At 38.9% G+C, this 144,179-nt stretch overlaps 2 protein-coding genes and 1 pseudogene across 7 annotated transcripts; 1 reads left to right on the top strand and 2 right to left on the bottom strand.

Annotated features, from left to right (window-relative positions):
- Positions 1–3,914: 3,914 nt before the first annotated feature.
- LOC308264057 (transforming growth factor beta regulator 1-like) lies at positions 3,915–8,179 on the bottom strand (annotated as a pseudogene). The gene is made up of 3 exons: positions 8,094–8,179; positions 5,488–5,545; positions 3,915–4,441 (listed from the first exon to the last, which is right to left on the bottom strand). The product of its transcript is annotated as a transforming growth factor beta regulator 1-like (transcript).
- A 25,460-nt stretch (positions 8,180–33,639) lies between these two features.
- Positions 33,640–139,736, top strand: HERC3 (HECT and RLD domain containing E3 ubiquitin protein ligase 3; the record flags this gene model as incomplete). Of its 5 annotated transcripts, none has more annotated exons than XM_080697352.1 (24): positions 33,640–33,976; positions 63,616–63,775; positions 67,354–67,430; positions 68,508–68,729; positions 69,592–69,683; positions 70,806–70,936; positions 71,505–71,665; positions 73,881–73,957; positions 76,604–76,728; positions 78,725–78,784; positions 80,163–80,274; positions 81,152–81,341; positions 83,291–83,454; positions 83,581–83,694; positions 93,095–93,115; positions 93,210–93,299; positions 95,029–95,199; positions 96,844–96,987; positions 98,381–98,547; positions 103,422–103,488; positions 103,983–104,065; positions 136,353–136,536; positions 136,767–136,869; positions 139,528–139,736. In XM_080697352.1, 24 exons carry the CDS (start codon positions 33,751–33,753, stop codon positions 139,734–139,736), a joined length of 3,150 nt encoding a protein of 1,049 aa, XP_080553478.1. The 5 variants fall into 5 exon arrangements, with proteins under 5 accessions (XP_080553478.1, XP_080553476.1, XP_080553477.1 ...); XM_080697350.1 differs by having other exon boundaries at positions 93,092–93,115; XM_080697351.1 differs by having other exon boundaries at positions 93,092–93,115; positions 103,983–104,069; positions 136,357–136,536.
- Positions 124,246–124,830, bottom strand: NAP1L5 (nucleosome assembly protein 1 like 5; the record flags this gene model as incomplete). Its single annotated transcript, XM_080697356.1, has 1 exon — positions 124,246–124,830. The coding sequence occupies one exon, from the start codon at positions 124,828–124,830 to the stop codon at positions 124,246–124,248; it is 585 nt and encodes a 194-aa protein (XP_080553482.1).
- Positions 139,737–144,179: the final 4,443 nt, after the last annotated feature.

Below are 144,179 nucleotides of genomic sequence, written 5' to 3'. Positions count from 1 at the left end.
GCCTGAATCCTATCGACTTGACTGAAAACTCCACCAATCTAGTTCTTGCCTTTGCCTGCTCCAGGTCATGTGTGAAGCTAGACTGAGGGCTTGCTTTCCTTGTATGACTGAGCCTTCATAGATAGGACTCTGACCCTTGTCAAGCCTGGAATTTTTATGTCTCTAGGCACATAGCGTTTGGGGTCAGTAACGCTCAGCTTTTAGGGGCAAGACCTCTAACTCGCCAGTCTCTTCCCTGGTCACTCCCAGCCAGGTATCTACCCACCCTCTCCAGCACTTTCTCTTAAAGTTCAGAAATGACTTCTTGTCAATTAAGATAGGGACATTGTTAGCCTTCTTGGTTTTATTGTTTGTTTTTGTTTTTTATATTAAAATGTTATTTTGATCCTCCAAAGAATTTATTTGCCAGGAAAGATACATATGATAATTCCTTGAGCAAAGAAGCTAGGTGAACGTACCTAACACCGCCGTGCTACTAAGTGGAAAAAACTTAAACCCAAGCAATGAAACCAAAGTTTGTTTTTTGCTTTTTTTTTTTTTTTTGACTTGAAAGACCTCTAAAAGTCATCTAATCCAACCAAGAAAACAAAGCTTGTTTCTGCTGCAAACATCTCTGCCAAGTAGTTAGCTAGCCTGTATTTGAATGCCTTCTCTCTCAGGACAGCTCATTTTCATCTTTGGCTAGTGCCAGCAGGCACTTGCTTAATCGTGCGGATACTCTTTAGTTCATTTAACAACTATTCCAGAGCCTTGTATGTGCACCAACAAGTGCCATTTGGATGTTGAGGTAATTCCTGGGAGTAACTTCAGTTAAAGATAAGAAATGGAAAGTTCTACAAGAAGCATACTGATAACGTGCTATGGAAACTGTTAGAAAGTTCTTCCTCCTACTGATCCAAAGCCTGCCTTATTGTGAAGCTTTTCCTTTTTTTTCTGCTATGAAGAAATAATTTACCCCCTTTCATTACAAGTATTTTTTTTGTCTTTTAGTTAGTTCTCATAAAGTACTTCTCAGTTCCTTTTTCCCTCCTAATTGTGCCTCTGGGACCCATAGCTGCTTAGCTATGTTTCTCTGAAAGTTTTCCATAGCTAAAGAGAATTTCAGGTGCACTGGTCAGAAGAGAAGAAGTAAACCATCTTTTTTTCATTTTAGGTAAAAAAAAAATAATTATGTTAGCTTTTTTGTGGCTGTGACCAAAAGGTCTGACAAGAACAACTTGAGTAGGAAAGGTTTATTTGGCTGAGAGTTGAAGGTTCAGCCCATGGCTGGCCAGCTCTAAGGGAAGAAACATCATGGTATCAAGGCACAGTGGAGGGAGGCGGCCCTGGCAGACAGGAAGCAGAGTGTAAAAGAGAAGAGAGGGCCAGGGACAGATACTGTCTCAAGGACATGTCTACAGTGACCTGCCTCCTTCAGCCAACTTTGCAGTGTTGGGGACATGAGATTTTTTTGGGAGGAGGCAACCCAGACCCAAACCATAACATTCTATCCCTGGCTCCCAAAAGTTCATGCTCTTTTCACAACATAAAATGCATTCAGTTCATTTCCAGGAGTCCCCATAGTCTTAACAGTTCCAGCATATCTCAAAGTTCAAGTTCAAAATCTCCTTGGAGACTCCAGGCAAACTCTTAGTTGTGAGCACCTGTAAGCATAAAAAAAGCAAGTGACATACATCCAATATATGATGGCACAGAGTAAATGTTTCCATTATGAAAGGGAGGAATAGGGACAGAGAAAGAAAGGATGGGACCAAAGCAAGATAGAAACCCAGCCAGGCAAATAGTATGTCCTGTGGCTCCGTGCCCGACCTCTGGGGCATGTGGTGGTGAGCTGTGGGTCCCAGAAGGCTCGGCAGCTTGGCGCTTATGGCATTGCTGGTTGCACCTTGCATGGCTGCTCATTTACCATGAATCTCTCCACAGCCTGCAACTTAGATCAGCAGCCATTCCATGTCCCTGGTATCTCTTGGTTACAAGGGTCACAATTAAAGCTTCAGCTTCATTCTTACAGAATCTTCATGTACCACCTCTTCAGGCACTGCCTGCAGTGATTCTGACGTATGCATGTGGCCTGGCCTCCCAGGCCTTTCTTTAAAATCTCAATGGAAACCTCCATGGCCCCTTTACTCCAGCATCTTGCATTCCTGTGGAACCAGCACAGCAAGGACTATGCTGAGCTCTTCCATCAGCAAGAGCAGAGGCCACACCCCTTGGACAATGGCTGCAGTGGTTTCTGAGTGCTGGGAAACGAAGTCTGGCAAAACAATTTCTTAGGTGGCCCTGTGCAAGCATAGCATCCCCAAGGGTTCTTCTCAAAGTTACCTCTTTTTTTTTTTTTTTTTTTTGGTGGTGGGACTGGGGGTGGAACCCAGAGGTTTTCTACTTCTGGGCTATATTCCCAGACCTATTTTATATTTTATTTGGAAACAGGGTCTCACTAAGTTGCTGAGAGCCTCACTAAGTAGCTGATGCTGGCTTTGAACCTGCGTGATCCTCCTGTCTCAGCCTCCCAAGCGCGGAGATTACAAGTATATGCCACCACGCCCTGCTAAAGTGACCTCTTTTAAATAAGTTTCCACTCTTACACCCTTGAGCCTGTGTTGGGTGGGACTTGATGATTTCTGATATGCCATTCAAGGCATATTTCCTATTGGCCAGGTACAAGGTATTTAGCTTTTTGTTAGTGGTGGTCATCTCTTGATCAATCATACCTTCCTTGGCCCCAACTTTACATGAGCCTTTCTAGCCAAACTGCAACTTTTTAAACACTTTCCCCTTTGTTTTCTGTTCCAAAATTTCACTGTAAACCTGGCTAACAACTGGCAGCAATACCCATACCACCATCTAAATGCTCTGCTACTTTGAAATTTCCTCCACTAGATTAATTAGTTCAACACAGATTAATTAGTCCTGCCTCACACAAAGTCTCAGGACATAGACAAAATATAAACTTCTTCATCAAAAATGTAGCATGAGTAGTCTTTAGTGCAATTCCCAGCAGAGTCCTCATATCTCTCTCAGACCTCTCTCTGTGTGTGTGTGTGTGTGTGTGTGTGTGTGTGTGTGTGTATGTGTGTGTGTGTACTAGGAATTGAATCCATTGGAGGCTTCCAAACTATATCCTAGTCTTTTTTGGTACTGGGGATTGAACCCAAGGGTGTTTTACCTTTGAGTTATACCCCAGCCCATTTATTTATTTATTTATTTATTTATTTATTTATTTATTTATTTTTGGTACTGGGAATTGAACCCAGGGGGATTCTACCTCCAAGCTATACCCCCAGCCCTATTTTTTTAAACTTTCATTTTGAAACAGAGTCTTGCTAGGTTGATGAGCATTTTACTATTTGCTGAGGCTGTCCTGGAACCTGCATTCCTCCTGTCTCAGCCTCCAAAGTACTGGGATTATAAACATGCACCACCACACCTGACTTTATATTTTATTTGGAAACAGGGTCTCACTAGGTTGCTGAGGACCTCACTAAGTTGCTGAAGTTGGTTTCAAACCTGCAATCCTCCTGTTTTATTATCACAAGTACTGGGATTACAGGCATGCACCACTATGCTCAGACTCTCTCTCTCTCTCTCTCTCTCTCTCTCTCTCTCTCTCTCTCTCTCTCTCTCTCTCTGTTTTTAATAGGTTCTCACTAAGTTGCTGAGGCTAGTCTCTTTTATTTTCTTGATAAGATAAATTTATTACTAATAATAAAGCAACAAAGCTTTTCCCAGGGTAAACTGCCACCACAGGAACCTCTGTGGCAAAATGTGTTCACATCTTTACTGCTGAATCATGCTTTTCCACATATTCCAAGTTTTAATCTAAGTTAAAATTTCATCATGATGAAAATGATGTGGGGTTGGGTCCCTTTTTGTTCAGCCTGAAGATTGAATGGGGCTGCACTATAATGGAGATTTCAGGTGCTGCAGGTGTGTGTCTGCCAAGGATCCCAGGTCAGGAACTTGGGCTGGTAAGAAGACACAAAGGTTGCAGGTAGGAGCTCAGGGAGGTTCAAGGCTTCTTGGCAGAGGATCATTATGATCTTCATCAAAGTGTCTCTCTGAATAACTTCAAAGTTCATCGCTGCATCATTCTCTGGCAGTCCCTTGGTAGCTGCCCTTCTCCAGGTTTGCACACATCAAATTTCACCCACTGGTAATTGACACATTTTCGAGCTCCTGGACAACTCTGGATCAGGTAGTGAATGGATGGGTGAGAAAACCAAAAAAGTCAGCTTCTGATGGAAACAGGTTAGGCATTAAATTTCACTGTAGGAGCATTGACGGTCTTGAGCAGTTCTGCACGACAAGCATCTGCGGAGGAACCAACAATAACATTTTGGAGGTCATCTTCAGGAACAATGTCAAACAGAGGCTGCACACCACCACCCTTGATCTGACAGGTATAGAAACACTCCTGAGATGTGTACTCATGCAAGTACTGCTGTGGCCCACCGGGTAGATGGTGTTCTTATCACGGAAGATGGTGGATCAGTGATGATCATTTCGTTTGCGGTTGTCTTTGCCTTTTTCTTTTTCTTTTTTTCCTTCTTGGATTTCTTCCCAAATCGTTCCTTAGTTCCATTACTGGGTCTGGAAATGGGTCCAACTCCCTGACCACACCCTAAATCAGGGGTAAACGGGAGCTGTGGAAGGACGTGCAGCCTGTACTTCCCCTTCAGTTAGAGCCTGAAGTTGAAGGAGCTTTTTAAGCAAGTAACTGCTTTCTTTTTTTGCTTTAAGCATTTTTTCCTTAAAATGAGCAATCTCATCACAAATAGCAGCATTTTCAAACACTGTGGCCTTGGCTGTTTTGGGGCAGCTGCAGGTACTTCAGCTATTACTTCTTGTTATGGCTCATCTTAGGGTTCAATCACACACACACACACACACACACACACACACACTCACTCACTCACTCACTTAGACAAGATATATAAAACTTTAACTCTGGATATATTTAACTGAGTCTGAGGTCTCCCTGATCAAATTTCCAATTTTCAGTGGCAGGCAGTGCCAATATTTGGAAAAGCCTTAATTGGAATCATAAAGACACTAGATGCCAATTTCCTCTTGAAAAGTATTGAACTCTGATACTGTTCAGCAAAACCCCAGTGAGTACACAATTCTGAATCTGTCTGTATAGGATTTTTCCTTTTCGTACAATAAATATTCATTCCATAATCTTGTAGAGTTGGAACATGCAAATAGGATGTTAATGTGATTATGCTATAAACTACTTTGCCCTCAGAGGTTGTTCCCATCAACATTCTCACAGCCATAATCTAAAGAATTGACCATGTAACTTAGAGGAAAGAAGACTTATTTTCTTATGGTTTTGGGGTTCAGCCCACGTGAGGCCAAGGACTGCAGGTCTTAGTGTGTGGTGGCAGGTGGCAAACAGAGGGAGAACACATGGGCTGTGCTCCTCACATCAGGAAGCTGGAGGCAAGAAAGAGAGATCTGGGGGAGGAGGAACCATATATATACTCTCCAAGGCCGCACCCCCAAGTATCCACTTCCTGCAGCCACAGCATACCGATCTAATCTACAGGGTACAACCCAGGTAAATCCATTAGAATGGATTAAGGGATTAATCCACTGCTGGGATTACAACCTCATGACTCCACCGCATCAACCCTGAATATTAATAAATGAGCTCTTTAGGAGACATTTTATGTCTAATTATAACAGAGGTTAAAAGCTGAACACTAATTTGGTTTCAATGTCACTCTGTTGCTCCTCCTTAGCCTGTCAAGTCTGACAAGTGTCAACAGCTGACATGAAGATGATGTCACATGCTCTCTTATTTGCTCTGCTGCCTAATAAAAGCCAGTGGCACAAGGCTGCAGTGTCTTTCAGAGTCAGCGCTCTAAAACAATAGAACTAAAGAGATTTAAGCAATAACAAAGAGCTCTCATCTATAGTGGGATTCTTTGGACTTTTTCTTTCCTTGAGTCCTTGTTTATGGTACCAGACATTCCTTGTATTGAACATTCCATAAAAATATGCTTTGCTTTCCATAAGGCTCTTTTATGTAGAAGATATTAAGTTGTCTCTGTTACTTCATGCATAAATTTGAAATATGCATCTTGTAACTCTACCCATGTCCATTTAGTATTTAATTTTAATGAATTCCCTTTCATAGGAGAATAATGATGGGGATATTACAGGATTGTCATCAAACCCAGTTCAATTTCTATCTATTAATTCCATAAATACTCTGCTATGTCGAGAGAGTATAAAGTGCTGGGGATAGACTGGTAGGCGAAGTTTAGACATAGATACTTCCTCAAGAACCTACCTTTATGGGTACTCTGGATTTATATTCTTTTTTATTTTCAACTAGAACATCCAGAATGTCTCCTTTTCCTTTATAAAGGCTGTGGATGTCATGTTAAGGCCTCCTTAGTTTATGTTTGAAAACTCTGATCCTGCTTCCCAGTGTTACAAGTCAAACTTTCAACTGAAATAGATCCAGGAATTCTGCTGGCCCCGTGCAGTGTTGATGGACAATCGATACTGGGCAGGAGTCACATGGAAGGGCTGTGACATCATCCCCATGGGGAGGAAAGCTCCAGATTGAGCCCTGAGTGGAAACTCCTGTTCTCAGCTCAGCCTTACTGGCCTTCCACTCCTACCCGCCAGTGTCTGTGCAGCCTGTCCAACTCAATAAAGTTCTCTTTGTTCCACAGGTGGCCTGGGCTTTGGTAACCGGACTCTTCTATAGCAGCTCTTGATTTATATTCTAAATTTGTTTCTTTCCCCAAATTTTTCACCTCAGTAAAGAATATCAGTATCTAACTAAATGTTCAAGCAGCTTAACAGTTTTTTCATTTTGTTTTACAATAAAATCTTGAAGCATTTTGAAATAGAAGTTATAGTGTCTAGATTTCCTTTTAATATGAAAGGCGATAGTCTAGGCGATAGTCTTCACTTGATCAGTTGCCTATGGATTGAAGGATTTGTCCAGGTCCTGTTCATAGACAAGAAGTATCACCTTAATGTTTAGTCTTGCTTTATGGAATATATATATATATATATATATATATATATATATAATTTCAATATGAAAGTAAAATAAATGTAAATATTTTTCAGCTTCTACTGTTAGGGTTAAGTCAGAAAGGGTACCTGTTCTGCTGTGATGTTAAGGAAAACATAATGACTTTCTTTGAAATGACAATAATTTCATTAATGTTGAGACTCATATAATGTTCAATCTTATAAATTTATATGCTTTCTGAGTGAAACTGATAAGAAACTATTGCTTGACATACTATAACAAAAATATCAGGTAGAGAGGAGCACTTTATAAAACATATTTTCTAACCTATATTTGCTTTCAAAGAGATGTCAGTGCTTGATAGAAAGCTCTAGTGACAGGGGTCTCATACACTCTGACTATAAATAGACTTTATCAGTTTGGAAACATAATTTTTTCTTTTTGTTATAATACTGAGGATTGAACCTAGAGGCTTCCAAGCTATACCCTCAGCCTTTAAAATTTTTTTTTCCTTTTTTTTTGTGGTACTGGGAATGGAAACCAGGGGCTTTCTACCTTTGGGCTATACTCCCAGACCTATTTTATACTTTATTTGGAAACAGGGTCTCACTAAGTTGCTGAGAGCCTCACTAAGTAGCTGAGGCTGGCTTCGAACCTGTGCCATCCTTTTGTCTCAGCCTCCCAAACTCGGGGATTACAAGCATGCACCACCATGCCCGGCCTTTCTTTTGTTTTGAAACAGAATCTCACAAGGTTGCTGAGAGTCTCACTATGTTGCTGAGGCTGTCTTCAAACCTGTCTCAGTCCCGCAAGTACTGGGATTACAGGTGTGCACCACCACACCAAGCTAAAACATAATTCTTTGTGACTGAGTTGACACTTAGGGAAGAACAACATGGTGTTCTCCAAGGAAGGAAACTTTGGAAAAGGAGGCCAGGACAATCAGTCAAGGCAGGCAATTAACCTGGTGACAGATGCTACAAAGGTGTTGTGCCGGCCTGCAAATAGGTACCTTTTGTACTATCATCCTTGCCTCTATACTACTTTTCTAGGACCACTATAGCAAAGGACCACCAACTAAGGGGCTTACACATTCAGAAATTTATTTTCCCACAATTCCAATGACTGGAAGTCCATAATCAGAGTGTCAGCAATTGTTGCTTTCCTCTGTTTCATGACTTTCCGGGATCGGTTTCCTGCCTCTCTCCTGGCTTCCTACGGTGGCTTGGTGTTCTTTGCTTGTAACTGCATCACTCATCTTAATGAATTACGTCTGCAAAGACTCTATTTCCAAATAATTTCACATTCAGAGATTTCAGGAGGTCATACATTTGAGAATGAAACAAATCAATCACACATTCTAAGCCATTTACTCTAGGAACATCAATGAAATTCATTAGAACACAAAACTCCACAGGCACAGGGTTTGTGTTCCATTCCAGGTATTGGGCAAGTCATTTCAACTGGTTCTAAACTGACAACTATGTACTTCTATGGTTCGAATGTGTGTCCCTTCCAAAATTCATGTTGAAATGTAATTGCCAATTTGACAGTGTTAAGAAGTGGAATGTTTGAGAGGTGATGAGGTCTCCACCGTCATGAATGAAATAAATACCACTGAAAAAAGGATGGGTTTGGGCCTTCTTTTGCCTTTTCACTCTTCTCTGTTGTAAAAAGAGTCCTCTCTTTTTGCCCTTCTGCCATGTGATGACACAGCCAAAAAAGCCCTTGCCAGATGCCAGTACTCTGACATTGTACTTCCTAGCCTCTAGAACTGTGGGCCAATAACTTCCGTTCATTACAAATTACCTAGACTGAGTTAAGTTCAGTGGCACAGGCCTGGAATCTCAGGACTTGGGAGATTGAGACAGGAAGATGGAAGGTTTCAGGCTAGCATGAAATAACATAATTAAGCTCTATTTTGAAAAAATAAAAAATAAAAAAGGGATGGGAGTATTAGATCAGTGGTAGAGCACCCCTGGGTTCAATCCTCAGTACCAAAACAAAACAACATAAAAATCACCTAGTCTGTGGTATTCTGTTATAGTAGCAAAAACCAGATACCTTACCTTAAAATTTTTTTCAGTCAGTACAAAATGGAACTGGCAAAAACTTTGATGGAAAAGTACAACTCTACCCCTAAAGGTTGTTTTAGTTTGTTCAGGCTCTTGTGACAAAATACCATAGACTAGGTAGCTATAAATATAAATTTATGTCTCATAGTTCTGGGGGCTGGGAATTACAGGATCAAGGTACCAGAAAACCTGGTGTCTGGTGAGAGAACCTATCTTCTAGCTCCTAGATGGCACCTTCTCACTGTGTCCCTCCTGGGGAAGAGGGCTAGTTTGCTCTTTGGGGTCTTTTTTTTTTTTTTTTATAAAGGCACTAATCTCAGTCATGAGGGTTCTGCTCTCATGACCAATCCATGTCCCAAAGGCCTCATCTTCTAATACCCTCCTCATCTTCTCTAGCATGAGATAACATAAAGAAGCTCTAATTCAAAATTTAAAAAAAATTAAAAGAGATGGGAGTGTGGATCAGTAGTAGAACACTCCTGGGTTCAATCCCCAGTACCAAAACAAAAACAAAACAAAACAAAATCACTCAGTCTGTGGAATTCTGTCATAGTAGCAAAAATTGTGCTGAAGACACCTTACCTTAAATTGGGGGGTAATTAATCTACCTTAATGAGGGTGGTTAGGATTTCAACATTGGAATTCAGAGGAGGGGAACACAAATCAGATCATAGCAGGCTAAAAAACTCAAAGTATAGTCCATCTTAAAAACTGGTTAGTAAGGTTGTTTTCCTTGTTATGGTGTACATAGCAAGATCATTGATGGCAAAGATGATTGGACCACAGTTGGTATTATAAATTATGATAATACTTTTGTCCTTTTAGAAGTGGACAATAAAATACCTTCTCTGGGGCTGGGGGTATAGTGCAGTGGTAGGACTCTTGCCTAGCATGCACAAGACCTGGTTCAATCCCCAGCAACACACACACACACACACACACACACACACACACACACACACACACATCAGCTCTGGTTATCGTTCTATTGATGACATAAGTTCTGACACTGTCTGGTTTTCATTTTGCTAGGGAACTTGGTGAACCATCAATTCATTGTTATTGGCTTGTGCTGTGTACTGAAGATCCAAATGATTAACAACAGTTTGAGTTTGTACAGAACTTCCTTTCTGGAACCTTTATTTTTGGCAGGTATGTAGGAGGACTGGGGGAAAACACATGACATAAAACAGAATTTCGGCAAAGGACCAACAATCCTAACCATAAATTTTTAGACATTTAGGTAATTTCTGAAATGAATATTTAGAAACATTACCTATGCTAATGTTCAGATGTGTACACATTGTTTCTCATTAGGTTTTTTATTTATTCCTCATATGTTTTATTTATTTTTTTATGTTTTTAGTACCGAGGATTGAACCTAGGGATACTCTAACGCTGAGCTACACCCTCAGCAACCTTTAATTTTTTTTTTTATTAAACTAGGTCTTGCCAAGTTACCACATATTGGGCTTGAGCCTGTGATCCTCTTGTCTTAGTTTTCCAGGTATTGAGATTACAGGCATACACCACCATGACTATACCCCATATATTTAGTAAATTCTTCAGGTGAGTGGCAAACTTGTGTGTGTGTGTGTGTGTGTGTGTGTGTGTGTTGTGTTACTGGTACTGAGGATGAAACCCAGAGGCATTTCACCTCTGAGCTACACCTTCAGCCTTATTTTATTATTAAAATAGGGTTTCACTAAGTTGCTGAGGGTCTACCAAGTTACTGAGGGTCTACTAGGTTGCTAAGGCTGACCCCAAACCTGTGATCCTTCTGTCTCAGCCGCCCAAGTACTGGAATTACAAAAATGTGCCACCGTACTCAGCTTAAAAAAACTCTCTTTTTTTTAAATGACCCATAAGGGAGCTAGACATAAGCTATTCAGATACTGTGTATGTTTGGTTGGTGCCATCTTTTGTTAGGGAAACTTGGTATACTACAAAGCCTTGTATCCACATCCTACCTGACCCAGTAATTCTATTTTTAGGAATTTATTTTAAGGAAATAGTCAAAAGCAAGGGCAAAAATTTAGCTATATCTACTATGTTTTGCTATATTGTATAATTATAATAGCAAGGAATTAAAAATAATTTAAGCCAGGCGTGGTGGTGCATGCTTGTAATTCCAGCATTTAGGAGGCTGACAGGAGGATTGCAGATTCGCGGCCAGCCTCAGCTACTTAGTGAGGCTCTCTGCAAATCAGTGAGACCCTGTTTCCAAATAAAGAATAAAAAATTAGGGCTAGAGGTGTCACTCAGAGGTAGAATGCCCCTGGGTTCTATCTCCAGTACTGCAAACAAAACAAAACAAAACAAAACAAAACAAAAAACAATTTAAACATGTGCCAGAAGCAATTGGTTAAATAAATGATAATATATCCATTTTGTCAGTATATACATTTGACAATATATCTCTGCAGATACCATGAAGTTGTTTAAAATGATGCTATAGAAGGCCGGCTTGATGGCACAGGACCCAAATCTCAGTTACTTGGGAGGAGCAGGCAGGAGGATCCAAGTTTGAGGCTAGCCTGGGCAACTTAGTGAAACCCCGAATTAAAATTTAAAAATGAAAATAAAAAGAGCTGGGAATGAAGCTTAGTAGTGGTAGAACACCCCTAGGTGCAGCCCTTCCAGGACTAGAAAAAATCCTGATGTTATAGAACAGTATTTAATTCTATTGAAGATGTTCAATAAATGTTGGAAGAAGAGTGAACAAGATTATGTATAGAACAAGCCACTTTAAAAGTTGTGTGTATCTGCATTGGGAAGTTCCAGAACTATTAAGAACTAAATGTGGATGCTGAATGGGCAGATTTTCTTTTTTCTTACATGGATTTAACATATTTTGTTTAGTGAATATATATTGCATCTGTGAAAAAAATAAAACAGAAAAACAAGCTTTCTTTCTTTCTTTTTGCTTTTTCTGGTACCGGGAATGGAATCCAGGGGCATTATACCTTCAGGCTCCACTGTAAGCCCTTTTTAAAAAATTTCAATAGGATCTTAATAACTTTCTGAGGATGTCACTAAGTGGCCAAGGCTGGCCTCAAACTTGCTATTATTTTGTTTCAGCCTTCTAAGTACTAGGATTTCAGTACTACAACCCCAGCGCCAATTGCTTTTTAATTTTTAAGTACATAAAAAAATCAGTATCTTGGGAAAATGACATAGGAAAGTTAAAAGGAAACTGGAGGTTACATCTTCAAATGCATGCATGCAAAAAGATTCTGTACAAATGTACTTTTTGCTCTGGGCTTTCAAGAGTCAATGGAAAAAGGGTAACAGAATCAAATACAAAATCTACAGTATCTGTAACACCAGAACAATCTGTTGATTGCCAACTTAAAAGTAAATGTAATGGCAGAATTCACTGGGCTTTTTACCTACATATAGGTAGAAAACAAAATGTTGAAGGCTAATAGAAAGTTAAATACCTATTTATCAGTCTCCTTTTATAAAAAGCATGTCACAAATTCTGGAAACACAGACATTATTATTATCTGGAAACACAGTATTATTTCACATCTTATAAATTTCTATTAAGTGAATTATACAATATCATATATATATAATCAGTTTTACAGTTTGAACCCCCTTTATTTTGGGGGTATGCTAAAGGTACATGTTTATTCAGTAAATCTGGGGTAGAAATCTATGAAGCCATCACCCTGTAACTGCTTTTGTTTAGACTGAGGAAAATGTTGTGACCATTCACCATGCTTCCTATAATATGAACTATGCATCGCTACAAGGGACAGCACATTTCACATAGCATGTCATGATAACAAACTATTTATTATGTGTGTCTGTTTCCAGGTCTTATAACCAACCAATAAAGCTGTCTAATGTTCGATATATGCCCTCTTGAAATTCCACATGCTCGCTTTAGCTTTCCTCAGATAAAATAAGATTTCTTAAGTTCCATTTGACCCAGATTTAGTAAGACTTCAAAGAAAAGGGTTTTTTTCCCCAGGTTTGTGATTTTACACAATTTGTGAAGACTATCTTTCTTTGTATCTAGAGGGATTAAACAACTGCTGGCATTTTGGCATTTAAAATATATGTGCAGTATGCAGCTACACGGTGACAAATATAATCTTTACTACATTTCCCTGTGGAAATAAAAATGAAGATGGCTGCAGTTTGGAGAGAGAGAGTGAGAGAGAGAGAGAGAAGAATTTCTGTGAATCTCAGAGATCACATTTGACAGGCTGCAGTTTGCCTTACAGACATAAAGTCCCTCAAATTGTAAGTTCCAGATGAAAAATTCTGTTTGGAAAGACGGTGCTTGCAGGACTACAGATTGCCAGTTTCTAATCATAGGACTTCTGTTGTCTTGCTGCTGAAAAAGACTTACTACTTACAGGTGATCCCCTCAAGATAGCGCCCTAGCAACCAATCGTGTATAGCTTAATGTGTGAATAGACTCCAGTACTAATCTAAATCATTCAAAACAACTTGTGTAACTAGCAGGGTCAACAGAAAATCATTCAAAACAAGTTACTTCATCTTACTCCATTGTTGCCCTTTTATCCCTTTAAAAACCTAGTCCCCTTCACCCTCAATAGAACATTTAATTTAGTTTCTAACTGAAACTGTGTCTTCCAGTTTGCAAATCTATTCTGTGCCTGAATAAAAACTGCCCTTGCTTTCACTTTAATTTCATGTATGATTTCGTGGTTTGCACCCCTTCACAGTCATTTTGTCAGCCCAGTCATAGCAGATTTCCAGGAATACGATTTTGGGGCTCTAAAGAAAAGAGAAAGTTTCACAAAAGATTTCACTTCCTAAAGGCATTATTGCATGAAATCTTCAGAAACAAGCTCAACCTGAAGGCTTCTGCAGACAATGTCCAGCCACCCACATCCTGTTAACATGAATAAATCTTAACTTATATGATAATGACGAGCTTTTTATTATTAAGGTAAGGTTCTTGTGCCTCATCCAAATGGCTTTAAAAAAAATAATGTGGAGGGGTGAGGAGACAGTTAAAGAGAAAGAAAAAAGTATACTTATGGGACAGCTTCAAAAATTAAAAGAACAGTCCTAAGGACTATAAGCTCTTTGTAGTCATAAATGATGCTCCTTATCTAGCATTACTACACATAGAACATATTCAATAATGCTTAATAATTATTTGGTTAATGGCAAGATTGATTTACCGTGATGTTTTTCTTATATTTGTCATATTAATTATTGCTGGGTGGTATAGGAGAGGTTTAAAAAATATTAGCCTGAGTATATATATTGGCCTTTTGGGTAGACTTTATTAACAACCAAAAACAGTGAGAAAAGCCAGGCATGATAGTACATGCCTGCAATCTCAGTACTTGGGAGATTGAGACAGGAGAATTGCAGGTTTGAGAAAAGCCTCAGCAAGTACTGAGACTCTCAGCAACCCAGAGAGACGCTCTTTCAAAAACAAGGAGTAAAAAGGGCTAAAGGTATAGTTTAGAGGTAGAAGGCCCCTGGGTTTAGTTCCCAGTAACACACACACACACACACACACACACACGCACGAAAATGGGTTTACAACTGATTTTCTTACAAGTATTGACTAGACTGAGAAAATAAGTACTTCTTTTGTTTTTTGGGGGGGTTGATTAAGAAACACCTTTGTCATTAGGAAGCCATGTAAGGTACATACATGCTTGGCCTGTCAGATAGTCAGTGCCTTTACCTCCTACACAAGAACCATATTCTTCAAAAGTTTATCTGTCATGGCTGACCTGTTTTTCCTCCACCAATTTCAGCCAAGATATCAGAAGTCCATCTGTCTGCTTCTAAGTTTACTAAGTGAATTTTTACAGGACAAGTAAGATAAACACAGAAAAACAATCATTATTAAGTGATATTTGTATTCTATTGAAAATTTCCTTGAATTCAAAGTAGGCATATGCATTTTATGAAGAGAGCTCTGAAGAATGAAGCAAATCAGCCTGTATTCAGGTGGAAATGCAGCCGCTTCTGGGCAGCATTCTGTCAGGAAGGAGGATTCCTCGTTTGCCTAGTGATGGGGCTACACCACATGATCCTTTCCCATCAAAAATCATGGCGAGGATTTATGAAGGCTTTTATTTATTTGCTATGGCGGATTGAGCCCAGTGTCATTCTACCTCTGAGTGGCACCCCCAGCTCTGTTTTTATTTAAATTGTGAGACAGGGCCTTACTAAGTTGATGAGACTAGCCTTGAACCTTGCAGTCCTCTTGTCTCAGCCTCCTAAGTATTGAGATTGCAGGTATGTTCCATCACTCCTGGCTAAGGGTTTTATTTTTTAACCTTGTTTTTCTTTTTCTTTTCTTTCTTTGGTTGTGGGGAGAAAACCTAGGGTTTCACAATGCATGCTAAGCAAGCACTCTACAACTGTGCTATATCCCTAGCCCTTTTTATTTTTTTAATCATTATTTTGTGACAGGGTCTTGCAAAATTGCTTAGGCTGGCCTTGAACTTGTGGTTCTCTTGCCTCTGTCTCTTGAATAGCTGGAATTACAGGGATGCTCCACTGCATCTAGTGAATCTCTTTTTTTTTCTGTAAAATTCATCATGGTTAGAAACTACATACTCCTTGATGCAATTATTTGGTTTGTGTCTGCCTTCCCTCTCCCCAGATGTGCTGTTTTGCTTACCAATGTATTCATGGGGACCGAAGTTATAGAATCTCGGTTATATAGTATTTTAATCAGAAAATATGGTAAGTCAAAAAGAAATGAATGGAAGATGGGAGCTATTAAAATGGAAATCTCATGGCCTCTTCAAATCAGTTTGAATATATGCTATTAGAACTATTACTGGTAGTGGGGCATTTAAAGCCATTTTTTTTTTGTTTTGTAAAGGGAGCAGGATTTGCTTGCGAAACAGTCATTTTTCATTGGTTCAATTAAGAAAATGAGAAATATATAGTGGTACATTCCTATAATCCCGGTTACTTAGGAGGCTGAGGAAGGAGGATCACAAGTTTCAGTCCAGCTGGGCAATTTACAAGGCCCTATCTAAAAAATGGGGGTGGCTGGGGGGGGGGCTGGGAACCTAGCTCAGTGGTAGATTGGCCTGGGTTCAACACCCACTAACTCCTCCCACCACCACCACAAGTACTGGCCTATTGTCACTGTTTGTTCTACATGAGTATGTTCCTAGGGTTCCAGCTTTAATTTGGTAAGGAAGCTTACAATGCCTTAGTTTATTTAGATAACACTCCTACATCTGGGGTTGAATCTTTGATAACTGACCTTTCCCTCAAAATAAAATTTTATGTGGAAAACACTTGAGCCATGGGCCAGACATACCAGCCTGAATACTGGTCGATTACATACTGCATATTTGATCCATGAAACTAGGATGCCAGTCACTTCTCATCTACCTTTCTTTCCACTATGATTCCTCTTTGGCCATTTCCCCAGTTCTTTTCTGCAATACCATCTCTGAATTGGGTTTATGTCTTTGTAATAGACCGAACTTTTGTAAAACTGTCACACATCTGGAGCATAAGTGAATTATATTTTTCTTGTTCCCAGTTTCTAAAGGTGACCAGTATGAATTCAGATTTCAAAGATTTGTCTTATTTTCTTTGGTTACCTTAGCTACCTGATAACTGAGATTTTGCTTCTTTATCTTTCTTGTCTCAGAGTTTGCTTTATTTCACTGAGGGTTCACATGCAGCCAATACTATCTCATTCCCAGGATACATCACTCCTCAAAACTTTTTTTTTTGGGGGGGGGGTCAGCACTGTGACACCTACAATTCAGGCTACTCAGGAGATAGGGTAAGAGGAGGATCATAAGTTGGAGACTTGTGAGCAGGCTGAGGTAAGAGGATCCCCGTTGCACAGCCTGTGAAACTTAGCGAGACCCTGTCTCAAAATATTAAAAAAGGGCTGAGGATGTAGCTCAGTGGTAGACTATTACGGGGTTCAATTCCCAGCACCACAAGATCAATCCAAACACCCCAACTTTCTTTCTGCTTGGTCAATTTGTTAGGTTCTCAGAGCAGGTCACTGCAGACCTAAGGCGATTTAAATGTCCTTGAAAAGAATTGTCCTGGTCCAAATGCTAGCCTGTAAAATTCTTCCACTTAGGAGAGTCATCCCTTTGGGTGAAAGCAGAAATTTCCCAGTGTTCTGCAGCTCCCATCTAAGGAGGGCAGACACAGGAAGTCACCTTCTCAGACTGTCTTCTCCAAAAGATTATCTGTGGATCAGATCAGGGCCAGGGCGAATCTAAAAGCACTAGTGACCTTGGGGAGGAGGAGGAAGCCCTGAGCTGCAGTGCTAGGAAAGTGAAGGAGAACAAACTTCTTTTTTTCGTCGTTTCTGGGGCTTAGTCTCAGGGTATCTTTCAGACGATCATTTGTGATCTTGTACTCAATAACTCTCTTTTTCGAGCTCCTTCAAGCTCTCCGTTCTCTTGCTGCACCGCTCTCCACTTCCTTTCCCAACTCTCCTGAAGGGCGCTGGCAGCGACCGCCGCTGCAGCGGACCTCCTTCCCGCCTCTCCTTTCACTCCGCGTTTCGGCTCCGCACTTCCCGCGGTCCTCCCGGGACGGTAAAGCGGGGCACTCCAGCACTCGCCTTCGTCTGTCATCCGCTAGCTTTTTTCACCCCACTCCCGAGGTTTTCGGTCACCTCTGCATAAATAATAGAAACCAGAGCCCGACTCTAAAACAAATAAATTAAAAAAAAAAAACCGGCGATCAGTCCCTTCGCTTCCATGCCGGGAAGGGCAGTTTTATTGCAGCCGGTGGCTCGGAGCCTCGCTGTCCGCTCCGGGCTCGCCCGCCCCGCGAGTCCTGTCACCTCCCGCCGCCCGCGCCGCCCTCTCTCCAGCCTGGGCCTTTCCCCGCCTCCCGCCCGCGGCCGGCGCCGCCCCGCCTCCGGCCCGCGCTGCCGCGGCCACTATTGGTGGGTGCTCACCCGAGAAGAACGCTTATTGGTCGGGAGCGAAGTCAATCACCCAGTGCATTCCGCCGCCCGCAGGCTTGCGGGGAAACTTCCTTATTATTGTGACGCCGAAAACGGAGAAACCCGGTTCCCGGCCGGAGGGGCTGTGACAGCCGGAATCCCGAGCTGCGGTTCGGCGGCTGCCGAGGTGCGCGGGGCGGGGGCCGGGGTCCGGGGGGCTCGGCGGAGCTGCAGCCGCCGAGGCTCGCCCGGGGCGGCTGTCGGCGCGCGGCTCCCCGGGGGGCAGCTGCGGGGCACCTCCCGCGACCTCCGCGCCGGGCCGCTGCGGGCGAGGGCGCTCCCGGGCTGGCCGGGGTTTGCCCTCTGGGGAATGGCTGAGGGAGCCTTCAAAATGGGAGCGTCCCCGCCCCGGTGCCCGCAGCCCGCGGGGAGGAGCGACGCAGAAAGTCAAACGGAGACCCTCCGCCGCCTCCCGCGCCCCTGCCCGGCTCGCCTCGGGGGCTCCGGCGGCCTCGGGGCGCGGGGCGCGGGCCGGCGAGGCCTGGGCGTCCCGGGCGTGCGGCGCCGCGGGCACTTTGCGCGGAGGACGCGGGGACCGCGCCCGCGATGACAGCGCCGCCGGCGGGGCCGGGCCGGCGCCACCCACCTGCGGGGCCCCGCGCCACCCACCTGCCCGCCCGGCCGCCGCTCCCGGCTGCAGCCCGCCCTCGGCGCGGGGCGGGGTCCGGCCCAGGTGTGAGTGCGAGTGTGCACGTGTGCGTGTGTGCACGTGTGAGCGAGCGCACGTAAGTGCCTGGGCAGGTGCGACCTGGAGTCGCGGGGAGACGTGCGGCGTGGGCCGACCGGGGCTGCTGGACGGAGGAGGCGTGTGTAACCTGGAAAGGCTGAACCTGCCTGCAGAGACCGGAGACCGGACCTCAGGCCACCGTGTCCGAGGCCGGGCGTGCGTGCCGGGGCTCCCGGGGATAACTATTTGAACTTTGCTGGTGCTCTGTCACCGTTTCTGGCTCCTCTTTCATGAAATTTTACTTTAGATGTCAAATCAGCGCAAATCCATTTACTTTAGATGTCAGATCCATTAGGAAGTCTCTTATTGGATAGCTGCGATTTCCAGGATTTTGCTTGGATTCTTCACCCACGGAATGCTTTGGGAAGGACGATTCAAGCGCTCTCTTCCATTTTTGTGTGCCTTCTGGCTCTTTCCGCAAATAGGAAGCTATTTCTAGAACCTTTCCTTTGATGACTTGATAGCATCAAATGAGCTGATTTTTAACTCTAGATTGGGAAAGAAGAAAAGTGAAATAAAATCAGAATTAACAGCCTTTTAAAATGCAACGACTGGAGACGGGGTGTTATGTTTTAGTAGGCAGATTACTGTGAAGCTTTCTCTTTTTGTGGTTTCCTGTGCCCTGGTGGAGGAGGGAGTGGCATTATAAATCAGAAAGGCAAAATAGGTAAATTGCAGATTCCATTTCACTGACCCCCATCCAGGCTAGGAACCTTCTGTAGAAGATATAAGGTAGAAATCAAGGTTAGAAACCTCGTTGGTAAAACTCCTTTGGTATGAAAAAAACCAGGCAAACACATCTAGTCCACATCCAGTCATACTTGTTCACTAGGTAGCTGGGGTCTCATTTTTTGAAAGAAGTAGGGATTCCAAAATGTTTCAAATAGTGTGGTTGAAGTCATTGATTATGGCATTTCATTCTGAGGAACAAATTTAAATTTTTTACGATTTTCATAACCAATTAAAAACATTTCTATACATAGTGAAAGTAGCACCCCTACTGGAGATAAAAGAGTTTTGCAACAGTTTCAGAAATAAAAGTAATATTCTCCAGATGGAATGAGATTTTCTACCTAAGAATGTAGAAATAAAGTGATGCTAATTTCTGGATATCAGGCAGGACTTTTGAGACACTTGAGGTGCCTCTCAGACTCTTGTTTTGCCCGTTAGAGGATGTGGTAATGAAGAAGAATGAAAGAGGCAAGTCTTCATAGCAGTTGTGACAATAAAGCTATAATATGTGTCATTATGTGGAAAAACCAGACTTATTGTCCAAAAACTTATCTTTCTAACCTACAAAGATGGGAGAATTCAAAATAATGCTATTTTTACTACATCCTATCAAATGGTAGGAATTTTAGAAGGTGGTGTCAGTGGCTTTAGTTCACCTTTAGAGATGACTAACATCTTCAAGGTTGTTTTGAGGTTATCTTAACCAAACTCCAGTCTTGAGGTACAGTATTGGGGGGATATTCAAGCTTGATAATAAATATATTTGTATTTTCAGAAGTTTACTCCTGTTTTTTTCTTTTTATCATGTGAAAGCACTTTGCAGGGTTGTGAATTATTGTTAATGATTATTTCTTTAACTTGTATCTCACCAAAGTGAGGCAGATCAGTTCTGGCTTCTAATTCAAATACCAAGCGTGTGATCTGTGGTGAACCACTTTATTTCTCTGAACCTTAGTTTTCTCATTTTGTAAATGGAGATGACACCTAACTCACAGAATTGAAAAGAGGATTGAGATTATGTAAAATCTGGATATAGCTGCCTAGAAGGACCCTAACAAATCTTGATGCTTTTCTTCTGCTCTGAGATAGTGAAGAGAACAAGGTGAGCCCAGGAGGTGAGAGACCTGGTTTCTGGTCTCTGCTTCAACCACTAGCTTCTTAGAGAACCAGTTACTTGGCCCTTCAAGGCCTCAGCTGCCATTAAAATTAGGTTCGGAATGTAAGTCTCTTGCCTAAAGGTTGGATCAAATGAACTGCTAAGGCCTCTTTAATAAGATGATCCCTTTGATGATATAACTCTGCTCCCTTTAGACATTTACTATATTTAGAAATAATAGTTGGTGGTGGCAGGGACATGTGTTTCTATGTAAGTGACCTGGTTTTATCATAAACCAGGGTCAACCTGGAGTAAAGTCTGGTTAATTCTGTTGAGATTGGGTCACGTACCCCTCCCCCTTCTGGCTAACTGAAGTTTTAGTTGCCTATAAACATCACCAGTGATTGAGCTAATATGAGATCACCTATTGTGTATAATTTCCTCTTTGAACTTTTATTTTTAAAATTAGAGAAAGGGTGTGACTTTGTGGCTTGCCTCTTTTTGAGAGGTAGTATAGTGTCATATTTAATAGCATGGAAGTCTAGGAAAGTCTGGGAAAGGGGATTTGAATCCTGCCTTTGACTTAGTAAATTTCCATTTCAGTTACTTATTTACATGTTTTTGGGTCAGTGACTTAATCCTGCTAATCGTGGGAGTTCCAAAGTGGTTATGCCAATTTATATTCTCATTACCTGTGTAAGAGTTCTGGCTGTTCTCTATCTTTGGCTTGATATTGGATAAATTAAGTGATTTTTTAAAGTTTTTAGCACAACTCTAGACACATATAGGGCATATAGTCATAGTACATATTACTTCTTCTTTGTTCAGAAACTTTGTGTGTGTGTGTGTGTGTGTGTGTGTGTGTGTGTGTGTTGTGTGTGCTACTGTGGATTGAACCTTCAGCCCTTTTTTGTTTTGAAACAGGGTCTTGCTAGGTTGCTGAGAGTCTTGCTAACTTGCTGAGGTTGGTCTTGAATATGTGATTCTTGTCTCAGCCTCCTGAGTATTGGGATTCTAGATGTGTGCCACCATGCCCATCTTGTTCAGAAACTTTTTATTGTGCCCATATTATGTGCCAGACACTAGTCTTTATGGAGAAGTGAACAAAAGAAGGTCAGTCCATGCTATCCATTTCATGAGAATTCCATGCTATCAGTTTTAGCATGCTGGTTTTTTTTTTTTTTTTTTCAAACCCAAGACCTTGCATAATAGGCTTGAGCTGCATCCTTGCCCATGTGGTGATATTGATTCACACCAACCAATGGCAGCTTCAGTTATAAAAGGCATTCTACTTTCAGATCTGCTAAAATGGGGTGAGAGGACAATGCATTTATTTTTTGTTATTGCATAGGGAATCTATCAAATGTGGAAAGCCTTCTGTGCTCCTGTACTCTGCTGAGACTAGAGACACAGAGGTTGGTAAAACCTGGTTCCTCTTCAGTGGCTTCCTGGGTGCACTGGGAGGGGGTGTTGGTGGAAGAAATGCAAAAAACAGTGATACTATTTCAGCAATACTCATTTTTTTTATTATGAGGTGTTTGTAAAGATAAAATAGTATATATATATATATATATATATATATATATATATATATATATGTTAAGAAATATAATAGGACAGAAATAGAACATTAGCCCTGCTATTGAAGCTCCTACCTTCATGCTTCTTCCAGAATGTTTCTTAAATCCTGCTGCCTCCATAATCATTATCTTGTATTTTGTGTTTGTGATTTTTTTCTTTTCTTAAAGCTTTACCACAATTAGTGTATTTATCTTCAAATAGTAGATTTGTTACATTTGTGTTTAAGCTTAAAGTACTCTGAATTCTTTGATACAACAGTTTTTTAAATTTTATTTATTTATTTATTTATTTATATGTGTGAATAGTACTGGGGACTGGACCCAGGGGTATTCAAACTATGACCTACATCCCCAACTCTTTTATTTTATTTTTTTGGTACTGGGGATGGAAACCTTCTACCTCCGGGCTACACTCTCAGACCTAAAATTTTATATATATATAATTTTTTTTTTGAAACAGGGTCTCTTATGCCAGCAAGGCTGGCTTCGAACCTGCGTGATCCTCCTGTCTTGCCTCCCAAGCGTAGGCACCACCCCGGCATTTTATTTTTTAAACAGGGTCTCATTAAATTGCTGAGTTTCTTGCTAAATTGCTGAGATTGGTCTTGAACCTGTGATCCTCCTATCTCACCTTCCCAAGTACTGGGATTACAGGTATGTACCACCATGCCTTGCTGATCCAGGATGTTTATAGATGGAGTTAATTTATTTGTCTTTGCTGTACAATATTCTATTTTATGCATGTGCCACAGTTTATCTGTTTTTTATTTATGTACTTATTTTTTCCTATCTCTGATATGTTGAAATCAACATGTCTTGGTGTATATAGTCATGAGTTTCTGACTGCATTGTATGATAAGATAGCTCCTAGCCACATGTGGCCACATTATCATTAAAAGTAAATACTATTAAAATTTCAGCCAGGTATTGTGGCATACACTTGTAATCCAAGTACTTGAGAGGCTGAAACACGAGGATTGCAGGGTCAAGGCCAGCCTCAGCAACTTAGTGAGACCCTGTTTTAAAATAAGGAATTTTAAAAGGGCTAGGAGTGTAGCTTGGAGGTAGAATACCCCTAGATTCAAAGTCCAGCATCAAACAAAGAAAAGAACACAAAAGACAAAACAAAAAGTAGCCAGTTTTTCAGTTGTATTAGCCACACTGTGCTCATTATCCTCATATGACTACTGGCTACCAGAGTGGTTAGTGGACAGTTCCAGTTGTAAGTCTCCATGTTATACTTATCTTTATCTCCAGCTCTCATCAAGTGCAGGAGCACCACATATTCTTAACAATTTGAATGTGCTGGTGGTATGCCCACGAGTAAAGCAACTGTGCCGTGTAGTCTTCACATATCCATCTTTACTAGGTAATGCCCACTTGTTTTCCAAAGTCGTTATGCCAGTTTGCGCTTACCTGCTGTGTCTAAGAGTTCTGGCTATTATACATCCTGTCAAAATTTAAATTCTTGCCAGGCTGGTCGAATGTCTTTTGAAGGTAGCCAGCCCCATAGCTTACGCAAACAGCAGAGAGATAATTCTTCAAAGCCAGCACCAGTTAGTGAAGGCACAGCCTGTAAAGGGATCATCACAGGAGAGGCAGGAGTGTTGGTTGAAAGGGTCAGAGGACCACTGTCCAGCCAAGGTGAGGAAGGAACCAGGTGGGAGCAGATTCACATTGCTGAAAACTTCTGTTTGCTTTTTATGTCACTTCTGCTGCTGGCGGGAGAATTTGACAATAAAGCAAGTCATTAGAATGAATTTTCTTTGTTACTGGAATTAATTCTGTAATTGAGTTTTGGCTCCAAATTTATTTAACACTTGGATTTAGGGAGTACCTGCCAAGCAGTAAAGCCTTGGACATTGCCTTTCCTGCTTTTGAAAAGACCCCTCCATACATATCACCATTGAGGTATTTGTTTCTAAGCTTATTTGGAAGGAAGCTTATCCCTATTTTAAATGAGATTAAAGTCCTGCTTGAATGTTATTTAGGTTTCAGTGACTTTCAAACAAAGGAAGAGAATCAGGCTACTGATTTTTTTTCTTTTAAGAGAAAACACATACAAAAAACTTCCTCCTAGCAACCTCAAATCCCCTTCATGAAAATTATGGCAGATGGTGGAAATGCTGCTTTGCTGTAGTGAAGATTTGGCAGAACATAGCTAATGCTAATCACAGTGAAGGGAGAAAGGAGTCACACTCTCAGCCTCTATAGGAAACTGTCCTGTCTGCTGAGATCTCAAAGTGGGGCAGTAGGAGTTGGAGTTAGAATGATTACAGCAAATGACCTTTGTTGGCCATGTACTACTACATGCCAGGCACCATGCAAAGCACTTTTTACATGCACTTACTCATTAATCCTTATAGCACCCTGTCATTCTTCTCTTCATTTTAGAAAAAGGAAACGGGCTTAGGAAAAAGGTTAAACATCTTTTTTAGGTTTCCCAGCTAGCATGTAGTTAACTCAGCTTGAATTTAAGTTCTTTTGCTCGTTAAGAGTATCCTAAATCTTTTATCAAGGATAGTAGAATGACTGAGGAAAATACCAGGTGACATCAAGAGAAAGTTATTCTTGAAAAGTCATCTTTTGTTCTGTGATGGGAAAATAAGAGGCAGGAAATGGAGGGGCTGTAACTCAGGTGGTGTGGAATAGCTGAGAGTAGTATTTGTATAAATATTTGTATTTATATAGTATTTTCGTAAATATGTGTTTGGAAGGGAAATAAAAGAACCTACTCTAGGACCAAGGGAAAGACAATGTGGGAAAATAGGTGGGAAAGGCAGGAAGTTAAAATGCCCAGTGAAACAGACTCTTGTTATTCCTGAGCACCAGCAGCTACCAGAGTAGGGTTTCAACTAGACAGTTCTTTCAAGTGAAAGCTGAATTAGTGGCTGGCTTCTTTTTAGTGTGCTGAACTCTCCCCTAAAAACCAGGTATCACTTTGGCAGAGATGACCTAGACCATATATTTGTTTAGTATTGATAATCCATTCATAGGGCTACATCCTGCTTGTGGTTGCTATTTCATTCTCTTTAGAAGCAGATTTTATTTGATTTCTTGAGGATTCCTTGATTATAACTCAGGTGGGAAGGATTTTTGAAGTTTTTTTTTTTAATTTAAAGCATTGGTCCTTTTTAGTATCTTTATTTATAAATTATTTCCAGTAGTCAACCAGAGACAAGGCCATCTTTTAGGCTGCTCACCTAGGATTGTACTTGGCCAGAGCATCCAGAGTTCAGCTGACTCTCAAGGCTGACTCATGCTGAATAAACTTACAAAAGGCCGATAGACCCAGAATGTCAAATTAATAAATAGAAGGAGCGATGCCAAGAAGGCTGGGATGCTTTGGCCAGCTGGTCGCCATGTTTATCCCTGCTACTGTCGATTCTACTGGATCTGTCCTGGAAACCAAAATATTTTAGTTTACTTTCTAAGTCATGGAACCTAAGAAAGGTAAAAAGCTGGGTGAATTTATTGACTGGTGTGGAGTCTGACCCAGCCCTTTTCACTATTGGGAAATAAATACTTAACAGATTAGATAGCCCGGTTGACAGATGAGAGTATCTGTTCTCTCTGAATAGTGCCGGGGACACATTGCAAAGGTGGACCCTTTGACTGTCTATTTTCTAGGCTCCCTACTGTATAGTCCAGTGGTTTAGAACATGTCGTCTGGGTTTAATTCTACTTTTGCCACTACCTGAGTATGTGATTAGTTGTTTCATATCTCTGTGCCTCACTTTTCCTTTTCTTTGTCCTTTTTTGTTGTTGTTTTACTTTCTTCATCTGTATACTAGAGATCAGAATATCAGTAACTAATTCACAGAGTATTATTTTTACTTTTTATTTTTATTTATTTATTTTTGTGGTACTGGGAGTGGAATCCAGGGGCTTTCTACCTCCAGGCTATACTCTCAGACCTATTTTGTGTTTTATCTGGAAACAGGGTCTCACTAAGTTGCTGAGAGCCTCACTAAGTAACCGAAGCTTGGTTCAAACCTGCAAGATTCTCCTGTCTCAGCCTCCCTAGTGCTAGGATTACAAGTGTGCACCTCCATGCCTGGCTACTCACAGAGCATTAAATGAGTTAATATCTGTGAAGTATGTGGAAAATGTCAGACCAGAGTAAACTCATATAAAGTCTTATTTGCTGTTATTAATGCCATAATTATTAATATCACTCAGGAGGTTTTATTTGTTTGCTTGTTTAATTGCAGTGCTGAAGATTGAACCCAGGGTCTGGAACATGCTAGAGAAATTCTTCACCAGTGAGCTGCCCCTGCAGCCCTGGTTAGGAGGTTTTTTGTTTTTTAATTGCAAGTGAAAATATTCAATTTGAATAAACAACAAAAAGGGTGATTTGACAGTTTTTCTTACACATGTGTGTACATATGTGTGTGTGTGTTATTTATTAGTTGATTCTCATTGTCCTAGCTCCATAAAGTTATAGGTATCTATAAGCTTCTGGCCACAGCATTTTTGTCATCATCAATGCATAATTTAGCTTTATGTGTATATCATTTCTATGCATTTTATTTAGTACGTATTACTTACAAATCATTGTGTATTTCTTTATAATAAAACACTAGTTGAAAAAGGTATAACATTTTCCTAACCCAGGTAATGTGATAGTAAATGTTTGGCTTTCAGCCTCACACCAGTGTTGTCTGCTGTGCTTTTTGTTTTTTTATTGGTCATTACCTCACCAGTTTACAGAGATAGCTGCTTTTCAGTCTTTTCCATAGCTTCAATTATAGATGTTACTTTGGCCCTTTCCTGGGTGGTCTAATCAATGGGTACATTTCTTCTTTCTTTTTAGGGTGTATCCTATTGTTGATTAATTAACATTGAATTTATGCCAAAACCATAAGTTGTGAATGAAGGAACTTACCTAACACACACATTTTCTCTCTAAGGCACAATTTCTTGCACCTAGTGACATTAAACAGCACTTTAGCTCTTTGCTTAGAGGTCATTTTAGATATCAAAATCAATCAATCTCTCTCTCTCTCTCTCTCTCTCTCTCTCTCTCTCACACACACACACACACACACACTAAATAGGCCTTAAAATAATTAAAACAAGAAGCTTTAGTGAGGAATGGGTGTATGGGGGGAGGACTCAATTTTTTAGTTTGTTTGCATATGTTACTACAGTAAAAAAACAGTCTAAGCATTGATCTTGTGGTTACAAATTTCGTTGAGTAGACAGATTCACAAGTATGGAATCTACCAATAATAGAGATCAGTTGGACTTAGAGTAATGAATTCTATCTCTTGTCTGAATGTCTATGAATGGCATCTTCATAATCTCTTACATGTATCCTACATGTGGCAGAGAATGTAGCTTTCAGTAGCCTCAATTAATCTTCAGAGGCAAAAGGCAGCCTTCTACCAGAGCTCTATGGAACTTAATGGGCCAGCAGGACTTTTTCCCAGCTGAATGTGTCAAGCTATCCCTACACCAAGCACCATGAATTAAGGGTGGCATTCACTTAAAGACTTGTGGATTATGGGCCTAGGAATGTCATTCTCTGATTGGCTTAGGATGGGTTGTATGCTGTGTATAGGGTGTGGTGTTTTCTGATTGGCCTGGCTAGGGTCATGCCTATCCCTGTTCAATGGGGAGAATAGATTTTGTTACTAGATAAAGAGGGCCTTGGAACATTCTTAGCAGAAAAAACTAGTAGAATACATACTTGAGGAATTAAAAAACAAGTTTCATTGCTTAAAAAGGACCACATTTTAAGATGCAGCTTTCTTTTACATTAAATGCATTTCAGGTTAGTCATAGGGTACATAGTTTTAGTTAGATATGAAGAATACCTTTTTGAGATCTATTGGACAGTGTGGTGGCTCTGATTAATACAATGTGTTATATGGAGTCAGCCCTCCATATTTATTTTCAGATTCAACTAACTGCACATAGAAAATATTTGATAAGCCGGGCGTGGTGGTACACACTTGTAACCCCAGTGCTTGGGAGGTGCAGACAGGAGGATTGTGCAGGTTCAAAGCCAGCCTCTCTGACTTAAGAGACCCTGTTTCCAAATAAAAATATAAAAATAGGTCTGGGAGTGTAGCCCGGATGAGGGTTTCCAGGAACCCCAGTACCACCAAAAAAAAAAAAAGGAAAGAAAAAAGAAAAAATATTTGACAAAATATTGTGACTGTACTGAATGTATACATACTTTTTTCCTATTCAATGTTTTCTAAACAACTCTTATTTACATTGTATTACACACACACATATATATATATATGTATGTATATATATATATATATACATATATATAATTTAGAGATGATTTAAAGCATATTGGAGGATTGCTTTGGTTAAATGCCAGTATTACATTGCTTTATATATCGGACTTCAGAATCTGTAGATTTTAGAATGCTCGGGGATGAGTTCCTGCAACCAATCCCTCACAGATATATAGGGATAACTATGTTTTAAAATTGCTGAGAAACTGAATTCTAATATCCTTATCACCAAGATGAGAAAATGGATATGTTAATTAGCTTAATTATTCCTTGGTGTGCATATGAATCTAAATACCACATCGATTGTACCACCTACAATATATCATTATTTATCAATCAAAAAATTTAACATACATTTTAGTCATGGTCTTCCCCCACCTCCAGTTTCTTTCTTTTTTTTGGTGGTACTGGGAATTGAACTGAGAAACATTCTGCCTCTGAGCTTTTACCCCTAAGTCTTTTAATTTTCTTATTTGAAACAGGGTCTCACTAAGTTGTTTAGAGTCTTACTCTATTGCTGAGTCTGGTCTCCACCCTGTAAGTCTCCTGTCTCAGCTTCCCAAGTGCTGGGATTATAGATGTGCACCACCATGCCTGATCTCCAATTTTTTTTATTCATGAGTAGTATTCCATTGTTTGAATATCCTACAATTTATCTTTGTTCCTATTGATGAAAATTTGGGTTGTGGCATTTTTGTTCAGTATAAATAAACTCACTGTGAGCATTGTTCTTTGTTTAGACATATACTCATGGCTTCTTGATACCATCTTTTTAGACACATTTATATTTTATTTAATTTTATAGCTGCCTAATCTTGTCTGTTATCTCTAAATTCTGATTATTTTACCCTCTAAGGGGCAACTTTATTTTCAAGTTTTGAGGATATTCTGGATTGTGGACTGAGTATAACTTAGTCACCCCATAAATAATTTTTGTATTGTGGTATAGGTGACATATAAATCTATTTGGTTGATAGTGTGGCCCTGTGGTTATGTGGACATTTATTTCTATCAGCCTAGGTTTATAGCCTGGCTTTGCTCCTTCCAGCTGTATGACCTTGGGAGTGTTTCGTTGTCTCTCTGAGCCTTGTCTTATTTCATAATGAGGCTAAAAATAGTACTGATAGTTACAGTTGTTGTGAAGATGAAATGACATAATGATATAAAATTCATAAAGCACAGTGATTGATGTATAGTGCACTATGATGTTGCTTATGTAATTATTGGTAGGAGAGAGAAGACAAACTCATGAAACATTAAGATGAAAGAAATGAGTGTGGATAATGGCAATTGAGCAAGTTGGGATAAATTGGGAACAGATCATGTGATCTTATCCTTACATTGCTACCCTGCCAGTTTTGAATTTTAATTTTCCTCCTTCTCCCCTAATCTTTGCAGTTCACCCAAAGAATGTTTAAGCTTAATATGTTTTTAGTCTAGAGTTTAGACAAGGAATTAAAATCTTGGGAGAGATTTCTAGTTAAGACAGAAAATTGAAATTCCATTTTTACATTTTGTTTTGGGCCTTTTCATGTCTTTCCTGAAAGCCTCAGGAATGAGGATTATCATAATGTACTTGTAAAATTAAGTTATACATATAAATTAATGTCTTCAAGTTAAGGACAAAGTACTATTTGTTTTAAATAAAGTAGACAGAATTAACTTCATTTGTGTTGTAATCTTTAATTTGCAGACATTTGGGCATGCTTGCATGTTGGGAGAAAAGAGTTTGCCCTTTTAAAGGATGAGTTGGAAATTTCCTCCAGACCTTTTGATTCATGAAGTTTTTCTTCTGGAGCCTGGTTGATAAATTTGGCATTGGCATGTTCTGCTTAGTACTATAGTTCAAAACAAGACATTACCATTTTCATTAGAATTTATCTTCTTTAGTCTGGCAAAAGATTAGCTAAATCCAGGTGTGATATCACATATCTGTATTACCAGTACTTGGGAAGCTGAGGTAGGAGGATCACAAGTTTGAGGACAGCAATGTAGTGAGACTCTGAGCAACTTAGCTAGACCCTGTTTAAAAAAATAAAATAAAATAAAAGGGCTTGGGGTGTACATGGAGGTAAAATACCCCCGAGTTCAACCCCTTGTACCACGTAACACACAGACACACAGACACAGACACAGATACACAAATTATCTAAGACACTTTTGGAGTTTGCAGTCTTGCCTTGAGATCCTGATGCTTTGTCCTCTAGAATTTTAAACTGTGACTCTCCACATGGGGAGAATACAGCTGTAAGAAGTATAGTTAAAAATGGATATTCAGTATCATAATTAAAATTTATATTTGGTATCTCAAATGGGATCTGAATCCCTAAAACCAATCCTCTGCATGGTTTCCTTTAACATCTAAAAAATAAGTGATTCAAACTTAAGACTGTACTGATTAGAGGTTCGGGATCTTCCCCTAGTCTCTAAGAATTCCTGAGGGGAAGAAGGCTATTTCAGCTCTAGCATGACTCAACAAAATTCTTGATTTCTACACAATCTTTATTCTTCATGAGAGACACATGGGCTTTTCCCCCAAGTTCTTTTGGTTTTACCTATGCAGTAAGGTACAGTTATTGTAATGATGTATATTTTTTAAAGAATTTTTATTGGTGCATTATATTCATACATCATATTGGGGTTAAAAAATTGTGGGGACATACATGTACACATCACCCATTTAGCCCCTACCCAATTTCCACTCCACCCCCCCCCATTCCTCCTTCCCATGGTAATGATGTATCTTTAACAGAAAGTTTGGGATTCTGAAAAGTAATTGCAGGATAGGGAACATCTTCAATTTTGAGACTTCATTGTTCTCCAAATTCATCTTTTGTTCTCTGCCTTAGAGAATGCATTGGTTACTGGCCACACTCCAGACTTGGAGCTGCATTTCAGACTTCAATGACTTCCTCTTCCAATGGCCTCTTAAACATAAGACATTTGTGGGATTTCCTCCTCCTTTAGAATCAGAAGGCTCCGGTAGGTGTTTTCTGAAACAGAAGAATCACCTACTTGAGATTTCCAGTGTTAGCAACAGAAAGAGATGGAAGAACTCTTAAGTGTTTTTTTTTTAAATTTCTAATCAAAGCATTAACATTTTCCCTTCTCTCAAGTCTCTATATGCAGAAGGGGGCAATAGAAAATTGATAACCTTGAATTTATCCGTATTAAAGTCTAGGGCTTCCCCTTTTGTCCTAGGAAAAATGTTTTCTATTAAGCATTTTATACCTATTGTTTTTATAATGGCAATTATAGTAATTAAACTCAATAGTCCTTTGGCTGGTGTGGACTCACAAGGGCAGGGCGTATATAGCAAGAGAAAAATTTTAAAACAATTTAAAAATTTTATCGAGATAATTCCCATATAAAATTTACCATTTTTTAAAGTATAAAATTCAGGTTTAAAATTGTATCTGCCAATTTAACTATCATTGCAATCTCATTTTAGAACATGTCACTACCTCCCCATAAGAAGCAGGAACAGTCACCTTTTCATTCCCCTTTCTCAGCCAGCCCTAGGCAACTGCTGGTCTACCTTCTGTCTGTATAGATTTATCCTTTTTGGACATCCCATCTAAGTGTAATCACACATTATGTGGTCTTTTGTGGTTTCTTGGGCTTAGCATAATGTTTTCATGTCTTACAGATGTTTTAGTCAAATAATATTCCACTTAATAGATCTACCATATTTTGTTAATCTGCTCACTTGTTAGACATTTGGCTTATTTCCACCTCTTATATTATGAAAAAGCGTCTATTAATATTCATATATAAACTTTTATGTGGGTGTATTTTTGTAGTTCTCTTGGGATACATATTTAGGAGTGAAATTTCTGGATCATATAGTAACTCATATGTTTTAACTTTTTAAAGAACTGCCAGATAGTTTTATTTGTTATGGGGGATTGATCCCAGGGTATTCTACCTCTAAGGTATACTGCCAGTCCTATTTTATTTTTTATTCTGAAACAAGATTTTGCTAAATTGCTGAGGCCCTTTCTAAGGTTCTGAGGCTGGCTTCTAACCTGCGATCCTCCTGTCTCAGCCTCCTAAGTACGAGGATTATAAACTTGTGCCACCACAACTAGCTGCCAGTCTGTTTTCTGAAGCAGCTGTACCATTCTACATTTACATCAGCAACATAGGAGGGCTCCAGTTATTCTATATCCTTACCAACATTTTTATCTGTTCATCCTAGTGGATGTGAACTGGTAGAGAGACAAATGAGATTTTGTTTTTGTTTGTATGGAAGAGGAGCATACTAATATTTATTTATTTATTTATTTATTTATTTATTTATTTATTTTGGTGCCGAGGATTGAACCCAGGGCATTCTGTCTTCAAGCTACACCCAAACCATATTTCATTTTATTTTTATATTTTTTATTATTTTATTTTTTATTTATATAACAGGGTCTTGCTAAGTTGCTGACAACCTAAGTTTTTGAGCCTGGCTTCGAACCTGCGATCCTGCTATCTCAGTCTCCAAAGCATTGGGATTACAGGCGTGTACCACCATTCCTGGCTGAGAAGCATACATTTTAAAAATTGTGAAACTGTAAGCAAGTGTCAGCAATAATCTGTCAGCCAAAATTGCCTATCTGCCAAATAGAAATCTGTGGTGGTTGCCATGTGGAAGGCTTAAAACCAGGTGAGGAGTTAATTTATAAAGGTATAAAGAGAGAGCTACCAGTTAAGGCTGTTCAGTAGCCATGTCAGAGGGATGTAGGCTGACAGTTGTAGAAACTCAAAGTCCATTGGTTAGGAAGTGAAGGCTGACGCAGGTGTGGACCATAGGTGAGAGGGAAGAGGAGATAACATTTTTTTCCATTTGTCATTTTAATTTTAAGTAGTGAAATGCTGCTAATCAAGTTAATAATAGGGTTATATAAAGGATTAATTGGTTTAAACATTTTTACAAAATTAAGCAGAAAATTCAAATGAAAGACTCATTGAGAAAGGATTAAGTTTAAAAAATGTTGTTACCTTAATGGTTTGCAGTGTTTCAGCTATTCTCCTTTACTTAGTGATTCTTATCTTTGAACTGCAAAACACAGCCTTTCATTCATTTAAACAAACAATTTAGAATTGCTTCTAAAATCTTTTTTAACCTATAACTACTTTCAGCAATCTTAATGTTTTATTTTGAGATGCAAGATACCTGAGGAATATTAGAGGAAGAATTATTTTAACAATTGGTTACTTTTATTACTTAGATTTTTTTTTCTATTTTGTGTCAGTTTTTTTTTTTTAACCTTTGTTTTTATAAAACTCTTCTAGGCTACATGACTCCCTGAAGGACAACAACAATGTTATGTTGGGGATATTGGTCTCTGGGCCAGCCAGGTATCAGCACCAACCTGCAAGGAATTGTGGCTGAGCCACAGGTGTGTGGATTCATATCCGACAGAAGCGTCAAGGAAGTGGCCTGTGGAGGAAACCACTCGGTGTTCCTGCTGGAGGACGGGGAGGTTTACACGTGCGGCTTGAACACCAAGGGGCAGCTGGGCCATGAGAGGGAAGGAAACAAGCCCGGTGAGTGAGCGCACCTTGTCTTGATCGTGCTGGGGAGTGGTGCTGGAGGGAAGGCCAGTGGCCGGGGGCTGGTTGCAGCTTTGCTCCCCAAACATTTGTCTCAGGGAGGCTCTTGCTCTTTTGAGCAATGCAGGATTTCCCTCTGTTTAGAACTCTTGTGTCTAATTCAGGCCTTCTGATGGAAAAATAGACTTTTCCTTTGCATCTTACTACATAACAGGTAATGTCGGTTACCAGGGAAGGAGAGGTGACTGACTTTTCTCTAGTAATTGAAAATTAAGACATTTGACCATTTTTTTTGTGTGTGTGTGTGATCCTGGGGTTCCTGGAAACCCTTCTACCTCTGGGATACACTCCCAGACCTATTTTATATTATTATTTGGAAACAGGGTCTTTTAAGCCAGTGCAGCTGGCTTTGAACATGTGAGATCCTCTTCTCCGCCTCCCAAGTACGGGGATTACAAGCGTGCGCCACCATGCTCGGCTATTTGACGGTTTTGTAAACAGGTAATCCTCAATCAGTATCAGAAGTTTTTTTTTTTTGTGTGTGTGTGTGTGTGACATGCTGGTAATTGAATCCGGTGGTATTCTACCACCAAACTACACCCCAGCCCTATTTTATTTTTTTTATTTAGGAACAGGTTCTTACTACTGAGGCTGGATTTGATCCTGTAATCCTCCTGTCCCAGACTCCTAAATACTGAGATTTTAGGTGTGTGCTACCACTCCTAGCAGCATCAGAATTAATTACCCACTCTTACCTTTGTTTCTGCACCACGCTTTTGTAAAGTATTTGATGCCGAGCACTGTGTTGGGGAGTAGTGAGTGAGTACAGTGATGAGCTGGTTCCATCCATTCCCCTGTGCCAGTGCTGTCATGGAACCTTGGGGCAGTAAGTTGATAAATGGGCTGCAGTGGAGGGGAGATTTATTCTGCCTTCTGGTGTTGAGTCGAAGGATGAGTAGAACTTTTAAGTGTGTGTGAATGCACAGGAACACCAGCTTATTGCACTCTGAGTGTACCCAATGGTGTGGTTATAAAACAGCAGTACTTGGTCAAGAGTGTGTTGAAGAATGTGCTAAGACAGGGTAGAGGATAGCTGGGTAGGTAGGGGACTAACTAGTTTTCTTAAATTTTAGTGCTTTTCATTTATTTGGCAGGTGCTATACATTTTTAAGTCTGTTGGTTTGAAAATTTTTCACCTTTATTTTTAAAGAGTCTAAATTTGAATTTTAGTCTAATGTTAAGCATGAATTTGTGAGATACTTTTAGTAGGATGATATTGAGTCTCCTTTTGGTGAGAAATAATAGAATCTTACTTAAATTGTAACCATATATTTGTCACACTAGCATGAATTTGCGCTATTTTTTGATTGTTATCTGCTGTCCTTTTCATTCATTACAGATCAAATTTAGACACCAAAGCTTCATTAAAGAACAGCATTGCTGTTTTTTCTAGATGATGCTACTCATATGTATTTAAGCAAGTGAACTTGGCATCTGGATGAGCTAATTTTCTTTTATGACACTGTCTCCCTTTTTTCTTTTATTACTTCCCAAAGTAGGTGGCTTGGTTTTATGGTTTCCTTGCCCAAATGTCATATTAACTTATAATCATTACTTTTTATGTTGACCATTGGAAAAGAGCTGGCAGGTTGGTTTTAAGCAAAATTATGAAATATAGAAGTGTGCTTTGTGAGTTCCCACCTCCTCATTCTCTGCCCCCAGCTTCCCTCCCTAGACAGCCCACCAGGCCTGCTCACTTGGGAGTAATGCCTGCTGTGCTAAACCAGGGCTTTCCTAATGTGGTCAAGAAAGGGTTTGTAGATATAGACCAATATTCTTGTATTTATAGTACTCTGAATACTGTAGGGTTTCAAATGATACTGCTGTTTACTAAAATAAAAATACAATCAAATGTGCTGCTAATTCATAAGTAAATCATATTAATTATGCATTTTGCCAGTTAGTATAATATGTATCTACCATGAATGTGGCAGAATGATTTTTGGCTGTTACAAATGGGCCTTTTATTAGAAAATATTAAAGACCAAGGTCTTCTTTGCCTTTCTCCTGTTAAAACTCACTTGTATCTCACATTAAGCTCCTAATAAATATGCCCTGATTCCCCAGGTCTGGACCAGTGTCTAACAATGAACACTGGTGGTGGGGTTAATGACAGGTTATAGCCCAACAGCCTGCTCTTTTTTTTTCTGCTTTAATAATTTTCACTGGTGCATTACTATACATGATGGTGAGATTCATAGTGTCACATTTATATATGCAGATGACATGTGGACTCTACCTCTCTTTTTCCCTCTTCTCCTCCCTCATCCGGTTCTCTTCCACTACTCCATTGGTGTCTCCTAATTTTTATGGTATTTGTTTTCTTCCATTTTTTTTCTCCATTAAGTTTTTTTGAGTTCTTTGTATATTCTGGATATTAGTCCTCGTCAGATGAGTAGCTGACAACAATTTCTCCATTCTGTAGTCTCTTTCTTCATGTTCTTAATGGTTCCTTTGGCTGTGCAGAAACTTTTTAATTTGATGTTATCCCATTTATTCTTGACAACCACCTGCTCTTTCCTGAGGAATTGTCTATATTCAGATAGGACTTGGATATACATTAGGTCAGCTTCACCCCAGTGATTCTTGAAGGACTTGTTCTCATCCTGGTCAGCTTTTGAAGAGGGAGTATTTTGGGAACTGTGAGATCATTCCTGTGCTCCTGGACTGGAAGGTTAGGATGAACTCTGGAATCAAGTCACCTAAGGGAGATATTATCCCCTCTGACCTAAAATAGGGATAACAATATCTACCAGCTCTTGATAGTAGAAATAATTTGTGTAAATATCTAATGCAGTATCTGGCACTTTTTTGTGTGTATGTGTATATGGTACTGGGGGTGGAACCCAGGGGCTTTTCTACCTCCGGGCTATACTCCCAGACCTATTTTATATTTTATTTGGAAACAGGGTCTCACTAAGTTTCTGAGAACCTGCGCGATCCTCCTGTCTCAGCCTCCTAAGCGATAGGATTACAAGTGTGTGCCACCACTCCCGGTTTCTGGCAGTTTTCTATCTCGTGCCTCCTCCCAAATCATGCCACTGGGCAGTTTTCACCACCAGATGGAAGGCCTGGTGGTGCTCTGGAGTTACAGGGAAAGATGTGTGGGCTGGGAGTTTGAAAATTGGAATCTGATTTTTTATCCACCAAGAAATGATAGTGTGGCCCTGGGCAAGTTTCTTATTTTTGAGCCTTAATTTTCTTTCCTCTAAAAAGAGACTTTCTGTTCTAATAATGTAGTTCTTAGTAATGTAGATTCAAATAGTAAAGACTCCACAAAGCTACCTGCAGCTTTTGAAGGCTGCCCCCCTCCTCTTTCTGTTCTCCATGGCTTTGCCTTCTGCCAGGCAGCACCACTGGAGAGCCAGTGCTCAGACAAGCCTCACCTTATACCTTTGCATTAGAGCCTGGGATAGCCAGTGGGAAGGGAAGCAGGAATGGACAACTATTGTAAAGTTTTGTTGGAGGCATGGTGGTCCAGAGTACAAGCTGACATTTCTCCAGTGGAGCCTCTGGACACAGCTCCATGGAGGAGCTAGTGGTAAGCGGTCAGGCCTCTGGACGTGAGCAAGCCCTGTGGAGCAGCTGCTCTGCCTGCCTGCACATAGGGTCAAGCCAGCACCCCCGTCACCATGCAGCCTCTCTCTACAGACAGGGCTGAGTGATTGCAGGAAACCTGAGCTAGAGAAGTGCCAAGAAAGCTTTCTGATTCAGCCATGGAATCCAGCCCATGCTTGTGATCTAACTTTGGAATAAGCCAGACTCTAGTGTAAATTGCAAGATTCCAGAAATTTCTGTTGTTGGTTAAGCATGTCTGTTAATTATAAACTCCATGGCAGCTGTGGAATAGTGTCTCTCTGAATGGAAAGATTATGTGGGTGGGTGCCTCCCTCTCTTCCTTTAACTTTTTTATCAGTAGGTGTGTTCTAAATCTGGGTACCATTTGGGTTTATTTTCAATGAGTGGGAAAAAGAAAATCAGCTTTTTCAGAGAGAGAGAGAGAGAGAGAGAGAGAGAGAGAGAGAGAGAGAGAGAGAGAGTGTGTGTGTGTGTGTGTGTGTGTGTGTGTGTGTGTTTATCGAGAACCCTGACCTGGAGAGGCCCTAGACATGGAAGTGAAGTCAGTGTCAGGCAGGCTCTGTCCTATCCAGCAGTGATATCACCCCAAGGAGCCTTGGAAAGTTTAATGGAAGGTCCTTTCCCAAGAGGGCATTTCTGGGGTTAATGGACAGGTGTGCAATTTTAACTTGACATTATTACCCAGGTCAGTTAATTGCCTTCTAAACCTGAAGGATTTAAGAAGTCAATGTGGAACTGTTTCCTCCAAGGCTTTGAGAATGTGAAGAAGTGAGTTGATTCTGTGGTACTCTGCCTCCAAGGGGCTTAGGCAGTTTTGAACACAAGTGGAAAACTTAAGACTTTTTTCTTATTTTGGTTTCTTAGTATGGAATAATGCCTGTTCCATCAGCACCCATCCTGTCAGAACTTCTAGCAGCAAGGAATTATATAGCATAGCCTGGAAGATTCCTTGCTTTGCCTTAAAGCTTTCTTTCCATTTAAAATGCAAATGACCCTGAAAGTCACTCAGTCTGACTTTGCTGAGGGGAAGGAAAATTGAAAGAAGTTTGTGTGATGTACCAGGATAAAAGTCCACTACTTAATCTCTGCCTGGGGTCTGTCCTGCCAGACTACATATCATTTATTCACTTTGTCTCTAACTAGAACAGTTACCAGGCACACAGATTCATTTTTGGGGCACATTCTGTGAATGTGATAGAGTAAATATATAAAGCACTCCACAAGGATTTTAAGGGCCTTTAGGCCTCTTTTTTTGCCTCCTAGAGAATATCTGACAGATTCCTCTTGCTATTGTTGCCTATGAGGCTACTGTGTTTTCCTCAAAGATCATTTATTTTTCTCATATTAGTAATGTCCATTTTTGTGACCATCTTCATGTGTGTCTGTATTGTGGTAAGGGGGCATTTCAAGGACAGATCAAATGCTGAAATTTCTGTTTATGTAGGCCCTACCTATTTTTCCAGTGTGCTCCCACAGGGTTCTAGCTTAGGTGTATCCATGACTCATTCTTTTGTTCTTGGGCCATGAGCAAAGGGGCCTGGGATTCCTAGAAGCATTTTTTCCTATGCAGAATATAAACATCCCACCTAAACTCAATGCCCAACTTTTTTTTTTTTTTTTTTTTTTTTGTGGTACTGGGGTTCCAGGAAACCCTTCTACTTCCGGGCTACACTCCCAGACCCACTTTTATATTTTATTTGGAAACAGGGTCTCTTAAGCCAGCGTGATCCTCCTGTCTCCGCCTCCCAAGCGCGGGGATTACAAGCGTGCCTAGGTCAGTGTCCAACTTTTAAAACAAGTCTTGGATTATAGCTCTTTTGCATATTCCTCTCTCATGAGTTTTATTGTCTGCATTCTCATTTTCTCATTCTGATATCAACCTTATTCTCCCTCTCCTAACACAGTTAGATGGTTCCAAGCATTAGAGAAAGAATAGGATTATTCTTCATATTCTTGTCCATGAATTTATCTCATAATTTCATAAGAAATAATTGCAGATCTGGCATTATAGGAAGACTTATGTTTACCCCTTCGTCAAGTAAGCAGGTAAAACAATATGAGTTTTTTTCTAAATGATTTTTGTAAGTAAACTGATTTATAACTGAACATTAAGTTAAATCTTAATATTTTATTAAGCTAAATAGAAACTGGTTGTCTGTAGAAAAGAATTCAAAAGAATTTCCTTCCTATATTGTGCTATTCTTATTCTTGCCCAGCTGTGTTGTAAGCAACACTACTCTTCAACTAAATGTGCATGTCCCGTTCCCCATATGTACTGTGATTTCTAATAGTGGGGGTTTAGTGTAAGCTAATCTTTGTAATAGGATATCTGAATCTATGTAAATATCCTCTTACCTTTCTTATTATTTTTGGATAGGAAAAACTGTAGTGGGTACAATTATTTAGCTGGATCTAATTCGACTTTGCTACATTAATAAAAATTCTGTGTAGACATCTCAGGAATCTCTTTAATAATAAACCCCAAAGGCAACAATCTGTAAGCAGGCTCTAACATTTTTGTGCAATGCTGTTTGATTCATATCTATGATTGGTTCTTTTTACTTCCTCCTGAGTTAGTTTCTCTCTTTATTGTAGGTAATTTAATCCAATTCATTCTCACTTTGTATTCAATCTAAGCATTTCCATAATGCCCATCACCATATGTAACAGCTCTCCTGCTGTTTGATAAATGAGGTTTATAAAGCAGAACATCCAAAAACCTTAATTCCCCAAACTGATTGCTGCCAATGTTGGTAGAAGTAATGCTTTTAACCAACTTATCAGGTTGCTCTTGGGCATCCGAAGGATGCTATAACTCTGTCATTTCAATCAGCTCTTACTAAAGAGCAAACTAGCTAAGCTGAAAGGAAATAGACTTCCTGTTATTGAAGTGCATGTTTCTTTGGGCACAACTCTGATGTAAAAGGCAGAAGGTTCCATAGGAAATGTTCAGACCTCAGCATTGGATTTGCTGGGGTCCCATCCCTTCCTTATTAGGAATGGCAGGTGGGCCCAGAGGGTGCACAACTCTTTCAAATGCTGGTGATAACAATAGTAATCAAACACAGGGGATGTCTTGGCTTCCTTACTAGCTGGGTGGAAAGCCTTATGGTTCAGAGTTATAAAGATCAGGAGCAACATTCACTTAATTTTATTTTCTGGTATAATAGAAGATACTTCTCTCTGTTTATGGTACCTATCCTTTATTCTTTAAAGACATTTGTCTTAGAAAATGCATACTTGCTCATGAGCATACTCAATGTGAGGTGTTCTTTGTGACTTCCAAAATTTGTCCTACTACGTGTGTGTGTGTGTGTGTGTGTGTGTGTGTGTGTGTGTGTGTGTGTGTGTTACTAGAGATTAAACCCAGGGGCATTCTACCACTGAGCTACATCCCCCAACCCTTTTTTATTTTTATTTTGAAACAGGTCTTGCTGGGTTGCTTAGAGTCTCACTACTTGCTTAGGCTGTCCTCCAACCTGCAACCCTTTTATCTCAGCCTTCTATGAACTAGGATTGTAGGTGTGCACCACCACGCCTACTTTTAAGTAATTAACACAGTAGTTTGCATTATGAAACAAGAGGCTCTGTTGATGTTAATTGTAAAAGTGGCTAACAATAGGTATCATAATCTTCATCTTTGTGCGTAGTTTTTTAAAACTGTTTAATCCTCATGATAGCTCCATAAAATAGATCAATACTATTATCCCAGGTATATGTAAAGGAGAAAAGGAAAGGGAGTCCAACTCTTCACAGCAGGACAACTTATTTTGACACATTTAGGACCATTGTCACTTGCTTGACATATGGTGAACTATATTATATAATTTTATATAATCTTTACAGGTATATTTTATGCCACCTAGCCTAGAACTTCCAAAGGATGTGATGAGATTAATTTGTTGTGTTCCCATGTATGTAGAACAAATAAGTTTGAGTTTTGCTTGGGTACAGTTTGGTTTTTGATAGTTCTAAGATTTTGTCCTTAGATATCTTTTTCATCTCAGTTTGATCAGGAAGGGCAGATATGATTTTATTTCAAACTAGTTTTCTTGTTTACATTTATTTTTTCACTCAGTTCTTATGGAGGAACAAAAAGATATAAACTTGGCCACCAAGAATCTTGTATTCTTTAATTTATTGGTTAAATACAAAACATGATCCAGGCACATTGATAAAAGGTAGTGAGAAACAGTTTTAATCTTTGGAAACAGTAGACTACTGTTTATCAGCCTGCTTTTATGCTTCTTTGCATACCAGATAATATGGGCAGGGGAAGTACACTGGGGTTTGTACCCAGGGGTATTCTCCCTCTGAGCTACATACCTAGGCCTTTTGATTTTTTTGTTTGAAATGGAGTCTTGCTAGATTGCTGAGAGTCTTGCTATGTTGTTGAGGCTGTCCTCGAATCTGTGGTCCTCCTGTCTCAGTCTCACAAGTACTGGGATTATAGGTGTGTGTCAGCATGCCTGGCTGATAATTCATTTCTTATTGATATATTTTGTCTCACATTTTGCTTCTTTGTTCATTTCCTTGAATTAGTTACTTCTTGTCATTCAGTCACTGATTGAATAGACACAGTGATTAGACTACTAGACTCATTTCTTTTAGATTCTGTTGGAATACAATAAATCTAGTCCTACCCTTTTAAAGTTTCTAGGCTAGGTGGGAAGATATACCTATAAAGATTATATTATATACACCATGTGTCAAGCAAGTGATAAAGATCCAAAATGTGTCAAAATAAATTTTCCTGCTCTGAAGAGTTAGGACTAAGGTTACCATCAGTCACCTCTTTTAACCCACAGATGTAAAGTTCACATTTATCTTAGGTTTGTGAACTTATGGGAGGGGCCAACTCTAGCATTTTTTTAAGTGGCAGCTGTGATTTTAGGGCACGAGGGTTGTTCATAATTTTTAGTAAATCTGCCTTTTAATTCTGAGTTTTTGTGTTGCAATAGTGATTTTGTAGTTTGGCAATTTAATGATCTCTCATTTAGGCTGATGAGCTGTGATCCTGATAGATCTAGGATAGGTTGAATATTTCTTAATTTATCAACCCGAATACAGCATATCTAGTTAGCACATATTTTATAGCTCTTGGGAATTATTTGTAAATCTTTCTGAGTAATCTTTGATAACTGTCCAACAGATATATTATTTGATATACTTACAGACTTTGAATCATTTTTTGCTCATTATTAAAACAGAAAATTTTGCTAGCTATTAAGATGATTTCAGCAACTGTCTTCATCAGTTTTGTGTTGCTATAACAAAGTACATGAGATTGGATAACTTATACAGTAAAGAGGCTTATTTGATTAATGATTCTGGAGGCTAGAATGCCCAAATAGCATGCAACAGCATCTGGGTAAAGACCTTCCTGGCTGCATCGCAACATGGCAGAAAAATGGAAAGGACTGGCCATGCCAAGCTCATGGGATGGCCTTGCTTTATTTACAACAAATTATCTCGAGAACTAACTCACACCTTCCAGACCCAGTCTACTCTGCAAGACCAGCATTAATCCATTCATGATGATGACCTAATTACTTTTCACTAGGCTCTACCTCTTAAGGGTTTACAAATTCAGCAATCTCACGGTGGGGCCAAGCTTCTAGCTCATGAATCTTTGGGGGACAAATCATATCCAAACCATAGAAGCAACTGAATCATTATTGTGAAAAATCTTAAACCTAGAGTATTAGCTGATTATGAAGGCATGATAATGAGTAAGAGCATGAAATTTGGAGCCAGGCTGTCTGGGTTGGAATCCTGGCTCTGCCATTCAGTGTTTTAATTTTCTTAGTTTAAAATGTGTGGTTAATAATATCAGCCAATTAAGGTTGTAAAGATTTAATAGGCTCCATGTCAGATGTTTGGGATAGTGCCTGACCTTTAATAAATGAGTCAATTAGTGTTAACTACTATTATTTGTAGCAGTACTAATAGTAGTAATTTGTGTTAAGAATTTCCATTATAATTTTTATCCTGGTATTCTAGCATATTAACAAATTAATAAGTTAATTACAAATACGTGTATCTATATAATGTTTTGGTTGTTTCTGTAGGTTCCCTTAACACTATATGATTTGATGAATGGTAGGTATGACATTCAGGGGAGGAAGACACTGTAAGCTAGGACTGTTTTAAAGCACAGTGTGGCCAGGTGTAGTGGTGCACTCTTGTAATCCCAGCACTTGGGAGGCTGAGACAGGAGGATCCCACAGGTTCAAAGCCAGCCTCAGCTACTGAGTGAGGCTCTCAGCAACTTAGTGAGACCCTGTTTCCAAATAAAGTATAAAATAGGCCTGGGAGTATAGTCTGGAGGTAGAAAAGCCCCTGGTTTCCACCCCAGGACCACACACACACAAAAGCAAGATCTGTTTCCAGTTTTTGGAGTTCTTTTTCTCATTGCTCATAAGAAAAGTAGTTATGTTTACAGAGGTCCAACATGTCTTATCTCTATGTCATGGTTAACGTTGCTTCTTTATTCTTATCCAAAATTGCAAAGATAGGGAAGTCATATTATCTGACTGTGGCCATTTCGAATCACCAGGGACTACTTCGTGGTGCTCCAGAAGTCCTGAAGTGTTTTGGCGACAGACAGTATGATCTTGCCATACGTTCAGAAAAGAGACCACAACCTCCTAACTGAGGCCACCCAAAATCTGTCTCCAGTTACCTTAGGCTTCCCATGAGCTTTGATGGGGTGACTCTTTGTTTTGTTTTGTTTTTTGGTGGTACTGGGGTTCCTGGAAGCCCTTCTACCTCCGGGCTACACTCCCAGACCTATTTTATATTTTTGAAACAGGGTCTCTTACGCCAGCGCGGCTGGCTTCGAACCTGCGCGATCCTCCTGTCTCCGCCTCCCAAGCGCGGGGATTACAAGCGTGCGCCACCACGCCCGGCATTCCCCATTCTTTTCTAAGGGTCACTTTTGAAGCAGAAAAACTGGTGAATGCCATTAGTAGTCCCAACATGGGGACATTAATGGCGAACAGCATGTAGTCCTGGCTATCACAGGCTTTCTCTTGGCTGCTGAGTATAATTCACATTGGCTGAATACCTGTCTCCTTTATTGTCTCAGTTTCTTTCTGTTCTGTGGTGCTGGGGATCCAACCCAGGGCTTCATGGATGCTAGGCAAGCACTGTACAATGGAGCCTTTTTTTATTTTTCTATTTTGTAGTTTGTCAAAAAGCCTCTACTATCTTCTCTTCTTTTTTTTTTTCTTTTGTTGTTGTACTGTGGGTGGGACCCAGGGGCTTTTCTACCTCTGAGCTATACTCCCAGACCTATTTCTATATTTTATTTGGAAACAGGATCTCACTAAGTAGCTGAGGCTGGCTTTGAACCTGTGCGATCCTCCTGTCTCAGCCTCCCAAGCGCGGGGATTACAAGTATTCACCACCACGCCCGGCCTATCTTCTTTCCTAATAAAAGGGCACTCATCTTTGGTCAAGGTTTTATAAATATGTTTTTATACTCTTAAGGTGATGACATATGATAGGGTCAGGAAAGCATAGGCTGATGCCCAGAGAGCATAGAGGGCTGTCTTCCACTTTCATGCTCTGTCAGACATGGGTTGAATGGGGGGATGGTACCTGTACACTTCACCCTAGGTTGGGCAGGGCCACTGGACCTGTAAACCTTTATCATTTTGGTGCTGTGCATTGAATCCATCCGAACTACCTTCCCAGGCCTTTTTTATTTTTTGTTTTCAAACAAGGTCTCCTTACATTGCTGTGTCTCACTTAATTCCTGAGGCTGTCCTCTAACCTGGTATTCTCCTATTTCAACCTCCCAAGTACTGGAATGGATTACAGGTATGTACCCTATACCTGGCTGAGAATTTTTTTCTAGCATTGTATGAACTCAAGAAAAAAAATTCTCTTCCATCTCCTTGGTGTCATTTTTCTTCAGTAATGTTTGTGGATTACCATTTTTCTGCTTGGCTTTAGATACTTTGGGTCAAAAAACAACAATTTTTAGGTCCACAGTTTAAGTAACTGTCAACTTTGTTGGGTAATGATTGGTCACATCTGTTCTAGCCAAATAGATGTCTGTGGGCATTTGTGCTACTTACCCTTGTAGGTAGTGCTTGTGGATGAAACCAACCAGTCAAAGCTTGTGATGGGAAAGACAAGGGAGCCAGAGACGCTGACATCTAATATTTCTGTTTTTAGTTTGTCTACTGTATCTTCCTTCCTCTGGGCTGTTCATCACAACAAGGGCAAGACTACAAAAAGAGGCTATACTTCTGTCTCCTTTTACTTTAATTGTTTCTCTTTTCTTAATACTGTCTTGACTTAGAATTTTTTGTCACGACTTTGTATAATTTGCATTTTCATATAAAGTTCTAGACTACTTTGACTTAGCAAAGCTTCATATGGAACTGATTTTAGGTCAAGATTTTATGTCCACACAGGTTAGCCAGGGAGGTGATAATAGGAATTTCAGTGGGAAAGGGTGGTTTACTCAATAAATAGTGTTGATATAATTGGCTGTTCACTTAGCATACAGAATTAGATTTCTAACTCCATTTTTTTTTATGGTACTAGGGATGGAACCCAGGGGCCTTCTACTCCGACCTACACTCCCAGACCTATTTTATATTTTATTTGGAAACAGGGTCTCTTAAGCCAGCTGAGGCTGGCTTTGAACGTGGGCAATCCTCCTGTCTCAGCCTCCCAAGCACGGGGATTACAAGCGTGTGCCACCACGCCAGGCTTCTAACTCCATATTCTAAAATGAATTCCAGATATATGAAAGAGATAAATGTGAAAAAAATCTGTGAACATAATAGGAAAAAATAAGGAAAATATGTTTAGAACCTTGAGGGTTCTTATGTGAGACATAGTTTAGAAGCCATTAAGGAAAACAACTGGAAGATTTACATGAAAAATAAAAGATTTCTCATGGTACAAGGCATCTGTAAACAGAGTCATAAGTTGAGTGGCAGAATGCAAGAAATAATTGCCATACACTGCCGGATAAAGTTTTCTTATCTTTAATATAATAGAGCACCTTTGAGTATCTGATAATGAAAAGATAAGCAACCCTGTAATAAAATGGACATGTTATAAAGGAGTGCTTGAAAATAGCCAATGAATTTATGAAAATTAGTTCATAGAAATGAAAATTAAAATGAGATAACAGTTTTTTATCACCTATTTGATTGGCAAAAATTTAAAAGTATAATACCTGTGTTCACTCATGTGGGAAAATGAGTACTGTCATGTGCTGATTGAGGAAGTGTGAGCTGCCAAAATCCTTTTATAAGCTAAAGGTATGAACTCTGAATGTTCTTGCCTTTTAAATGAGTAGTTTCACTTATAGGAAAATTTATGCAAATAAAAATGTTAATATATAGCATATGGAAATATTTCTAACATGCTTATTAAAGTGATGCTGTTAATGGTAAAATAAGAGAAACAGCCTTCTTACCCTTTGGAGAATAGGCTGATTGAATATAAGAAAAGGTCATGAAACAAAGCATCTGTGTATTGTGTTGTGTGTGTGTGTGTGTGTGTGTGTGTGTGTGTGTGTGTGTATGTGGCATTAGGGATTGAACTCAGGGACAGTCTACCTCTGAGCTATACCCCCAGCCCAATTTTATGTTTTGTGTTGAAACAGGATCTTCATAAGTTGTTGAGGCTGACCTTGAACCTGTGATCCTCCTATCTTAACCTCCCAAGTAATGGGATTGTATGCGTGTACCACTGCACCTGGCTTAGTGTGGATTTTTTAAATAGCATGTAATGGATTCTTGCAGTCACCCAATCTCTATATTGTAACTGGAATATATAGACTTCTAACTCCATATTATAAAGTGAGTTCCAGATATATGAAAGAGAGGATTGAACCAAGGGTATTCTACTTCTGAGCTATACTCCAAGCCCTTTTTATTTTTTGTTTTGAAACAGGATCTTACTTAGTTGCTGAGGGTTTCAGTAAGTTGCTGAGGCTGGTCTTGAACCTATATTCTTCTTGTCTCAGCCTTCCAAGTACTGGGATTATAGGCATGCATCACTGTGCCAGACTTATATGTGTTTTTAAGACAAATATTGGCAAAGGACTATAATTCTTTTTTTAAATGAAACTTCCTCTCTGCTTTATTATTTTTTAAACAAATTTTTTATTGAACATAAATGGCATACATTTAAAATATATTTGGTGCCTTCTCCCCCCACCCCCGTTTTCCCTTACCCCCTCCCACCAATGGTTGTCCAGGTTAACCATGTCATATTCATAATTTTACACATATTCAGATGTAGACCCTCATTAATCAAGATCAGCCTTCCTCCTCTCCTATCTTTCCACTCAAACTTTGCTGATATTTCCCCTCTATTATCTGGAGTCCCACTGGTATCCTCTGTGTTTCCTAGTTTGGGCATATTAGAGGAAACATATGTACCTTCTCCTTCTGTGCTTGGCTGATCTCACTTAACATAAGGTTTATTCTTAGGTATTTTATTGGTTTTGAGGTTATAGTGAATGGAATTGTTTTCTTTGTTTCTTTCATTGTGGATTCATTGTTGGCATAAAGAAAAGCCACTGATTTCTTTACATTGATTTTGTATCCTGCGACTTTGCTGAATTTGTCAATCAGCTCCAGCAGTCTCTTGGTTGAATTCTTTGGGTCTCCCAGATAAAGGATCATGTCATCTGCAAATAAGGATAATTTTAATTCCTTTCTTCCTATGTGAATTCCTTTGATTTCCTTCTCTTGCCTTATTGCTGCAGCAAGAGTCTCAAGGACTGTATTGAAAAGGAGTGGTGATAGTGGGTATCCTTGTCTTGTTCCTGACTTTAGCGGAAATTCTTGCAGTTTTTCCCCATTCAATATAATGTTGGCTTTGGGTTTACAGTATATTGCCTTAATGATGTTGAAGAACATTCCTTCTATTCCAACTTTCTGCAGTGTTTTTAACATAAATGGGTATTGGATTTTTTTTAATGCTTTTTCAGCATCTATTGCTATGATGATGTGATTTTTGTTCTTGGTTCTATTTATGTGGTGAATAACATGTATTGATTTGCGTATGTTGAACCAGCCTTGTTTTTCTGGGATGAACCCAACTTGGTCATGATGTATTATTCTCTTGATATAGTTTTGAATGCGTATAGCTAGTATTTTGTTTAGAATTTTTGCATCTATGTTCATTAAGGATATTGGTCTGTAGTTTTCCTTTCTTGAGGTATCTTTATTTGGTTTGGGGATCAATGTGATACTGGCTTCATAGAAGGAATTTGGGAGAGTTCCATCTCTTTCAATATTCCGGAACAAGTTTATACTAAGTGATAATATATTGACATTTTGTATCTATTTAAATTTTTTGGAGGTATGAATTTGTATTGTAACTTCAATTTGTCAGTTCTTCATTCTTTTTTAAAAAGATATAATAAACTTATTTCTATACATTTTGTTTAAACAAAGTTAATTTTTAGATTTAATACAGTTTAAATGCTAAGTCAAAATAGACTTTTACAGAGCCTCTTTGAAAAAAATCTGATATGGCGAATATTTTGTTGTGATTACACAGTTAAAATATGGCAGCTTTTAGTATGTATCTTGTAGCTTAGTATAAAAGGCTTTTATTCTCTTTTGGGTTGATCCATGGCTTTTGGTAGCCTTTCCAGAAGGCCAAAGTTAAGAATATTTAGCTTCAAGGAAGTAGATAGCACTAGTGCTTAAATATAGAATGTGATGAAAATTGAGACAAGTAGATTTTTACTCTTGCATAATGATGTGTGAGGCAGTCTTCCTGAAGCTTTCCCATGCATGTTGTGGTTGAATAAAAGAAAGTATTATCATAGTACAGTAAATGGTAAAGATCTGCAAAGGATAAAACATTGTTGGTAGCAAGAAAGCTGACTTTGAGGGACCGTTAGTATTTTGTGCCTGAGGATTAAAATTATAGTCCTCTTTGAGGGATCTAAAATTATCAACTGAGGGATTTTTGCATTGGACTGTACAAAATTATACATACCACTGTATATATAATGGCAGAGGTCTTTTTTGCTTTTAATATTCTACCAAAGCTCATATGTAGTTTTTCTACTCTTATAGTGTAGATTTTCTAACTTATAGTCTTTCCTTATTAAAATCCCCTTAAGCTTGGTGTGGTGGCGCACACTTGTAACCCCAGAGATTGGGAGGCAGAGACAGGAGAATTGCACAGGTTCGAAGCCAGCCTCAGCTACTTAGTGAGGCTCTCAGCAACTTAGTGAGACCCTGTTTCCAAATAAAGTATAAAATAGGTCTGGGAGTATAGCCCAGAGGTAGAAAAGCCCACTAGGTTTCACCCCCACTACCACACACACACACACACACACACACACACACACACAATCCTCTTAAAGCATTAGAGTCTGTGTGGTTGGCAATTCTGAGTTCCTGAAAATAACCAAGTCACTGCAGCTGATCTTATTCTGACTAATGGAGTGCTAGTGACTCAAAACTACAAAGTTTTCTCCCCTCCCACTCCATGACAAGGCTCTATATGTTGAATTGACTTAGTGTATCTGGGTTACTTCATATGAAAGCATAAACAGTAAATTAAATTTATGGCATTAAGAAAAAAGTATTCTTAGCTGGACTTAGTGGTAGACACCTATAATCCCAGTACTTGAGAGGCTGAAACAGGAGGATTGTAGGTTTGAGGCCAGCCTCAGCAATTTAGTGAGACTCTGTTTCAAAATTTAAAAAAAAGGGCTGGGGGTATAACTAAGTGGTAGAGTACCCCTGGGTTTAATCCCGTCCTCCTCCTCCTCATCATCATCATCTGGTATGGAGTTTCAGTTTCTGGGAAGGATGGGTAAATACATTACTTCTTATCTTTCCTACTTAATGCAACTGTGAAACCTTGGACAGAATGCATGGAGCAACTATTTGAGGTCTCTAAAAGTAGTGGTAGGTGAATTAGGATAAAGACCAGAGTTAAAAGTACCTGGCAGTGAGTTTACCATTTTCTCCCCTCATATTGCCACTTGGCTGTATATACTTGCATACTAGACCTTTGTTTTTTTTTTTTTTGGTGGTACTGGGGTTCCTGGAAGCCCTTCTACCTCCGGGCTACACTCCCAGACCTATTTTTACATTTTTATTTGGAAACAGGGTCTCATAAGCCAGCGCACACAGCTGGCTTCGAACCTGCGCGATCCTCCTGTCTCTGCCTCCCAAGCGCGGGGATTACAAGTGTGCGCCACCACGCCCAGCCCATACTAGACCTTTTGATCTTGTTCCGCTGGTTCCTGAGACAAGTTCATTTTTTCCCTTGACTCTTTCTTCTTTATTATTCAGACTGTGTAATTTCAACAGATCTACCTTGGACTTTACTGATTCTCCCTCTGTCTTCCATTCTGCTACTGAGGCTATTCAGCCAGCTCTTCACAGTCTTTTCTGTCTAAGTATGTATTAAGAATTAAAACAGAGCCCCAGGGAACCTGGAAATTAGAGGGAAGACTGAGGGAAAGCAACTCTGTATAGTTAGTTAGAACTCCTGAGTTCACCCCTGATCTGTGCATCTGTGGATCTTATTTTGCATAGCAGAAAACAACTTTGAGAACTAAACTAATGGGCAGAACACCGCTCACCTTGGTCACTATTTGGTACACATGGGCTACACATCCAAAGAGTACTACTTCAGAGGCGAGGAAAACAAAAACTAAATTACTGACATTCTTTAGAAGATTTAAGTAAGACTAATTTTTTTTTTAAGGTATTGAGGACTGAACTCAGGGGCATTCTTCTCTAAGCTATACCCTCCTGCCCTTTCTAGTTTTCATTTTGAAACAGGGTCTCACTAGGTTGCTGAGAATCACTGAGGCTGGTGTACAGCCTGCGATCTTCCATGTCAGCCACCATGTGCAGATAAGATCCATATTCTTATAACATGATATTAAAAATATGCATGGTCAATGATCCATAAGTCATTGAGGAAAATCTCAACTTAGAGGAGATAGTAGATCCCAGTGCCATTGTGGGATGATGTACATGGATGTTAGCATGGTCTGATGAAGACTTTACACAGCGTTACACAGAGGTCCCAACAAGCTGGCTCAGACACTTGTGAAAGACATGAATTTTTCAGCAAATAAATAGGTGATATACAGAAGAACCAGAGCCAGGCGTGGTGGTGCACGCTTGTAATTCCAGCACTTGGGAGGCTGAGACAGGAAGATCGCACAGGTTTGAAGCCAGCCTCAGCTACTTAGTGAGGCTCTCAGCAACTAAGTGAGACCCTATTTCCAAATAAAATGTAAAATAAGTCTTAGGGTATAGCCTGGAGGTAGAATGCCTCTGGGTTCCATCCCTACTACTGCAAAAAAAAAAAAAAAAAAAGAAGAAGAACCAAATATAATAACTAAAATGAAGAGCTGGCTGAATGTCCTCAGTAGCAGAATGGATAACAGAGGGAGAATCAGTGATGTTCAAGGAATAACACAGTCTGAATAACAAAAAAGAAAGATTTGAGGGAAAATGAACTTGTCTCAGGGACCAGGGGAACAATCGAGTATGCATGTTGTTTGAATCTCAGCAGGATGTGCTGAAAATAATGACTGAAAAATTTCTGATTTGGCAGAAGACATAAACGTGTGAATTCTAGAAGCCCAGGCAGCCCATCCAAGATAAACTAAAGAAACCCACACTCAGGTCTACCATAATCAAACTTCTGAAAACTAAAGACAAAGATAATACAGTCATGCACTACTTATGTATTAAATAAGATGGGGATATACTTTTTGAATTGCATCTGTTATCATTGTGCAAATAGTGTAATTACTCAGACAGCCAGCTATGATATCACTGGGTGATATCTTAATGGAACCATCATATGTGATAACTGATCAAAGTGTTACATCGCATATGACTATACTTGAAAGCAGCCAGAGCAAAACAACATGTTGTAGATAGGGAAACAATGATTCAAATGACTATAGATTTTACACCAGGATCCAGGGAGGCCATAAGGAAGCACCATTTTTATACCATTTTTAAAGTACTGAAAGAAAGGAATCATCAGCTTGGAATTCTGTATTGGGCAAAAAGTAGCCTTATTTATGTATTTTTTGTTATTGTTGTTGTTGTACTGGGGATTGATTCTACCTCTAAACTATACCACACATTCCTATTTTTTATTCTTTATTAAGTTGCGGAGGACCTCACTAAGTATCTGAGGCTGGCCACGAACCTATGTACCTCCTGACTCAGCCTTCCAAGTACTGGGATTACAAGTACACACTACCATGCCTGGCTAAGCCTTTATAAATGGGGAACAGAGGCATTCTCAGGTAAAGTCACAATTCAGTTATAAGACCTATATTGTACAAGAGCTAAAGGAAGTTTTTTGGACAGAAGTACAAAGATATTGGAGGAAATGTTGGAACATCAGAAACCAAGAAGAGTTAGGTGCAGTGGCATACACCTGTAATCCCTGCTATTTGGGAAACTGAGGCAGGAGGTCACAAGTTCAAGACCAGCCTTTGCAACTTAGTGAGACCTTGTATTCAAATAAAATTGTAAAAATAGGATGGGGATGTAGCCTAATGCATGTTTGGCATGTGCCAAGGCCTTGGGTTCACATTTCAGTACCACACAAAATAAAAAGCAAATGAGCAATAGAACTAGATATTTGGTAAATAGATTCTTTTCTTGAGTTTCTTAAAATGTTTTATGGTTGAAAGCAAAAATTCTAACTTTATGGTGGCTTAAGATATAATATTTAGGGCTACTATAACTTTATACAGATGTAGTATTAAGATAACTAAAACTTAAAGAGGAGAGATAAACTGAACTATATGGTGGTAGGTTTCTATTTTCCACTTGACCTTGTAAAATATTGAATCTAAGTATAGACTTGTCTTGGTCAACATTCTCACTGCTATAATTCAAAGCAACTGACCACACAAACTTAGAGGAAGGAGGATTTGTTTGCTCACAGTTTTTTGGAGATTCAAGGTTCAGTCCATGTAAGCATCTGTGGGTCTCAGAGCATGGTGGCAGAAAGCAGAGAGAGAGGGGGAGAACACACAGACTCTGGTCCTTGCATCATAGAGGCTGAGAACAGGGAGAGGAGAGGACCTTATATAATCTCCAAGGCCACACCCCCAGGAGCCTCCTCCTTAGCAAACAAGCCCCACTTCCAACCTTGTTTCTTCCAGCCTCATTTCTGTGAGGGCTAGCGAGACATTCCATATTTAAACCATGACTCTCTCCACTCTGTCCCCTAGACCTCATAGTCACTTCACATTGCAAAATACATTTAGTCCATCTGCAAGAGTTCCCATATACTTAATAGTTCAGCATCATTCAAAAGTCCTAAGGTTCAAAATCTCTTGAGACTCAAAGTGAACTCTTGGTTGTGAGCCCCTGTAAAATAAAATAAAATAAAAATATAAAGCAAGTTGCATGCATCCAGTATATAAAGGCACAGAATAAACATTTGCATTTCAAAAAGAGAAATAGGAACTTAGAAAGTGGAATGGGACCAAAATAGTATCAAAATCCAACAGGGCAAGCATTTGCTCCTGTAGCTCCATTTCTGGGGCACATGGTGGTGAGATGTGATCTCCCACAGTCCTCGGTAGCCCTGCCTCTGTGGCCTGGTTGGTTACAATGGGCAGTGTTGTTACTCTTCCTGCTTGGCTCCATGTCTTGCAGCTTGTACCCTCTCTTTGCAGTCATTCCGCATTCCTCGCATTTCTAAATTGTGCCTTTTTATTTTCTTGCAGCCTTGGTTTTATACTGACAGCTTCACAGATGGTCCCATTTGGGCCTGCTTGCAGGGATTCCAACCCTGCTACAGGTTGCCTGGCCTCCTCGGCTTTCCTTTGAAACTAGGGGGTGGGTGGGAAGACGCCATGACCCGCCCCCCCCTTTTTTTTTTCCAGAAAAGCCCCCATTATGTGAGTGCCAAAATAGCAAGCAAGAAAGGTAGCCACATCGTTTTCAGTCACTGCTGCTGGGCCTTTTCTATCAAAGCCTTCCTCATCATAGGCAGTGCTGGAAGCTCCATCAAGACCACAGTTAAGATAGCTGACTGCCTTTCTTCAAAATGGACTCTCTTGTTTCCATGGTTACAAACTGCTCGGACCTCTTTGCTTTCTTTTTTATGCAAATCTTCAACTGCCCTGATTGCATTCCTTTGTTTCTAATCAAAGCATTGAGCCCCCTTCCCCCTTCAGCCATCTTACTTTCTTTTTCTTTCTTTTTTTTTTTTTTTTGTGGTACTGAGGTTCCTGGAAACCCTTCTACCTCTGGGCTACACTCCCAGACCTATTTTATATTTTTATTTGGAAACAGGGTCTCTTTAAACCAGCAAGGCTGGCTTTGAACATGCTCAATCCTCCTGTCTCTGCCTCTCAAGCAAGGGAATTACAAGTGTGGGCCACTACACCCGGCCTCGCCATCTTACTTTTTTAAGTAGTACCATCTCTCTGGTCCCCAGCTTTAAACATGACTTTCTGGCCAAACTGCAAATCTATAAAATGTCTCTGCTTTGCTTTCTGCTTCCAAAATTCGTTGTACAATTCACTAAATGCAGGCATCAATATCCATAATGCAGTTTGGATACTTTGCTGTTTTGAGATGTCCTCTGCCAGTTTAATTAGTCCATCATCTTTAAATTCATCCTCACACACAGTCTCAGGACATGGGCAAAATGCCAATAAGTTCTTTGGCAGAATGGAATGCATTTGGCCTTTGTTCCATTTTTCTATGCAGTCCTCTTTGCTCTTCAGAGCATAGTTTCTAGTGTCCACCTTTCTAGCCATATTCTGTTCCATCAAAATTCCCGTTACATTCTAGTTCCAAAGACTCACAACACGCATGATCAGATTTAGATAGAGTGGTGACCACATTCCTGGTACCAGTTTCTGTCCCAGCCAGTATTCTCACAGTTATAAAGAAAGCAACTATGCACACAACTTAGATTAAGGAAGGTTTATTTGCTCACAGTTTTTTTTAATATTCAGGGTTCAGTCCTCTATACAGAAAGAGAGCAGAGGGAGGAGAGAACCTAATATAATTCCTAAGGCCACACTCCCAGGAATCCACACTTAGCAACCCTGGCTCTGCTTTCAACATTGGTATCTTGTTTCACGGAGGTGTAAGAGGACATTCCAAATCCAAATCAATACAACTGAAAAGATATTGATATTTTAATTCCTAGAGCTGTCACTTGAGAGATGATTTTGTATATAACACAGTAAGGGCCGTGCATGGTGGTGCACACTTGTAATCCCAGCATTTGGGAGGCTGAGACAGGAGTGTACCAGTATTGGGAATGGCCTAGGAAGATTTGAAAAAGCTCTGGTTATTAATAAATATATTTCAAAATTGGGTGAGGGGCAGACATGTGGAAGGACTTGATTTTTGCCAAGAAGCAGGCACCTTATTGTAAATTAACCTAGCTAAAGGTAATTAACAAGTGGAAAGAGAATGGGAGCTAGGACTTCCTCATTCTAAAGACATGTTTACATAATAATTGATAATCTAGTTTGAATGGGAGGAGGGTAAAAGGGGAAACCTGGGCGTAGACCAAAGTTCGGTAGGAAAATTAGAGGATGGGCTTTACCTATGTCAGAGTTATGTAGGAAAAAGCAAGATGGAGGATGTCATATCTATAAAAAGACTGTTCCGGGTTTTGTATTTTGGTGAATTCATTTGAAGCACCCCCTCATGCTTAGCATGAGGTTGTAACTATCTTCTGTATTTCTATCTTTTTAATAAACTCCTTTAAACCTTCAGCAAGGCGCTTGGGAGGCAGAGACAGGAGGATCGTGCAGGTTCGAAGCCAGCATCGTTGGCTTAAGAGACCCTGTTTCCAAAAATAAAATAGGTCTGGGAATGTAGTCCGGAACTAGAAGGGCTTCCAGGAACCCCAGTACCACCAAAAAAAAAAAAAAAAAATCTTCAGCAGGAGTCCAGGCTATTGTATATCTATCCTTAGCTCAGGACAAGAACCCGTGGTTTTTCTGAGGGAAATTGTTTCCAGGGGTCTAATAAAGGTCCCCGGGGGGGGGAAAAGTTTCCCCAAACGGTAACATTCATCTTTCACCATAACATCTTAAACCATAACAAGGAGGATCATGGTTTGTGGACAGCTTTAGCTACTTAGTGAGGCCTTTGTAACTCAGACCCTGTTTCAAAATAAAGAAAAAAAATAGTAGCTTGGAGATATAATATTCCTGGGTTCCATCCCCAGTACTACAAAATAAAACACAACACAGTAAGGACTGAGAATGTGGCTCATTGGCAGAACAATTGACTAACATGCGTGCCTCTTTGGGTTCAATCCCAATAACCACATAAAAAGAAATAGCAAAACTTCACAATGTGTAAATTACAGTGGAATACTAAAAAATATTTACTCTGGAGATTGGGTATAATGCAAGATGGTATAGCCATTTTGGAAAAGGCTTGGCAATTCTGTAAAAAATAATTAAACACATATTTTATGACCTAGTAATTGCTATCCTTTATTAGTCCACTGATATAAAAGGTCATTCTCATATAGTAACCTATAAGTGAATATTCATTGCATTCTATTTATAATCAGTAAAAACGGAGAACAATGCCATATGGTATATTCATTATACAATAGAATATTCCCTTTGAATAAAAAGAAACAGGCTATGGATGTATATAACTTAAGTGAAAGAATCCAGTTTCTAAAGTTAGATTACTGTGTGACTCCCTGTATGTAACAATATGGTGATAGAAAACAGATGAATGGTTGTCAGCTGTTAGGGATTAAGAGGGTAAAAAAGGGAAATTTTGGAGAGTGATAGAACTGTTCTGTATTTGGTAGTGGTTTAAATTCATAGAATTATATATCAAAAAGATCTTTATTGCATGATATTTTACTTAAAAATTTTTAAATATAATTTTATTGGTGCATTGTAATTATACATCATAAGGCTCAAAGTGATACAACATACATGCACACAGCACTTGGTGTATTTTTCTCAGCATCCCTCCCTGCTCTCCTTCTCTCCTCCATCAATGTTAGTGAGTTTGGTAGTGATATATTCTTATATGGATATAGCATTATTTGAACTGTGTCATCCATCAATTCTCTTTTTCCCTTTCCCAGATCTTTCTCCAAATTCCTTTTCACTGTTCTTCTGCTCTGTCTTCTCGTTTATCTGAATTTCCTTTTGTTTCCTATTTTCTCTCTAGCTTACATATATGAGAGAAAACATATAACCCTTGACTTCCTGAGACTGGTTGATTCACTTAGCATAATACTCCTTAGTTCTGTCCATTTTCCTACAAATGACATAATTTTGTTTTTTATGGCCGAGTTTAAGTCTATTTTGTGTATAATACCACTTTTTATTTATTCATTCATCTGTTGACAAACACCTAGGTTGGTTCCATAATCTGGCTATTGTGAACTCTGCTGCTATAAACATGGGTATGCCTGTATCACTATAGTATTCTGACTTTAATTCTTTTGAAACAATACTGAAGAATGGTAAAGCTGGGTCACACAGTGGTTCTGTTTCTGTTCTCTTGAGGAACCAAAGCTGACTCTGGTTTTAGTGCTGTGGCTAAGAAACAAGATACACTTTCTCTTACGAAAATAGCCTCCATGTTTAAACCAAAATAATTAAAAAAGAAATTTGAATATAGGTTTGGAAAAGCTATATTTTCTTCGAGACACAGAAGCAAAGAAAATGTATGAGAGGGCTTGGTCATATTGTATAATGGGGTAGGACCCTAAAAGAAAAGTCAGGCACTGGAACATTCTTTGTATTGGAACTACAGAGAAATTCAAATGGATAATATTTAGTTTTGAGTCACCTGAGAAAGAATAGAATGGTGATAGCAGAGTGTAGCAGCAGGAGGCAAGATGTAGATCTCAAGGGTAAATGGCAACGTTATCATCTTTCCTCTCGGCTCATATCATCTTTCTCTATTACTACCTTGACAGTTTAATTCCAAGTTTACATTAACTCTACAAAAATGGATAAATTTTTTTTTTCGGGTCTGGGGATAGAACCCAGGGGCATTCTACCTCCAAGCTACACCCCCTGCCCTGTTTTTTACTCTTTATTTTGAAACAGGGTCTCACTAAGTTGCAGAGGGCCTCACTAAGTAGCTTAGGCTGTCTGTGAACTGCGATCCTCCTGTCTCGGCCTCCCAAATGCTGGGATTACAAGCGTGCGCCACCACACCTGGCAATGTATAAAATTATGATGGGCTCAAACACTATGTAGAAATAACCCCCATGGTGTAAGGCAGAATTGATTTGATCAAAACAGCAGTCTGCGTTTGGCACCACACTGCCCTATTAACTATGGCTTGTTCAGAGTTAGTAAGACTCCTAAAGACTTAAGGGAGAGGATCAGAGAGAAAATATACCTTTATCTTCAATGCCAAATGTTTCATTAGCATGTTTAATTATCTTAATGCGTAGGTAGAGGTTTTGTCATGATCTGCAAAATATAGTGTATAGTCTTAACAGAATGAATCAGAAGAGACTGCAAGTGAAAATGTGCACCATAGCCTGACTGTTCCCAACTGGGGCAGTGGTATATTTAGGAAAAAGAGTGAATGAGGCTTTCATAAGCAAACTGCCCCAACCCAGAGGGTAGATTCTAGAAGAGGGATTATAGTTCTACTGTGACAGATTTCCCCCCTGAATAGGCTGAGTACAGTTTTCTGGCTAGGAAAAGAATAAATTAATCTTGTGTAACTGTGATTTATTATGCCATTGTGGCTGTAAGTTTTGTTGGTGAGGGTGGTTTGATGTCTGTTTTGGTGGCTGATGTGTGATGGGACAGGAAATGGTTTGCCTAGAGCTTGATCAGACTGGGGGTCAATGGTGATTGGAATCTTAGTATGTCCTTGGAGGCTGCTCAGTTGTGATTAAAGCAGGACCAAGAAGGATGCTATTAACATATTTGGGGGCAAGAAAGTAGCTGTCAGATGAGTGCCCAACAGATGAGAGGTGTATTAGTGTCATCTTAGGCTATGTGGTGATATCCAGGCAGCTTGGCGGTGGGAAGATTGAGTATTGAGAGGCCTCAGGCATGAGTGAATCAAGTCTGGGTTTCAGGCCCAACGGAACAGAAAATCTGCCTATGTCCTGGAACTGGTACAAGGTGGGAAATTTGGTCAGAGTAGCAGCATCTGAGTTACCTAAGCCCCTTTGGTAGGGGTTTCTTACATTTTCACAAAATGAAGATGGAACCTTTTGTGCTTGGAGTAAGGCAGAGTTGGGAAGTAGGGGTCTAGTAATAAGTGGAGGTTAAGGCAGATGGAAAATGGGACAGGAGAAGTTATAGCATCATATATGGCAGTTTCTTTGATGTGAGCATATTTTCAGTTGCTTAATTAAACCGTTTTGTTGTTTTTAAGTAAATAATTTAAGCAGAGTTTGTAGGTCATTTACCAGTTCCTTGCCTCACCTGTTCTCACCTTTGAGTCTCACTTAAAGAGGCCATCACTTTGTTTCTTTGGTTTCTTCTTTTGATATTTATCTTCATGTTTATAAATAATATGCTTAATAAGCTAGTGTCATAGTCAGCATTCTCCTAATCTGCTATAATTTTAGACACCTGACCTCACAAGCTAGAGAAAGGAAAATTTACCTACTCAGTTTTTTGGAGTTCTTGGAGTTCAGTCCATGTGAGGCCAGCGTACAGAGCTGGAGCTCAGACCATGGTGGTGGGAAGTGGAGAGGAGGAGAGCACAGAGGCTCTGGTCCTTGCATCACAGAGGCTAGAAGCAAGAGAGCGAGCGAGCAAGGAGAAAGAACAGGTAAACCCTCAAGGCAGCACCCCCAGGGACCTACCTTCCCCAGCCACATCCTATTGCCCTGGCTACCTCCTACTAGATTTATCTACAGATGAGATATCTGCAGCCCTCGTGACCAAACCATATCAACCCTGAACACTAATACACAAGCTCTTCAGGGGACACTCTATATCTGACCGTAGCAGCTAGTTCTTGGTTTTTTAATACTGGGAATAATCTTAAGACTTCCCACTAGTAAAGTTAAGATTCTTTTATATTTTTTACCCATACTTTCCTCTTCTCTACTTAGACTTTATTTTTCTCCTTTTCGCTCAGTAACCTCTATATAGCTAAAAGAATGATAGGTCTCATAATATTGTGAAACTCATCAGATAAGTATTTAGTTTTCCCCCTTGTTGACATTTCTCCGACTTTGCTTTAAAAGCTTGCTACATAGCCATCTTGCAAATATTCTTTGCCCCTTTTCTGTGTAAAATTCCTTTTTCTTGGATCCTGAGGTTTTTGTTTGGGAGATATATCTTTTTCTTTCTTTCTTTTTTTTTTTTTTCCGGTACTGGGAGTAGAACCCAGGGGCATTCTATCTTCGAGCTACACCCCCAGCCCTAGTTTTTATTCTTTATTTTGAAACAGGGTCTCACTGAGTTGCAAAGGGCCTCACTAAATAGCTGAGGCTGTCCACAAACCTCAATCCTCCTGTCTCAGCCTCCCAAGTGCTGGGATTACAAGCGTGCACCACCATGCCTGGCTGGAGCTATATCAAAGTAGCTTTCTGGGAAATGCAGTATAGGAATTAACAATATTTTGACAGCTTTACATGCATGAAAATTGTACTTTGTTCTCCCTGTCCTCACATCTGATTCACAGTAGGCTGGATGTAGAACTCTCCATTGGAAGTCATTTTCCTTTAGAATTGTGAAGATACTACCCCATTGTTTTCTATAGTCTAATGGTGCTTCTGAGAATGTGATACTATTATGATCCTTGTTCTATTATACGTAAATTGTTTGCTTTTCTAGAAACTTTAAAAATCTTTCTCAGTATCTAATATTTCAAGATGAAGTACTCAGAAATAGATATAGTTATTTTTCTGTGCACTTAATATGTTCTTCATTCTTGTGTTTGAATTTTCTACCTTGTATCTTTTCAGATTCTCTTTCTAGAGCTCTTATTTTTCAGATGTTGAACCTCTTGGATTAATTTCTTAATGTTTTATTTCCTAGAAAATTCTAACTTTCAATCTTTGTTTCCTTGTTGATATAAATTGAGCATAATTGTCATTCTGGATATATATAATGTTTTCCAAGTCTTTGGAGGTTTTCTGCTATTACTTTGTTAAATATGTATTCTGTCCTTTTCTCCTTATTTTCTCTGTTCAGAATTTTTTTTCTTTTATTTTGTGGTACTGGGGTTTCTGGAAACCCTCCTACCTCTGGGCTACACTCCCAGACACCTATTTTTTATATTTTCATTTGGAAACAGGGTCTCTTAAGCCAGCAAGGCTGGCTTCGGACCTGCGCGATCCTCCTGTCCCTGCCTTCCAAGCGCAGGGATTACAAACGTGCACCACCACGTCCGGCATTCAGAGTTCTTATAATGCAAATATTTGTTCATTTAATCATGTCCCATAAGTCCCATAGGCTTTCTTTGTTCTTTTTCGTTTATTTCACATCTGTTCTTGATTGGGTTAGTTCAAATGACCTGTCCTAGTTTTTAGAAATTCTTTCTTCATCTTGATCTAGTCTGTAGTTGTGGCTCTCAATTATATTTTATTTATTTAGCGCTGCACTGGGATTGAACTCAGGGACATTCTGCCACTGAGCTATACCCCCAGCCCTGTTTTACTTTGTATTTTGAAACGGGATCTCACTAAGTTGCAAAGGGCCTCGCTAGGTTGCCAAAGCTGGTCACAAACCTGTAATTCTTCCGTTCTAGCCTCTCAAGTACTGAGATTACAAGCATGCACCACCATGCCCTGCTGTCAGTTATATTTTTTATTTATTTAGTTATTCAGCTGCAAGATTTCTCTTTGGTTCTTTTTTATGATATTTATCAATGTGTTGAATTTCTCATTCAAATAACAAATTGTTTTCTAGATTTCATTGAATTATTTGTATTCTCTTGTATCTCACTGAGCTTTTTTAAGATCACTATTTTGAATTGCTTTTCAAACATTTTGTAAGTTTTCTTTCTTTTAGTTTGTTACTGGAAAATTATTGTGTACCCTAAAAGGTGTCATTTTTCCTCGCTCTTTCATGTTTATGCCTCTACATGATGTCTGTGCATGTGCAAGCTACCTTTTCTAATTTTATGGAGGATTTCTTAAGGGAGATATTTTTTCCCATAGATGGGTACTGGGGAGTTGGTTGGTTGGTATGGTGTATTAGCTTTGGTTTTGATTTTACACCAAAGTATAGGTTTATACAGTTTCTTCAGCAGTAATCCTTGTTAGCCAAATCTATGGATGTGTTAGTGGTCTATTGCCGGGGCTGGGGCTGCTGCCTATCTGGCTGTTGGCCACCTTCCCCTTTGTGCAAGTCTATCTGTTCCGTCGGGAATGGGACATTGCCTGGGTTTGACTACTGGAGTCCTGGCCTCTTTGTGAGTCCTAAGCTCTAAGCAGGTGGTGGAATCAAGGTAGAGCTCAGGGATGGACACACACTGTGGTACTAGCTTCCAAGGTGGGGTGTACTCTAGCAGTTGGTCTGGTTGTGAGCTGGGCTGATTATCCCATAGTGAATATCCCATGTCTTGAATACATGTAAGAATATATTCTGGAACTGAGGTAAGAAAGATGTTTAGAATTCTGAATATTTGTGTGGATGGGAGAAGGGAATCTCATTATTCTAGGCAGAATTTCACTCATTCCCACCACTTACAGAAATATGCCTCATTTTCACTCACATCTGGGCACTCTGTGTCATATCTCCAAACAATAAACCTTCAGAGTTTTCCCTGGATGAAAAGCGTGAGGCACATGGCTTTCTATATTCAGGGAGCAACTGTAATGTGTGTGCTACCATAGGCATGTATGCTACATAATGCAGCTACAATCTAAATTGACAGCATTTAGGAATATATGAAGTTTATAATCTGTAAGTGTGTAGACTTATTTCCTCTCTCTAAAAAACTAAGCTTCCTAGGAAGATAATTCTGTGTAAGGCTAGCAACATATCTGTTTCTAGGCTACACATTTTCTTCCTTTGGTTTGATCTCTTTCAGAACAAATTGGAGCTTTGGCAGATCAGCACATTATTCATGTGGCATGTGGCGAGTCCCACAGTCTGGCCCTTAGTGACCGAGGCCAGCTGTTTTCTTGGGGTGCAGGGAGTGATGGTCAACTAGGACTCATGACTACCGAGGATTCCGTGGCAGTGCCCAGGTAAAAATGTCTCAGAAACGAATCTTGGTTTCAAGTGTCAGTTGTTTTAAAAATTACTTTCTGCTGTTACTTTGGTAGATTCCTTGATTTTGTTTTTTTCTTCTTTTTTTTATGGTACTGTAGATTGGACCCAGAGACATAATACCTCCAAGCTATACCCCGACTTCCCCCTTTTATTTTTTGTTTTGAAATGGTCTCACTATACTGAAACTCTTGTTATGTTGCTGAGGCTATCATTGACCTTGCGATCCTCCTGTCTCAGTCTCCTAAGTACTGGGATTATAGACATGAGTCACCACAGTGGACTGTTCTCTTCAGTTTATTGCTAGTTTCTTCATGCTATTGCTGTGCTTTGTCCCGTTTCAGCACAAAAATTGTGATTATGGCCAGGAATAGTGGCACATGCCTCTAATTCCTCTTCCTTTTTGCCTATCTTAAATTTTTTGTCTCTTTAATTAAAACTGTTTTAAGGAAAAGACGAACATAAAGTTAAGAGTGATTTAATTCACTTTCTGATGTAAAACAAATATCTTAAATTAATTTCTTACAAAAGTTAATTTAATTTGAGGGGAGAGGAGAGTGTCAGTAAGAAAAGAGTGATGCCTTGTTTTAGTTATATGTAATTTTAGGGAAAAGATATATAATATTAATGACAACATTTTATTTGTTGATGACCAAAGATGTAAGGATTGTAATGGCATTCTATTTCTAAAAATGAAGTAATTTTATAGTAACAATCTAATTTTTATTACTCATGTCTAATAACTGGAATGAATTCCAAGATTGATTTATGAATAGTCTTATAATGTAACTGAAATAAATTCATTAATCAATACCTGATAATCTGGAAAGTAATACAGCTTTGAGAGTAAACAGCCTTGAGTTCTAATCCTGGCTCAATTATTTATAAGGTAAATGACCTTGGCCAGATTGTTTAATTTTTGTAAGTCAGTTTTCTAACTTAAAAATGGAATTATATATTATTTGCCTTACAGAGTTATTGGGAAGAAAGAATGAGTAGGTAAAACACAGTATGTGTTTGTGCTCACCCTTTTTTGCCTTGACAGTATGAGTTCTGTATATTTATCTTTGTCCTTTTGACCTGTTTCTCTTTCATAACTGTGGACATGAAAGTTGTAACTGGACAATATTGATCCATTAAGGGAGCATTATGGGGAATTTGAGTGGAATCTGGAGAGGAAAGAGGGCTGTTGCTGCATAGCAACTCCTGAAGCATTGGTCCCCATGGTAGTAATACATTTTTCTATTTTTAAAAATAGTGGGGTTCTATAAACTATTGATATACGTAACAGCTTTGATGATTGTACAAGAATTATTCTGAGAAAAAAAAATAAGCCAGTCTCAAAAGGTTACCTACTATATGATTCCATTTCTACAGTTTTCTTAAAATAACAAAAATTTAGAAGCAGATAATGAGAGAATGGATTAATGATTGCCAGGGTCTGGGGGATGAGAGCAGGGAGGAGTAGTTATAAAAGTGCAATGTGTAGAATCCTTGATGATATGTGAACCATATATGGATATGTGAACCAACACAGATGCTAAAACTAATATATGGCTGAGGGTGGAGCTCAGTGCCAGAGCACTGGTTTAGCATATATGAGGTCCTGTTTCTATCTCAGAATTGAAAAACAAAACAAAAACTTTGATTAAAAAAACACTTTATTGCTAAAAATGCTAACAATCATCTGAGGAACAGGTAGGAAAAAAAATGATATCAGTACACAAGCTCAGTGCAGGGTCGCACCTTCTGGTTGTTGTGAATAATGTTGCTATGAATGTGAGTGTACAGATATCTTTTGGGGCTATGCCTTCAATTATTTTTGATATATAACCAAAAATAAAATTTCTGGATTATGGCATAGCTTATATTTTGAGAGTTATTTCTAACCATGTATATGTGTATATATATATAATTTTTTTTTTGTGTGTGTGTGTGTGTGTGTGTGTTACTGGGGATTGAACCCAGGGGTATTCTACCTCGGAGATACATTCCCAGCCCTTTTTTTTTTAAACAGTCTCACTGAGTTGCTGAGAGTCTCCCTTTGTTGCTGAGTCTGTCCTTGAAGCTGTAGTCTTCCTGTCTTAACCTCCCAAGTACTGTGATTATTGAGGTATACCACCACACCTGGCTTCTAGTAGCTATATATATATATATTTTTTTTTTCTTTTCTTTTTGTGCTGTACTGGGGATGAAACCCAGGGGGCATTTTACCTCTGAGTTACACCCCAGCTCTATTTTTTATTCTTTATTTTGAAACAGGGTCTGACTGAGTTGCAAAGGGCTTCACTAAGCTGAGGCTGGCCTCGAACCATGATCCTCCCGTCTCAGCCTCCCAAATGCTGGGATTACAAGCGTGTGGCACCACGCCTGGCTAGTCATATTTTTAAAAGTCTCTCTTCTGTAGGTTATTCCACTTGTTCCTATGTGTGTCTAGGAAGAACAAAGTGTCTGTTCTTCCTCTGCTCTTACACCATAATCAACACAGAAGACCTCTGTGACCCTAAAAGGTGTGGGAGTTTCTCAGCAGACATCAGACAGTTAGCCTCTGATTCAGTTCAATCCTCACTTTCTCCCTGTAGCTCTTCTTGGCCCCCACAGGCTGAAGAGCTCAGTCCCCAGGACTGCCTCTCTGCACACATAGATTATAGTCTTAAGCCCCAGCCTGTTTTATGTGCTTCTCATTGACCAGCTGAAATTGGGGTTCCTATAACCTTCTCTACAGGTTTGATTAATTTGCTGGAGCAGCTCACAGAACTCAGGGAGACATTTAGGGTTATTAGTTTATTATAAAGGATACAGATGAAGAGGTATAGGGTGGGGTCGGGGAGAAGGGCATGCTACCCTTCAGGTATTTCCAGGTGTTCAGCTATCCTGAAGCTCCCCGAATCCTGTTCTTTTGGGTGTTTATAAATACTCCATTGTAAATGTGTGGTTAATATCCATGGTCACTGGTGATTAACCTAACATTTAGCTCCCCCCTCCCAGTGGTTAAGGGGTAGGACTTAAAGTCCCAACCATTTAGTACTCTAGGGAGAGGAGGCTAGTAAAAGAACCAATGAATTATGTAGGATTGTATGTTTGATCTTGTTTTTTTGTGAGATTGATATAACAAATGTTTTATTTAATTGGGATAGTTCTTTCTCTCTCCTTCCCCTTTCCCTTTAGTGGCATATTAGCACCGAGCTATATCATCAGCCCTATTTTATTTATTATTGTGGTGCTAGGAATTGAACCTGAGCACCCCAGCCCTATTTTGTTTTTTAATTTGGAAACGAACTGGCCAAGTTGCTGAGGCTGGCTTTAAATCTATGATCCACCTGTCTGAGCCTCGGGATTACAGGTATGTGCCATCTTGCCAGCCAGCAATGTTTATTTTATTCTGAGACAGGGTCTTGCTAAATTTCCAAGGTTGACCTGAGAATTGTGATCCTCCTGTGTTAGCCTCCTGAGTAGCTGGGATTATAGGCAAGTGCCACTGTGGGAAGTTGGGAGTATTTTTGAGAGTTGTGTTTGTGTGTGAATGCCCATCTTAAGAAAACCTTTCCTATTTTAGGTTAATACAAAAGCTGAACCAGCAGACCATATTACAAGTTTCCTGTGGCAATTGGCACTGCCTGGCTCTCGCAGCTGGTAATGTAACATTAAATATATGGCAATGTTAGGTTAATTTTGAAAACCTTTCTCTCCTGCAGTATTTTTTTTTTTGTTTTGTTTTGTTTTTCAATACTGGGGATGGAACTCAGGGGCATTCTACCTCCAAGCTACACCCCCAACCCTATTTTTTAGTCTTTTATTTATTTATTTATTTTGAAACAGGGTCTCACTGAGTTGCAAAGAGCCTTGCTAAGTAGCTGAGGCTGTCCGTGAATGGCAAATCGCGATGCTCTGGTCTCCACCTCCCAAATGCTGTGATTACAAGTGTGCGCCATCACGCTCAGCTTTCCTGCAGTTTTGTGTTACATAATTCCAAACTTTTAATGGGTTACCGTCTTTGCATTGCTGTTGAACAGTAACAGTTCTCAGCCTTTGCATAGCTCATCTTTTCTCCAGAGTGTGGATTATGAAGCAGGTGCTCACCATTGTTGACCCGGCTCTCACGAGGAAGATAAGAGGCAGGACCATGGTTAAGTGTTCTTGAGCACATAGAAGATTGGGTTTTTAGTTTTTTGCATTTTTTATAGCTATAGTTTATTCTCAAGTTCCGTTCCATTATAAAGCTTCCAAATACATGTAAAAGAAGGAGCTAAAGAAACCTAAGCCGTATTATAATAATACCATACTCTAGTTTAGAATACATATGCCCTGCTTAGTCATCTGCAGAGTAATTCAGAAGGTCATAGCTGAACCTCCAAAATCCTGGGTCTCTTCGTCATAATGTGGCCATAACTAGTTCAGCTTGCTTAACAGATCTAAGCTAGTTGTTTCCCTGTTCAAAATTAAGTTATTTAGACATTTAATATTTTCTTTGCACAAGTGTTAATGTCCTTTCAAGGGCAGTAAGTCTCAGTTTACCTCTCTGTTGTCAGTCAAGTGGAAGCTTAGATTTTGGCATTCTTGTAGCATGAAGTGTCTCTGCAATGCTTTGCTTTTGGGTGATTTGGGGTATGTGGGAGGGCAATCAACAAATGACCTTAATAACTGAATTATGTTTTGTGCATGAAATTTGTTTCTTTCTTTTTAATGCTAGTTATCTTGTTCTTATTGCAGATGGCCAGTTTTTCACCTGGGGAAAGAACAGCCATGGGCAGCTGGGCCTAGGGAAGGAGTTCCCCTCCCAAGCCAGCCCACAAAGAGTGAGGTCCCTGGAGGGCATTCCACTGGCACAGGTGGCTGCAGGAGGGGCGCATAGCTTTGCCCTGTCTCTCTCAGGAGCTGTTTTTGGCTGGGGGATGAATAATGCAGGGCAACTAGGGCTTAGTGATGAAAAAGGTAGGTAAACTCTTTATATGTACCTTTTTAGTACAAAGACATATTCATTTGTTTAACATATACTTCTTGAGGATCTGTTAAGTGTTGGCCCTGTGTTGGGCACTGAGAGAACCAAAGAGAACATCTGTGGCTTTGTGGAGTCTGTATTCTAATGGGTGAACACAAATAACAAACTAACAAATTTAGAGTATGTAAAAGGGTTTGCAAATAAAAGAGTAAATAAGAGTGCAGTAAGACAGAGTTCTGATTTTATATAAGCTGGTCAGAAAGGGCCTCTGATAGGACATGGGAGGACTCTGATGCAGGAAGTTGCTTAGTGTGGAGGGGGCAAGTAAAGAGAGGAACAGCAGAGCTGGAGGTCAGAGAGGTTGCCTGGACCCTGCAGAACAGCGGGAGGATTTTGGCTCCCTCTCCCAGTGAGAGGGGAGGAGACTTAATGTTTTAAGGAGAGGAGTTTTCTAGTTTAATGGTAACTGTTGATGGGTTAAAGGGAAGACCACTTTGGAGGTAGTGAGAGTAAAGTCTGATTTCATACAGTGTTTGAAGATGAGGTTAATTGTTTCTGTTCATTGTTGAATATGTGATTTGAAATGAGGGAAAAACTAGAACGATAAAGTTACTGTGTGGGGGTGGAGGAGGAGATGGGGTAAGTTGAGGGATGACAGACTTAGAAAATGCGGGGAAACCAGAAGGTTGGCTCCACATATATTAACATTGAGATCTGTTGGACATCCAAGTAGAGATACAGGCATGAAGAAGACTATGAATCAGGAAACCATGGACCAAAAATTTGTGTTATGATAATTATTTCATCTCAGAAGCCAGTGGTAGTGAGTCTGATGCTTTGTTTATCTTATTTTAGATCGAGAGTCTCCATGTCATGTGAAACTCTTACGGACACAGAAAGTTGTTTATATTAGTTGTGGAGAAGAACACACAGCAGTCCTCACAAAGGTAGGGGGCTTGGAAGGGCTTGGGCTTGCTCGAGTAGTTATCATGTTTAATTGCAGCATCGTTGATTGAACTTGAACGCTGTCTGTAGCTTTGGTTCAATTGTTTCCCAAAGGAATATAAAGTTTTTTTTAATATCCGTGTTTTCCCCTTTGATAATTTTATAGTTTCTAATACCATTAAAAATAGTTCAATAAAGTAGGGGGTAGTGGTGCATATCTGTAATTTCAGCTACTCAGGAGGCTGTTTACTAATACTTATTTTGCAATGAATCTATGAATTAGAAAATCTAAATGACTTTCTCATGGTCTTAAATATAAACTGTCAGTGCTGGAACTGTAAGCAATACTTTCCTGGGTTCTTTCTCCTTACTCTCCAATATATCATGGGAAGTTTAATAGATATTTTCAAGGTAGGAAATACTATGGAATATAATTATTTTGACTTGTAAACCATAAGAACTTGACAAATTCTTCACATGTTCAATAAATAACCCTATACCTAAAAACAGAAATTACTTATATTCCAGAAATAACAAAAACTTATTTTAATATTGAGCAAATGCTATTATATATTTCACTTTAATAAAATGCCTCTTAAAAACTTAACTCATCAAGGAGTTTGTGGAATGCTTACTTTCTTTTCTATTTTGTGATACTGGGGATGGAACCCAGAGGTATTCTACCACTGAGTTACACCTCCAGCTTCTGTTTTTTTTTTCAAGGGCTGGCCTTGAACCTGCAGTTCTCCTGCCTCAGCCTTCCAAGTACTGGTCTTAAAGGCCTGGCTTTGCTTAATTTCTTGTTTGTGAATGATCATTGCATTTCATGTAACTACTTATTTCTCCTTAATTTTATTTCCCCACACATTATTTTACTTTGAAGAAATTTTAAAATCTAAAGATGGCACATACTCCCTTGAGCTGTAATACCTTTGTTTCATGAAGATATAGTCTTAAATTTCCATTTTATTTGACACATCCTCTTGAAAAATGATTTTGGCTAAGTATCAGGTAAGTGTAGTGTTTTGTACAGACCACTGTGATGGGGATTTTTTATACATTTGATAGGAGGATCCTCAAATTCAAATATACAGAGAGGTCACGTGGTGTTTCTTCCTTGTTAGAATGGAGGTGTGTTTACCTTTGGTGCTGGTTCTTGTGGGCAACTTGGACATGACTCCATGAATGATGAGGTTAATCCAAGAAGAGTTTTAGAGCTGATGGGCAGTGAAGTAACTCAGATTGCTTGTGGCAGGTAAGTATTCCTCAGAACTACCTGACATCTATTAAGGCCCAGAAATGCATCTTGTCTTTGTAGTGATGGAGAATGTAATGACACCTAGCCATCATCATTTGAAGAAATCTTTACTTCATGCGTACCTATGGTGACATTTCTATCTTAGTAGGATATGGCAATAAAGCATTTTAGATAAGCAGAGCAACAGGGGAAGATTAAGCCTTTTTGGGTTAAAGAATAGCAGGATGTGGGGAAGAAATGAAGAAAGGTAAGTGAGAGTACTGCAGAAGAAGTTCTTGAAATTTTTATTTGGGCCTGCTTGTTTCTTCCCTCTCATCCCAATATCCAGTGCAGATCATTCAACTCTTTCAGGAGAAAAACTTTGCCATCCTCTCTATGACCTAGTATCAGATAAGGATAGTAGTATGGAGGGCCAGGAACTGTAGAGAGTCATAGGTTGAGATGGAGAAGCTCTTTGGGGTATCCCTAGGAACTGCTATGCTCTTATGTGGAAGTTAAAGGTCAGAGTCTGAGTGTGTCTGTATCAGCAGTCACTTTGCCAATGAGTTCATTTCTCTCTCCACAGACAACACACCCTAGCCTTTGTGCCTTCTTCTGGACTCATCTATGCATTTGGTTGTGGAGCTAGAGGTCAGCTAGGAACTGGACACACCTGTAATGTTAAGTGCCCATCTCCTGTGAAGGGTTATTGGGCTGCCCACAGTGGACAGCTTTCAGCCCGAGCTGGTAAGTGTGATTTTCACCGGAATTTAATTATATTTTAAGTGATGAAAACAATTTATTTTTATTCTACTTGTTATTTACCTTAAGTCTTTTATAGGGAATAAATAGGAGGGTTTTTGGGGACATAGAACTTTAATAATTTTGAAGAGCAATCCTATGAGGTTTTTAAAGAAACATTAATCAACAAATACTTGCATGCTTATTATGCATGAAGCTCTGTAGTTGAGGTCCTAGAAAGTAAATAAAACACAAAATGTTAGTGTCAAGGATCTTGGTGGTAGTATATAAATTTTGTTGTTGATAATAGTGATAGTTGATATTTATTGAGTGCTTAACCAAGTTTCATTACTGTGCTAAGTCTGAGAAAAACCCAATTACTAGTGGTTGTTGCCCTTTACATGTTAGAGGTGAGGGAACAGAGTTTTCCCTCTCTTAAATAACTTGCTCAAGATCACAAAGATCCTGGATACAGGACTTGAACCCAGGTCTGCCTTATTCAAAGCCTGTGCTCTTCATGTTTATACTTAGTAATCTGCCATTGATGTGTTGGTGTTTTGTCATAACATGATGTGATTTATATTAATACCTTTTTTCCTTCTCTTAAAAATATTAAACAATAGAATTCATTTCTTTGGAAATCAAAGAAAGGTAGCCATTCATATTGAACAACTGTCTTATTTTGAAAGTGAATATCCAGAGGCTGAAATGGAAATAGTCATTAAAAGAAGTGTAATTTAATAATTAATAGTGTTAATTTTTTATTTTGAAGTCTATATACTGACACATTTGCAACTTGTTCTGAATTCTTTTTTAAACAACAATCAGTTTCTTACTGGATTACAAGACACTTAAGAATAAAAGACTGAGTCTTTTCATCTTTAAGAACCTAGCATGCAGCACAGAGCCTGGCATAAACGTACCACTCAGCAAATACTTATGGAATGAGAGCATGAACATCTGAAAATGCAGAACTTAAAATACAGTATAAATAAGATTTTGTTTTGGTGATGTACACAAAAACAAAAGAACAGCTTGGTGTCCTTTCCCTGTCATTTGTTGTTTTCTCCAAGACATTCTACCTGTACTTGGAAAGCACACATGTATTTAAGAAATATACCAAGGTAGTCAGGTGCAGTGGCACACGCCCATAATCCCAATGACTCAGGGGCCTGAGATAGGATTGCAAGTTGGAGGCCAGTCTGGGCAACTTAGCAAGACTCTTTCTCAAAGAAAAAAAAAAAGGTGGGAGTTATTGGTGTAGCTGAGTGGTACAGTGCATGCCTAGCATGTGTGAGGCTCTAGGTTCAATCCATAGTACATGAAAAAAAAAATCATTTGAAGGAACTCAAGAGTTTTGTAGATTCATTTGAAACCACAAATTTTCAAAGTTGAGTTATAATCTTATCTAATTAATGTAATAATACATTTGTACTGGGATGTTTGACAAAAGGATTTTATAATATAACTAGGCAATTTTAATTCATTTAAATGCTTTGGCTTCAGGAATCCTTATGGTAATGTGGGAACATGGAGGAAAGCATCAAGGAGTATTCTGGTTAAAGGAGGTTTGGACTGTGTCTGACTGTGTGGAGTTAGCCACAGGAGACTATGAGGGAGTGGGCAGTGGTATGCCATAGAGTTGCACAATTCCAGGAGCACCATTCAAATTACCCCCTAGGCAGTGCCATTCATACAGTGTGTAGGGTGGTAGAGGGAAGAGGCATGGAGATATGAAATAGCATGGGGTATCAGAAATACAGAAATTTGGTGGTATTACAGTGTTGATATGGGCACATGAGATGGGAGATAAAGCAGGGAGCAGGAAATAGAAGTACACTACCCACTTCATCCTAAAGGGGCCACGCACCAGCTTACTCAGGGGGAATTATTTGGTAGGCATATGTTGCCATTTATAGTAGCACCCATTTTAGATTTCAGGTCAGTGGCATGACAGAGTTAGCATGAGAAATAGAAATGAGGTCAGGATTAGCTAGCAGTGTGGGGTGGGGCAGAGATAGAATGGAGGATACCATTGTATATATTTATTTTTAATTGTAGTAAAAATAATCCTGGGCAGTGATCCAGGAGAGAAGGTTTCTTCTCTAAGTAATTAAAATGGATCAGAAGCCACTCTGAAGGATATTATGGAGTATTAGAAAAGAGAATCAAGAAGAAGCTCAATTATTGAAAAATATATTGTTGTAATTTTTTTTGACAGATCGTTTTAAATATCATATTGTTAAGCAGATCTTCTCTGGAGGTGACCAAACTTTTGTACTTTGCTCCAAATATGAGGTAAAAATTTTTTTTGATTATTGATTTGGGGGTGGAATAATGATGAGCCAGTATTTGTTTTAATAAATAATGTGAAAGTAGTGTTACTCTTTGTTTCTACCAATTTTATCTTATTAAAATAAGCAAACTAAGCCAGGTGTGGTGGTGCATGCTTGTAATTCCAGCATCCAGGAGGCTGAGACAGGAGGATCGCAGGTTCATAACTAGCCTCAGCTACTTAGTGAGGCTCTCTGCAACTTAATGAGACCCTGTTTCAAGATAAAGAATAAAAAAATAGGGCTGGGGGCAGGGGTGTAGCTGGAAGGTAGAATGCTTCTTGGTTCCATCCCCAGTACTCCAAAAAAAAAAATAATAATATAATAATAAGCAAATTAAACCTTGTTAAAATAGTTTAATTCCTTTTATAAATATTGAATTTGATCTGTGTAGCTGAATTTCAAGTTTATTAGCAGTCTTGAGTATAGAAAATAACCCACTAGTGAAAAGGAAGATTCGAGGCCTTGGCAATTTAGTGAGTGTAAAAATAGCTTTTTCTTTCATATTGTCTGCTGGATAGAATTGAAGAGGAAATATGGTTGGGATTATTGAGGGAGAAGGTGTGTGTGTGTGTGTGTGTGTGTGTGTGTGTGTGTGTGTGTGTGTATCATTGACTCAAAAAACTGTTAACTGACATAAAGCCTTTTTTTTTTTTTTTTTTGAAATGTGACCTTGGTTTTCCATGGGAATCACGTGGGAGTTTAAGAAAATATAACTCTAGAGATTCTGATTTACTTGATCTAGCACGTGACTTGACCCTCAGGTATTTTTAAAGCTCCCCTGATGATTCAAAGTCTGGTCAAAGTTGAGGAACTTTCTTATGAGGAACACTGACCTAGACCATTTCTTTCTTTTTGGCCTATATGTAATTAGAAGGCTTAGAGGACTTTAGCTGTAACTTAGTGGAAGCGCACTTGCCTACCACGTGGTAGGCTCTGGACCCCATACTGGAAAAAAAAAAAGGTAAAGTCATAGTTAAAATGATGCTTTTTCTTGATGATTCTGAGATTTCACCCAAGGCATCTATATGTAGTTTACTGGAAGAATGAAAAAATTGTTTCAATTTTATTGGGGTTGTTTTTGGTAGCATATTTATTGCTGTTCAGTTGCCCCTTTGAATGGGGGAAATAATTAAAATTTTCATAACAATAATGCCTTCAAAACAAAGGTGGAAAGAAAGGCAGTTCATTGTGTGGTCAAGTGTCTGCTTTGGCTTACAAGTTTCTTTTATCTAACAGTATTTTTGTTTTCTCAGTATATGTCTGTGGTCACTTTAGTAGAATAGTTATCAAGAATCAAATGATCAAAACCTTTTTCAAACATCATTATGTGATTTCTTCTTTTTCCCTATAATAGAATATAATTCACAACCATAGGAGAGTATATCAGGAAATTTTACTTTTAAAGTTATGTTTTTTGTGTAAATGCAAAGGAAAAATGAGCCTTTAATGAATTGATGGATAAATACTTTAATAGTACTTTGTCCCTCTTTCTTAGTGTCAAGTATATGAAGTATAAAACACCATCAACTTCTTAGTTCCAAATCATAAACAGAGCTTGGGGAAAATGAGTTGAAAACAAGCAATTTTAAGAAATGAAAGTACATTTAAAAAAGTCTCATTGAATAAAGTATATCTAATGCTGTGTAGTATTAGGATTCTCAAGGTCATTATTAATATCTTTTTGCCACTTTTCTTATAAGTATGTAGCTAGATACTTGGAGCAAGAAACAAAGAGGCATTACAGTTTTATGAATTTGCAATATAGATTACAAATAAATTGACTTCTTTATATTTTGTTGAAGTTTGAAAAATTCTGACAACTAATACTTTAGAAGCCTTGATGTTACAGTGATTCAAAGCAAGGGGCAAAGTAATTTGGAAAAGTTGAATTGGGTTGGTTTTTGGAAATCTTACTTTGAGGGTCAGAGTTTAGGGAGGTGTGCTCTCTAGAAGAACATCTCCAGGGTAGAGGGGAAGCAGGGCTGGGCAAAAAAAGAAGTTAAATTTCACTTCAGTTCTAGCAGAGACTATCTAGGCTTCCCACTTCTTACACAGAATATTCCTCAGCCTACCTTGTTCAGTGTAAAGTTTTAAAAATCCTGATTGAGGAAGTCCTGAGTTGACCTTTCTGTTAAGAGAGCTCAGCATTTATTAGAAACCCCCAGTGGGCTTTTTCACATTCATGTTCCACAGTTTCTGAATCTATGACAGTGTCATTTTATCTCATCTGAATAATTTTCCCATTTGAAATGATTAGTTGAGCTAGTCACCCAGACCCCTGGTGGTCTCTGAAGTTGGGATGGCCCTTCAGGGAGTTTTCAGTTGGGCGCTTGTGCTACACTTCACTCTGCCATTGACCGTGGCAGGGGTGATGCAGCAGCCAAGGGCAAGACCTGGAGAGTAGCTCAGGTGTGAGCTGTCAGGAACCTGCGCTCCTCCCTGGGGGAGTGGGTGCCTCCATTCTGAAGGGGGAGGGACCTGGGCATCGCACCATAGCATTCAGTTCAGGAGTGAAACACAAAGGGAGAGTCTGTGTGAGGGAAAGTGGGGAAAAAAAAGCCGTGCTACATAATTTCTCTCTCTTTTTTTAAACTGTTTAATTCTCTAGAATTCTTCTCCTGCCGTTGACTTCAGGACTGTGAACCAAGCACATTATACCAGCCTAATAAATGATGAAACCATAGCAGTTTGGAGACAAAAACTCTTAGAACACAATAATGCAAATACAATCAAGTATGTGGCTGCTTGTCTTCATTTTATTTTTTTGAAGTTTAGTGTAACTTTCTAGCTTGGTGACTTTTTCCCTACTTCCATGATGAGATTGTGAATATAAATAGTTTTATATTTAGGGAATTATTGTTAGTATTTTTTGCCTATTTATTCAGGATTTGTTCCCATTAGCCCCTAATATAACAATGGGTTGCTTTCCACTTCTCATGCAGAATCTATGTCTCAGAAGCTGGGCGTGGTGGCGCACACTTGTAATCCCAGCATTCGGGAGGCTGAGATAGGAGGATCACAGTTCGTGAACAGCCTCAGCTACTACTTAGTGAGGCCCTTTGCAACTTACTGAGACCCTGTTTCAAAATAAAGAATAAAAAATAGGGCTGGGGTGCAGCTCTGAGGTAGAATGCTCCCGGGTTCCATCCTAAAAAAGTCCTTCTCAGTCTACCTTGTTCAGTGTAAGGTTTTACAAATTCTGATTGAGGAAGACTTGAGTTGGACTTTCTGCTAAGACAGCTCAGTATTATGCTATGATGGGTTTCTTCACATTCATGTTCCACAATATTCTGAATCTAAGGCAGCTATTATGTTATCTCATCAGATTAGCTTCAAGTAATCCAGAGTGTTCTATATGGAAAAAAGTATAGTAAAAAGTATCGAAATCTCTTATCAAGGTTTATTTTATTCTTGAAGATTTTTTCTTGCATATTTTTATGCATTTTCATTGGCTTTCTTTAGCATTTCTTTTTTTCAGCAGTCTCTAATTCTTAGAAAAAGTAAATCAAGCTCTATGCTATAAGGGTGATTGTTCCCAGAAATGTACATAATAGATCATGCTTTATAATCTAGACCATGCTGGAGCAAATGACCAGGATGCTGAACTTCAGAGCTGTCTGGCTAGTAATTTTTTGAGTGAGGTGTCACAGGGAATCCCCTAGAGCAGCTCTGTAGCAGCTGTCAGAATCCTTTTTTTTTTTTTTTCTTCAGTACTGGGGATGGAACCTGGGACAGTCTCCTCTGAGCCATACCCTCAGCCCTATTTTTTATTCTTTATTTTGAAACAGGGTCTCACTGAGTTGCAAAGGGCCTCACTAAGTAGCTGAGGCTGGCTGCGCAACCAGATCCTTCTATTTCAGCCTTCCAAATTTTAGGATGGCACCAAACCTGGCTATTATCAGAATCCTTTTAATCTTATGGGATTCTGCAAAGAGTTTGGGCTGAAAGGGGAGTAAAGACAAAGAGAAGAGGGCTTGCCTGTTACCAGCAGGGGAAACTGTAGGCAATGCACTTCACCAATAGTTATGTGTTCTTATTAAACCAAAGGAATGTAAGAAATTATATCTAAAGATCTTTCCTGACACAAACTCTATGATTAGCAGAAGTTATTACAGTTTCCTCCTCAACCATATATTTCCTTCTCCTTGTACTACTTTAAAAGGCCCAAGGCACCTAATATGTAGTTTCCCTCTGGGCTCTCAGAAACTAGCTACTTTTCCTGAGCCTATATAATCTAGGTAATAGAAATAACATACATTTCACTAAGTTTTAGTTTCTTTTTCAAATAAGTAACAAATAAAAGGAAGTGGTTTGTTATTAATTTGCAAAGATAATGTCTGTGTTTAGAAAATAATAGCCTGTATTTTTGTTTTATTCAGTGCTTGTGTTTGGAGGCAAAGTAAGGTATATTTTAGGTGTTTAGTAGTAGAAGGATGCTCAAGGTTGTTATTAGGAGCAATAATTATTATTCCAAGAGCTTTCATTTCTTTAGACATATCCATGGAAAACTTAAGTTCTTGTACACTTTGAGATGTGGCACACTGTTATTCTAAAGCAAATGTACATTTTTCAGGCTTCATCTGGTTAAAAGAAAGCTGCTACTAATGAAACCTATTTGATTAAGAGGGTGAACAGATAGATAACTTAGTGCTGGTATGTCAGTAACTATTTATTTGTAATTATTAAAGTTCTCTTATTTTTTCTCTCTCTCTTTCTCTCTGTTGAGTAGTGGTGTTGTTCAGATATTGTCTTCTGCAGCCTGTTGGAATGGAAGTTTTCTTGAAAAAAAGTAAGTGGCTTAGTTTTAAAAATCCATATGTGATGCAAATGCTTACTTAACAAAGGGTGTGAAAGACTTCTGTTCTTTTTGATGATGGTTGGCCTGACCTCAGTGAATAGGCTGATGCTTTGCATAAAAATTGGAATACCTAATGATGATGAATGAGAGGACATCAGGAAGGGCAATGCTGATTCCTGCCTGGTTGGCAGAGGAGCAGATAAGCAAAGGGAGAGACTGTATCTCAGGAAGGACTGGTGTAATCCAAAGCCAGGATTTCAGGATTTGCTAAAATGTTACTCCCACCATATGTTCATTACTTACTCTTAAATTCTTAATTCTTTAAATAATTTCTTTGGCTTGTTTTCCCATAGTTTTGAAGAAGTTCTAAGAACTCTTCAGGGCTTCCTTGTATTCAAGTTCCACTTAGCTCACTGGGAAATTATAGTTGAGTTTGAACTTTTAGGCAACAAGTAGAAATGTTTCTTTGCTTGGCCTATTTCTTCTGCGAATTTAACCCCCAGGAGTGTGATGCAGCAAATGAATGTTTTGTCATGTCCTTTGGATTTAACCATTTGAGTTATAGTACATACGGTTTTTTAAATGATAGAAAAACATATATGTTTTCATAAATTGTAATGTACCTGCCAGAGGGTGTTAAAACTGTCAGGCATATTAAAACTATTTGAATAGCTCCTGAGTAGAAACCTGTTTTGAAAATAGAAAATTCTTTTTCTATTGTTAGATGTGGTATGTTTAAGAGAAGAATTTAAGAGTCATTTTCTAAGTTTCTGAAAGGCTAACTCTAAGTTTGGAAAAAAATGATTTAGTTGTTAGGAAGTTAAAGACATTTGCTGTGAAGTTAGTTCTTGGACGAATGTCATTGTAGCCCTTGTGATAACTAAGAGAGACATTAATTTTGCATTTATTGTAGATTTGATTTTTATTTTAAGTGTCTTAAGGACTATATGTAGTTTCTACTTGCCACTTGTGATAGTGAGCCAGTTTACACAAGAAATATTTTTGTACCTAGCCACAACATTTATATCTAGTTTAATGTACCACAGTTAGAGAGAAGGAAAGAAAATACACACAAAAGTAAGTCAGAAGAATAACACTCTGCTTATGAATTTTAAAATAGCCTCAACTTGAAGTGATGGCTCTTGCAATTTGACTCAAAGAAATTAAATGTAAAATCATCTTGAAAAAAGGAATTCCTGTAAGGGTCATTCTGTTGTGATCCCCACAGAGTAGTATGTGTATGGATCTTGTCTGACAGATCAAGTTTACATCTCATCAGAAAGGACAAACTGTTTTGTTGACCTGTTTATAATTTCTATCAGTGTTTGCTTTTCTTTTATTATATACAGTTCTGTTTTTGTTTGTTTAGAATTGATGAACATTTTAAAACAAGTCCTAAAATCCCTGGGATTGACCTGAATTCAACAAGGGTATTATTTGAAAAATTAATGAACTCTCAGCACTCCATGATTCTAGAACAGGTAATTTTTTATAATTAAAAAAATTTTCTTTCTTTCTTTTTTTTTTTTTTTTTTTTTTGGTGGTACTTGGAGTGGAACCCAGAGGCTTTCTACCTACAGGCTATACTCCCAGACCTATTTTATAATTTATTTGGAAACAAGGTCTCACTAAGTTGCTGAGAGCCTCACTAAAAGTAGCTGAGGCTAGCTTCAAACCTGTGCAATCCTCCTGTTTCAGCCTCCCAAACTCTGGGATTACAAGCATGCGCCACCATTCCTGATGGAATTACAGAATTTCTAGCTGGACATGGTGGCGCATGCTTGTAATCCCAACATTGGGGAGAGTGAGACTGGAAGATGGCTGTTCATGGACAGCCTCCGCTACTTAGTGAGGCCCTCCGTAATCTAGTGAGATGCTGTTTCAAAATAAAGAATAAAAAAGAAATAGGGCATGTAGCTCAGAGGTAGAATTCCTCTAGATTTCATCCCCAGACCCACACACAAAAAATATTCTTCTTGAAAATGTATTTTTACACTGAATAATTCAACTTTTAAGAGAAAGATAAAAAGTAAAGAAACAATAAATCTCAATCAAATCTTGATTTTGTAAAAATATTCATTTTAGGAATTTGACCTACTTATTACTTTCTCTTTGGCATAAATCTTTCTAAGAAATTACCCCTCCAGAATATAAGGTATGCATGGATAGGAATCTTTGGCTTTTTTCTCTCCCTGATGTATTTTAGGAGCCAAGGCCAGTGCCTGCTTCATAGTACTTACTCAGAGCATACTGAACGAGTAAGAGTTGAGAGTCTGTCCAATTGCTTATGAGTTGAGAGATAAGTTAACTAGATCTCAGGTATGTTTGAACTTCTCATTATTCTTTTTTCTCATACAGATATTAAACAGCTTTGAGAGTTGCCTAATTCCCCAGTTGTCAAGTTCACCACCAGATGTTGAAGCAATGAGAATCTATTTAATACTACCTGAGTTTCCCCTGCTCCAGGATTCCAAGTATTACATAACGTTGACTATTCCCTTGGCAATGGCCATTCTGCGGCTGGATACAAACCCTAGCAAAGTATTAGGTGAATGTGCTAAATCAACACCAATGTTTTTGTGCTTATTTATTTTGTTGGTGTGACTACGGATTCTCAGTGGATTGAAACCCAAGAATCTATTGACATTTCTTAGCTTTAACATTTAAATATTTCTTTCTTTGCTATTAATTTCTAGTTTGCCCTATTCGTAATTTGAGCAAAGTAAACCATTATTTAGGTTATTTGCAATGATTCATACCAGGTTAATCTTGATTTTGAAATACCACAGTTAGATTATTCAACTTTAAACTGTTTTTTCTTCCCACATATGCTTGTATAGCTATTAGTACTTCAAAATTTCATGCCCATCTGTCTCTTTTTCTCTAGGGCCTACTTTAGGGGGTGGGAGTGAAATGAACAGTCTTGGTTATACAGAGGTTGCCAAGAAAGGAGAAGCAGAAAATGACCTAGTGGGGACTTACCAAATGTTTGTTTTGTTTTTCTTTTTTAGGACAGTTGAGTCCACCCTGATTTTTGCAGGCTCCGGACACTTTGCTGAGATAAGAACCTTCCGTTCCTCAGTGAATTGGAGAGTGTCTCTCATGGGAGTAGCACCTGAAATGTTTTTATTAATCAAGTGCAGAAAGTCTGTCACCCGGCTTTTTATTTTTACCCCCCTGGTAATTTTTTCTTAGGTGTTTGTTGCAACTCAATAACTTCTGTGTTCTAGGTGGCCTGGGATATTGCTTGAGCATGGTCTCCCCTTAAGTAAAGAGACCTGTTTCTGGTCTTTCCATATTGCTGCCACCTTTGCACAAGATACAAAACAGAAATGATAATGAAGGCATTAGTGATATATTAGTACTGAATTTTTTAAAGATTAAAAGCCATTTGGGGCAAATTTTCTCAGTTGTTTTTATAGTTATGATTTAGAGATGACAGTCTCTAAAGATGAATTAAGAGACTTAAGTTTTTCAATTAAAATTAAAATTAGGAGGCTGACACAGGAGGATTGCAGGTTCGCAGCCAGCCTCAGCTACTTAGTGATCCCTCTGCAACTTAGTGAGACCCTGTTTCAAAATAAAGAATAAAAAATAAGGCTGAGGGTGAAGCTCAAAGGTAGAATGCCCCTGAGTTCAATCCCTAGTGCCACAATAAATAAATAAATAAATAAATAAATAAATACAATTAAAAATTTTTTCAGGTGTGATGATACAAATGAGATCAAAGTTGTTTAAATTTATGCTTATTTATTTTTAACTTTTGATTATTGAAATTTAAAGGAATATCTCAAAGTAGAACAGTATAGGTACTTTGTCAGTACTTTGTCCTTTTAATTTTATCCTCACCCTGATACTTTTGGTTTTGGATGGAATATTTTAAAGGAAATATCAGATATATTTTATTGTCTAAATATTTTGATTTGTCTCAGTTTATTTATGACAAAATAGAAGGTGGTGGTATAATTTTTTTGTCTGATGATGAGAAACCATTGCTTGGAGAGTAGTAATTTTTCAGCTATGTACCTATTGAAGGTATAACAGTTTCCATGTTGGCGCCACTCCTAGGGCATGTTGTTCTTCATATCCGTGGTACAGGATTTAAGTAGTGGCTGAGAACTGTGCTGACACAGGACGAGAACATAGGATCACCATTTGGAGTAATGCAGTAGTCTCTGCTTCAAATGTGTGTAGCCTGTCCCTGTGTAGCCGTGGAATTGAACTTTTAGGTTAGCCTTCAGAATTCATCTTGAAAAAGTTTAGATCAAGCTTTACAAAAATGACAACAACAATAACAGTATCAAACCTCCAGGGATTCTTATGCAGCCTCTGCTCTCTCCAGAAATGTTCCAGTGGATTCTTTTTAAAGTTTGGGGAAACTGCATTTAGATTAATGTTTCCTTCTAGCCATAGGGATTTTTAGCTAGCAGGCAGAAGACATTAATATTGGTTAAGATTATGTGTTAACATATGTCTTTTCTTTTTTTTTTCCTTAAGATAACTGGTGGTCTCAGATATGCCCAAAATATTTCACAAAGCTGGTAAACCTTTATAAAGGTGCAGTCCTTTATCTCCTGAGAGGGAGAAAGACGTTCTTAATTCCTGTACTGTTTAATAATTATATTACAGCAGCCCTCAAGCTCTTGGAGAAGTTGTATAAGGTAAGCATAGGAGGAGCCAGTGAGGAGAGGGGTAATTAGTAGGGTGAGATGTCCTACTGAGACTTTCTCTGGGAAGCCATCTGTCCTTTCTCTGGGTTTAGTTGTCCTTATTTTGTTCTTTATCAGGTAAATCTTAAAGTGAAGCATGTGGAATATGATACGTTTTACATTCCTGAGATTTCCAATCTGGTAGACATTCAGGAAGACTACCTCATGTGGTTCTTGCATCAAGCAGGGATGGTAAGGATTCATGTAAAGCATATCTTAAAGCTTTAGTCTTTTTTTTTTTTTAGAACATAAATAAGGACAAGAAAAGCATATTGTCGCCTTATAATTTCCTGACTTTGATATTGTCATACTTGTCTTTCACTCAACTGGCTTTTGCATTCTTAAAACTTGGAAGTGCTTTAGGTAATCATAAATGTGGTAATTAGTCATGAATGAGTAGTCACTCAGAATATTATGTATTTTATTAGTTGCCAACTTAAAAAAAAAAAAAAAAACAAGGTATCTTGGGCTAACTTAGTGGTAAAGTGTGAGTTTTGCATACACAAGGCCCTGGGTTTGATCCCCAGTACTACATTCAGGAAAAAAAAAAAAATCAAGCCATCTTAACCAGTCAAATTCATAAAAACAGAAAGTATAATAGTGGTTGCTAGGAGCTGGAAGCAGGGGGAAGTGAGATTTGTTATTTAATGAATATGGAGTTTTAGTTTTGCTAGGTAAAAAAGTTCTGGAGATCTGTTGTACAACAACGTGAACATAATACTACTGAACTATATATTTAAAAATAATGAAAATGGTAACTTTTATGTTATGTATTTATTTTGCCACAATTTAAAATATCAAGACATATGAAAATATGAATTTCTAGCTTTTCTTGAAACTTGGAAGATTGGGCAACACAACCTGTCTTTCCATATGGTACCAACTGGCTGAAGTTCAGTAGTGGATCTTTGGATGAGGTTTTATGGTACCACAATCCTCCCTGAAGATGGATTTGTTCCTGACATTGAAGAAAATATCATTTGCTAATTAGATATCTTCTGACATCTAATCTACTTCAGTCTTCATGTCAGCTGCCAAGATCCTGAGGCCTAACTCTGAGTGAGGACTATTTGTGTAAAAATATATCCCTAACCCATTTTTTAATCAAATATTAGACATACAGTATTCAAGGGACTGTGGATTCTTGCCTACCACCACTGGCATAGCAGGAACTGCTTAATTTGGTTGCTGACTGGCTTGGAATACATGCAGATCTCTTTAGGATTCCCCATCTGTGACATATGTGTAAATCTGAGCTATGTCAGAGAACAGAATGGTCATTAATTATTATATTTAGTGAAGCATGATCAGTGGATACATCTAAAGCTAAACTCCTTTGTGAGTTTAGCAGATTCATCACCAATATTAGGGTGATGTTTTCCCTATAGTGTTTTTGGAGGTCAGCAGTATGGTTTTCAAAAACAAGAAACTAAATAGATTTATTTAACGAAATAGACAAGTTTGTTTCCTTTGTCAGATAATGATCAGTGCTAGACATAAAGTTATATTTTTTATGAAGAAATTTTTTAAATTGACAATGTTAAATTTTTAATAAAATTTTATTATACCAAAAAAAAACCAAAAGACTTTTTAATAAAATAGAGCATTCTAAATGATTTTATCTGGGAAACTTAACATATGGGCTATCAATGAGCTCTTCTTTTGCTGAATTCAGAAATGATAAAAAAATAGCTACTCTGTTTTATCAATTTGTAGCATTTTTAAAAATTGAATAACAAGCCGGGCGTGGTGGCGCACGCTTGTAATCCCCGCGCTTGGGAGGCGGAGACAGGAGGATCGCACAGGTTCGAAGCCAGCCGCGCTGGCATAAGAGACCCTGTTTCAAAAATATAAAATAGGTCTGGGAGTGTAGTCCGAAGGTAGAAGGGCTTCCAGGAATCCCAGTACCACCCAAAAAAAAAAAAATTGAATAACAAAATGCTAAGTGCCAGTGCTAACCGGGTATTGTGGCACATGCTTATAATCCGAGTACTTGGGAGATTGAGACAGGAGAATCACAGGTTATAACTTAGAATTGCAGGTTATAATCACAGGTCTTAGAACTTAGCAAGACCTTTTCAAGATATAAAGAGCTGGGGATGTACCTTGGAGTTAGGATGGCTCTGGGTTCAATCTCCAATACCAAAAAGGAAAAAGAAAAGAAAAGAAAAGGAAAGAAAGAAAGCTAATTGCTAATATAAGCCTTATGAACTAAATTAGTGAACTAAATTAGGTGAACTGCTTTGTTTCCAGGTAAGGAAATGGAGACCTGGAGAAGTTAAACAGTTTTCCACCAAGTCAGTAAGCCAGTTCTAACTTATAATTGATTTTTTAATGACTTAATCCTGAATACAGCAATTTGAACAAACTCTAATTTTTTTGGAGAAAGAAGTTATTCCCATTAAAATCTAAGTTACCATGATTATAGTCTCTGAATGGTGTTACTGAGTGAGCAGCTTTTATTTTTTTATAGTGTCTTTCTCTCAACATATGATAAATATCTTATCAGGCATTGAGTAATAGATGCATATCTTTTTGGTAATTAAGGTATTTATTATAGAAATATAGAAAATTATCTAAACTTAGTATATTATATTTTGTGTTTCTTAGGAAATTTTTTATTGTATAAAGTATAGTAAAATTAGAAATAGAAGATTTAAGTTTCTTGGTATTTGGCTTTTTGCTTAAAATGATAATGCCATTTTTGCTAAGTTTTTTTTATTTATTTAGCCACTTTACAATAAAAGTAATAAATAATAAGTGTATTTTTATGTTAAATTTTTAGCTTGGTACCAGCCAGCACAGGTCAGCATTAAAGTATGGAGCATATGCTTCAATAAAAAATAATTGGATTTGCTGGGTGTGGTGGCACATGTTTGTAATCCCAGCATTTGGGAGGCTGAGACAGGAGGATCCAGGTTTGTGGCTAGCTTCAGCTACTTAGTGAGGTCCTCTACAACTTAGTGAGACCCTGTTTCCAAATATAGAATACAAAAATAGGGTGGGGGTGTAACTCCAATGTAGAATGCCCCTGGGTTCCATCCCTAGTATAAATAAAAAAAAACTGGATTCAAGTCTCAACTAGGTCTACTGGCTGTGTCTTAGATAAGTTACTTATTTCTATAGTTCTAGCCTTCTCATTAGTTAATGAGATTTATAACACCTTTATTAAAATTAAATGGAAGAAAGCATCAAGTCTCTTTTAGCAAAGTGCTTGGCATATAATGAGTCTTCGTTAATTCTTTCACTACACAGTTCTTTGGCACCTAAGGTTTGTCATACCTGGACTGCTTACTATAGAGATAGACATGACCTCAGTAAGGTGTCTACCTTTGCTGAGTGTTTTGATCAGTGCAGGTGTTGTGGTTAAAAAGAAATTACAAAGAGATATAACACGTGTGCAGAAGGAGCATTCTAAGGTGGTTTATTTTGGCTCATTTTAAGAAGAGGTGATAATGGTTTATTTCAATTAATAACATGCGCTTGAAAACCAAATAGTCTTTGTAGGTGCCAGTAGAGGGCAGCACAGGCAAGGAATTCAGTGAAACAGATCCTACAAGATAAAGCTAGAGAAAGCTTAACATCTTGCTGTATGTGTTTAAAGAGATTCAGCACAGGGTGGCAGTGTTTGCTTCAAGTATTGTGCATATGTGAGACAGGGCAGACCTTATCTTTGGCTCTTTTTATTTTTATTACTTTTTTTGATGTGGGAGATTGAACCCAGGGGCATTCTATGTCTGATTGACACCCCCAGCTTTATTTTATTTTTTATTTTGATGAAACAGGGTCTCACTGAATTGGTGAGGCAGACCTCAAACCTATGATTCTTCTATTTCAGGCTTCCAAGTACTGGAATTACAGGCATGTGCCATTATGCCCAGAGGTTTTGGCTCTTAACGAGACAATATTTCTTTCTACCCAACCCATCCAACCAATAGAATGGTGACCCTGCACTGAATTGAACTCCTGACCTTCCCTAGTAGAGAAACAGCCTGCTTCCTAACCTGGGTTCATTGGGGGTATGGGGAGGGGTTCAATTGAGGGCCGATTGGAAGAACTAGAGAAGCTGTAGAGGGTAGGTGTTAAAAGGGGAGTAGGGAGAGCTTGTGGTGGGATTGCAGGGAGAGAATAGAGAGTTAGAAAAGGAGTGGGACTAGAGAAAGCCAACAGATATGAAGCCGCTACTGATGGCTGAAGCAACTCTATTACACCAACAAAAATATCAGTACTTAAAAATGTGTGGATGCCGGGCATGGTGGCACACGCTTGTAGTCCCAGCATTCAGGAGGCTGAGACAAGAGGATCATGGTTCAGGGACAGCCTCAGCTACTTAGTGAGGCCCTTTGAAACTCAGTGAGACTCTGTTTCAAAATAAAGAATAAAAACTAGGGCTGGGGGTGTAGCTCAGAGGTAGGATGCACACACAAAAAAATGTGCGGTATACTAGGGCTTTGTAATGCCATTGCTCTTTTTATAGTCAGTGTTATTGATACCTGGCATAGGTATCAATCGCTACCTGATGAGCACAAAAACCAATATCATGCCATTATTTTATTTTATTTTATTTTATTTGGTGGTACTGGGGATGGAACTCAGGGGCCTTCTACATCTGGGCTACACTCCCAGACCTATTTTTTATATTTTATTTGGAAACAGGGTCTCTTAAGCCAGCTGAGCTGGCTTCGAACCCATGCAATCCTCCTGTCTCAGCCTCCCAAGCGCAGAATTACAAGCATGTGCCACCATGCCCAGCATGCCACTGGTTTTTGGAAAATAAAAATAACAACATTTTATTGCACAGTCAACCAGCAAGGAGATCAGGAACTGTGAGCTCAGCATTTCTTTCCTGATAAGTTGGTATCAGGGAATTCATAGGAAGGGAAAAGCTGTTCATTGACTGGATGATGAGATTAAGATTTTTTTTGTATAGGCATTAGGTGGTCCTCATGCCTCTTCACAGATCTGTTTCTTTTCAGGGGGAATTATGTTTGTTTGACAAAGGAATTTGAACTTGTGATGTCAGATGTTATTGACTAGACAAGCTGGCTTCTTCTGTACATGACCATTCTTGAAGAGCTGGCTTCAAACCATCCTTGAGTGGATTCTGGAAAATAACTTAAGCACTTTGTTATTTAAGGAATTTATGTGTGGATATGCTCAGGCCTCAGCCAGTTTCATTATCACTTCTCCCACAATCACATTTTCCATTCAAAGAGTTCAAACCTTTGGTGTGTGTGTATGTGGTATTGGGAATTGAACCCAGGGACATTTCTACCTCTGAACTCTACCTCAGTCCTATTTTACTTTTATTTTCAAACAGGGTCTTACTGGGTTGCTAAAAAATATCACAATTTGCTGAGGCTGTCCTTGAACCTATGGTCCTCTTGTCTCAGTCTCCCAAGTACTGGGATTATAGGTGTGTGCCACCATGCCTGACTTCCTTTACCTTATTTTATATATCAACACACATTCAAGATTTTTCTTTTCACTTTGAGAATAAATAATGCTTAAACTAATCTGCTGAGAGAAAAATTAGAAAATTCTAAATATTGGTACAAGTTTTAAGCCACTTCCCAGGATGCTTGTGTCTTTTGTAGAAACCTAAAATATAAGATTATTTTGCATAGTGCTGTGTTACAGTGTGGTTTCTCTTGTAATTGTTTTTAAGCAATTTCTTTCCTTAAAGTAATTAGATTTGTAGGTATGAGACTAAGTCAAAATGGCCTAGAGCAACATCTCTAGACTGGAACTGTCTCTGTGATTATTGTTTCTCAGTTTAGAAAAATGTTCCAAGATCCCTGAAGGAATCTAGTTCTAAAGGATTAACAGGGTAGATTTTAATTAAAATTGCCTTCAAAAGATATTTATTTAAATATGCATAAATGCTACTGGAGTTCTTGGGCAAAGGCTCCATCCTTGGTAATCCCAACAGATCAGACTTGGCTACCTGTACCTAACTTGCAAATCAAAGAGATAAACAATGGTAAAGGGTAAAAAAGGAACTTGAATAATGAGTGGCCACTATGGGAAGAACAGGTTTAGAGATATAGTGACAAAAGATCTGTCTGCAAGGAACTGACAATTGTTTAGGGGGATAAGAAGGCAAGGGTTGTGGTCTTAAATGGCTGAAGGAGTTGCATATCTGACAGAGGAGATCATCTTGGTCAGACAGTGATCTAGCTGATCATTACTGTAAGCACTGGTTTGTAGGTAGTTGTGGAGAAGTCCTTACCACTTGAGGGGATGATTTGGTTCCATGAGATGATTGCCCCCACATCAAGGGCAATCTCAGTTCCTATCATGGGATAATTGTTCCCATTTAGGGGACCGATCTCATCATGGGGTGATCTATCTGTGATACTCTGCTGTTCCTAAAATTCAGTGTGACTACAGGTAATGACCGGAAACTTCTAGGTACCACTCCAGAAGTCTGGTGGCAGTTGAATGTTCTTGCAACTCTTAAAAATATATTACCCTTATCTGGGTGTCCTCAATCTTAAAGGGGGATGAGATAATAAATTAGGAAAATTTGAGATAATAACTTTATATTACACTCAAGTCTCCATGCAAAGCTGACCTGAGATCTGATCCGAAGTTTAAGGTAATAAAGGGCACAAAGTGAAGTCAGACATGTTACGGTTTTGAAGCTGATGTTATAGTTTTGGGGAAACTGTCCCCAAAGACCCCGTTTAGGGTTCCGGACACAATTTCCCTCAAAACCACAACAAAACACAAAAACAGAAAAAAAAACAAAAACAAAAACAGAAAAACCACAGGTTCTTGTCCTGAGCTAAGGATAAATACACATTAGCCTGGACTCTTGCTGAAGATTTAAAGAAGTTTATTAAAAAGATAGAAATACAGAAGATAGTTACAGCCCCATGCCAGAATGGCATGGCGGGGTGGTTCGAGTGAATGCCCCACCACCAAAGATAGAACATGTGGACCGGACTTTTTATACACGACACCCTCCATCTTGTTCACATAATTCTGACGTAGTAAAAAACCCTATAAGGTTTCTCCCCTCACCCTGTAAGATGTCTTTCACAGAGGTCAATCCCCTCCTCCCATCCTAGCTAGATTATTATGTAGATCTGTCTTTAGAAAGAGGAAGTCCTAGCTCCCCTCTCCTATGCACTTGCTCATTACTTTTAGCTAAGTCAAGCTAAATTTCAATAGCTGTTTGCTTCCTGACCAAAACCAAAACCAAGTCTTTCTTTCCCCAGGTCTGCCGCCATTTTGACACAGTTATTTTTGAAATATATCTATTAATAATCAGAGCTTTCTCAAATCTTCCTAGGCCATTCCCAGTACTGGTAGAAGACATACCAACCTTTATCCTGCTTTTGGTTATCCACTGGACACCTGCAGGCCTAAATGAAGAGTCACTGCTTTTAGCAAGTGACTAAGTTCCTTTTATAGAAACACAAGAGGAAATTTACATTCCTTCTTCCTACTGTATTTAAATAATAAAGCAAAACAAGTTTGCAAATTAAATAGAGTAAAACATTATAATGAATAAAATGCATATTAGCCTCACTGACTTTGTGATAAGCAAGCATGCCTTTGAGAGGAAACCCGCTCTCTTTGTGGATCAGGATTGCCTGCTGTCAGGCCTGGTGCCTGAGCTCCAAGGCCTGCTTGCCTGGGATGACTCAGCTCTTTCCTGCTTTCAGCTGCTGTTAAACCTCATTATTACAGCAAGCCTGGCCTTTTCTTTGGTAAATGCAGCATTTACCTGGCAAGACTGCTTTTATCTTTACCCTTGGACAATTACTATTTGAATGGTACTAACATAGTCATTAACATAAATGTAAATTGTGTGGTAACAGTATTAGGAGGAGGTCATTCAGAATGTGTTTTTATTATTTAAGAGAAAAATTTAAAAGTAAAGTCCTTGCAGATCTCTGAGAATATATCCATAGTTTTCTGTTTGAGAAATACTGCTTCATATCAACATGATCTATATTATTTTTTTGTGTGTGTTTCTATTAAGTTAATATTTGTTATGTAACCTAAGAAATTTTTAAGAGATTTTCTTTTTTTCTGATAAATGAAACTATAGTATGCCTCTTAGATATTCTTCACTGTGGTTGTATTTATTTACCATTATTCCACTTCTCAAAAGCTTATTCAACAGCTTCATTCCCACATTGATGGAATATCTTCCTGATGTAAATGCTGAGTTAGGGACAGCTTCCTCTTATATATTCTACTTAGTTTCTCCCAAGTATATATGAAGGAATTACATCGTGCTAAGAAGTAAAATATATTTTTAATCACTGCTTGAGCATCCCTAATCTGAAATTCAATTGCTCAAAACACTGAAACTTTTCAGTGACATGGTTGATCCCACAAGCGGAAAATTCTGTACCATGAAACTTTGTACGTAATTACCTCCAGGCTATATCTATGAGGTGTCTCTGAAACAGAAATAAATTTCATTTTTAAACTTGGGTCTCATCCTCCAAGATTTCTCACTGTGTATATCTAAGTGTTTCAAAATCCGAAAAAATTCAAAATGTTTTTGCTCTTAGGCATTTTAGACAAGGGTTATTCAACCACTTTATCCAACAAAATTAACCTATGAAGTCAAGGTTATATAGCTCCTGTTTTAGAATTAGATTTCTTATAAAAAGAATTGTGTTAATGATGTGAATTATTAGTGACATGGCTTTTAAAGGTCCTTTAAAACTTTTTAAATTTGTTTTCCAGCTGGGTGTGGTGGCACAGGCTTGTAATCCCAGCATTTGGAGGCAGAGACAGAAGGATCCGGGTTTGTGGACAGCCTCAGCTACTTAGTGAGGCCCTGTGCAACTCAGTGAGATCCTGTTTCAAAATAGAAAAATAAAAAATAAAGCTGGGGGTGTAGCTCGGAGGTAGAATGTGCCTGGGTTCCATCCCCAGTACTGTTAAAAAAATAAAATAAAATCGCGCGCTCTCTCCCCCCCCTTCCCTCCCCCCCATCCCATCCCCTCCCTTTTCTCCCTTTCCTCTTTTCTTCCTACCTGTACTAGGGTTTGAACCCAGGATATTCTACCTCTGAGCTGTACTCCAGCACTTTTCTTATTTTTTGTTTTTAACCAGTCTCACTAAGTTGCCAAGGTGGTCCTTGAACCTTCACTCCTCCTGTCTCAGCCTCTTGAATACTGAGATTGCAGGTGTATGCCACAATGCCTGGCTCTGTTTTTTTTTTTTTTCTATGTTCATCAAAGCATCTATTCTTTTTCATGAAAAATATAGTCAGCTATTCAAATGGTGTTAGTTCCATGGGTGAATGGTCAAAATAAGCTCTATGTTTTTTTTTTTTTTTTTTTGGTGGTACTGGGGTTCCTGGAAGCCCTCCTTCCTCCGGGCTACACTCCCAGACCTATTTTATATTTTTGAAACAGGGTCTCTTACGCCAGCACGGCTGGCCTCGAACCTGCGCGATCCTCCTGTCTCCGCCTCCCAAGCGCGGGGATTACAAGCGTGCGCCACCACGCCCGGCCAAGCTCTATGTTTTGTTATTAATATTTTGTATTGGGGAGGGGCTAACAAGTAAGGTTTTGCAATCCAAGTAAGAAACTTTTTGTTTTTCTTTACACAGAAGGCTAGACCATCTATAATACAGGTAAAATGATTTTTTTTTATATTTACTTATATATTTTCCCAAAAGTATTCTCTGTAGAATACTATAATACTGCCAATAATATGTTTTATTCTAGGATGCTGTAACACTTTGTTCCTACCCTTTTATCTTTGATGCCCAAGCCAAAACCAAAATGTTGCAGACTGATGCCGAGCTACAGATGCAGGTATCATAGATTAAATATTGTTTCCTCTTAACTTTTTTCATCCTAGATATTCTTGTAACTTTTCCTAATAGGAGAAAAGTATATTTGGGAGAAATTCACTAACTCTTAAAACTGTTATAAGTTTTTTAAGTAATTTATTTTGAATATCACACATATGTGAATACACATTTTTATAGGTCAAGGGTAGTAAATATTTTCTACAAAAGCCACATAGTAAATCTTTTAGGCTTTGTGGGCCTTATAATCTCTTTTACAATCCTTCAACTCTGTTATAGTACAGAAGCAGTAATAGTTAAGGTAAATTAACATGGAGATACACAGATAATGGAGGGGAAATCTCAACACAGCTGAAATGGAAGGGTAAGAGACAAAGAAGGCTGAGGTTGATTAAAGGAGGAGGTACATCCGAATATGTGTAAAAGTAGGAAGGTAGCATGGTTAACCTGGACACTTATTGTTGGGAGAGGGGAGGGGGGCGAGGAAGTAAGGGGAAGAGAGGGCACCAAGCACAGTCTGAATGTATGCCATTTTGAATATGAACTACATAAAAATAAAAAAATAAATAATAAACTTATGTGCATTGAAATTTGAATTTTATATAATTTTTACATGAAAAAAATTTGAACTATTTCAAAATGATAAAATATTGTTACCTCAAGAGCTATGCAAAAAATAGGTGGCAGGCTGGATTTGGTCTGTGGGGACAAGTTTGCTGCCCCTGACAGAAAGAATTAAATGGAGCTTGGTGATCTTTATTGAACAGAAAATTAAATTAGAGAAACTTATTTAATACTTTGTTCTAAAACAAAATTTATCATAAAATAACATCTTGACAAGCCCACAATGATATTTGTTAATTAGCTATTCAAATCTACCAATTCCTATTGTATACTTTAATTAATCTCTGTCTCTCTCTTCTCTCCCATCTTTGTCTTTCTGCTTTTAGTTCTGGCTCTTATCTATCTATATGTATATTTCTGTTTTTATACTAATATATCCATAATATTGACTACTTAAAGGTTTTCCAGAGAAATGGTTACTTCACACAGAATAAGAAACTTTTTAGGGAGGAGTATTGGGTAATGAGCCCAGGAGCATCTACCTCTGAGCTAATAACCCCAGCTTATTTTTCTTTTTTTTTTTAATTTTGAAACAAACAAACAAACAAACAAACAAAATCTCACTAGGTTGATAGTAATCTTACTACTTGCTGAGTTTGTCCTCAAATATGTAATTCTCCTGCCTCAGCCTCCTAAATTCTGGGATTACTAATAAGCACCACAACTCCCAGCTAAATAGAAACCTTTTAACAAGTGATTATTATCCTGCCATTGTGAAAGTCATGGATTTTACTTAATCTGCCATGTTTCTTTAAGTGCATTGGTACTTTAGTCTTAATCAGCTAGTCTAAATCTTTTTCCTGGACTTGGTTATAGATCATATGATTCATAAACTATTTCTGTTAATCTCTTTGAGTCCAGATTAAAAAGATTTGTCTGCTGTGTGAATGTAAGTAATTTTAAAATCAGTAAGTTAAGAAAGGGGAAGAAAAAAGAAAAAAAATGAAGGTGGAAATATAGCCGGTTCCCTCTGGTGCCAAGGCACAGCCTGGTCTAGGCCCATATGACCCTGAGTGCTCCTGAACACCCTTGCATGCCGAGGCACAGCTGGCTGCTCTCCCACCCACACAGGCACTCTGAGTAATTGTGCTTGGGCTTGACAATTCCAGGTGGCAGTCAACGGAGCCAACCTGCAGAACGTCTTCATGCTTCTCACTCTGGAGCCTCTGCTGGCCAGAAGCCCCTTCCTGGTCCTTCACGTTCGTAGGAACAACCTCGTTGGTGATGCCCTAAGAGAACTGAGCATTCATTCTGATATTGATTTGAAAAAGCCTCTCAAAGTGAGTTTCTTCAGTGTATTCCTCTAAACACCTTCATAGTGCTTTTATTAAACACTGAGCGCAGCAGAGAGCTTATTAAAATTGTGGAGTGCATTCATTCATCATTTTTTTATTTTACAAGAATTTAATCACTTTCTTCTGTCAAATACCAAACAGAACATTTCACTGTAACATCAGATTAAAAATCTAGTGGATTATTAGAAAGATTGTAGGGCTTTGTCTGCTCTGTCTTTCGTGTACCTTCTCAAGTCCAACACTAAATAAGCAAACAAAAACAGAAGCATCAACATCTATTGAGCTGTCATCTAGGAAGGTTTGGACATAAAAGATTTAAGAGAAAGAAGGTGAAATAGGAAAATGGAAAGGCAGTGAGCTTGTCTCTGAGGCTGTTGGCCTAATAGGCAAGCTTAGCAGCCTGAAATTGTGAAATGAAGAAATAGACTATGCATACTTATATTATTGCTTACTATATTCTTAGGGCTTGGCATGGTGCTTAGTATACAGTAGGTGTTCTGAAAATATTTAGTGAATTATTTGAAGTTGTTTAAAGTCAAATGTCTTCTGTATCTTTATTTCCAATCTTGTTATAAGCACTAGTTTCAGAAATATAATAGGCAAGAAATGGAACCGATTATTTCTGTAATATTGTTACCCTTTCTGAAATTTCTAATAAATATAATCGGTTCCATCAGTCTGCCTGGTTGTTCTCTTTTGATCTTCTGGGTTATATTTTTGATAATGCTTTTTTTTTAACCTGTTTTCAATCAATAAGTTAGATGGGACTGTTCTTGCTTTGTATCATATCTGAATTAAATCTCTTGCTGGCATCTGCATAATCAGAGTCCTAGTATCTGTCCCCACCTTTACTCTTGTCCTGCTCTAGGCATCCTTGAACATAGGCACAAATATAAGCCTTCTCAAATATTGTTTTTGGCTGTGGGCCTGAGCCATTATCTGTAAAATGGGGATGATAATGATAATCCTTATGCATAAGGCTGTTGTGAGGATTAGGTTAATTGTTTTTTAAGCACTGGCATGTGGCAAGCTAAATAGCATTTGTTGATTTGCTGTAGTTGTTCCTCTTAATGACCATTATGTGTTCAGCATGCCTGTTTATAGTCCCTCAGGAGTCCATGTTTCTGTCTGCTTAGAGTGCCTGCCTCCCTGCCACACATTTCAGTGACTTCAAGAACCCTATTGAGAGTGATTTCTTCCAAAAAGTATTTCTTTACTCAAGTTAATCATTGTTTTTCTCTGTGTGCCAGAACATTTACCTCTTATTATATTTTACTTTTTAAAAATAAAATGGGTTCTCAAATTACTTTTAGGTTTGTCTTACTCCCCTGAAATAGGTGGTAGACTTTCTATGGGCATATGGTAAACTTGTGACCTCCTTTCTATCCCTTGAACTCTTAGTAACAATTGTGTGAATCTGTAAGTGCCTTATTACATATTTATACCATTTATGCCAGTAGCAACAATCAGCAGATAACACCTTTCAGTTTTTATTGCTTCAGTGTATATTCTGTTAGGTCTTCCTTCTTTTGTCCTGATTTTAGAAAAGAATCCCCCCCCCAAAAAAAAATTATAAAAATTTACATAGACTTTACCTTGAAGTATTAATTATGTTTTCATGACTTAAAGGTAATTTTTGATGGAGAAGAAGCAGTGGATGCTGGTGGTGTTACAAAGGAGTTCTTTCTTTTGCTGTTAAAAGAACTTTTGAATCCCATCTATGGAATGTTTACCTACTATCAGGATTCAAATCTCTTGTGGTTTTCAGATACAGTAAGTTTGTAATGTCATAATTAGATGGATTGAATTAAAATTTTTGTTATCAGACCAATCTCCTGATCTGTAACTTTGCAAAAGGGAGCATATCGAGGATAGTAATTTAAAATGTCTAGGTAATGTATCTAATTTTCATTCTCTTACCTGTTGCCAAGTTCTCATAGTGCATTTTTGTCAGCCATGAACCCTACAGCCATTTCTAGTGAGATACAGGTTTTAATATTCATTATTCATAAATAGTAAAAGGAACACAGTGTGATAAAAATTGATTTTGTGTGTGGAAAATCGGACATAAATATATTTTATTTTAATAACAATTTGTGTAAAAGTATGCATTACACCCACTTTAATTTTTTAAATTCAGTAGGAGACCAAAGTTTTTTTTTTGTTGTTTTTTGTTTTTTGGTACTGGGGATGGAACCCAGATGCATTCTACCATTGAGCTACATCCCCAGCCCTATTTTTTTTTTTTTTATTCCTTATTTTGAAACAGAGTCTCACTGTGTTGCAAAGGGCCTCACTAAGTAGGAGCTGAGGCTGTCTGGAACTGCGATCCTCCTGTCTTAGCCTACCAAATGCTGGGATTACAAGTATATGCCACCACACCCAGCGAGAGCAAAGTTTTTAAAGGCATTCTGTAATGCCTGTAATTTAGTTTTTTTCCTACCAGAAGTTTCTCCTCAGATCTGTACTGTCCCAGACAGTGGGACACTCACTAGCTATGTGTGGCTATTTAAATTTAGATTTTGTTTAATTAAAGTTAAATGAACCACATGTGGTGGCACATGCCTATAAACCTAGTACTTGGGAGACTGAGACAGGAGTATTACAAGTTCAAAACTAGCCTTAGCAACTTAGCCAGGCTCTCAGCAATACTTAGTGAGACTCTGTTTCAAAATAAAATAGGGCTGGAGATGTAGCTTGAAGGTAGAGGGCACCTGGGTTCAATCCCCAGCAAAATACACACACACACACGCACGCACGCACGCACACACATGCACAAAATGATAAGGATTCATGATTCATTTGCTTTTGTATTAACTGCATTACAAATGCTCAGTAGAGATACGTAGCTAATAGTTACACTAAGGAGCAGCACAAAATAGAATGCTTTCATTACTGCTGAAAGTTCTGTGGATAGTCCTACTCTAGGCAACTGTCAGATGTTCTCAGCATCATTAGAAACCATAAATGCTTGACTTTGTCTCCATTACATGTTGGTGATAATAGAATTTTTTGTCAAGGATGTTTCTTTGCCTCAAAATGTAACTGAATATGAACATAATCTTTATTCTTTTATACTGAAAATATTTTGAGGTAAATGGTAGAGTGTTTTGAGGCCCACAAACATTGCACTTATTTTTAACACATTTGTGTCCATCCTAAAAAGTGTTTTGTAGAGCACAACTGGTTTCACTTGATTGGCATAACCTGTGGACTAGCTATCTACAACTCCACTGTGGTTGATCTCCACTTCCCATTGGCTCTCTACAAGAAGTTGTTGAATGTAAAACCTGGCTTGGAAGATTTAAAGGAGCTTTCACCCACTGAAGGAAGGTACACTGCTAGAAGATATGCAAATGGGGATGGGCAACTGATCTGATTGTCTCTGTCACAAGAAATAGAGGTTGAAAATAGCATATGTACAAGTTTGTGTTTATTGTCTCTCATAGACTGTTGTATATGCTTTTCTTAAGATGAGGCTAAACAGTGACTTTCTTGAGGCATTGCTTTTGTTACTAGAAGGACAGAGGGGGAAAAAGGAAAAGAGAGGTCATAGCAAACCAGGAATACAGAAACTCTGCTTTCCTTATCCTGCACAAAATACTGAAACCTTGAGACTTGTCATGGTCCACAAATAACAGAAGGAAGGAGTATTGAAAAGGGAGACTTTTGAAAAGTTTATATTTCATATAAATGGAATCATAATACATGGTACTCTGTGTCTGGCTTCTTTCACATAGTATTTTCAAGGTTCATCTGTGTTGCAACATGAATCTGTATTTTAAATTTAAATTGCTAAGTAATATTCCATTCTACATATATATCACATTTTATTTATCAATTGATAGGCATTTGGGTTGTTTCTACTTTGGGGATATTGGGAATAATACTGCTGTGGACATTTGTATACACATTTTTGTGTAGACATAAATTTTTATTACTTTTGGGCTATACCTAGTAGAATTGTTAGTTTATATGATAATTCTGTATTTAGTGTTTTGAGGAATTTCTAGACTGTTTTCCAAAGTAGCAAAGCCATGTTAAGTCATTCTCTTTCTGACTTAAAACTCCTTTTATTTTTTAGTTTCTCTCCATTGATTCTTGTTCAGCATAAGATCAAGTACATATGCGAATATTTTCTTTTTATAGAGAAAGGATACTGATTTTTAAGGTGGAGCACAAAGGAGGAGTAGTCTCTAAGGTAGAAATGAGACTTTTACACCTTTGGTACATTACAGGAGTCCTGAAAAATTATAAAGGATGGGGGGGGGGTACCTAAAGAGAAAGAGAAAATTTAGAAGAAATATTTTTTTTAAATGGCAGAAGAAGCCAGGGGTGGTGGCGCACACTTGTAATCCCCATACTTGGGAGGTGGAGACAGAAGGATCGCGCAGGTTCGAAGCCAGCCTTGGTGGCTTAAGAGACCCTGTTTCCAAATAAAATATTTAAAAATATAGGTCTGGGAGTGTAGCCCGGAGGTAGAAGTGTTGCATCCCCAGTACAACCAAATAAATAAATAAATAAATAAATAAATAAATAAATAAATAAATAAATAAAATGGCAGAAAAAAATCAGACTGTTATTTATTTATTTATTTATTTTGGTTACTGTACAGCAATAAAAGTGTGTGCTATTTACTTTACTTGTCTGACAGAAAATTACATGTTTTAGGTAATGATTTTGGCTGGTTTACTGGTAGATTTTAAATTTCATACAAGGGATTTTCATGCTAGGCAAGTCTTGGTAGAATTGTAATACTAGAGATCACTAAAGAAGCAAGTGTGAATGAGGTCTAGTATAATAGTATATTCTCTTGAGAGGGGCCAGGAGTGTGGTTCAGTGATACAGCTACATCATATTTGGGTATTTCAGCAACCCAGGGCCTCACATTCTTGGTTTGGCATGTACAATCCCCTGAGTTCAATTTCCAGCCCTGTAACAACAAACAAGAATGCAAGTATATTCCCTTGAGAGCTTGGATTTGATTACTGTTGACAAAAACACATTCTTCTTTTAAGAATATGTTTCTTCATTGTTGATTAGCGTTGCAAATAATAAAGTTTCTTTATCAAATAGAGCCCTCTACATTTATAAGTTATCTATTATGTGGTGTTTATATCCCAAAATACAAAAATCCTGAAAGCCATAATCCTGAATAGTGAAATACTAAAAGATTAAAATCTCTGAGGTCAGCTGGGCATGACTTCATGGTATACATGCCTATATAATTCTAGTGTTTGGGAGGTTGGACAGGAGGATTGCTGGTTTAGGATAACCTCAACAATTTAGTGAGACTTTAGCAGCCTAGCAAAACACTATTTCAAAACAAATTTTAAAAAGGGCTGAGGGTGTAGCTTGGAGATAGGATGCCCCTGGGTTCAATCCCCATTAACACACACACACACACACACACACACACACACCCCTTAGGTCTAAAATTTTGAAGATTTCAATTCTCAAAGATTAAAATACTGAATGTTGAAATACTGAAAACCTTAATTCCCATGGTGGAAATGAAGACATACAAGAGGGATAAAAGGCTGAATTCTGGAGGAGGGATTAATATGTTTTCATTTGTACACAAGACAGTTGTCCATCTTATTAGACACAATGAATGCCTAGAAACCTGGTGAACGTGTGTCTGTGAAGATTTTTCCAGAGGTTAGTGTGGGAGTCTAAGTGGATGAGGTGGGGGAGATCTGCCCTCAGGATGGGCAGGCACCATCCAGTCAGCCACAGGTGGGGAAAGGAAGGCAAATAGAACAAATACTGACAGCCTATTGGTCTGTCTGAGAAGTGGGACAGCTTTCTCTGGACAGCAAAATTACAGGCTCACTGGCCTCTGGGCACCAAGACTTATACTGGTAACCCTCAGGCTCTTTTACTTTATTTTGGCTTTTTCTCCTCCCACTATTTAAAATTGTCACCCTGATTTTTTATACTTCTTTGTGTTATATGTATTTCACCATTGCATAGTTTCAGTACAATACACATAAATTGTGTAAAGACTTTTCCAGTCCCATTTCATGGAAGTTTTGCAATTTGACTCTACAAAAATACATTATCACAATATTGACTGTTTGTGTGACCATTGTGCATATATGTAAAAACCTTGAAACTTCCTCAGTAAATAAAGAGATATCCTTTTTGTTCATCTGCATTTGAGAAAGAGAAAATCTTTCACAGTTTGGATGACTGCCTATGGGGTGGTGAATAATCACAGATTTTGATCTGTCTCCTCAAAAGACTTAGGTTGTCTGTCACCATATTTTAAATGGCTACAACTATAAAGCTGGGTGCTCAAATGATAAAGCATAGTTATATTTATTTATATATTTTGCTTTATGACATATTTTCATAAATGTTTTGTTTGCCTATAACTTATACTTGTGCAGTTGTCATTTGTATACTTATTTATGTGTGCAAAACATGTGAGTATACAAGTAAATGTATATTATTGTCATTTTTATTGTGTAAGGTGCCCTATATGGTTCCTTGTTTTTATGTTTCTCAAATCCCTTCTAAAAAGGATTAATAAATATCTTCTAGGGTTTGGTGGTGCATCTCAGTGGTAGAATGCTTGCCTGGCGTTTATGAAGCCCTGGACTTGATTTGTAGCACTTGAATGAATGAATGAATGAAGTCCCTAAAAGTGCAACTAAATATATTTATAGACTTCATTCCTTTTTTTTTTCTGGTGTTGAGAGTTGAACCCAGGGTGTCAGGCATGTAGGCAAGCACTCTACTATTGAGCCATACTCAAGCCCTTAAGTTTTTTTTGTGTGTGTGTGTATTACTGGGAATTGAATCAAGGAGCATATTACTTTGAGCTGTACACTAGCCCTTATTTATTTATTTATTTATTTAGTTAGTTTCCTTTTTTATTTTTTTTTATTTTTTATTGGTGCACTGTATTCATACATCATAGTGGGATACAAAAAAACTTTTGTAGACATACATGCACACATTGCCCAGTCAGCCCCCACCCGATCCCCACCCCATTCCCTCCCCATCCCTTCTTACCATGCTTGGCTTAGTGGTTGACATCTAGTATTATAGCAATTTATCCAAAATTAAAATTGATAACCTCACATAACAGTTTCATTTGTCTGATACCAAGCTTTTGATAACTTAAAGATAACATTTCAATATTTCTTTTTGCTTTCTTTCTTACCAGAGAATATTTTTTTCTTTTTTTTTAGGTGAAACTATCATATATTTATATATTTATTTTTCAGAAAAAAATCTATCCTAATATGGTTAGTTTTCAAACAAGGTCTTGCTAGTTTGCTGAGAGCTGAGAGTTTTGCTATGTTGCTGAAGTTGTCCTCAAACTGTCAATCCTCTTTTTTCAGCTTCCCAAGCACTGGGATACAGGCATGTGCCACTGTACCCAGCTCCCTTAAAGATTTTTAAAATCATTGTTTTAAGCATTATATTTTTGAGGATCTTTATACTTTAGGGATTTTAGAATACATATATATATATATATATATATTTCCTTCCCTGGGGGCATTCTACCTCTGAGCAACACTCTAAGCCCTATTTTTTTATTCTTCATTTTGAAACAGGGTCTCACTGAGTTGCAAAGAACCTCTCTAAAGTAGCTGAGGCTGGCTTTGCACTGCGATCCTCCTGACTCAGCCTTCTAAATGCTGGGATTATAGGCCTGTGCCACCACACCCAGCTTAGACACTAGAGATTTTGCTTTTTCAGGATTTTAGGATTATGGTCTTTGGGATTGTGTCTTTTGGTATTATGGCCCAAACCCACTATTAAGATTTCTAAATAAATGAGGTTATTTTGTTGCTTCTTTTTAAATGATGGAAAGATTAATTTACTAAAACCTGTGGGTGAAGGCATTCTGTAGAGCCATTGCACTGCCATATTCTCATATATATACTTCCTAGCAATACCAAGGTTAAGAGAACACAGTGTGTCAGATCCATTTTGAATATCTTCATGAATTCATTTAGATTTGTCAGTAGGAAAAGGAAATAATTCAAGTCTTCTGCCATAATTCTCTTCAAGATATATGCACATGTTTTTCTGTCTGATCTTAAGTTCATTCTAGAATTCTCTCAATTCATTCTAGAATTTTCTTTTACAGTTTTTTCTTGCCAATGAGCTGGATATATAACTGATTTTTAAAAACACTATTGCAGTGTCTGATTTGCTTCTTTTTTCTTTTGTCATTTTATGATTAGGAGTCTCCAAGAGCTTTTAGATTACCCTGGTGAAGATATCGAGGAGACTTTCTGCCTCAATTTCACAGTAAGATTTTCCATATTTATGATTTTGGTTTTCTCTTTCATCATGCTTACAAGTCATCTTTTAACATTAGTTCCTTCCCAGATCAAATAACAGCATCAGAGATTTCTCTGAATTAAATAATTTTACTCATAGTACTATGTTTTAAAAGTTCAGTATTGTGTTGGATAAATGAGTGGTTAATCTGTGCATTTAGGAAAATTACCAGAGCTTTAATCCTCTTTACACCTGACACATACACAATGCACAGTATTTCTTTTCTAGAGTTCATGTCATTTTCTTTCTGATAGCCTTTATTGGTAACTTTGTGACTTGAAAGTTTTTTTTTAAGGTTCTGTTGTTTTCTGACTCAGATTTTCTTTCTTCGCCCCAAATTTTCTTTAATAATAGTCATTATCTATATTTGTTTCTAAAATCTCTCTGGGTAATTTGGGCTCCAGAAAGGTAAGTGGTAAACAAAATTAAAACATTCCTTTTTTTTTCCCCCTTAAATGTAGATCTGTCGAGAAAGCTATGGAGTAATTGAGCAGAAGAAGCTGATACCTGGGGGAGACAAAGTGACCGTGTGCAAGGATAACAGGTTAGTTCTGGCCTTGGCCTGCTGCAAGCATTTTATTTTTCAATTTGACTTGTAAGACCAAGATTAAAAGTGCATCTTAATTCCTCTTCAGAGGTTATTTAGGGATGACTCTTTAGTTCTAGATATAAACCTTACTGGCTTTGACCCTGAGCAAGGTACATAAACTGTCTACTCTGTTTTCTCATTTTAAATTGGATATAACAATAACTGTCCTGCCTACCTCATGGGACAGTTTTAAGAACGAAGTGAGAAAGTCTGTAGGAAAATGTTTTTGGGTGAATGAACTCCCAGCGTCTAGCACAGGTTTCTAGTATCTAGTAGAGTACTTGGCACAAAAAGACTACAGACACTGAATAAGTGAATGCTATCAAAGATGGGGAAAACCCTACTCAGACTCAGTTTCTCCCTTATATTCAACAGCAGCAGTCACTTTTGTGATTCAAAAGTGTGAAGAAATGGGCAACTATTTCTGCATCAGAAACCAGCTCAGTATCCTCTAACTCAGTTCTGTCATTTCCTACCTGGAGACATTGTTAGAGCCCACAATTTGAGGGCTCAGTCCCCATGGCAGTCCTCCCTCCACCACTTCAGATGCCATTCAAAAGCCTCAGGTTGTTTTACCTGGGCTTCTGTTTATAAATCAGGGCTCCCACAAACCATTCCTCCAGTTCAATGAATTTGCTCAAATGACTCTCAGAACTCAGGGAAATACTTATAATTACTGGTTTATTATGAAGGGTACTACAAAGGAAACAGATGAAGAGATGCAGAGGGTGAGGCTGGAGGGAAAGGAAACTTCCACATCCTCTGCGCCACCTTCCAGGAACCTCCACATGTTTAGCTCAGTCTGAGTCTGACAGCTCAGTTCTTTTGAGTTTAATGGAGACTTCCATACATATCTACTTCTAATAGTCTGGATGGGAAACCCAGCAAGGCCTCTCTGTTTAGATTCTTCTTGGCTTTTCTGTGTAGCATTTCCTCCCCCCAGTATGGGACAGAACCCCTTCTGAAAGGGGATACTAACATCATTATCAGACAAAGTAGATACTAAGAAAAAGACAGGGGAGATTCAAATTTTTGTGACCCAGGCTGGGGAGAATTATAAGCCACAATTTACTAATAAACCTGAAAAGTTTTTGTGTATCATTATATCACAAAGTACTTAATACTGTAATTTTTACTGCTAAACAATATAATATAGGTTTTAACTTATTTTCACCACCTCATGAAAAGCTGATTATCTCTCTAGAGAAGATATTTAACTTTGTTTACTTTTGTATTAAACTATGGTAATCTTCAAATGCATTGATTTACCTTACAAATATTGAGTGCCTACTGTGTGCCAGGCAGGTTGCAGAATGTTGGAGATGAGTTAACCTATTTTGTAAAAGCTCAAGATAAGTTGAGAAGGGTTAATATACAAGAATGATTACAATAGATTATGATATGTGTGACAGGAGTTATAGGCTAAGAGCTATGGAAGTAGGTGAGAGAATATAACACTTTTACTAGACACTGAAGACTGTAAGTGTGGGGACAACATCTTAGACACTGGGAATAAATGAGTCAAGACTCAGGGTTGCTAGTTGTGGTGGCACACGCTTGTAATGCCAGCACTTGGGAGGCCGAGACATGAGGATTGCAGTTTTGCAGCCAGCCTCAGCTACTTAGTGAGGCCCTCTGCAACTTAGTGAGACCCTGTTTCAAAATAAAGAATAAAAAATAGGCCAGGGGGTATAGCTTGAAGGTAGAATGCCCCTGGGTTCAATTTCCACTACTGCGTAAAAAGAAAAAAAAGTCTCTCAGGGTTGACTTATGATAGAAAGTGTTTAGTACTGGCAGTGTGGGAACTGATCCATGGATGGATGGTGGTGCCATAGTGTCAGTGGATGTTATCAAGGCCAGGAATGCCATGGATTAAGACATGGTTTATTTCTGTTTTAGAAAGATAACTTCAATGGCCAGACTATGTGCATGGAGACCATTAGGAGACTTTTGTGGTAGTGCAGGTAAAGAATGGTAATGGCCAGAATGGAGATAGTAGAAATAGAAGCTAGTTATATGTTGATTATATAATCAACAGAACAAATATCTGATTATATATGGATGGTGTGAGTGAGGCATATATTGATAATGAGCTGAGGTCTCTAATTTGTAAAATTTACTAATAGGAAATATAAAGCAGGTTTGAGGGGAGAAGTTCCATTTTTAATGTCACTTTTGACATGTCTGTGTGATATCCAAGTGATTATATTTAGAGATGAAAATTTATGTGTATTTTAAGAAAAGTCTTACATGTGTATTTTGTTTAGTTACTTATGACAGCCCTAATCACCCGTGAGTTTGATGTCACTACCAAAAGAACTACAAAGAAAGCAAAAAAGCAAAAGAAATACAGAACAAGGATAGAAAATGTGCATGAATGAACTATAAAATTAGAATAAATGCAGATCCTTGAGATGAGGATTTGGGCATCATTAGCACATAGATAGGGTAAAGCTTCTTGGCTTAGAGGAAGACCCCGGTGTGTGACTGGGAGGTGAAAGAATGGCTGTCTCCAACAGGGAGAGCCATGAATTAGCCCTTAAGCAAAGTGTCAAAGAATAAAAACAGGAAACCTGACTGACAAAAGTTATGTGCACATATATTATGTTTTGAAAGTATGCAATTTACTGGTTTGTTGGGGAAAGTACAGAGTAAAGCAAGCATTTGGCAGCGTAAAGAAAGGGGGAACATTTAAGCTATGGCAAAAGTTACAGAGGAGGAAGCTGGATTTTGTTTGTAAGCATGCTGGGGGATTTGTTTTCTACTAACTCTGGGGTTTTGTTGGCTTCTTATTCTAAATAATTGCAAAGATTCAATTAGAGCTCCTATGAAGTCCATACTATCAAAGTAACCTGACTTGGTTTCCTTCTATAGCTCTTTGCTTTTGAAAATAGAAATAATAGAAAATTGATAGATTTCTTCTTTTGACAGTTTTAAAAATTTAGAAGCTAGTACAGATAGATTCTCCCTTACCCAAAATGCTTGGGATCAAAAGTGTTTCAGATTTCTGAGTTTTCAGATTTTTATTTGCATCGATGTTACCAGTTAAGCTTCCCTAATCCAAAGATCCAAGCACATTATGCTCAGAAAGTTTCAGATTTTGGAGCATTTGTATTTCAGGTTTCCACATTGGGAATACTCAATTTGTATGATCGAATGCAACATTCAGTAACCATTTCTGTCATGTAAACTTTCCAAACTGTCCAGGAAGCTGTGGCTTTGGAGAAAGTGTGAACTAAAGTTAAGTGAAACAGTATAGAAGCTACTGAACACCCAAAATAAATGACACCAGATGAGAAGTTATCATGGCCCTAGAGGCCCAATATAGAGGCTAGTCTTGTCTCAAGTAGATTTTGCAATCAAAATATGTATTTGATAAGAATTTCTTAGAGCTAATAATAGCAAATAATTTATTTTCAGGACTTTTTTAGAATTAGGAAATTTATGGCAGATTTATAAAGTGCATATGTTGGTTTATATTATTTCTCTTCCCTTCTAGTTTTTGGTGTATGTGTGACTACGAGTTGAACCAGGGGTATTCTACCTCTGAGCTACACCCTGGCCCTATTTTATTTTTCATTTGGAAACAGGGTCCTGCTAAGTTGCTAAGAGTCTCACTAAGTTGCTGAGTCTGGGTTCAAATCTGTGATCCTTCTGTCTCAGCCTCCTAAGTACTGGGATTACAGGTATGTGCCACCATGCCTGGCTTTCATTCAAATTTTAGTGATTGCTTTATAACATATGTGTATGTATACATAGGAGGATACATATACTATCATGTGCCACAAAATGACCTTTCAGTCAGTGACTGACTGCATGTGCAGTGGTAATCCCTTAAGATTATAATGGAGCTGAAGAATTTCCTATTACCTCGTGATATCATAGTCATCATAATATAGTACAATGTGTCTGTGATGATGCTGGTATAAAGAAGCCTGTCAGTCATATAAAATCATGGCATATATAATTACTTACAGAATACAATAAACAAGTATGTTACTATATACTATCACTATTTTAGAGTATACTCCTACTTATATAGAATAAAGAGTTTACTATAAAACTACACAATGCTAATCTGGCAACAGCCTTAAGCAGTTCATGTTTATAGTGTCTCTTGATTGCATCAAGAGGTCACATTAACTGATTGTCCATCTAAGTTTGATGTGATAGAGAATACTTTTGATCACAGTACCTGGGAGAGTAGGGCAGGAAGATCAGAAGTTTAAGACTAGCCTGGGCAACTAAGAGAGATTTGTCTCAGAATAAAGAATAAAAAGGGATAGGGATATAGCTCAGTAGTAGAGTATTTACAGGGTCAGTTCCTAGTACTATCAAAGGAAAAAGATGTTTGTTTAGGCTTGTGTAAGACCATGCTATGATAGTTTCTCAGTGATCAAATTGCTTATCAGGATGTATCATAAAATCATAAGCAAGTCATGGCTTTTAGTCTTTAGTCTTTCAAAGGACATCTTAGCTTTTACATCAGGTTTTTGAAAAAGTATTGTGTAGAACATTTGATAGAAACCAACAATTAAATAGGCAGCTTGAGAAGAAAGCATTCAGAATGTCTTCAGACCCCGGTGAGTTGTCACCGTGCTGTGTTTGGTGCACTGGGTAAGGAAGTGCAAGCAGAGGCAATTTGTGACATAAAGTCTGAAGCGGTTGTTGGGACTTATAATTCCTGTTCATATCTTTATGAAATCATTTCTCTTAGCTACTGTTTTTTCTCACAGTGCTGAAGATTGAACTGAGAACCTTGTGCATGGTAGGCAAATGTTCCGTCATTAAGCTACATCTTGAGTCCTTACTTCATTTTGAGACAGAATCTTACTAAGTTGCTGAGACTGACCTGGAACTTACAATCCTCCTGCCTCAGCTCCTTGAATTGTTAGGATTATAGGCATGTGCCACCTTGCCTGGTTCTCTAAGCCTGCTTTGTCTGTCATTTTTGCTTTCTCTTTGTCTCTGCCTTTTTGAGTTTGTCTTTGCTTCTTTTTCCCTATCTATCATTTTCACTGTGTATCTTCTTATTCAATAGACATTTCTGTGAATCAGCAGTTGAATTGACTCAACAATTACAAGCACACTAGGAATACTATGTATTTTTTTTGTTTAGGATGATAGCCACCATAAATGGAAGTCTAAATTGAGTGGCTGAATTTAAAGGCATTCAGAAAAATGAACCTGGATGATATGTATGGAAGAACAGGTCTGGGGCAGAACTAGGTTTGGGATCTAAGATTTGAATGTTAGAAAACGGAAAAGTGGACATGAGAATGAAAGGAGCTCTGCAAAGCGATGGATGAACCTGATTTGTTACTTGAAGCAGGGAATAGTGAGTAGGTGGATGATGAGTACTGGGCAGAGACATGACGGGGAAGGATTTATTTGGAAAACTGACATTGGCTTAGGGGTTGTAGCATAGAGTACTTCGACATTGCACAGAACAGTTAAGCTTCACTGCACACATAATAAGAAGCCACTGTTTGTTTGTTAGCAAAGGAGTCACATGATAGAAATGGGTCCATGGCATACTTTTTTCTTCACTTTCTTCTTTTTTTTTCCTCTACTATTTTTACTGGTTACTGGCATTTATGTATTCCCAGACATTACTTAATCCCACTAATGGTTCTCAGAATCAGTGAGTACTGACCCATAAGGGCCACATAGGTAGAAAGGCACAGAGATTCCTCCCCTCCCCCAGTTATTTGCTTCTCTTTGACCTCAATGCTACTCTTACAGGACAACTGCCTTAAGGATGTTTTGATATCACACAAGTTCTGGAAAAGAAAGGTAATACATAAATGCAGAAGAGTAATTTAAAGCTAGATGTAGAAGGAAAACAAACTCTAGATCAGTTTCACCTACTACACACAAAACAGATCCACTCTGTGACACCAAAAGTGTAAGGGTTTTCTCCCCGGCATTAAGCAAGCAATGAATTCTGCTGCAAATACCATCTTTATGTCCTCTAATCCAGTTCACTTCTGACACTATCTACCTGAAGGTGGTGTCAGATCCCAGAGGTCCGATGGCTAAGACACCAAGCCTACCCCAACCCTGTCGCATGCCATTCTAAGCCCATGTTGTTTTACCTGTGCCTCCAAGTAAAGGTTCCCATACCCTCTCTTTAAGTTCAACTAATTTGCTTGAGCAGCTCACAGAACTCAGGGAAGAACATATTTAGGTTTACTAGTTTATTATAAAGGATGTCACAAAGGACATCCACAATGAGATGCATAGAACAAGGTGTGGGAGAAGAGCACAGAGCCACCATGCCCTTTCTGCGCATGCCACCTTCTGGAACTTCCATGTGTTCAGCCATCCAGAAACACCTTAAACCTGTCTTTTTGGCTTTTTATGGATACTTTATTACACAGGCATGGTTGAAGCATGAGCTACTGGGTAGAAATATGAATGCATAAAAAGGTTCTGGTCTAATGCCAATAGACTAAGAAGGAAACATAGCAAGGCTTTTCTCTTCAGATTCTTCTTGAACCGCCTATGCAGCATTTCCTCCTCTCAGGTCTGGGGCAGTAATGGACTACCAAGCTACTATCAGATAGGCAAGTCAGAGATTTTTTTTTTTTTTTTTTTTTTTTTGGTGGTACTGGGGTTCCTGGAAGCCCTTCTACCTCCGGGCTACACTCCCAGACCTATTTTTACATTTTTATTTGGAAACAGGGTCTCCTAAGCCAGCGCGCGCGGCTGGCTTCAAACCTGCGTGATCCTCCTGTCTCTGCCTCCCAAGTGCGGGGATTACAAGCATGCGCCACCACGCCCGGCCGAGATTTTTTTTTTAAGGCAAGGTCTTTGTTATTCGGGTTGGTCTCAAACTCTTGAGCTCAAGTTATCCTAGTGCCTCAGCCTCTTGAGGGCTAGAAATACAGGTGTTGACCCCCTGTGCCTGACCAGAGAATTTTTTAATGGCCAGCTCCAAGATAGAAAGATAGGAGAATACTAGAGTAAGTTTTGGATTCTGTGGACCTGCCTTGGGGAAGATCAATAATTTCTGTGGCCTGCCTTGGGGTGAAAAAAGAACAGGTGAAAAGATAGAAAAAGTTCAGCAAGAGAGACTAAAATCTGTACTGTCTTTCACCTGTACTGTCTTTCACCTGTACTGCCCTAAAACTGTCTTGAAGCTGCAGAGAGCCAAGGACAGAAAGCCAAATACTTAAACCTTATTGTACTAGTTATTTAGGAAATAACTAGGCTCTGAGAATTATGAACCAGAAATTGTGGGACAAACCCAAAATATAAAACCACAGAGGGAGCCCAGATTATTATAGACAGTAAAACTTACCATATAGTCATAATGAGGAATACTGAAGTACTGAAGCAAGGACAGCTGGATTGTCATGTTTTAAAAAAACAGTGACATACCCAAGAAAACCTACAAAAAACAAAGCACAAATCAAAACTGGTCTAGTCCTTTCATGATGATGCTAGACAAGGTCCACTTTAAGAACCCCATGTTTTTTTTTTGTTTGTTTGTTTTTGTTTTTTTTTTGTGGTACGGGGGGTGGAACCCAGAAGCTTTCTACCTCCCGGCTATACTCCCAGACCTATTTTATATTTTATTTGGAAACAGGGTCTCACTGAGTTGCTGAGAGCCTCGCTAAGTAGCTGAAGCTGGCTTGGACCCTGTGCGATCCTTCTGTCTCAGCCTCCCATGCACTGGGATTACAAGTGTGCGCCACTATGCCCAGCTTTAACCCCATGCTTTTTTATTCTTCTTCTTTTCCTTTTCCTCCCCTCCCCTCCCACCTTCCCTCTCTTTCTTTATTTTCCCTCCCACCACATTTCTTTCTTTTTCTTTTCTCCTTTGTACTGGTATTTGAACGAACCCATTGGTACTCTACACCAGCAGGTTGCATCCCTAGCCCCTTTTTAAAAATTTATTTATTTTATTTTTTTATTTTTTTGCGGTACTAGAGATAAAACCCAAAGGCATTCTACCTCCAAGCTACATCCCCAGCCCTATTTTTTTTCATTATTCTTTATTTTGAAACAGAGTCTCACTAAGTTGTAAAGGGCTTCACTAAGTAGCTGAGGCTGACCACCAACCACGATCCTCCCACCTCAGCCTCCCAAATGCTGGGATTACAAGCCTGCACCACCACGCCCAGCTTTAAAAAATTTTTTTTTATTGGTGCATTGTAGTCATATATCTTAATGGGGTACAAGATGGTAGAGGCATACATGCACACATCACGCTTAGCATAATGTTCTCCAGTTCCATCCATTTCCCTATAAATGGTGTAATTGTGTCCTTTATGGCTGAGTAAAATTCCTTTGTGTACATATCCCATAGTTTTGTAATCCATTTATCTGTTGATGGACATCTTGGTTGGTTCCAAAGTTAATAGTGGTGAATTGTGCAGCTACAAGCATAGATATGCATGCATTAGTTTGGAAGTTTGGTTTCTATTCTTTTGGGTAGATACCCAGAAGTGGTATTGCTGGATCATATGGTAAGTGTGTTCCCATTCTTCTGAGGATCCTCCATACTGTTTTCCAAAGTAGTTGCACTAATTTGCAATTCCACCAACAATGCATTAGAGTTCCCACTTCTCCACATCAGTTTTTTATTATCCTTTAGATTTCTACACTGTTGGTGTTAATATCTTCTTTTGTAATTTGGGTTTATTCTCCTCTTGCCAATTTTTTCAAAAAAACAGCTTTTGGTTTTCTTGATTTTCTGGTTTTTTTTTTTTGTTTTGTTTTTTTTTTTTTTTTTGTGTGTGTGTGTGGTGGTACTGGGGTTCCTGGAAGCCCTTCTACCTCTGGGCTACACTCCCAGACCTATTTTTACATTTTTATTTGGAAACAGGGTCTCCTAAGCCAGCGCGCGTGGCTGGCTTTGAACCTGCGTGATCCTCCTGTCTCTGCCTCCCAAGCGCGGGGATTACAAGTGTGCGCCACCACGCCCGGCTTCTGTATTTTTTTAAATTCTCTACTTCGTTGATTTCTGCTCTGATTTTTATAATTTTCTATCTTCTACTGGCTTTGGGTTAGACTGTTCCTATTTTTCAAGGGCTTTGAGGTGTGTCATTAGGTTATTTATTTGGTGATTTTTCTGTTCTTATGTGGGCACTTGGTGCTATGAATTTTCTTCTTGATACTGCCTTCAAAATGTCCCAGAGATTTTGATATGTTGTATTTATATTTTCATTTGTTTCTAGAAATTTCTTGATTTCACCCCTCATTTCTTCTATGACCCATTCTTCACTCAGCAGTGAGTGTGGTGTTCAGTCTCCACATGTTTATGTTCTTTCTTGTGTCTACTTATAGTTGATTTTCTAGTTTCATTCTATTATGGTCTGAAAAGACACAGGGAAGTATGTCACATTTTTTGAATTTGCTAGTGCTCACTTTGTGTCCCAGGATGTGATCTATTTTGGAGAAGGTTCCATGAGCAGCTGAGAAAACTCTGCTATGTTAGGTGGAATAGTCTATATGTGTCTAATAGGTCCATTTGGTTTATAGTGTTCTTTAGGTCTGAGGCATTTTTACTGACCATTTGTCTAAAAGATTATTCTAACATTGACCTAATGCCACAAAGATTTTGTTTTATGAAAGTGGCTCTACCTATGTTTGAGGCATAAATGTTGACTATAATTATTTCCTCTTGTTGGATTGTTCCTTTTACCAGTAAAAATGATATGCTTTGTCTCTTCTGATAAGTTTGGGCTTGAAGTCTAATTTATCTGATATCATACTTACTCCTCCTGCTTGTCTTCAAGTTCCATAGACATGGATTACCTTGTTCCAGCCCTTCACCTTTAGTTTACTATCTTTACTTGTAAGGTGTGTTTCTTGTAGGCAGCAGATAGATGGATTCTATTTTTAATTCATTTTGCCACCTTATGTCTTTTCGTTGGGGAGTTGAGGCCATTTATGTTCAGTGTGATTATTGATAGATGATTTTTAATTCTTAAAATTTTGAGTTTTTTACTTCTGTTTGAGGTAGTGTTTGTTCTTCTTTGCTTAGTTATTTGTTTGATGGAAATTCTTGTTTCTCTGGTTCTGGCATGTATTACTTATTTTTTTTTCTTGCAGTTAATCTCATTTTATATTTCATCTAGTTCTAGTTTGGAAGACATAAATTCTTTCAGCTTCTGTTTGTCTTGGAAGATTTTTATTTCCCCATCAAATTTGAGAGGTAGTTTTGCTGGGTAGGAAATTTTGGGCTGCATATTGTTTTCTTTCAGTGTTTGGATTATGTTACTCCAGGTTCTTCTGGTTTTCATGATTTAGTTTGGGAAGTCTGGAGTGATTCTCATTGGTTTGCTTCTGAATATCACTTGGTCTTTTGTTTTTGTTTCCTTTAAGATTCTCTCCTAAGCTGGGCATGGTGGTTCACGCTTGTAATTCCAGCATTTGGGAAGCTGAGACCAGAGGATTGTGGTTTGCGGACAGCCTCAGCTACTTAGTAAGGCCCTCTGCAACTTAGTGAGACCCTGTTTTAAAATAAAGAATAAAAAACAGGGCAGGGGGTATAGCTCGGAGGTCAAATCCCCTTGGATTCTATCCCCAGACCCACAAAAAAAAAAAAAAAAAAAAAGAAAGAAAAGAAAAAGATTCTCTTCTTGGCTTGGCTTCTGCATTGGTCAGTTTGACTATTATGTGGCATGGTGAACCTTTTCTCTGATCTTGTCTAAAGGAGGTTCTGTAAGTTTCCTGTACCTGTGTATCAATTTCTTGTTCTGTGTTTGGAAAATTTTCTGATATTACTTCTTTGAAAAGATTGTCAATCCCTTGTTTTCACCTTCTGTGCCCTCTTCTATACCTATTATTCTTAGGTTAACTTCTTTTTTTTTTTTTTTTTTTTGGTGGTACTGGGGTTCCTGGAAGCCCTTCTACCTCCGGTATACACTTCCATGGGCTACACTCCCAGACCTATTTTTTTAACATTTTTATGTGGAAACAGACTCTCTTAAGCCAGCGAGGCTGGCTCCGAACCAGCACAATCCTCCTGTCTCCGCCTCTCAAGTGCAGGGATTACAAGCGTGCGCCACCACGCCTGGCGTTAGGTTAGCTCTTTTAAGATGGGCCCATATCTCTTCAGTATCTAATTAATGTTGTCAAATTGTTTTATCTAAATTATATACTATGCGTTCATTTTTGGAGTCATCATCTTTTTTTTTTTTTTTTTTTTTTTTGGTGGTACTGGGGATGGAACCCTTCTACCTCCGGGCTGCACTTCCAGGCCTATTTTAGATTTTTTTTAAATTTGGAAACAGGGTCTCTTAAGACAGTGAAGCTGGCTTCGAACATGCGCAATCCTTCGTCTCCACCTCCCAAGCGCAGGGATTACGAGCATGCAGCACCACACTTGGCAGAGAGTGATCGTCTTCTAAGAGCGAGATTCTATTCTCCATTTGGTCTAACCAATTGTTGATAGTTTCAATTGATGCCTTCACTTCAATGCTTTATTTCTTTCAGGCTCTCTAAATTCTTTTCGCAAGTCCTGTATAATTTCTATAGTTACATTCCTGATTTGTCCTTCTGGCGATCTCTGCGATTCTATGTTGTAAAGTTCTGTTATTGTGGGGTTGTGGGAGCTCATTGCTTCCTTGTTATTCCTCCTCATGATTTCAGAGGTTTGTATCTGTTGCTTTTGATAGATTTCCCTCAGTCTCTAGGTGTCAGCTGGTATATCCAAGGGCAAGTTCTGTTGTATTCAACAGTGAAGGTTGAGTGAGAAGGGAAGTGAAGTTATAAATGCAAGAATAGGGTAAAGCCACAGATAGGATTGAATAGTATGAGAGTATGAGTTTGGTAAGGTAGTATATAGAGGAGATTAGAGATAGTGAATATGTAGTAGTATTCTAGTAACCAATGTAAAGTATTTAATATAGTGATACGAAGTGGATTTAATATAAGACAAAGAAGAAAGAAAAAAGGGATGGAGAGAAGAGTGTAGGTATGTACAAGGGAAGAAGCTTGGGAGAAGGATTGGGAAGAGAGCAAACAAGCATATACACTCACACACAAACACACAAAAAAACAAGAAATAAAAAACAAGAAGAACAACAAAATAATACAACCCTACAAATATATGAATATTTAGCTGAGTGGGCCTTTGCATTCTCTCTCTGTGCAGATACTGAATGCCACCGGCACCTTTTCTGCTGCAAGCCTGGTTCTCTGAGTCTTTCTCAGTCTATGTAGATTACCAGTATCAATGGGGCTGGATCTAGTGTTAATCGTAGGTCACCCTCCATGTTTTCATGGATGTGGAGCCTGAGTCTCTCCCTGCTTGCGTTGGTGGTGGGTGTCTCTGGGTCCAAACCCAGTGTATACATAAGAGTCTCTGTTCTATACAGCTATGGCTGGGCTGGTGTGACTTCTTCCCATTCACCATATTTGGGTGGCCTGTGGTGATCCTGGAGATCTTACTAGTTGACTCTCATGTTAAGTATAGATTTCCCTCTATGCTTTCCACTCATGCATAGCTTGAGTCTGTCTGAGCTTCTGCTATGTCCAAAAGCAGACTGCATCCCCACCCATTCCATGTTGTACTGCAAACTCTTAGACCCAGGGAGTTTATAGTGGGTGTGTGAGTCCCTGGGGACGACACGTTGGGCGTTCTCCCTCAGGGATGGCGGGTTCACTTATTATGGTGTTATGTGCTGCTCTGGATCTCTGGAGGACATGGTGAGCTCAGCCGCCACTGCTGCAAGTTGGAGCCGGTGTTTACACAGGAGGAACTGATGCCTTACAATTCCAGTGATCTGCCGCTGCTGTTTTGAGTCTTTGTTTGTTTTCCTGTGAGTCTCTGGAGTCCAGTGCAGTGAGGCAAAATGATGCCACTGCGGCACCCAAAGCAGCAAGGCAGGCGGATTTCTTTTCTGCTTTTTGACCAGTCTCCTAGCTTTTATTTCCTGCTGCCTCTTACTTATCTTGTTCTTCTTAAAGTTATGGTGTTTTCTTGCTTTTGTAAAAACGCTGTTTTTGTGTGTGGGGGGGGGGTACTGGGGATGGAACCCAGGAGCCTACTACCTCTGGGCTACACTCCCAGACCTATTTTTATATTGTTTTTATTTGGAAACAGGGTCTCCTAAGCCAGCGCGGCTGGCTTCAAACCTGCACAATCCTCCCCAAATGCGGGAATTACAAGCGTGCACCACCATGCCCGGCCCAAAAAGGCTGTTTTTAAGACAATGAAATTGGGTGTCAGCAGGACTGATATGTGCTGCTTCCTCGGTCAGCATCTTCCCATCCAGATTATTATCTTGTTTTATGAAACTCTATTATTTTTGTTACTGTGATTGTATAAGCAACAGTCTCAAAATTTAAGTCTCGGTATATAATAAAGAACGTAGTCATATTCTATATTTCCAGGCAAAGGGGGGTTTTCTGATAAGCTCTGCTTGAGATTAAGGTATGGAATAGCCTCTGTCTTAGGTAGATTTTGGCTTTTCAGGGTCACTAGCACTCACTGAACACACAGTGAACTCAATTCTAGGTTAGGCACTGCTTACCTGTCTCTGTCACTCAGTGACAAGTGGGAGACCTGTCACTGTCACAGCCACCTATTAGTTCAGATTTCTATAACAAAGTACCATAGACTAAGCTGGGCGTGGTGGTGCACGCTTGTAACCCCAGCATTCGGGAGACTGAGACCTGGAGGATCGCAGTTCGCGGACAGCCTCAGCTACTTAGTGAGGCCCTCTGCAACCCAGTGAGACCCAGTTTCAAAATAAAGAATAAATAAATAGGGAAGGGGGTATAGCTCGTAGGTCAAATGCCCCTGGGTTACACCCCCAGACCTGCAAAAAAAAAAAAAATAAGTACCATAGACTTATATACACTGAAATGTATTTCTCATTGTTCTGGAGGCAAAAAGTCCCAAGTCAGGGAGCCAGCATGATCAGATTCTAGTGACAGCCCTCTTCTGTGTTGCAGACTGCCAGCTTCTCATCTTCTCACATGGTGGGAAGAGTGTGGGGAAGTGAACTATCTCATGCTCCCCTAGGGTACTAATCCCATCCATGAGGGCTCCACCCTCATGACTTAATCGAAGCCACATTCCCTCCCATAGGTCTCACTTCTTCATATCCTCCCATTGGAAGGTATTGTTTCAACATATGAATATGGAAGTACAGGGAATAAATATTCAGTGTATAACACTGTTGGGCAGTGTCCACAAACCTACTCTGATTACTCCACATTTTTTAGTAGAGCTCTTATGGTTAGTGATAACCAGAAAAGACTGAGTGGATTTTTATTTATTTCATTTTTTTTATGCTGCACAAAACAGAAATCGTTTTTTCTCTCCCTCTGTGGTACCAGGGATAGATTCCAGGGCATTCTCCCTCCGAGCTACATCCCCAGCCCTATTTTATTCTTTTGTTTTGAAAAAGGATTTTACTAAGTTACAGACAGCCTCACTAAGGTGTTGAGGCTGGCCATGAACCTGTGATCCTCCTGTTTCAACCTCCCAAGTGCTGGGATTACAACTGGGCACCACCATGCCTGGCCAAAACAGAAATCTTATTAGCAAAGTACCTTAAGATCCTGGTTAAAAAAAAAAAAAAGTTGTATAAAGTAGTGAAAGATTAGTTATTACAGTTGTTATTTTCTTTGTCTGTTATATGCCATTCTTGTCACCAGAGGTCCTATATTCTATGATTAAGGAAATTAAAGAACTATAATGAATAATATTTGCAGACTTTCTGTGTATTAGGGATTGAAACTAAGTACATTGTACCTCCAAGGTACACCCCCAGCCCCGTTTTATTTTTTTATTTTTGAAATGGGCTTGCTAAGTTGCTAAGGCTCTTTTGAACCTACAATACTCCTGTCTCAGCCTCTCAAGTAGGTTTATAGGTGTGCACCACCACACCTGAGTACCTGCTGGATTTTTAATTTAGGCAGTTGTGTGCACAGATACTATTGGCATCAGAGCTATTTTTGTTAGTAGTAAGATATTTGCTGTCATGGCTGCCTTGGAGGAAAATACCAGAGAAATACCAATTTCATATCCATAATTTATCCCATTCTTTTTAATCTTAAAATTTGTTTCTGTGATTGGAGAAGAAGTACATAGTCAAATGAGTTATAGGATCCAGGTAAAAGAAATCTGTGGCTGATTGCTGGTGTATCCATCACAGTCAAACCTTGCCTCAGCTATAGTCACAGCTGGACAACACTGTATTACATGACTACTCATGGTTAAGTATTTCTCACAGGCTATAACATGGTATTATTACCACTAATGAAAAGCCTATGTATTGTTATAGATTTCCCCAAATTTGCCTTAGTTTGATGTAATTGAATGCAATTGCTATCCTGTTTTTTCTGTATTAGAGTGAGAGAGAAGAGACAGAGAGACAGACAGAGATAATGAAAATGAATAGTAAAAGGACCACACAGTGAGAAATGCTAGACTTAATTAAGGTAAGTGCTCCAGAGGGCACCTAAATTCCATAGAGAGAAAGCTAATGCATGGCGAACACTTCTAGCTTCTTAAGATCTTTTTTTTTTTTTTTTTTTTTTGGTGGTACTGGGGTTCCTGGAAGCCCTTCTACCTCCGGTATACACTCTTAAGATCTTTTGAAGTTGGGACTCTGACAGACTTTAGCTGACCTCTCATGATAGTCTATGAGGGTTTTAAGTGCAGTCTTTAAGGTATGCATTATATTTGCACTGGACTGTTATTAGAAACAGTAGATAATTAAAATGCCAATGACCCTTTCTGAGTGCTTTGTGTTCAGCACTATTTTAAGTACTTTACATGTAAACCTTCCTACTTCACAGATGAGCAAACTGAGGCACAAAGAGGCATAGGTCACTCAGTTAAGGTTACACAGCTAGGAGTCCAGGACTCAGAACCAGAGTCAGGATTCAAAGGCAATGACTCGAGTCGGAGCGTGTCTCCCTGAGCATCAGCGCACCGTCGCTGAGCGCCTGCAAGTGCTCAGAGTTCCTGTTTCCCTCTCCTCAGGGAGAAAGATGCCTGGGAATCATTTGCTAATTTTCCTTTCAGGAAGACTATATATTTTTATATACTATATAGTAAAAAATACTATATATGTATGAAACTGAATGTTTGAATTTTTAAACAGGTGAAGTCAATGCTTGTACAGTATTTAAAATGTTTCAAAACCTTGCTAAATACCTTTAATAATGGCTGTATAGTCTGTTATGTAAACGTGTTTTTTTCTTTGAATATTTTGCTTGTCTGTATGTTCTTTCTCCCCCTTTTTTCTTTCTGTGCTTACCACCATTTTTTAATAAGACTATCTCAAACATCTTTTGTGTATAAATGTTTTTTGCCTTTAAAATTGCTTTTTAATAAGATACTGTGGATGAAATTGAATTAAAGTGTATAGCATTTTGAATCTGCTGATATTTTTTGCTAGATTTATTTTGCTAATAAATCATACCAATTTACATGTCATCATCATCAGTGTATGAGAATACTCATGGCACTCCATCCTTACAGTTTTCTTTACAAAAAAAAAAAAAGAAAAGAAATGCAACCTGATTAATGATTTTTGTGTTTCTTTAACACATAGAATATTTTACATATTTTGCAGTGTGTTGATCCTTTTTACTGCTGTGTCTATTTCTAAAATATTTGTTAAATGAATTAAATGGAGATAGCCACGCATCACAAATGTATGAAATGCCACTGAATTGGGAATGGAATTGTTTCCTTTAAAATGATTAATTTTATATTAAGTGAATTTCATCTTAATAAAAAATGGCACTTGTGTCCATGTGTGTGCAATGCAGATGTGTCTGTGCATGCGCTGAGTGTGAACCGGCAGGCAGGGAGAGCTGCTGCGCTGTACTTGCTCCGCGAACATCCAAGTGCTGCAGTTTACTGCGCAATACTCTTGGAGAGTTGGCTGAGGGAGTGATGCGTACTGCCGTTCTTTCTGCCAGTTATCTAGTGCTTTGTTGACTAAGCTAGGTCTGAAATAGGTTAAAAATGGTGTTTATTGAATGTGATAATATTTGGGGGAAGGTATCGCTCTAGATGTTAGCATGCAGGTTTTATGGCTGCCTGGCGAACTATCAAATAAGCAGTCCAGAAAACGAAGGGTTAAGATCACCCCAGTTAGGAAATGATGGGAACCCCTTGACATTTTAAAGGGCATCAGAAACTTATCCCTCTATCCTTGTACTGATCCTAATATGACTAGCACCTATAGAAAATCTTACAGCTAAAGTCTTATAAAAGAAAGACTGCTGGCCAAAGCACACCTGTTTCTTCTGGTGCTGCAGTATACTAGGAGGGCATCTTTCTTCCCGGTATTTCAGTATTTCCTTTTTTAAAGTAACCTGCTGATGTCCTTTATGTATTTCTCGAAAGGACTAGCTTTAATACTATTTGAATTCTATTATATTAACACTTTAACCTTTCCCCACCCTTATTTATTATAATAGATTTTATTCTCAATTTATTATTTGTACTTGAAAGCATAGAATGTTTAAATCTTTATAATTTTCTAATTTTTGTGTTGTCATGTCTGTTGAGTATTTCTTTTTTTAAAAAATTGCCACTGAATCTTATATTTTCCATGTCCATAATTGATAAATATCTATTTCTATTAATAAATTTGGTGGGGGTCTGTACAAATCTAAATTGTGTCTGAATTATGAAACATTTTCTTAGCCATTCTTATATGTAAACATTAGGATAATTATGTTAAGTGGCAGCTCCAGTTTGGAATTTTAACTGTGATACAGTAAAAGTTAATTTGAGAAGAATTGACATATTTGTGATTTAAATCATATAATCCAAAGACCTGTTATATTTCTTTGTGAAATCCTATTTTTTTCAAATGTCATACACATTTTATCAGAAATTATAATTAATTTTTATTGTTTTTACTGTAAGAGAACCTTTTCTATATATTTTGATCATTTTAATGCCTAGAAAGTTATTAATATTTACTGGCAACTAATCAATCAATCTAAATTTATCTTTTTTTAAGCTCTTGAGTTTCTAGTATATGTAATCATTCCCGCAAAAATCTAATATATCCTTTATTTGTATTTTAATCAATTTTTGCTTTGTAACTGGACCCATAAAAATATTGAGTCTCCCGTTTTCAGACAGGAAATGAATATTGAATTTTATATTTTGTTTTTGCTTTTAAGAAAATGCATGATTAAGATGATCATGATTTATTTAATATACGATTTTTATTTTCTTCTGACTTGCCCCCGCCATAAGAAAGATTATTATTACCCTGGGTTTGCATTCAACTGTTGTCATTAGCAACAGGTCAGAGCCGCCTTCCATTTCCTACAGCAGTCAGATTTTGCTTCTGCGTAATTTTAACCCTTAAGGGAAATGGACGAGATCGACGTCTTTTTTTTTTTTCCCCAAATGTGTGGGGGCGGAGGGGGGCTATATTTTTCCTCTTCATTCAGAATGCCCAAATATAAAATTGAAATCGAATTTTTTGTTTATTCATATGTCACATTTAAGTCTTTTATCCTTTCTGGGAGGAAATCATAATCTGATTTTATATTAAGAAAAAAGTTTATTGAATTTCTTTTATTTCTAAATTAAATAGTATGTTATTCTCTGATTATATAGATTCATAAATGTAGGGACAGAATGATGGTCACTCTCTATAACAGGAAAGGAGGGTTGACTCTCCTGTAATAGTATGAGGATGATAGTAACTGAGAATTACTCAGCATTTACTATGTGTCACGCTATCCTATGGGCTTTATGTGTGTTAACTCATTTGTTCTTTCATAATAAATGGGAGGAAGGGACTATCACTATCCCCTTTGATAAATGAGACAGGCAGTCAGAATATCGAATCTTTTATTTTTTATTTTTGAAAATACTGTTTTATTAACACCACAGTGGTAGACAACTTTACGTTTATGTTTCTTTATAGATCACTGGCTCACACATAATTCAAAACCCACAAAGAAGCTAAGAGTCTTTACATTAAATGTGTTCTTCCTGAAAATCCTTCCTGTATGCCAGTCTATCCTCAAGCAGTAAAATTTGATTATGCACCATTTATATTTAATATGTCACATTTACATAGCAAAATAATGAAGGCACAGCTAATACAAGCAAACTTAAACCCTTTCTACTTCTGAGCTGGGGATGGGGCACACACTTGGATTGTTTCTTCAAGTATATGTTTTTTCCAAACATTAGCTTCAGTGAGGAGTTCTGATGATTTTCACAGCTACACCCTAAAAGCTACATGACAAAAAGACTTCACAGGGATCAAACTACGCAACACTGGGTACACATGCTTTACAGAATTTGCTACATTCTACATCTTTTCAAGTAAATTAATATTTCTAAATGCTAGGTAAAGTGATTTAATACTTAAACATTTGGGGTATTTTTTACGTCATTTAAATAGGCACACCAAGAAAACACATAAACACGAGACTGTAACTAATGAATACACAGGTTGACAATTTTATACAGGTTATACACCTTCCTTCTTGGACCACATTTTCCTAAATTCATATATTCAGAACATTTTTCAGAACTTCAAATGTCCATTTTCCTGGCCTCATTAACAGTTCTGTCATGATCTCCATCGCTGGCTTTCTTCTGCGCCATCTCTCCTCTCTCCTCTCTCCTCTGAAGCGTAAAGCTGATGTCTGGGGTCGCAAAAGCAAAGTCTGAAAAGATGACGTCTTTCTCGGGTTCACTCTCTCTGCATTGGGAAATGACAGGACTAAAGAAAATTAAGAATTATGCATTGAGAACTGGTTCGGTCTTGGCTTGGGTGTGCGTGTGTAGTGTAATGAGTGTGTGATGAATAGATTTCAAAGTGACGACGTTCTTTACTTCATTCACAGCGGCTGACACCCTCTACAAGTCTCAGTTCCGATCCCCCGAGAGATCATGAAAAGACAATTTTAAGGTTAATTGGGCTCTCCTCGGCATCTTTTGATATCTTTGGGCTCGAAAGAAAAGTCAAATTTGAAATGGGCTGGCCAGGATTTAATTTAAGCCTCAATTTAATTAATTTTTGGAATGTCAGATTCACGCTGCATTTTGGTCAGAAACCTGAGCCTCTTTAAGTCCACCAACATTTAAAAAAGAAAGAAAGAAAGAAAGAAAGAAACGACACAGGTTGTGGTTTGGGGCGACTCTGCCCGTCACCTCCGCCTCCTTACTTCTTGGCGTCGTCGGGCATCTCGGCGTGGGGGTGCGCATCCCTGCCGCGCGCGGCCGGGCCCGCGGCACAGGCGCCGGCCGCCTCCTCCTCCTCCTCGCCCTCCTCCTCCTCCTCCTCGTACTCTTCCTCCTCCTCCTCGCCCTCCAGGGTCCACGCACAGCCCTCCATCTCCCCGGTGAGCTCCTGGATCTTGGCGAGCAGGGGCTTATAGATCTCGTTATACTTCTTCTCCAGAGCCTGGAATTCCTTATCAAATTTGGCCTCGATCTTATCGCAGCGCTTCTGCAGCTTTTTGAGCGCCAGGACGCGGCACTTGACGGAATTGGGCAGGCTCTCGATGAAGTCGTTCTTGGGCTTGGCGGCGCTCTCGGCCGGCGCCTGGGGCTCCTCGGCCGGGGCCGCGGCGCCCTCGGGGCCGCCCTGCGCGCCCGCCGCGGCGCCCCCCTGCGCGCCCTCCGCCATTACCTCCTCCGCCGCCGCTGCCGCTGCCGCCTCCGCCGCTGCCGCCGCCGCCGCCGCCGCCGCCGCCGCTGCCGCCTGGCCCGGCTCCGCAGGTCCCTGGTTCTCTGCGTCGGCCATGGTAAGGGGTTTGCCGCGCAGGGCTGGATGGCTCCCGCCGAGGAGGCACACGCGTGCAGGTCCGGGGAGAGCTCGGGGATGCGGCAAGCGCGGGTGACGACTGCCGCGAAGCCAACGCCGGCTGCCGCCCCGCCCGCCCCGGCCGCGGCACTCCACTGGCTCCGCGCCGTCAGCTGACGCCGTGCGCTCATCCTGCAGCAGAGCCGCCCGCCGCCCCCGGCCCGCCGCCCCCGCCCGCGGCCGCGCACTGGTACCTGCGGCTGTTTTTCCGGAACTACTTATATGGCCGCAGCCGCTTTCCAGGCCTTGGGGCGCATCTGCGCATCCACCTGTCAGCTTCCGCGGCCGGCGCCGTCTCCCCCGTTCTGCTTTGATCACGTCCCGTCTTTGCATCCAGATTCATTTCCAGCAAGTGGAAGCACGGGGGAGGGGGGGCTGGCTCCCTGCACCCCGCTGGGGATGCGGGGTGCGCGTGGGTGGATGGAGACGCGTGGGCCCCCTACCCAGCCGCCCGCCTCCCCAGCATCCCTCCCCCATCCCTCACATCTGGGGGACTTTATCCTAGTGGCGGGGTAGGCTAGCAACAGAAAGCTAGCCAGGAAGCCCTTGTGGAACTACTTGGGTGGAGGAATCATAGCGCTCCCATTATTCTGTATGTATTCGGTAGGTGTTCTGGAAAGTTCCACACTGTGATCTGTGGGGAGCGCTGAAGCTGGAGGAGGACCCAAGAAAAACTAAGCACCCACCACCAGGCAGTGTCACACGCCATGCAATCCTAGTACTTGGAAAGCCCAGCCGGGAGGACTTAAGATTGAGGACAGCCTCAGCAACCTAGCGAGACTCTCTGCAACCTAGTAAAACCCTGTTTCAAAAACAAAAACATAAGAAGGGCTGGTGATGCACCATGGGGGTAGAATGCCCTTAGATGCAATCTCTAGTATCCTCCCACACATTTAAAATGAAAAACTAAGCCCTCCAGAGCACGAGGCCAAGGAAGAGGATGCTCTCATCCTGCTTAAAGCATGCATTTGGTACTGCTGTTCCTTGGGGGACCTACAGACACATATGTACACACACAAAGCCTTTGTCTCCAAGGCACACCATAGTTGAGCATCAGCTCTTTGGGTCTTGTGTCTTAAACTGCCAGATTTTATTCTCTAATAGCAAAATTTTAGTTTCTTGCCTTATTTATTAAACCAAAATCAGATATTCTTGAATAAGAATTAGCACACAGATTTTAGGTATAGCCGACCAAGAATCTTTTCAAGGATTCCATAGGAATGTTTTCATTGCTGACTTACCTGCTTTTCTTTCACTGAATTGGGACTTGCTAAAGCTTTTTTTTTTTAATGGGGGGGGTGAAATTAGTTGTGCTTTACCACTGAGTTATACCCTAACCCCTCTTTGTTTTTATTTTGAGAAAATTTCTCCCTAAGTTGCCCAGGATGGCCTTAGACTTGTGCTCCCTAAGCATCTGGGATTTTAGATGCATTGCAGGTATGAGCCACTGTCTAGGTTTAAATGTTATAATTTTTTTTTTCAGTACTGGGGTTTGAACCCAGGGCCTCCCCCATGCTAGGCAAGTACCCTACCTTTGAGCTGTATTTTCAGCACATGCTAAATCTTTAAACATGGATTTTGAAAATAACTTTTCATTTTATGGCTCTTGTGAATATTAAATTGCTTAAATGTAAATCAGTGCTGACATGTTGCAAATACTTAATAATTCTTTTAACAAAATAATTGCTTTTCATTTCCATTGTTCCTTTAATGTGTGCTTAAGAGTTTATCTAATTGGTGGTCTTCACGGATTTGTGCATAATTGTTGCTGCGGCAACATCTAGCTGTGAATAGTGTAGATGAGCCATGATGCTGTGAAGTCTTCGTCTTTGCATATTGTAACTCGTGCGTAATCCTATCAACCGTTAAGGGTTGTTTTTTTCTTAATTTTTTGTTTATTATTATTGATGCATAGTTCTCATGCCATAAAAGTCACTCAAAGATTGCTTGTGGATATTCTCTGAGGTAATCTACATCCAAGATCCTATCACAGGGACTAGCATCTTGTAAACATTCGTTAGCTGTCAGTGAGGATTATTAAAGAAAAGAATGTTTTGAGAACAATGCTGGTTGATGTACAGAGATTAGATTCTACTATAAGATGTGTTTGCTAGGATTGCTCAACCAGACCAGGTGGCCTAAACAACAGAAAGTTACTGTTTAATGGTTTTTCAGGTTAGAGGTCCAAAATCAAAGTCTCACAAGGTTAGTTCCTCCTAAGCCTCTCCTCTATGTCTCTTCACATCATTTTTCCTTTATGTATCTCTGTGTACAGTTTCTCCTTTTATAAGGAGACCAGTCATATCAGATTGGAGCCCTCCCTAACAACCTCATTTTTACTTGGTTACCTCTGTAAAGACCCTGTCTCAAAATGAGGCCACACATTATGAGGTATTGGGGTTACATTGGGAGTACATCAGTGTATGAATTGGATGGCACACAATTTAGCCTATAATGCTCCACTTTCTAGATCCTCACAGTTTATGTTCTTCTTACAAAATATGTTCACCCCATTCATTATGTCCCAAAGTGTTAATTCATTCAAGCATCTAATCTGAATCCACATTCTCATCTGTGTTTTATATGCCAGCTAGACCATGAGATGCCTAGATATTTGGCCAAACAATATCCTGGGTATGTCTGAGACTTCCTAGATGAGAAACACTTGAATGGGGGAGATGGGGCGAAGCAGTTGCCCTCCTCCATGGGCGTGGTCTTTATCCAATCAAGTTAAGGCTCAATAGAATTTAACATCAGTATTTTTTCTGCCTTAGAACTAGAATATACTGTTGGCTCTCTTGGGTCTCTCCAGGTTTCTGATTGCAGATTTGGGGGTTTGTCAGCTTCTATAATTACATGAGCCAATTTCTTATAATACATCTCCCTCACACATACAACACACTTACTGGCTTTGTTTGTCTAGAGAACCCTAAGTAAGACATCATTTAACATTTATGTCAGGTATGAATGAGATACAAGGTATGACTCATCCTGAGGCAAAATTCTTTAATAGCTGTAAACCTATGAAACCAGACATCTGCTTTTACAGTATAAGATAGGGCAGGCATCCCCATCCTAAAAAGGTCATGGGGTCTAAGCATGAAACTTAGGGCAAATCCTACTAGATTTCAAGGCATGAGAAGGCTTAAGAAGCCTCTTTGGCTTCATTCTCTGTCTTGTAGCCCACCTGAGGTGGGCCCACTGAAGTGGCAGCCCCACTCCCTTCACATGAGCCCCGGTAGCAGTATCAGTCTCATGGCCTGTGAATCGTCTTGGTGGCCATTTTCCCCTTTTCTTACCTATAGCGTCCCAGAAACCTAACAGCCTCCTTTCATTTCACTGAATCTTTGTCCCCTTTGATCTAAGCTGTCAGTGCTTCTGGTAGTATGGAATTCTCAAACACCTTGTTGGTCTCCTGAGCAATTCACAGAGTTTGACATATCAAAGAGGGCTTCAAAGATCTTCTCTGTGTAAGTGCATCTTTATTTCTGACTTCTGCTGAGATGGATCACTGACTCCATGAGCCACGTGCCAAATTATTAATTTACATTCTCACAAACAGTATATATGAGTTCCTTTTATCCTCCCGTATCCTTGCCAGCGTTTGGTATATATGTTTTTAGTAGCCATTCTAGTTAGGGTGGGATGCTCTCTCATTGTAGTTTTAATTTGCATTTCTGTGATGGCTAATGATAATTGATCATTTCTTATATCTTTGTTTGCCATGTGTATTTCTTTTGGGAAGTGTCCATTCAGATCATCTGCCTCATTTGCCTACTTTTAAATTAGATTACTTTTTTTAAATTGAGTTTTCTTATATGTTCTGGATGTTATCCCTCTGTCAGATAAATAGCTGGCAGATACTTTTTCCCATTCAGTAGATTGTCTCTTCACCCTGCTGATTGTTTCCCTTACTGTGTGGAAGCTTTATAATTTGATGTGATCTTATTAGTCAATTTTGCATCTCTTACCTATGCTTTTGGGGTCCTATACAGAAAATCATTGCCTATATCGAAATCTTGAAGTAGTTCTTCTAGATTTTCTTCTAGTAGTTTCAGTTTCAGGTGTTACATCTGATTTAATCTTCTGGTCTGATTTTTATACAGAGTGAAAAGGTAGGTGTCAGATTTCAGTCTTTTCCATATGGATATTCAGTTCTCTAGCACCATTTATGAGAAGAGGCTTGTCCTTTTTTCAGTGTACGTTCTTGGTACCTTTGTTGAGAGTCAGTTGGCTCTGGAAGCATGGGTTTATTTCTGGGATTTCTACTGTGTTCCATTTGGTCTATTTGTCTGTTCTTATGCCAATACCATGCTGTTTTTGTTACTATGACTATGTAGCAGTCTTGAAATCAGATACTGTGATGCCTCTAGATTTGTGCTTTTTGACCAAAATTTCCCTGGTTGTTTGGGGTCTTTTGTGGTTCTGATGAATTTTAGGACTTTTTTTTTTTTTTTTTTGTGGTACTGTGGGTGGAACCCAGAGGCTTTCTATCTCCGGGCTATACTCCCAGACCTATTTTATATTTTATTTGGAAATCGGGTCTCACTAGGTTGCTGAGAGCCTCACTAAGTAGCTGAGGCTGGCTTCAAACCTGTGCAACCCTCCTGTCTCAGCCTCCCAAGTGTGGGGATTACAAGTGTGCGCCACCACGCCTTGGCTACCTTTTTACTTTTATTAATTGTTTTGAAACAGGGTCTCGCTAGGTTGGTAAGTCTCTCTCTAGATTACTGAGGCTGATCTAAAATCCTTGATCCTCCTGTTTCAGCATTATAAGTACTAAGATGACAGGAGGGTGATACCATACCAGGCATGTCATTGGTATTTTAATTGTGGTAACATTGACATTTTAACAATATTCTTTCAGTCCATGAGCATGGGTGGTCTTTTTGTGTGCGTTTAAGTTTCTTTCATCAAAGTTTTATAATTTTTATTTTATGAATCCTTGATTTAACTCTGTGTGTGTGTGTGTGTGTGTGTGTGTGTGTGTGTGTGTGTGTGTTACTGAGGATTGAACTCAGAGTCACTCTACCTCTTAGCTACATACCAGACCTATTTTTTACTTTTATTTTTATTTTGAAACAAAGTCTCACTAAATTGTGGAAGGCCTTACTAAGTTGCTAAGGCTGGCTCAGAACCTACAGTACTCCTGTCTCAGCTTCTCAAGTACTGGGATTAGAGGTATACATGACCATGCCTAACTTATTTTACTTTTATTTTTTGTAGCTTTTGTGAATGGGATTCATTTCAGTTCATTTGTTACTGGAATATTATAGACAAGCTACTGATTTTTGTATATTGCTATTGTATCCTCTTACTTTACTGAATTAATTATCAGTTCTAATAGTCTTTGGTGAAGTCTTTTTTGGAGTCTGTTTATAGAATTATATCATCTGCAAAACAGGAATAATTTGACTTTCTTCTCCCTATTTATATGTCTTGTATTTCTTTGGCTAAATGTACTAACACTGTATTGAGTAAAAGTAGGGAGAGTAGGCACCCTTTCTTGTTCCTGATCTTATAGGGAGTACTTTCATCTTTTCCATATTCAGTATGATGTTGGCTCTGCAGCCATACTCCATATATATATATATATATATACAGCCTTCATTATATTGAGGTATGATCCTTCAAATTTGTTCAAATTTCTACCATGGAGGGATGTGGAATTTTGTCATATGCTTTTCTGCCTCTATTGAGGTGATCGTGTGATTTTTATCCTTTTTAATACTTTTATTGGCAAATTGTATCATATCATAATGTAGTGATGTATGTAACATCTTAGTGAGTGACATACATGCACACAGTACTTGGTGGTGATCTTTTACTCTAATTATGTGGTGTATTACATATATTGATTTGTGTGTGCTGAACCATTGTTGCATTTCTGGGATAAAACCAACTTGATCTTGGTGAGTGATCTTTTTAATATGCTGTCAGACTCAATTTGCTAGTATTTTGTTGAATTTTGACATCTGTGATTATCAGGATATTGGCCTATAGTTTTATTTTTTGTTGTATCCTTGTCTGGTTTTGGTAAAGGGTAATGCTGGTCTTATGAATTTAGAAGTGCTCTTTCCTTTTAAATCCTGTGAAATACTTTGAGGATAATTTGCTAGTATACATTTTTATAACAATCTTTAATGATTCTTTGCATTTCTGTGGTAACAGCTGTAATGTCTCCTTTTACATTTCTTTTTTTGTGTGTGGGGTACTGGGGATGGAACATTTTACCTCTGAGCTACACCACCAGCCCTATTTATTATTATTTATTTTGAACAGTATCTCATTGAGTTGTAAAGGGCCTCACTAAATAGCTGAGGCTGGCTGCAAACCCAGATCCTCCTGTCTAGCCTCCCAAATGCTGGGATTATAAGCATGCGCCACCACACCTGGCTTACATTTCTAATTTTATTTATTTGAACTTTTTCATGGTTAATCTTGCTAAAGTTTTGTCAATTTTTAAATTTACCTTTCAAATAGCTCTTTGTTTCATTGATTTTGTTGTTGTGGTGGTGGTGGTACAGAGGTTGAACTCATGGGTATTACCTCTGCGCTATGCCCCCAGCCTTATTTTATTTTTGAAGTAAACTCTCACCAAGTTGCAGAGGGCTTTGCTAAACATCTGGCTGCCAACCTGTGATCCTCCTGTCTCAACTTCCGAAGAACTGGGATCACAGGTGTGCTCTACTCACTGTTTCATTGCTCTTTTGTACTATTTTCAGTCATTCATTCCCTCTCACCCTGTCGTAGCAGATGCCTGAATGAAGCACAGGGGGGCTAGCAGCAGATGGAAAGCAGAAACCGGCTCCGAAGGCAGGCGTCCCACTTTTCTGTTCTTGAATGTGAAGGCTTCTGTCCACCCTCTCACCTCCACATTGCAGGGCATGCAGCAGGCTTGCATCGCAGTCAGTGCTGGGCAAGTTGGGTGCACAAGGCAGCTACCTCCCAAGCCAGTACAGTGGAATTACAGATATGGGAATGTGCAGGGGTTTCTAACCCATAGACCAGTCTAAACTCGGTAACTTGCTTCTCAAGACAGTTTCTCGCTACAGCAAACGGGATATTGTTTTGGAGATGATGTGATATCTTTTTCCAAAGCAAGGCTCCTGTGCAGATTTCAGGTTGCTTATCCAAGCAGACTGCAAAGTCTATAAAGATCATGAAGCTCTCCAGTAGCTGGGATTGTCAGCATCTACAATGATGGAGATTTTTTGGACTCCCTCTTTAACCCTTACCCTGTAAAAGGGACTCGCTCCCCTGGCTGATCTGGGGTGGCAGATATGGGGTATTTTGTTTCTCTTACTATGATATTGTCCCAGTAGTCTGAATCTTACAAGATTCCAGTCTCTTTTTTTGCTGATTCTCAATATTCTCCCATGGAGCCACACCTCAAAACACAGCTATACACCTGTTATTCTTGTTCTTCTCTGAGGAGGAGGCAGTGAGTGGTGGGAGCTTCTACTCTGCCATCTTAAATTTCTCATGAAGTATGGTGTCTACTGAACATATAAGGCTTTGCATTACTGTGCAGTTGAAAAGTTATAAGATGAAGCATCAAAGAAAAGAGAGAAAACAAGATTGATTTGAAGGAGTCGGCTCATGTAATTGTATGGGCTGGCAAATCTGAAATATACCGAGAATGGGCTACTGGCCTGGAAATTCTGGTGGAGTTGATATTGCAGTTTTAAAGTCCAAAGGCAGTCTGGCAGCAGAATTCCGCCTCCTTGGAGGACTTCTTTTTCTCTTATGGTCTTCAGCTGATTGGAAGAGGCCTTTCTGGTTTATGGAAATTTTTCTGTTCTACTCAGTCTATTGGTGTGAGTGGTAATCTCATCTTAAAAATACCTCATAGCAACATCCAGACTTCTTTTGGGCAAGTGTACCAGAAAAATAGTATTTACTTTGTGTAATGGGCTTCAGGGAAGAGTGCATTATATTTAATTTGAGAAATTTTCCACATCTATGATAAAAAATGTACAATAATCTTTTTATATTAATGGTTTTATCTTAGCAGTTAAATACCCATTTTAAAAGTATGAAGAAAAAGGTCTTATACTTAGAATACATGGTAGAGCCTGGATTTGAACCCCCATCCTCCCCACTAATAAATATCATTTGTTAGCAGTGTAGATAGTGACCATGTAAAAAGTATGAGTCTTGGCGCTGTGCGTAGTGGCGCACACTTGTAATCTCTGCACTTGGGAGGTGGAGACAGGAGGATCACACAGGTTTGAAGCCAGCTGCGCTGGCTTAAGAGACCCTGTTTCCAAATTTAAAAAGTATAAAAATAGGTCTGGGAGTGTAGCTCAGAGGTAGAAGGGTTTCCAGGAACCCCAGTACCACCAAAAAAAAAAAAAAAAAAAAAAAGTATCAGTCTTGGAGGAAGCCTATGAGTTTGAATATAGTTTTATGAAGTATTAAGTGATTTATAAGTAGAAAGTGCTCGTTTTCCTGTTTTGAGGTTGTTAAACATTTTTAAAATTAAAAATGCCCAGTGGAGAAGTGCGCATCTATAATCCCAGTACTTGGGAAGCTGAGACAGGAAAATCACAGCTCATCTCTTTAATTCCATCACTGTACCCCATTCTTTATTACACAGACTAAATTCTTACTCTGAATTTGATATATTTTATTATATATATCTACATATATATGACAAAAACCATTTGACATTAGCCCTTTTAATTTAAAAAATGAACAATTACACATTGTATACATGTAATTTCATCCTCATAAACAGACTCTTGGATCTGTAAACAGTGTGATAACAATAATTTCTATATGCTAGCCTGGGTTCTAAGCTCTTTCACATGTTTTAACTAATTTAATTCTAATAGCAGTGCCATGAGTTATTTCCTCTTATCTTTTCCACTTTACAGATGAGGACACCAAGACAAAGAGAACTTAAATAACTTGTGCAAGGGTTGCATCTGTAAATGACAGACTTACTGCTTTAATAAGTAACTGTGCTTTGGGGGTAGAAAACAACTTATATAAGTGCTGTCTTACTTTACATTCAGAAACTTGGTTTTCACTCAGCATTTTTGAGATTTTTGTTTTGCTAAAAACGCATATACTTAATTCCAGTAAAATGTTCTCCTTTGTAGTTCTGTCATATAACTATATCATATTCTCTTTGTCCTCTTTATATTAATGATTTTATTTCTCTAAATTCTGTATTATAAGAAAATACTCAATACTTGGGAAGCTAAGGCAAGAGGATTGCAGGTTTGCAACTTAGTGAGGCCCTCTGCCACCTAGTGAGGCCCAGTTTCAAATAAAAAAATAAAATAGGGCTAGGGGTATAGCTCAGAGGTTAGAGCACCCCTGGGGGTTCAATCCCCAGCACCACACACAAACACAACACACACACACACACACACACACACACACACACACACACAAATATATATATATATATATATATATATATATATATATATATATATATATATATATAATTTTTTACTGCACTGAACATTCCTGTGCTCTTCTTCCTGTGTACTCTTTGGAAATTCTGTCTGGCTTTTCCACATGTTAGTAGCTCTGGCAGAGGGTATTTATATTCTCAACTTTTCTAGACATTATGGTTTGGATATAGAATGCTCCTCCCCCCCCAAAAAAAAAATCATGGATTGGAAATGGAGGAATGTTCAGATATGAAATAATTGAATCAGGGTTCTCACCTCATCAGCGGGTAAGCCACTGATGGATTAATAATTTAAATGGATTTACTGGGTAGTAACTGTAGGCAGATGGGTGTGGCTATAGGAGGTAGGTCACTGGAGCTGTGGCTTTAAAGACTATTATCTGTCTCTGGTCCTTTCCTCTCTTACTCTCTTCTTCCGGCTGCTGTGAATAACTTTTCTCTTGCACAGCCTACCGCCATGTTTTTGCATTGAAGCTGATGAGCCTTGGAATGAACCTCTGAAGCCATCAGCCAAATAAACGTTTCCTCCTCTAAATTGTTCTTGTCAGGTATTTTGGTCACATTTATGAAGTAGCTGACGACTACAGTAGATATCAGCAAATCTTCTCCAAATATTTATGCTTCACTTTGTAGTTTATGTTGTAAAAGACTGAATAAACATGAGGACAATGGCCTGACCATATGTAAAAGTAGAATTGTGACCCACAATCGGCAGTAAACTGCCAAGGAAACCAAGCTTTTTTTTTTTTTTTTATCTACAGTAAGCAGCCCAGGAAGCCAATCTGCTGTATAACTCAAGTTTGAAGAAGGTCTCATTGTTATCTTTCTTAATGACTTCTACAGTGATCTGCTTAGAATGCAGGATTTCATTAATAGTTGATAGCTCTCTTAATTTTTGTCTCCACATCTGAGATTAGGACCAAACAGAGAAGGCCAAATATGTACCCCTAACCAGTCACTTAGGGTACCTCACTTCTAGTTAGCTCCTTAGAGCTTCCTTGAGCCGACAGCCTCCAGTCAGGGTGTACCCGAAGCTTTCCTTTTTCCACTATGGTGTTCCCCACTCTTCTGCCTGTCTTAGAGTCTCTGCCAAACACAAGTGTCAGTGGCTAACTCACTTGACATAGCAAGATTTAATTAAGCAACCTTCACTTTTCTCATTTGGTTGATCTTATTTATTTCCATAGTAGCTGTGTATGGTTGTTATCATTTCATAGTGTATCTTCACAGTAGCTGTGTGTCAGCTTCCCATTTCCCCATGTCTTCACCACCCAATGGGTGCAAGTAGTAATTCACTGTGGTCTTCATTTGCTTTTATTTTAGTGTGATGGAACCATTCTTTGAGATAGTTCTTTCCAAAAGTACATAAAGGACTTAAAAGAAAGAAGTCATAGACTTAGAAGCTATGACCTCATCTAAAGCATATTGTGGCTGAATAGAATTGTGGTTGAGTAGATCTCCTGCATCTCAGTAGTTATTTTTTTAGTCACAAATGCAAATAGTATACAATTTCTACTATGAAATTCTTGTTTTAAAAAGTAGTTTTTTCCTTTTTAACACTGTGGACAGACTGCCATCTATAAAGGTAATTGATTACTTTTTCAGATATTCAAGGATACAGATATTAAGTGGCTTAGTTTTGTTTCTAAAAATAAAGGAACTAGCTTAGAATAATTACCCTAGACTTTTTCTTTCAAGTAGAAAAATGTGTTTGTATCCTAAACTAAATTTTAAGAGGGACCTGAAACAAAGTGGAATGAGGAACACTTCAGGTAGAGTCAGCAGCACGGTTCTCCTGACCTCTTCTGCTTCCTGCCTGGCCCCCCGACCCAGGTCTCCTGAGACACCTGGGGACTTACAAGGTAGGAGGGGAAGGAGAGGAGAGCTGTAACCTATGCAATACCTCTAGCATGCCACCTGGAATGAGAATTTGAGGAAATTCCATTTTTCTTCACTGTCAAACTCAGTGTAGAGAGGCAGCTTCATAAACTCTACAAGACTTACTCTTGTTTCTTTGTTCTTGTGGCAGGCAGGAATTTGTGGATGCTTATGTGAATTATGTTTTCCAAATCTCAGTTCATGAATGGTACACAGCCTTCTCCAGCGGCTTCTTAAAGGTGTGTGGTGGCAAAGTACTTGAGCTCTTCCAGCCTTCAGAACTGAGGGCCATGATAGTGGGGAACAGCAACTACAACTGGGAAGAACTAGAAGAGGTAAGCACCGAAGATGCTGCCCCGAACCCTGGGGACGCAGCCACCACCTGGGTAGGTGCCCCCAGGGATTGGTCTCCTTCAAATATCTGTGGTTGAGTAGGATTTGGATGTCTTCTGCATCTCAGTAATTATTTCTTAGTCTCAAATGCAAATGATATCCATGTTTACTGCAATATTATTCTTATTCTATAAAATAACATTTGCTTTTTTATTAACTTATTTTTGGACAGACTGCCATCTACAAGGGTGATTACTCAGCCACACATCCCACTGTGAAACTATTCTGGGAAACATTTCATGAATTTCCATTGGAAAAAAAGAAGAAGTTTCTCTGTAAGTAACAGTAATATCAATATGGTATTTGTCCACATTTTAGTCTTACATACAGTGGACAATATACTCCAGAGGGTTTAACTCTTTTAAGTGGTAAAGAGTAAGTAATTATATTTGTGGGGTTTTTTTGTCTTAATGATATGTGAGGCACACATGGGTTATTAATCCATACCTTGTGCCTAACAAGAGAGGTTGTATAAAAGGAAGGAAAGAAGCTTTTCACTGATTTCCAGTTACTCTAAAAGTAATAGCTATTTTAGCTGGGTGTATGGTGTTTGTCGATAGTCCCACCTACTTACTCAGCAGGCTAAAGCAGGAAGATTCTTCCTTGGCCCTAGGATTTCAATGCTGGTCTGAACAAGGTAGACCCATCTCAAAAAAACAAAAAAGGAAATGAATAGATATAATAGTTACTTTATATGAAAGAATTATTTATTACATTTATGAAGTGAAATTGTTTGAATTAACCTCCCTAATATCTATAATGTTTTTAAAATATTACAAAGTGTTTACTGCAAATGAAACTCAGGAGGTATAATTTATTAAAGCTTTACTATAATACAATTCACATGCCATACAACTTAACCATTTAAACTGTACACTTCAGTGGTTTTTTTTTTTTTACATACACAGAGTTGTAAAACTATCACAAATCAATTTTGGAATATGTTCATCACCTCAGGAAGATACTTCATACCCATAGCAGTCACTCACCATTTGTCCTCCTCATTTCCCTTCCCAGTCTTTCTGTGTATAGATTTGGCTACTATAGACATTTATTATAAATGTAGTCTTTTTGGTCCTTTTGTGGTCCTTTGACTGGCAGGATTATATTTGAAAAAACACCTTTGGAAAAGAGAATGAAGTTGGTTTACATGAACAAATTCAACCTTTTAAAATAAGTTGAAATCTTTGTGTCTGTGTGTAATCAGTATAAAATACTATCCAATGAATACTATAGAATTTTTATTCATACAGAAAATAGGGTCTTAAAGGGTACTTTCTTTTGCTATATAAGAATGAGCATATCTGGACGTGGTGGTTTATACTTGTAATCTCAGCACTTGGGAGACTGAGACAGGAGGATTATAGGTTCAAACCCAGCCTCAGTAACTTAGTGAGATCCTGTTTAAAAAAAAAAAAAATAGGGCTACGGATGTAGCTTGGAGGTAGAATGTCCCTGGGTTCAATCCCAAGCATTCACACAAAAAAGAGCACAGATGGGCACATATTAATGTTAATGTAGAACTAGAACCAGATTCTACTGTCTACATTGAGCAAAGAAGAGGAAGTGAAGATCTTATACAAGAACTCTTTAAAAGGGGCTTCATTTCTCCTCTGCCCAGTTACATCAGGCTTTGAGAAGCAGTGGCACATGAATTGAATGACAGGGTAGATTTTTTTTTTCCAAGTGAGGTTGTAGGGCTGTGACATTCAAGAGAAGCCTGTGCATGGCCCTGGGGATTTTCTTAGAAAAGGACATTTTATGTTCAGACCATTGTACCTCGAAATTTTTATTAACTGGAGATTTTGGCAAGAATGCTTATATATTATAGCTTCAGGTTATTATTATTATTTTTTGGGGGGTGGTACTGGGGGTGGAACCCAGAGGCTTTCTACCTCCGGACTATATTCCCAGACCTATTTTATATTTTATTTGGAAACAGGGCCTCACTAAGTTGCTGAGAGCCTAAGTAGCTGAGGCTGGCTTCGAACCTTCGTGATCCTCCTGTCTCAGACTCCCAAGCGCCGGGATTACAAGCGTGCGCCACCACGCCTGGCAGCTTCAGGTTATTTGAAAGTAAGTGTGTGTGTGGGGGGGGGTTACTGGGGATGGAATTCAGGGGCATTCTACGTCAGAGCTGCACCCCAGCCCTAATTTTTTATTTTGAAACAGGGTCTCACTGAGTTGCAAAGGGCCTCACTAAGTAGCTGAGGCGGTCCTTGAACCACATCCTCCTGTCTCAGCCTCCCAAATTCTGGGATTACAAAGGTGCAGCACCACACCTGGTATAAGTGTTTTGTAAGTAACAATTTCATTATATTGATTTCCAGCACTTCAACTATGAGAAGGTTACCCAGCACTAGGAAACTGGAAGACAAGCACATTTTTGCTTGTGTGGTGTGCACGTGCATTCTCTGTCTCTGTCTGTCTGTCTCTCTTACTTTCATCTTTCATAGAGGCTTTGTTTTTTGTCCAGTCACAGTGCATGTCACAAGAGTGAAATGCTTTGTATAATGTTTGGCTCAGTTCTTCTGGATTGTGAAGGAGACAGGGAAGACACATCAAATAGATCCTAAATGGAAACGTAGTAGTCTAGATGGGACAGGTACCAGACACTTGAGTTGAGAGACCTTGTCTTCTTGGCTTTCCCTGAGGCCAGACACTCTTTTCCTGTTCAGCCATTGTCCCTGCTCTAATTGTGTGAAGGCTCATCACAGTTTTTGAGGGCATCCATTTGATTGAGGCCGGGTTTTACTTGAGGGCCTTTCTGAGCATCCGTCATTCCCCTGGAGACATGTTGGCACATGAGCGTATTTGTGCTTCTCGTGCAAGCCACAGGGTGTCATACCTTCCTCTCCGTTGCTGGAAGATCTCGACCTCTGAGCTCCACTCCCCGTTGGCACAGTTGTTAATGTCCTGTTCTTTTTCTGCAGTGTTCCTGACGGGCAGCGATCGGATTCCCATCTACGGCATGGCCAGCCTGCAGATCGTCATCCAGTCCACAGCCAGCGGGGAGGAGTACTTGCCTGTGGCCCACACTTGCTACAATCTTCTTGACCTCCCCAAGTACAGCAGCAAAGAGATTCTGAGTACACGACTGACCCAGGCCCTTGACAACTATGAGGGGTTTAGTTTGGCTTGAGGCTCCCCGGCTTGTCCTGGATGTCCCGTCCTTCCTCATTGTCTGCATTGAGGCCTCTATAGAAAATCATGGGGAATGATTTCTATTTTTTTATTGTCTAAGTGAGTTGGGACATTTGAATCCTGAACCAGGTTGATGTGTTTTAGGGTTATAAGTAGCTAACAGCATTTCTGAGAAATTAGGTGTAGGGAATAGGGTGAAAAAATTGGCTCTACTGTGGGAGGTAGATTTGACTTTGTTTTGTTTTTGTTTCAAATCGAACTATCCAGTGTTCCTTTTACCTGTGAATGTTTTGCACAATGCTGGATAAAATGGCAGTAGATTTTAAAACTTTCCTTTCCCAGGTGTCTGTCTTAGGCTTGATCTCTCCTCACAGTGCTCCTGACTTCTCATTCCTCTATGAGAATGATTTTGACTGATCTGTCCCTTCTTAGCTGTGCATGTAGAATGTCTCCTTTCTCTTCAGCCTTGTTACAGCCCTACTCCGACTTAAAGGAGGAAGGACTACTTCAGGAACTCCCAATTCCAAAAAGTTGAGTCTGGGTCCATTATTTGGCAGAGTGCTTGAGAATTTCTGAGAAGCTTTGTGAATGCATCTTGCTTTATAAACTGTTCTTGAGGGAATAGCAACCTTCCCATGGCTGTGCGTATTTCTTGGGCCTCCTTAAAGATATGCAGAGCAGCTTAAAGTTGCAATTGAGCCTAATTTTGTTTTTGTTACGCAGCCATGTCCTTTTTATAATAGGTGAATTGATAGGAATCTACACCTTCCCTTATCTCGCTTTTGGAGCAAGTTGCATTAATTTTTTAATGTCTCAATATTGCCCAAGAAAAGTAGAAACAATAAATTTCTTGTCCCTTTCTCTACCGCCTTATGTCTCATATCTTCCTTCCCCCCTCCTTTTCCAACCTTCCTTTCTTTCTTCCTCTCCTGTCTTCTTTACTGTATCCTATACTTCATTACTTAACCTAACTTCTCCTTCTTCCTTCCTTTCTAGTAGATGCATGTTAATCTTTTTTTAAAAATGTTTAATTTATATTGCAAAATTTCTTAGATTTTTTTTCTTTTTCCCTAACTGTTAAGACATTCTGTATGATGGAATTTTTTTGTTTGTCACATTTTAAATGTTTGTTTACAGTGGGACTTTGGGGGGGTATTATGTTAAATCAAATATATGTATCTCAAAATTACATGCTCAACCTTCCTCATCATGGAATAAGAAAAGTCTGCATGGTCAAAAAACCCATGTCAGCCTAATTTGAAATTCCTAGTACCTAGAGAAAAAAACTTATTTATATAAAATGAAGTATTTATGAACCGTGATACAGCATCAAATCTTGATGAAGGATTGTGGACTTTTGCTTTTTGTTTTTAAAACTTACTCCAATTGCTAAATTGGTAGTTTTCCAGTCTTTATAAATACAAGATTAAGAAAAGATATACAGTTATATGAAATGTTTATTTTCTATGTGTGTGCATATAGTTCAATATTATGCAATAAATTTGGTGTTTTAACTTAAAGCGATTTCTTATCATACTTGCTGAATGGACAGCTTGCTTTCACCAGAAGCATGAGGTCACCCAAGTCTCATGGCAGGACTGATTTGGTTCCTGCCATAGGGAAGTAGAACCAAGTGCTGTGAAAGTAGAAAAAAGCAGAGCGGGAGCAGATGGCATTGATGGGAGCAGATGGAGGATGGGGTTTCCCATGATTGTGATAGGCACAAAGGCATTTCCCAGAGAGGGAGCAGCCTTAGCAAAGGCTTCAACATGGGTGCATGTTTTATTTCCTTATTTTTTGTGTGTGGTACTGAGGACTGAACCTAGAGGCATTCTGCTTCCATGCTATACTCCCAACCCTTTTCTTTATTTTTTGTTTTGAAACAGGGTCTCACTAGGTTTTGGATATTCCAGTTACGTTGCTGAGGCTGTTGTCAAACCTGCAATCCTCCAGTTTTGGCCTCCCCAAGTACTGGAATTACAGGCGTACACCACCATGCCCAGCTTGGGGCGCATGCTTTAGGGAAGGGTCTGGAACAGTGTGAAGGGGGGCTCAGAGAAAACAATAATGGTAGATAAGATTGGGAGAAAGAAGGTAGAAGTGAACCTGAAGAATGAGGCTTGGCATTAGAACTTTTATGGGTAATATATAGGGTTTGTTCAGAACTCAGAAGCTTGAGGTGATAGGACCTGAGGCTGGTTTAAGAAGGAACGTATGGATGGTGTAAATGTGGAGGAATTGGAACAGGAAGGACTGAAGCAGAGCCACAGCAGCTCAGCGTGGTGAACCTGAGAAGAGTGTGTGGACAGGACAGGTGAGGGGAAACAGGAGAGAAACAGGTGAATCAGACTTGCTCATCTGATGATTGATGCTCAGCCCACTGAACAAACCAAACCTGTGAAACATAGCAAGGAAGAAGTATTTTCAATAAATTTCTAAAACAAATATAACGTATTGTCTTGCCAGACTTAATAGATGCTTTAAAAGTAGTGAAGAGCCGGGTGTGGTGGTGCACGCTTGTAATCCCCGTGCTTGGGAGGCAGAGACAGGAGGATCGTGCAGGTTCGAAGCCAGCCGCGCGCGCTGGCTTAGGAGACCCTGTTTCCAAATAGAAATGTAAAAATAGGTCTGGGAGTGTAGCCCGGAGGTAGAAGGGCTTCCAGGAACCCCAGTACCACCAAAAAAAAAAAAAAAAAGTAGTGAAGAGAACCGTAGTTTCCCATTAATAAGCTTTATTCAGCAGCATTTAATAATCTACATAAGAACTAAGTTTGAGGGCTACAAAAAAAACCTACCATATTTAATTCTGGATAGAAACAGACAAGTTATTTTAAATAACTTTGGGGCCACAGAATACCCATTCCTTAAATAGGGAGATTGGGCCCTTTGAACTCATTAAGTTCTATGATTCCATTAGTGAGAATAGTGCTTACACATTAGAGACACTCAAAGAAATATTTCTAAATATTTGTCAGATTAGTGAAATTCAGTGCTGCTTCTAGAACACAATGTTTTGTTTTGTTTTTTCTGGAATCTTCTCTTCTCACCTTCATCACTATGGCTTGAGAAGATTGCTTTTCCAGAGAGGGATTCCAGGGTTTGCCGTCCTCTCCTGCAAACCTTAGACTGTAGCTTCACTGGTTCATTCTCTTACCAATTTAATGAAATTCTTTGGTAATTTTCTTTTGGTAGGTCGGGTTCACTGAAAGTGTGACTAAGCAATTTAGCAAATTCTTTTGGATATTCAGTCCATCCAGAAGCCTTTTGATAATTTATATGGTTCTCTATTAATAATCCTGCAAGAAGAAAAAAGCAAGAATGTCATACTATAGCTCCAGAATGAAAATGGTTTCTACATTTCTAAAAGGGTTGAAAGGGTAAGAGAAAAAAGTAAAATGAAGAAGAATATGTGACAGAGATTATGTGGCCCACTTAATGTGTTAATACCCAATAGTTTTCTAAAAAAAAATGGCCAGTCCTCATAAAATCAAACTTTCAGGAATCACAATGGCAGAGTGGACAATTTTTCTGAAGTTTTTGGGAGCAACTTGAGTCATAATTTGTTGTTGAATGAGAGAAAACAAATGTTTGGATAAGAAAATCACATTTCATCCAAGATTAACCCATAGAAATAAACATTTCAGATTCTGACTGTAATAGTAACCAGCACTAATTTCTTGCTGTATATCAGACAGCCCCTGTGTCTGAATTTAACTGCCACCATGGCCTTGCTGGCTGTGTGGCCTTGGGGAGGCCTCTTTTCTGTGCTTCATTTTCTTCCTATTCAAAATGGGGACAGAGATAGCACCTTCCTCATGGAATTGTTAGTATTAAATGAATTCACAGAAAGCACATAGAATAGGGCCTCACACGCGATAAGCTCTCAATCATTGTAATTACCACTATTATCCCAGTTTTTCATATGAAAATAACTTGCTTGATATTGGAAAGAGGTGGCACCTGGACTTGACTATCAATGTGTGCTGAGCCCAGCACTAGAGGCGGGCAGCATGTTGGGCTCCGGCTGCGCTGTGGTCACTGGGACTTGGCGTTGTGATGGGCAGCTTCTCACAGCGATCAGGTGTGCAGTTCTTATGTCATCTGCACTGGGTCTACAGTGCTGCAGAGTGCTGTGAAATAATTTTAGATTCATAGAAGAGTAGCAGAGGCAATCAAAATTCCTAGAGTCCCCATTCAGCTTTCCCTAATATCATCACAATGATACACATTCTAAAACTAAGGCGCCAATATCGGGAAACTCTTGTTAAGGAATTAGAGACTTCATTTGGAGTATTTGTATGTTGTGTGTCTGTGTGTGTGTGTTACTGGGGACTGAATTCCTAGTATATACACTGAGCAGTATCCCTAGCTCTATTTTATTATTTATGTTTGTTTTATTATTTATTTACTTATTTATGTGGTACTGGGGATTGATCCCAGG

This window comes from Muscardinus avellanarius (assembly GCF_963383645.1).
Source record: "Muscardinus avellanarius genome assembly, chromosome: 6".
Taxonomy (NCBI): domain Eukaryota; kingdom Metazoa; phylum Chordata; class Mammalia; order Rodentia; family Gliridae; genus Muscardinus; species Muscardinus avellanarius.
This window is presented reverse-complemented; position numbering and strand designations above follow the sequence as displayed.